General features: G+C 38.8%; 4 protein-coding genes across 8 annotated transcripts in view; 3 read left to right on the top strand and 1 right to left on the bottom strand.

Annotated features, from left to right (window-relative positions):
* The window catches only part of MECP2 (methyl-CpG binding protein 2), a 53,963-nt gene extending 37,955 nt beyond the window's left edge, over positions 1-16,008 (top strand). For both annotated transcript variants that reach the window (XM_072430935.1, XM_072430936.1), the window contains exon 3: positions 1-16,008. This exon is cut by the window's left edge and continues 1,474 nt beyond it. The gene's annotated coding sequence lies outside the window, so the exon portion shown is untranslated.
* A 24,487-nt stretch (positions 16,009-40,495) lies between these two features.
* IRAK1 (interleukin 1 receptor associated kinase 1) lies at positions 40,496-111,720 on the top strand. Its single transcript, XM_072431418.1, has 13 exons — positions 40,496-40,786; positions 80,547-80,723; positions 88,378-88,542; positions 93,000-93,127; positions 94,026-94,205; positions 94,954-95,018; positions 97,620-97,734; positions 98,662-98,982; positions 101,149-101,214; positions 102,382-102,606; positions 104,034-104,574; positions 108,750-108,875; positions 111,302-111,720. Exons 1-13 carry the CDS (start codon positions 40,684-40,686, stop codon positions 111,355-111,357), a joined length of 2,268 nt encoding a protein of 755 aa, XP_072287519.1. The 5' UTR covers positions 40,496-40,683; the 3' UTR covers positions 111,358-111,720.
* Positions 111,721-118,948: 7,228 nt separating this feature from the next.
* Positions 118,949-122,183, bottom strand: TMEM187 (transmembrane protein 187). The gene has a single exon (XM_072430760.1). The coding sequence runs from the start codon at positions 121,891-121,893 to the stop codon at positions 121,096-121,098; it is 798 nt and encodes a 265-aa protein (XP_072286861.1). The 5' UTR covers positions 121,894-122,183; the 3' UTR covers positions 118,949-121,095.
* A 12,731-nt stretch (positions 122,184-134,914) lies between these two features.
* The window catches only part of HCFC1 (host cell factor C1), a 26,391-nt gene continuing 17,126 nt past the window's right edge, over positions 134,915-144,179 (top strand). For 2 of the 4 annotated variants that reach the window (XM_072431303.1, XM_072431301.1), the window contains exons 1-4: positions 134,915-135,998; positions 143,534-143,682; positions 143,777-143,937; positions 144,042-144,179. The exon at positions 144,042-144,179 is cut by the window's right edge and continues 71 nt beyond it. In XM_072431303.1, coding sequence (XP_072287404.1) covers positions 135,812-135,998; positions 143,534-143,682; positions 143,777-143,937; positions 144,042-144,179 — 635 coding nt within the window. In that variant the 5' untranslated portion in view covers positions 134,915-135,811. The remainder of the gene's footprint in view (positions 135,999-143,533; positions 143,683-143,776; positions 143,938-144,041) is intronic. The other 2 variants (XM_072431304.1, XM_072431302.1) reach the window with 1 other exon arrangement.

Genomic DNA, 144,179 nt, shown 5'->3' with positions numbered 1-144,179 from the left:
AAAAAAAAGAAAGGGGTTTGATTTAGACCAGACCACAGTATTGCCAAATGATTGTGTCCCATGGACTGAGCCAGGGTATACAGAAGCCTTTTATCCTTTTTAAAAGGGTACCATATCTGCCATTTATACACTTAGATCTTTACCCAATGCTATCTTAATTCTCCTTTATAGTTTTCAGTGGCAGCTGGCATATATTTAAAGGCTATGTATATATTTTTGTTATTCTTGTGACTTCAGTACATGGTTAGTCATATAACTGAAGGGGGAATTTAAACTTGTAGTGTGAGTCCTTGAGTATTTCATTGAGTATATACTGTTTGAAAGACTATTTTTTATTAAATTACCCCAGCTCCTTAAAAAAATAAAAATGGTGATTTGGTCTATAAAATGGTGGCAGATTGGCAATAAGTTATTTTACTCAGAAACAAAGAAGTGAAAGTGGAAAGGGATTTTAGGAGACCAAGGATGTTTCTTGTAGTTAGTGATAATTTCAATTGTCATTTAGGATGACTTGTGTAAAGAACTGTCAGTAACATTTGTCATATGTGAGGATACTTGCAGAAACACTCAAAGAGTCACAGATTTCCTTGAGATTTAAAGAATATTTGTATGATTAGATTCCAAAAGTCCTGAGATGACCACCAATAATGACATTTAATTAATCATAAAAAAAAAGAAAAAAAATGCAATAAAATGTGAATTGCTAACACATTTACATGATTTTTCACCTCCTTCGTCTCCCTTTGGTGAGGATTGTAAAAATTTTCTGACATAAACAGGAACCCTACATACTTTTGTGCTGCATTATTGCACCAAAAAAATCCATTCACTATTTTGTGTAACAGCACAATAAATGAATTGTACTGTGCTTGCACGAACATCCTTTAGCAGAGTATTTAGAATTAATTGCACTGCGTCTCACTCAAGTTTCAATTGTGTCAGTGAGGCAATAGAGAACAATTAAATGTAAATGTGAAAAAATATGATTTCTCTGCACTAAACATTTTACCAATGAACTCACCCTAAACTGCTACATTGATAAAAATGACACGTGCAATTTATTCACGATAGCATGTGTGATCTGCATCACAATTTGTACAAAATACTTTTTTTTAAAAAATATAGTTGATTTTTTTTTTTATATGTAAAATAATTAATGTTCTCAGACTTTTGGCTTCTACTGCATACAGTTCTTTTAGAGAGTCATTGTTAAGAATTAAACCAACCTTGAGGACGCTGTAAATGAAGCTCATGGTGTGTGTACTAGTTCAGGAGTGGTAAAGCTGATACCTTGTCCTGTTACCTTAATATACAAACTGAAGCAAATGGCTCACATCAAAGCTGTTTTGTCTTTTTACCAAGTAAAATCAAGGAAGGCAATTGTATCTCAGGATTGGCAACATTTTACAACTATAAGGGAAATCGATACTAAATGCTCTTCCAGTTTATTGTAGTAAAAGTTGCTTTTCAGGAGTAATAATGTTGATTGCACTGCTTTTCTTTCCACCCCTGAAAATGAAGAGAAATAATTATTACCTGAAAGGCACAAATCTTGGCAAATAGATTCTTTTGTAATTTAAATCATTTTGTAGATCTATTTAGTTGGACACCTTTTTTTTTTCCTTTTAAGCAGACTGTCACATGACGCTGCGAAACTCTTACGTTTTTGCATCATTGTTCTTTTACTTGGCAGTTTTATAAGGACTTCCTGTTAGAAATTGACTGCCAAGGATATAATACAAAAATAACACCCCAAGCGACATCAGTAGTCATTTTAGGTTAGGTTTTTTTTTTTTTAAATTAGGCTTTGTTCATTTTAAACTAAGCACTTTGAGAATGTACAGAATCTTGCAATAGAAAGAGTATGTGATCTCTAATCAGTAGCCCCTTGAAATGGTCACATGACCCAATCAACGGCCATGTAAATTTCATTGGACTTCCTATTGCAGCCAGAAATAGGCTCACCTTACTAAGAATGTTAATTCCACGAAATGCATGATTGGAGTGGAACTCTAGCTATAAAAAATGTATAAATTATAAATTAAGATTATAAAGATTCTACTACCCACCTATTAGAGATATTCACATAGATAATCAGCACTTTACCTAGCTAATAGTGTTCACTTACTTACTGATCAGGTGCATAATGATGATAATGCACCCATGCTCAATTTTGTTATTAGAGAAACTTTGGGAATAATTCAGATGAATTCCCGCACAGTAGAAAAAAGTGAGGAAGAGCTATGGCATGGGAAGCTTGCCTTTGGCTGTTTTACTTTATTAATTACCATTGGTCAATGGCAATCATGGTAGTCCTTACCCAAGTAAAGCACCAAATACATTGTATAACGTATAAATCCTTTTATTTAAGTTGGGGGGGGGGGTGGAGGGAATAAAGATGCACTTTTTGTTGGTGGCAGAGTCAAGATGCAAGAGATACACTTTAAACTCGTGTGAAATGAAGATTTTGAATTATTTTTTTCTAGTGTGGGTTTCAATAAAAAACCCGGTTGGTTTATAAAGGTTTTTGCACTTCTATAAAAGTACCTTTGTTCAATGTAAGGTTCCACCGTCAGCAGAATCCCATCAGTATAGCAGTTTAAGCAATGCCTAGAGGCTTGTAGAAGCAGTTCTTTAGCAATAGATGTAAGAGTCTCATCTCCCTGTTAACTGAGTGAATGTTAGTTTTGTGGTATTATTATGATTATTTTTTGTTTTGTTTTCCTAAAATGTAACGTGAAGGCCTTTGTATCAGTTTTTATCCAATGTTTGTGAGGACGCTGTGGGTTTGCATGATTTTTATACTTCAAAGATGTGCAGAACTCCTAGTAGCTGTTGTATCGATTATATATACATATGATATTTATCAGCACATACCTTCTTGCTTTACAAAAATCTAAGGGCCATGTCACATGTTACATACATAGACAATGTTGACCATGTTTTCTTCATGTTCATTCCAAAGCATTTTTTACAGTACATTATAGAAGCAGAAAAAAAAGTCACAACGATATTGTATTTTAAACAACTGTTCAAAAAAATTATTTACGTATTTGTTCATGATTACAACATGGCCTACCCTGGAAGTCCTTATTAACCTGCACCTTATTCTTTTCTTTTCTTTTTTTTTTTTTTTGGAAAAGCAAAAAAAAAAAAAAAGGAAAATCTTTTGTTTACAGAGAACTCAGTTCTACAAATGTGTTTAATGGCAGTAAAATAATCTGTGTATTAGATACCTTAGATGGCACGAGGAGCACAAGGTGCTCAGCAGAAATGGGAATGATGTTACTAAAAGATGCAGAGCCCTTGTTAATCATGTCCACATCCTACAAGGAACTGTCAATTCTGTACAGCGGTTCAAATACCACCTACTGTTCTACTTTTTGGATTTAATTTTACATAGGATTATTTTATCATCACTTGAGATTTTTTTCTTTCAACATTGTCTTGTTTTTTTTCCGCAAGAAGTTCTGTTTTTGGCACGCAGAAATTCATGAACTAGATAAACTGCTTCAGTACCGTGCACTCAAGAATACAATTGACTGTTCAGAGCAGCAACCATAGACTTTCTGTAGAATTGGCCTGGTGGTGTTTTATTTTCATTTTCACTTCCATTTACTACTGGGCTGATATGACAGACAACTGCTCTGTAAATAGGATTTTCATACATTGTCACATTTTGTTTTTCTTTCATGATTTTCCTTTAGAGTTGTGCACTGTTTTTGTTTTCTGTTTTTTTAAATCAGGTGCCCTTCTCGAATGCCTTTTCATAGAGAGCACTTTAGTTATGTCCTGATTGTGTGATTATTATAAGTGAAAGTACCTGTGATATAGGAAAGACTTTGTATCCATACATAAGGAAATAACGTGTGTAAATGTCTGTATACTGAAATATACCAAACAAACTCTGCTTCTAGCATTCATTCAGTGTTTTGTCCTATTGATTATCTTTTCTTTTTTTTTAATTAGTAACTGATTTAAGCACAGACGGTACAGTTCAAATATGGACAAAATATGTCTCTGTAGAAGAACTCCCAGCGTGCCTAGCAGCCTGTGGTTGCCTATCTTTAATCTAACTAGTCTTTCCTGTAATTAAGTGTTAAGTGTGTGTAGCCATATCTATGTAGCCATAAATCTGTGCTTTCTGCATCAAACAGCTATTTTGACCTGTCTCAACAGACTTTTGTGTACATCAGAACTGCTCCTTCCCCTTCACATGTCAGTGGGAATGCAGAAGCAGTTTGATGCAACAGAAAGAGGTCACCTGCTGGTATAAGGCACCAGTCAACGTGTTTTACAAAAATCGTATAAGCATTTCAATATAGTGTGAATTACAAGTGGAATGCGCCTTGCACTTGTCCACAGGCTTTTAGTGTTCCCTTAGCATTTTCATATGATAGAAAAAGTAGCAGTGGTACTCTGTAGCTTGGTAAAGCGAATCTAAATGTACGTCCATTACTAAGCCCTAAATTTTTCATTTGAGGGGGCATCATTGATAGGGTTCAGAGTTACACATGCTGTATAAGGCAGCAAACTGCATATGTGTCCACCTTCTTTTCCAGGTAAAAAAGCGTTTTGATTTGGCTTTTTATGCCTTTGTATAGGTTTATGTGCTTTTTCATGCATGAACAACAGTTAGTTTAAATGCATTTGTATCAGATAACACTTGTTTGTTACATGAGTCTTACAAAATTGTACTTGCTTCCAGTTTTGCAACAGGTAATTTGGTGCATATACAAACATGATGTTAAAGCTGAAAACCAGGAAAGAAGATAAAGGCGTGCCTCTTGCCATGCACTTCGATTTTACTTATCCAGCTGCAATTGCTCTGTTGGTCAGTTATGACTGCTTACAGTAAGCAAATTGCTGCTAAATATCTAGCAATGGACAGAACTAGGCCAGTGGTGCATAAAGAAGGTTAATCCTTGTGTGGACCCCCTCAGTCTTTCCCTACTCATTAGGACTATCAATGCTATCCGACCAGCATTTTGCAGATTTGTGGCTGCCTGCAATCTTACATAAGTAAATGTGCTGATTTTTTTTTTTTTCATTAGGTATTTCCCCCTTTTTAAATATGGTCTTTTTACACAGAGGAAGAAACAAAAAAAATAAACATGGAAGTACAGCTTTAACCATGTAACTTCACCATTTCCTTATCATTGCACTTATGTAACTGTGCATATATGTTGCTCGTGTGGACGAGACTTAGGATTCCTTTCACACCCTACCTTTATATTGCCTGTTTGCAATGCTTCTCATTTTGTACTATTGCATTTAATTCTCTCCTCTCATACTTTTTTTTATAATGCTGCTAGAAGCAGATAGGAAATTTCTATTCCATATTCTTACCAAAACCAGAAGGTATACAGCTCACAGAGAGACTCCCTTAAAGTAAATAGTTTTCCTCGTGACAATTTACACCCTTAGACCCAGATAAGGCCTTGACATCACCAGTGACTGGCAACCACTGCTTTCTATTCTTTTAAGTTATTTGACCTGCATTTCTTTCTCTTAAAACAAATGGATACCAATTAGCTGTCATTGCTGACCTTCCTCTTTGGAAAAGAAAGTTGCCTTGCTGTCAGGTTGATTCAGTTACCTAAATGCACTAAGGCACTCGAAAGCCCAAAATATTTGCAAAATGACATCATCTTTTGCATTCTTGTTCTAGGTTAATGGTGCAATACTTCGACCAGAGACAGCCAAGCAACTTTAATTTGTATAACGGCGGTAATGTCAGCCTTCTTTTGCTGCAGGTTATTTTTAACAGTAACTAGAAATAATTTTTTCAGATGCATTGTACCTGAATCATTATCTCAAACCAGAGAGAAGAAAAAATAATTCAGCACAGCCCCAGAAATGTTTTGTAACTTTTTCATAAAAACACCTTTATAGTTTTTCATTATTCTAGGCAATGTGACATACAGATATTGCTGTGATAGAAGAACTTCAAGCCGAACAATGTGGATGTGGAAGGTAGATCTACAAATCCTTCATACCACTGTGCCCCTTTTTCCTTGTTGGATCTTAAGATGCTCTCTTGCTGAACACTTATATAACCTGTTGCTGAAGCATTCTGGCCAGTCCTAAATGATCATCAATAATCTTCTATGGGGAATTATTATGGCTTATTAACACAAACACTGACTTTGGAAATATCTGCTTCTTTGCTTTCAGCTAGGGACATCCAGAAAAAGTCTAAAAGCGAACATTTGTAAGCAAGATTTGCCTCCCAAGTACCCTTCATGCAATTCATAGCCAATGTACAAAATGTATTTTATGTAGAAAAGTTGCTCTTACAATATCCTGGTAAATTATTGCAAGGCTTAGTTATATATTCAAAGGTACAATTATTAGATTAGTTGATATTAACTGGTATGTATGTGCCTTTCTGCAGCTTTAATGCATCACCTTGATTTTAGTGTGATATTAACCAAAAGTTCTACATTATACATGCAGTTGAATGCTAACTTTGCATACAAATCTGTACCACTCTTCTTTGTGTAACAAATACTCGTATACCATTAGAGCAGCATTGTCATACCTAAATAGAAAACTGTAAACCAGTAGCATAAATGATTAGGTTTCACTGTGAGTCAGTCAAGAACCCTTAGCAATGCTGCATTCATAAAGCAAAGTGTGTTTTTAATCTACTTTGTCTAAATCTGAAAATGTATGGACTGCCCTTGATATAAACGAACACAATATATCCACCCAGATATCAAATGGCTACCGTAGAAAATGCTCTTTTATTAAATAACACTTGGTATTGTACACATGTATGAAGTTCTATCGCAAGTATGATTTCTAACACAAGTAAGCAGAGCCATGAGGAATTTTTCAACCTCTCCCTTGGCTCAAGTCTGAACAAATTACCATTTTAGGTTTTACTCTCAGCTTTGCAAATTGACTTCACTGGCCCACATAACTATGGGAATTGGTGGCACCTGGGAATACTTTGTTGCAGCAGTCGCCTGGTCCGGGGCTCTGGCCGGTGCGCACCCAACGGGGTCAGGAGAAGAACCCTGCTGAGGGGGAAGCATCGGCCAGAGCTGCAGTTCATGTCCCAGGTATGGACACAAACCGCCCACTCTCCCATCGCAGGCTCAGACCTGCAACGGGAGAGTGGTCCGGTTCTGCCATCATGGCATTACTATAGGGGAAGTTTCTTCCCCTTTGAGTGACACATGGCTCCCTGCACATGGGCAGCCCAGATACTGGGCATTTAGTGCTACGTAGTTCCAAAAAGGTTGGCGACCACTGCTTTAGGGTGTATTGCGTATGTTCATGAACACCCAAAAATGAATAGTAGATCATCTTAAATAGTAAGGCCATACCTAAATGCAATCTTTCCTCTTTAAGGTCACTTGGTGTTTACAGTTTAAATAAAAAAGTGAATTCTGTTGCCTCTTTAAACTTCCCAATATATAGAATTTTTAGTTTTCAGGACTTTATACCTGATCATGATGGTGACCAGTTCTTTATCTTCGAAAAGGGCAGCCCAGCCCATATATGTTTTTCAAACTCTAGTCTGAGCCAAGTGTAAGAAATCTTCCATAATAAATGAAGTCCAAATCCTGGATATGCAAGTCTCTGCTCCAAACACTAGAACTCTATTCAGCTGATTTCTATCAGGAGTTTCTTGGTTATTTATTGATTGCACTGTAGGGCACTAAAAATAAGGGACTGGGTGCAGGAATGGTCCTGTAAAGTGGAACTAAACACACCATACTCATCTGTCCCCATTCCATCACATGGAGTGGCCATCCATCTTCTTTCTTCCCTTTCTGGATATAATCTTGCATGGTCAGGCCAGGATGACGTATCTCCCGTGGAGGGGCGCAGAAGTTTATTTTTACATGGTATGTGCAGGGAAAGTCAGGATTGCTGGGTATCCTGACAGCCAAAACTGAGCTGTTCATTAGCAGCTCAGCTTTTTTTGACAGATACCCAGAGTGATCAGGCAGGTAGGAGGGATTATTGCAGAAGTTACATCACCTGCAAAAATTACCTGTCTGATGGTTAAAAATGGGACCACTTTAAGCTTTTGTCATCTTTTCCTCTAAATGTTGGGGTGGTCCAAGGTACATTTTGAGGTGTTTACCAGGTACGAGGAGAACCTTTTTTGCAGCTTAAATGATGGGGGGATGAAAGGAATTCTACTCTTAACAATGCAGACTTAAAAACATAATTGTAGAGTTTTTCTTTTGTATTGTGCTGCAAGACAGTAGTGTAAACTAACTCAATTGCAAATTATATTTCATCATCCTCTAATAATTGCATCTATTAATAGGCAGGAAACTCCAAAAGTGTAAATATGGTTTTGAGGTTTCTGAAAAGCAAGATTTCATAAGAGAGTCAATTGGTAAAAAGGGAGGTCTTTTTTATCAAATATTTAATAGGTTGTTTAAAAGTTCATAAATGAAACTTTTACATAGGGGGTTGCAATCGACTTTATTATAGGGGGTAATGTTGTGGTTTTTCGTAGGGCGAGTAGATCATTGTGAGAAGTCATTTGTTTTGAGAATGTTGCGAAGTAACAAAAGAAAATTTTGCATTTTGAAGACTTATGCGGCAATTAAATTAGTAATCTTAGGGTGGATTATGGCATTGTGCAATCTGGGAATCAATGCAATTGTGGTTAAATAAAAAGGAAGTATTTATGTATTTGACTAAACTGCTAGTAAGGTAACAGATATTCAGCTAGATGTTCCATCCTTATAGGTACATATTTTTTAGGGGTTATGGACAAGGGAATATATATTTACATTGTATATTTATTTATTGTCATATATAATTGTATGAAAAGACTGAAATTTATATTTCCAGATATCTAGTATTTTAATCTTGACCATCTACTTGGCTTCACCCAAATTATGCCCATCCATACCTATCACCCACTAGTCATTTTACACTGACAAGCACTGGCAGCAAAAGCAAATATTGGATTGTCTGTGACCAGATCCAAACCTAATTAACTTGACAGGTTTAGCTGCACATGTTTATGGGCATGTTTGGATGTTTCTGATCTTACTCAAAGTATCCAAATGTACCCTGTTAACTACAAAACTAAGATTTGACACAAGAGTAAATGTGAAAAACTCAGAAAGCTGGGTGGTTCACTTTGTCTGTTCAAGTGAAATTGATTTGGGTGACATCATCATTGAGATTAGTGTTTCTCAACCAGGGTTCTATGGACCCCTTGGGTTCCTTCAGAGGCTGCCAGGCATCGAGCAATATGAGCCTCTCAGGTCACTTTATCTTGACAACAATGATCTTTTTGGCTGTCTGTAGGGTTGACATTCTTCCCACTGGCCATCAAGAGGCATACATACCATTGACCTCCGTGCTAAAGGACAATGAACTGGGCATATTATAAATATTGGTAGGGGCTCCCTGATACCTGAAATTTTTTTTCAAGGATTCCCCATGTTAAAAAAGTTTGTGAAAGAACGATTTAGACACAATATATGACTAAAAATTAAAAATAAACTCAGCCTTGGATGGCTGTTTCTATTTTCCAAAAGCAGGTTTCGTTGGAAGATCATCAAGTCGTCAAAAACTACAACAAAGTTTGCAAGAAATGACATGCAAAGCAGTCAGTACTTCACAAATGATACTTTTTAAGGAAGTAGGAAGAAAAACACACAAGGCACAGCTTTCTAGACCAAGCAGAACAGAAATCCTTAGCATTCACAAATGTATTCCACCTTATAAAGTGAAAGTAAAGCCAAAACTTGCTTGTAGAGCAGGGAAGGGTTTTATCTAAAATCAGGTTATTATTCTTAATATTATTATTATTTTCTGCTGCAGGAAATTAGATTACATTTCTCCAAAGCGAATATCATTTTTAGAGTTGTGCTACAAAAAAGTGTCCCCTTTTAAAGATTCTCAATCTGGACCTTTTCTGATGACAATTCAATTTGTTTGGATTTCCCCTCTTTTTTTCCTAGTGGCAATTGTCTCTAGAGAAAGGCATGTAATTATATGCTAAATTAAACTGGAATTTACATTTCACTGCATTGTGGAAATCACAGATTTAAATTGGACAGATCTTAACTTCAACAAAAGTACAATATAAAAGACAGTCCTTGAGCTTTCTGTACAGCATCCTATAAAAACTGCTAGCCATCATTTTGTCAACTCCTTTTACCAAATACAGCAATAGGCTAATAGCCAGTTAGTGAGTTGTAAGTTACTTCATTTTCTGTTTGTAGATGTGTTTACATTTACTTTTTTCTCTATTTATGGTTACTTTAAGTAGCTTTATATACATGTATACTCATATATACGTATGTTCTGAAATGAGGAATCAAAATAATTTTCTCATATCTCTTACAGGTTTTGGTAGCAAACTGTCCCCACATTTGTTCACAGGTCTTCTGCTGCACCCCTCCCAAGGAGAGGGGGTCTCTCTCTCCTTGATGGGTTGTTAATGTATTTTATATTATCAAGAATGCAATATTGGTAGGGGACAAAGCTGGGAACCAGGAAAGGAAGATCTTAACGCTGGAGTACCCAGAGGACTTTGGCTACGTACAAACATCAGACGATTCTCATCCTATAATCGCCTTAGGGTTAGTATTGAACGAGAATCTAGTGTGTGTACAGTGCTTGTCTGACGTTCATGGATCTGTCCTGGCGGATCCATGATCATCAAGCTATTGTAATGCAAGTGAAGGAGAGGAAGCGCAGCAGGTGCTCTCCGTCGTTCTCCCCTCTCCATAGTGCAGAACGGCGTTCATTCAGGTAAAAGATTTTTTCCAACGACAATTATTAAATGTGTGTATGCAGCCTTTGTCTTACTTTTGGATTGGGTGCCTCTTAGGAATTACAAGGTGGTTATAATTGTTCTTATAACTTGCCTTGCTAGGCCTTTGTTGTTATTATTGCAATCTGTAGCTGCGCTTAATAATATTCTGCCTGTAACAGAAATTTACTATTTGGGATCCAAGGGCATACAGTTTTTGTTTTACCTTTCACGGTTTAATTATACAAAGAATCAGTAGTGTGTTCATAGGAATGTCACCCAGAAAAGATTAAGCTTTCTGTGTTTTTTTCCTTTTTTGTTTTGATCTGATGAATTCATAATGAATGTTGAATCTTAGCAGCGTACAAATTCCACTTAAGGATAATCTCAGAATGGACAGTCCATGTTGGCTCACACCATCCTATGCTTTTCTGTCCATAGAGTACATTGTACACATTTTTTTCCCTGGGAATGAATTGCACTGTATTTAATAAATAATTTAATACATTTGTATAAGACTATCAGATAAGAGGTGTAAAAGTCATGTAAGCATTAGAATATGATTACAAAATGGTTAAATGTACACCTCTGGATTAATATTAAACTTCAGCAACCTCCAGATGTCTTATGCTACAATGACTCCCAAATTGTACTGACTTCTTCAATGTATAGAAATGCATGAGAGGGCAGCACAGCGGCTTAGAGGTTAGCACTCTGCCTGTTGCAGTGCTAGGTACCTGGTTCGAATCTTGGCCAGGACATTATCTGCATGAAGTTTGCAGGTTCTCCCCATTTTGCATGGTTTCCTTCCGTTTCCTCCAACATTCCAAAAACATGCAGTTAGGTTAATTGGCTTCCCCCAAATTAACCATAGACTGTAATTAAAGACATATGACTACGGTAGAGACATTAAACTGTGAGCCCTTTGAGGGACAGCTAGTGACATGACTGTGGACTTTGTAAAGTGCTGCGTAATATGTCGTCGCTATATAAATACTAGATAATAATAATTATGACTCAATCCCACTAATTTACTAGTTTGATGTGCTTTACTTAGAATTTCTTGCCTGCTGCAATTTATGCATACTACCATACCTTGTGTTGTGTTGATCAAGTTAATGAGATTACTAACAATGCAAAGTGCATTACCAAGTTTTTGGTTGCTCTTCCAAATGGCATATATGATCAACGTGTTGGTATCCATTCTTCCACAAAGTAGATTGATCATCTGTACAGTTTGTTCTTCCAATTCCATTGCTGAGATGATTTACAGGTAGGCTGTTTGAAAGTATGATTTTAGTTTATCCTACTTTATTAAAAGTCCACCATGTGGTTACAAATATTTCCACATATTGATGAAGGCTCACAACAGAAGCCAAATAAAGGACAAAGTGTTTCAAACATACAATCATTTTCCTTTTCTGTCCCCTTTCCAAGGCAGCATACATATTGTATTAGGTCCGTGTTTATTAACTAGGGTATCTCCAGAGGTTGCCAAGGCTACGAACACACGTCAGATGATTCTCGTCCGTTAATCACCTCAGGGCTGATATCGGACGAGAATCTGGCGCTCATCCAATGTCATTTAGGGATCCGTCCTGGCGGATCCACAAACTATCGTAATACCAGTATTGGGGAGAGAGCACAGCATGGTGCAACTCCGTCATTCTCCCCTCTCCATAGAACAGAACAATGCTGTATGTACATTGCTCGTTCATCCATCTTTCAGTCTTTTGTCATTGGAAAGGATCGTAAAAGAACCTTTCCAATGACAAATATTGAATGTGTGTACCCAGCCTTAGGGTTTCTTGAGCTGTTGGGCAATTTGGAATTTTAGAATAACTGACACCAGTGATATTTTTGTCTGTCTGCAAGGGTGACATTTTTCCAAACGACCAGCATTGTCCGAGGCATTCTTCCTACTGACCATCATGTTGACATACTGTAATCTGTGTAAATTGCAATTGTATCGGGTTCACCAAGACCTGAAAATTCTTCCTCCATGGAATTGTGTTCCTCCATGGTGAAAAGGTTGAGGTTGTGCCCGTTGCCCAACGAACAAAACCAGTAATATCGAAATAAATATACATGTTCTTGTAAGCTCAAACTGAGGGTGGGTTGTATGCTGCCGTGGGTATGCACCAGGAAAGAAAATGTATGATAACCATGAAACAATTGTCTGTTATCCTGGTGTCTCAATGGTAACATACACATGGCAAATAAAGTGCTAAAATGAGAGGGATATATACAGCACAAAATGTACTGTCCATCAAAAGACGGGGAATATGGAAGATATGGTACGTTTTCCTTATTCTACTGAGGGTAGCACTACCAGATCCATAGATGTGATGTATCTAAGATTACCAGACCATGGTTTTTACCTATTATATGACATTTCCTTAGAGAATGTTCAAAGCTATATCTCAGACAGATCATTGTTGTACTGGAGTAAGTCTGTACTGTTGGGAGGTGGAGTTATGTTGGGTTATATTTCTTGACAAACACACCTCTACTAACAATTCCATATTTTTCTAGGGCAAGGCTCTCCAATCTGTAATCAATCATAAAATTACCTAGCCTGACATTAGATATTAGACTAGGAACGGTCAGGGATTACTGTTCTCTTGGGAAAGCTATTTTCCTGGATTTCAGGATGCATGATTAATGTCTTAATAACATATATATTTTCTAGTCCCAAATAACTAGGAATGTATTTGTAATACTGTGGTATTTGTAGAATTTGCATACATTTTGTCTTAGGACCGGACCCTAAGTGTCCTACGCTGAACCTCCACAGGTGTGTATTCTATAGGACCACAGGCCAGGCCATAAGTTTATTGTCCTCTTTGAATTTGAGGGCTGAATGCCTATTTCTTGTCTATAGTCGACATTATATTTTACAGGTCCCTAAGCAGAGAGATTGTGATCTATTGATAAAGCAGTTAACTTACTCAACTTTACCTTCACAGATCAGTCAATCCATTCGGAGGATTCCTGGATTGGATCCTGTGTCATCCCAGTATCCTCCTTCATCCCGGCACGGAGGACGTGCTGGGCACCACCATCTTCTTGGGCCTTCTTCATACTTCACCTGATCTCGCACTGTGCAGGTGCGAGATCTGGTGATGTAGATGGGGGAAAAAACAGTGTTTGTGAGATCGACATTTTTTTTCCACATTAAAGAAAAGGTCCCTTCTGTGCATGCCCAAGATCAGGCATATGCAGAAGCAGCAGCTTAGAGGCATCCCAGGATATGTGACGTATGTATCCCGGGGGGCTTTGCGCTCCCATTCAGTCTTGCTCTCCATGGTAATCAAGACAGGAAGGGGAGGGGCTTTAATCCCCTCCCCCCAAAAAAGAATTTTTATCTTATATAAAATACTTGTCTACCCCTTTATGTAAGGTAAAGCTTTTCGTTTAGGTCCGTTTTAACCAAGTGGACATTAAATATATCATTGCCCAGCTTCTTGACTTCTGTGTCCACTGACCACACCAAGGTGGTAGGAATGTAGAAAGGGCAGTAAAGTGGTTTAAAAGTGGATAGAATCCATGGACAGAATAGGATAAGTAGGGTAACGCTGGCTGGTTAAGTGTATCTCGAGAATAAAAAGTTGGGGATCTAAGGCACCGTAGGTAGGTGGATAGCAACTTGCCTCCCTGGGTCCTGAGCTTGGACACTCCATCTCCCAATGCTTGTGTGGGTTTCTTATGACACTCCTTTCCCTCCACACCTCCAAAAACTTCCAGTTAGGTTCTTCCTCCCAGAAACTGTCCTTGGTATGTGAAAAGTCTCAGCATAACAGAGTGTGATGGGATGGGATATGGTTGCACAAAGATAATACCAAAGAAGAAACGTATAAAATTAAACATTTCTTTTAAATTTGTGGTCTAAGAAAAAGTTTCTTTATACAAGTCACTGATGCTGTAGATTGGTTATTGTGCAGAGTATGTTACCATAAAGTCACCAGGACGGTGTTTTTGCCAATTTTGATTATGATTTGAAACCTATACACAGGGTAAAAGAAATTCAGTTTGTGTATAAACAGCATTGATCAACAATAAATTTAATACTACTACATCCACTCGTTTACCACATACAGACATCCTGATACTAAAACTCTTTAAAACTCTGGGAGGCTGATTTTACTAAAGGATTTGAAAATGTTCACATAATAAATAGTGTAAACATTAATGGTAATTATCCAATCATATGATGATGAAATACGGGAATGGATTTTCTTTTTACATGAGAAGGTAATTGAAGTGAATCCACACACAATTTATTGTGCAAACATTTTCTGATTTTTGTCATGGTTGTTATCTAAAATTTTAAATCTGTAAAATAATTTTTCTGATGCTTTTACCTTGTGAGCCTCCGCCATTATGGCTCTAAATTAACTGATTTTGTACCCCATGGCAACAAGTCGGATTCCTTTGTCATTATTGCAATGTGACTTAAAAATAGGAAGAGGTATTTGTATTGGTTGTGTTGAGCATCATATACTGTTAATTCCTTTAGATTTTTGGATAAATTAGATTGATATTAACAGTAAAGATGAGTTTTTAATGCCATACAACCTAGTCTTCAATAGGTTTTTGTATGTCTTCCCAACACACAAGGGTACACAACTGGCTCACACATATTTTCAGGTGAAACTGTTTTTCCTTTACTGGACAACTTTTTGAATATCTTCACATCTTTTCATAACAGTTTGCAGTCACACATTGTGCAATACAACACAAAACTTCAATGAAATATAGCTTTGTTCCTTTAGGTAGTTCCCACTGTTTTGACACAGGGACCGTTCTTCACCGCTTCCGTCAACAGCCGCACAAAAAAAACGGGCTTTGCTTCAAGAATTCGTAGTGAATATCATATGACCAAATATAAGAGGACTGTTATTTCAATGTTATGCTGAGTGCTTTCTCTGTACAGTTCTGCTCTGTCAACACGTGTATCAGACTAGTGCCTGTTTCTCCTTCTTTTCCTTGGCATAAAATCCCCTCCCACAAGGTTATTCTCTTTAAACAAGAAAACCATATTTTCCCAGTTTGTTTTCAGACATTGAATTATTTGCTAGTCCGTTAAAACTGTGGTGTTAAAAATTTTATATTTGTGTGTAGATTTTGATGGCTAAAAGACGTCGATAAATGTTTTATCTGAACATAGTATTGTTAAAAGAAAATGAAGTAAATGTTCCAAACACAACTGCTTTGTAACACATTAATAAATATGCTGAACGCTACTCTAGTCATGACCCATTGTTATCCCTTAATCTTACGCTTTTCTTGCATTACTGTTGTCTGACTTATTTCTACTATGTTCTAAAATATCTAATTGCGGTATAGATGTGGAATAACTACCTGTTTTAACAAAAGAGCTACTAAATCTAAAATCTGCACGTGTTTCATTGGAGAAAAAAATAGTTCACAAATATAAACTCATTATTTTCAAAAGTAGAAGATTCACATAGAGGCAATTGGAGTCCAATATGGCAGCCTAAAAAATTAAGTACTGTAATTGCATATATATTTTTCAGTTTTTTATTTGGATTGCAAATTCTTTTTTCCAAAATTATTCTGTTGACAAAAAAAAAATGTTTTTGAAACTGCAACTCTGTAAAAGAGAAGATGTTGATATTTACTGCTCTGACAGACAGAGGAAAAAAGTCTTGATTTCTCTCTGGTTCTCTGTGGTGACCAAAGTATCTGCATCATTTGACACTCTTCCGGATTTGCCAGATGCATGACTCCTCAATGTGGTTCCTTCTGTTGGCCTTCTGCTCACTGCAGAATACAGTTATGACGAATTAGCTGGTGGGAGGAACCACAACTTCTCAATTTTTGACCTAGTAATCTATGAATAAACCTTCAAGGTGGAGCCAATAAAAACTCAAGTTCTTATCCTTTCCCCACTCCAGTTTTGGCTGCAGCTTCGTTTTAAATGCATTTGTGTTTGTTGGTTTTTTTTTGTTTGTTTTTTCAGTGTGTGCATTTTAATAAATATTTTATGCATTCTCCACTAAATGAATTTCCTGCACAAGTAAGGCAGTTTGCAATATAGTTCACACCAAGTCATGCGTTGAGCTGGAAAAAAAGGAAAAAGGTCTTTTACATCAGTATCATAAAAAGATGGGCCACTACTTGCCTGCCTTGTTATGCATTTAAAAGGTTACGTTTTAGTCTAACAATTGCCTACTTGGTGTTATTACTACCGCATCCTGGACACTCAAAATCCTTAGAGAATACACATGTGGGATTTCAAGTGTACAGAATGCCAGTATGCAGCCCAAACGACATCCCCAAAGCTTGAAAGAAATTTTTAACATCTGTTAGTTAAAAACTTTTTCCAGGGGCCTGAAAATACAAAATGGATGGACTGTTTTAGTGTCACTTATCATTGACCATTGAGCAACACAAATCACACTATGAAACGTCTATCAACCCAAAGGACATGATGTGAAGCCAACCTTGGCGATTTACCCATACACGTTTGCAGTTCAGTAAGACCAGACCAACACAAATTTATCTAGCCCTAGCTGTAAAGCCTTTATAAATGAGAATGTTGGATACTTTAGTCTGGGTTATCACCTATTTTGCAGCTGCATTCATTAACCCCCCTAGCGTACTAATTCTGTCCATATTTTCATGCAAAAAGCATTACATTTATTTGCATGGAAGTTTACTTTACATTGTAGGCCTATAATTCTTAGGCTCACATAGAATATGTTTAATATTTTTTCAGTTTAATAATAAACTTTAAAAAATAAAAAAATACAGAAACCTGTAAAATAACTTTACAGTAGCATGCATAATGTATATATAATATATAAAGATTTCTTTGTATTGAATCGAATACAAAATTTTTTGAATTTCCCGCTGCTCCTCCTGCCCACACTGAAGCATGCACCTACGTCACCGGGAAACCCTGGAGAACGTCTCTGCATTGGCTAGCTGAAGATCAAAGAAATAAGATGTGTCCCGAAGACCTGCAGGGACTAGCAGTACTCCAACGGAACAAAGTAAGTGTTTTTTTTAAATGTTTTAGCGACCCTGAGTGGGACTCGGGATTACCGCTTTTAGCATGTAAAATCTACCCCAAGTCAACATTACCGCTAGGTGGGTTAAAGTTCAAAGGAATTGCATGCACAATGGGGGACATGCATTATTGAATCTAGAGGATGAAAACTGCACCAAAACTTGAAAAATTGAAAACATTTTTAAAAAGTGGGGAAAAAGACATTTAAAACGGGTAATCAGTTTTTCAAGTGCAATAATGCAAAACATTTGGTACTTTGTTGACTCTGGCTTGTTTGGAGGAATGAAACACAAGCACAAACTGATCTCGCTCTGACACAAAGGGGCATATAAAGCTGTGAATCTGACATGCATTGCAGGTAAATCCTTTCGCATGCGTTTTAAATGGCAGTGATTTGTATGAAAACCATTTAAATTTTTTATGATTATGCCTCCAACTAATCTCCAAAGTCTTTATAAATTAGCTCTTTAAAGTTCTCCAGTATATGTGACTCACAGAGATATAAATGGGTCGTAAAGGATATGTGCACTTTTATATACTTCAATATTCAACTAAAGCTATATTTCTCTTGTTTGATGGAATGCCATGAATAAAAAAAAGTTCTAAAATCACAATTTCTTCACATCACATGTCTTCGGCGAAGTACAGAAGATCAACTGTAGAAAGAAAATACCTGCAGAGACCAGTTGACCCCTGCTAGCCATTTTGGAGTCTTAGAATCTGGCACATACAATATGTGCCAGTATAACTGTGTATTTGGAACACTGTAATGTAAATTAAAGTCAATTTCAACTGGCTGGCTCTCGAAAAATTTTAAAGGTAGGAAAAGGAAAAAATATGGCATCTTTGAACTGTAGTTCTAAAGTGCAGATATACCAATAGTATTAGAGTGCTAGGAGAGTTTTGTGAACGGTTAGTACAATGAAGACATAATTGCTTTCTGGTTGCTCTGGGGCAGCCTTATGCTTTTAAGATAAATTGCCATGAAATGTAATGTATGTTTATACAAATTAAGCTTTTTAGAATTACAAAATTACTTAAAAAGCATTTATCATTTGAACAAAAGTTAGACCCCGTGGAGACTTTGAAAGAGAATAAAAGATGTCTACACCTTTATGATTGCAATTAAAAGCTACCTTGGAATCAATAATGAAATCATGTACAAGGTTTTTTGAAGAGAGTTCCTTTAAAAACGTGATTATGATTGACTCGCTGCTTTTTCTCATAACTCTTCGACTAGCGGGTCTAGCGATTTAGCATGCAAGATGGGACTGGAATCCATGCGTCAGTTTTAACAGAGCAACAGGTAAGAGTACAGGAAAGTATGCAGACACATGGTAATGTGTATAACAAACAACAAAATTGGAATTGCAACCAGCCAGTGTCTCAGGTTTCAGTCCTGTGCAATTTGTTAACACAATGTAAAACAGGCATAGTGAAATGCATTGATCCCCAACATAGCAACCTCTGCAGCAGTGCGTGGCCAATAACTTAGAATAGTACAACGCAGTGCACATTTGTTGTTATGCACCAGCAGCATATAGTTGTAGACAGTATAGGTGTGTTGTAGTCGATTCAAAATGCTAAAAGCGTACCTAAACTCAGAATTTTTCATTTACAAGAGGGGTAGACAACCCTTTTATTTCAAGTAAAAATGTTAGTGTTTTTTTTAAGTGCAGCACCCTTTAAAAAAAATATAGCGTGGCGTGGCACTGCCCTCTTAATTCTTGATCGCTTAGACAATCAAAATTGAATGGTGGAGCGCAGAGCCTCCCGGGATACCTACGGCACCCATCTGGGGAGGCTCTTGGCTGCTCCTTCTGCGCATGCCGGAGCATCTCAGACATGCACAAAAGGAGCCCTTTCATCAATAGGTAAAAAAATGTCTCTCGCATGATCTCATGCATGTGCAATGAGATTGGAAGGTTTTTTACCAATCTACATCACCCGATCTCACACCTGCATAGTTGCAGATCAGGTGAAGAAGAACTCAGAAGAAGAGAAGAGAGAAGATGTCGGCGCCTGGCGCTTCCTCTGTACCAGGCCAAAGCTGTATACCGTAATGACTCGCTACCAAATGGAAGAAACCTCCCAACATATAGACTGATCTGTGGGATTTTTTTTGTTTTGGGTTACTTTGGGTTTACTTCCGCCTTAATAATAATAATGGATGTTCATAAAGGTGTTGAAGAAGCCTTATGCTATGTAGATATATTGGAAAATTCTGGTCCAAGAGGAACAATAATTTTTATCTGGGGTGAAAATCTGACTTTCCCCAACATCATTAATTAATCCCCCAATGCAAATTATTGAACGACTGATCAGTAATGACTGTTGTAAACTTTTATCCCCTCTTCTTTAAACAGAATAGTGCTGTGTGTCCATTGCGCATTCCTTTATCTGTCACTGCAAACGATCATGAAAGAGTGAGTAACAGAAATATAAGCTGCCCTTTGTAATGACCACAAAGGATTCTCCAGTCAGTCCGATTTTTCTTTTGGAGACATGATTGACCTACAAGCTGTGCAGCCACATTCATTCATACTAACCATTGCAGAGATCAAACCTGCTCCATCTACTTTGTTAAACCCATTGTTTCCACAGATTTAGGTAAGAAGCAAATGCACAGCCGCCTGCTCCTTCTGCAACCAAGAACCTGCCTGCTTGCAGTTTTTTTAGTTTTATTGCTTTGTTACACTTTACGTTGCCATTAGGGCAGTGAAAAACATTTTGGCTTTAGGTTTCCTCCCTTATAAAAACATACGGGTAGGATTATTGGCTTCCCCCTTAGCCATGGACTAGGCCAAGAGACTATTGGATTGTATGTTCTTTTGAGATTCAGTTGGTGACATTGCTATGGACTCTGTAAAGTTGTTTAATATATTGACACTTCATAAACATTTGATGATAATATATATTAGTAATAATATTATTATGGAGGAGCAAAGAGAAGTTTTTTTATCAGGGCAGCATGATGGTAAATTGTTCTCTCAAGAATATCCTACATCCCTGGAGGTAGAGGATTCGCTGTTGTAGTTTTAATACCCAACTAAAGGCTGAGCATACTCCTATTGGTATTGTGTGTATGTATGTATATATATATATATATATATATATATATATATATATATATATATATATATATATATTATAATTAAATGTCTATATATATCTTTTTTTGTTCATGGGTGTTCAGTCAGGTCACTTAATACAACAGCTTTCTACCTCCTGTAGCAGTGGGCCAGGCCTGAATGCTAAGGAGGATGGTATCCAGTTGCTTAAAGTGCAGGACTGTTGAAGTGTTAAACTGTATGTGTAAGTAAAAGGGTATTTGTCTTTGTGTTTTATGATGTGGGCAGTATGTTTGAGCAGAGCAGCTAAACCTATTTGTGGCAGAGGTTTCCAGGAATCCTCTGGCGTTGCAAGCTGCGTTCATACTGCATGACTCAAGCTGTCTTGGATACAGAAAGCTCATTCGAAAACTCTCCATTAAAAAAAAACCTGATCAGTGAGCAATTAAGACCAAAGCTGTGACTTGATCTCTCACAGTCTTGCCACCTGGCGGACTTGTTGCCAGTAATATTACCAGGAAACAGATAATGCAGCTTTTTTTTTTCCTTCCCAGTAAATATGTCAGCCTTAAAGGAAAACAAAAAAAAATATATTACAGTTGACCAGATGTGATGACTGCCTTGTTTTTCTTTTTGTAGGCTAAAGCATTTTCAATACGGAAAAACATCTGTCCATTTTGCCAGAAATGTCCTTGTTGCTTCCTGTGAACATACCAAAAACATAAACGGCCTTTCTATAAACTACTAGTCAGCCCTAATGTAATGGTGATTAACAATTGTATACATGCTTGAAGGCAACCCTGCAGTGGAGGAATGAATGTAGCTATCCAGTGACAGAAGTGTGTTATTTGCAGGATATAAAGTAAAAAATAAAAGGATAATAGGACTATATTTAGATCTGTGGTTGACCAGTAAGTTCTACTACAAACTCAACCACTCTCCCAAGTAATTCAAATTCACTTGAAAAAGTGTACTTTGTACAATGCTGGTTGCAGTGAATTGTGTCTTCAGTTGCTGCATTCAGCATGTGACTTCTGTTTGCTCTCGAGTGGCCAGCCAGTTCAATTGACTTGAATGCAACTGTCTTCAACCGCTGCTCATAGCAGTTGGAAGACAATTGAAAATGCTCCTCAAGTACTGTGAAAGATCCATCAACTTCTGAAACCTGAACCATAGTAAATCGCAACGTCAACTGCTCTCAACCTCATGACACCGAGGTTGAATGTGATTGAGGTTGAACTGTGCTTGACACAACAACTAAAAGGTTAAAGTACACAGCATTGTACAGGGGCAGCTGGTAGCATATAACCAACAGCAAGTCTGAAAAGGGTCATAAAAAAAGAGAACAAATGCCTCCACCTCATCTGGATCTACCTCAGAACATCAGATGCAACCAATTTTCGTCTTTGGGTTTAAATATACCATCCTGCTCCTGCACAAAGCATTGCCCAGACCTCACCTGGAATATGCAGGCCAGTTTTGAGCACTAATTCACAAAAAGGACATTGTGGAATTGAAGAGAGTGCAGAGAAGGGCAACTAAACTAATAAAAGGAATGGAGAGGCTAAGCTAAGGAGAGATTAGAGTCTATTATCCCTTGGGAAGAGATGTTTAAAGCATACCTAAACTCAGAATTTTCACTTTACATAAACGGGTATATTTATGTAAAGAAAAAAATCTGTTTTTTTGTTTTGTTTTGTTTTTGTTTTTTTAGATACAACATCCTTTTTTTTTGGTACAAAAGATTTTTTTTGAAAATGTATATAAACAGATACAATCAACAAGGAGCACATCTTGAAAAGTGTACAAAAGAAAGAACATAAAATTCCTATCCCAAAAGACATAAAACAAATGTTAATAGGACATACAACTGTTACTGCACAGCAGTATTTACCCTCATACAGTCAATCTCAATACAAATGCTCCTACAGAACAAAGCAGAAAACATTAAAAAAAAGTCAGATCACACATGGTAAAATGTACTCACGCATGTTAATGGTAAAAAAAGAAGAGGGGAAAGGGAATTGGGAAACGAGGGAATAAAACAAAGAAAAAATGTCCTGTTACACCATGTGGTAAAATAAACGTTCAAATATGTAGAAGAGAAAGAGTCCTTGGAGATGGCAGGTAATGGTCTAACCAGGGCTGCCAAATAAGCAAGAATTTATCAAGGGAATCATTAATATTGGCTGTAATTTTTTCATTATTCATAGTGCCTTGTATTCGGTTTTTGATTTCCATAAAATTCAAAGCTGAGGTCTTCCACACATACGCAATAGTCTGCTTAGTTGCCATGAATATATGTGAAATAGGAATAGAAGATTTCTTCATAGGGCAAAGGTACATGGAACAATGCATGACAGGGATCTTTGGGTAAATTCATCCCCAGTATTGTATAAATGGTGATAAACTATGATCCATAATCGTGAAACTTTAGAGCAGAGCCACCATATATGACTCATAGTACCTTTTACATTACAGCCCATAAAACAGGTGATTTTGATGAGAAGGCATGTGCCAGGCTAGTGGGTGAGATACCATCTCATTAGCACTTTATAGGAGTTTTCTAAAGCAAGTCAATTTCTAGATGATTTGGGGATAGCTGATAGCTTACAATTGAAAATTCCTTTTCCCATGTGGAAATATATGTCAACGGGTACCCCAAGTGGTAATATTGGATGCATACAAAAAGGAGATAGCCCCCATTGTAACTTGTTTCTCCTTGCATATACGTTCAAAAACCGAAATTGTCCCGGGCGGCTGCAGGCTACCAAGCAGACTATTGAGAAATTGTCGAATTTGGAAAAAAAAAAAGAGCTCCCGGTTAGGGATATCGTACTTTTCTTTTAAATAATGAAAGGAATGTATCCCTGAACTGGACATCATTGATCCCACAGTGGTGATGTTTTGTTGTATCCACCAATTAAAACTAGACTTATCAGTGAAACCTGGTTAAAATATTGAGTTGTCAAATAAATCCATTAGGGACGATGACCACTGACAAATTTAACCTTATATTTGAGTCCCAAACCTTTAGCATGTGTGACAAAAAGGGATTAAAAAACTTAGGTCTAATCATCGGAGGGCCCCAAAATAAATTAGTAACAGAATTAGGGGAGATAAGAGTCGATTCAACTAAAGCCCACATTGGGCAATCCTTATTATGGATGGAGATAATAGGAGCTATTAGGGAGGCTTTGTAATAGGTATATAAATGAGGCACTCCAAGACCTCCAGGTAATTTGAAGAGAAAGTGTTTTTTGCCAATACGGGGGGGTCCAGTTTTCCAAATAAATCGCAGCACTTTTCGTTGTAGAATTTGACAATTTCCAAAGAGCAATGGTATAGGAAGAACTCTCATAAGATACATGATTTTAGCCAGAAACTTAATGGCATGTATGCGTCCAAACCAGGAAAAATGGGGTATATTGCAGGTTCTCAGTGGAGTACAAAGAGATCTGATTAAAGGTACATAATTAGCTTTATTCAACTCTCCATGATCGGCCACAATCTGGAAACATAAATAAGGCAATTCCTTTACCCAGATATACGGAAAATTAGCCCAAATAGTCACCAAATCTCAGATAAGGATACGTCAGATAAGGATAATTTCAACGTCATTGATTTTGTTGGATTGACTTTAAGCCCTGATACTTCTTCAAAACCAGCAACTATCTGTACTATCGAGGGTAACGTCACATGAGAAAAGGTTATATATAACAAAATATCATCTTCAAAAAGCGAAATTTTATGGGTGTATTGTGACATTTGGAATCCCCAAATTTCTGCACTCTAACATACGCTGCAAGGGGTTCTAAAGCCAATACAAAGAACAGCGGGGACAAGGGGCATCCCTGCATAGTACCTGGAGCTATTTTAAAAGGTTTAAACATGTAACCACTGTATTTCACCGAAGCTGTGGGATTAGAATATATAGTTATCCATAAAATAATTTCTGCCCCCACATTGCACTTATGCAAAACCGTTCTTAATAAACTGCCACGATATTGAGTCTAAAGCCTTGTTCATATCAAGAGACAGGAGCATAAACTTTTGACTAGACCTTCTAGACTAGGCCAGAAGACTCAAAATAATTACAAAGAGTAACGAAGTGTGGGGCAATATAGTCCGCCATCTTTTTATAAAAAAAAGTGCTGTGAATCCATCCGGGCCACTACTTTTAGCAACTTTAGAAGATTTAATTGCAGCCAAAACTTCCAAGTCAGTAATATCTGCACCAAACCAATCTGCTTGATCTGCATTTAATGTCGGAAGATGTATTTTAGACAAAAAGGTATAAGTCTCTTTACAAGAAGATGTTGCAGGAGCACTATATAATTTTCTAGATGACTAAATTCCTCTACAATATTAACAGGATTAGAAGTACAAACATGATTCCTGGTGCGTAGAGAAAACGCTGGTCTATGTTTAGGTATCTGTTGTAATTTATTAGCCAGCATGGTACCAATTTTATTACTATTTGCATAGAATTTTTGTTGTGTCCACCTAATATTATGTTCCGCAGCATCAGCTAAACACTAATTTAAATCTGTTTTAGCCTAAAGGTACAGCTTCCTATTATGTTCCGTGGGATGCCTCTTAAAACTATTGGAAAGCATTTCCAGTTCACATTTACATCTGGATTCATGTCGAATAGTAGCCCCGAGTATCACAGGTTTATAGGCATCCCAAGGAACCACAGGCGTAGAGACACTGCCAATATTTGTAATCTGTAGTCTGAGCTATTAAATCAGCTAAAATCTGTGAATAGGACAATAAGTCATTCAGATACCAAGTATTAGATGAAGAAACAGGTAGAAAGTATTAGATGAAGAAACAGGTAGAAATGAGATGCTCACTAAGAGAACGGGATCCTGGTCTGACCAGGCCACTGTCAAGATACGAGAATCAACAATTTGTGGTAATAAGATAGGGGATATAAATATATGGCCAATACGTGAGTGGGAGTTATGTGGATGTAAAAAAAAGGTACAATCTTTTGCCAATGGATGACATTCTCCCCAAATCTGTAACACCCAAATTAATAATTATCGAACTAAATGCAGATACCTCCTGCTTAGAGAAAGAACTATCAGACTTAGATCTGTCCGCTTTGGATTCAGAACCAGTTACCAGTTAAATATATATATAGACATCCTTAAAAATAACAATTGGATCTATCACAAATCCTATCAATTTGCTGAATTATTCACCATTTGTATAAAATGAGGGGTTATAGCTTATAATAATATTTGCAAAGGGGGGCTTGAGGGAAGGTGACCTAGAAAACCTTAGCCTTTAGTCTAAAACACAGAAGAAGGATAAACATCCTGGCACCAGGGCCCAAGCTTCAAACCCTGGTATAGATCTACATGCTGTTTTTAAGTGATCCTTAGGTTTGTGTGTGGGTTTCCTCCCACAACCCCAAATCAAGTTATTTTGGTATAGCCTGAGCTTCAACAAAACCTGTTTTTTCTTCATACAAATAATACTTTGTATTAATGAACTCTTGAACTGAAGCAAGTGATTTATTCAGAATTCCTCAACCACTTTGATGAAATGGTCTTAAGTGGAAATTCCTAACTGGATTAAAAAAAAATTACCTTTGAATGCAAATAGCACTAAACATTTGTTTTTGCATCTTTTTAAGCATCCCAAGCCTTAGACTATGTTCACACACTTGATTATCCTATTTAATGTACAGCACTGCATAATATGTTGGTGCCATATAAATCCTGTTTATTATCATTAATTACTATTTTTCACAATCGTTTCCAGTGACAAACAACTGAAAGATGAATGAACAAGTGCTGTACATACAGCGGCCTTCTGGGCTATAAAGAGGGCTGAAAGATTGGGTGAGCTGCACTCTCCTCCCTTCACTTCCAATGTGGTTGTTTAACTGCTGTACACGTAAAATTCTCATCTGAGACGGGCACGATAACTCGTGTCAGCCGAGAATCATCTGACGTGTGTACGTAGTCTTACTCCTTTGTTATTTCTTTGCTTGACGCACACTCTGTGGATGTCTTGTGTTTGCCCTGCCTTATATTCTTGACTTGCTTTTTGATTCCAATACTGATTGTTGCCTTTGATATACTAATGAGTTAACCAGACCTGTTCCTGTCTTCTGTTCTGTACTACCTTACTCACAAGGTATATCAGTCTTAATTTTCCACTACACAAGCCTTACATGAACTTTCCAACTTGGGGGAACCCTTGAAATAACTTTCAGGCCCTAGGGGACCCCTTCTATAACTACTAAATCTGCAGCTCACAATACATTAACTTGGTGGTCACTGGCCAAAAAGATCATTGGAGTCAGTTTAACCTGAGAGGTGCAACATATCTCTACCTGTTCCTCCTAAACATGACTGACTGCTTGCTGCTGACCCTGGCCACAAGAAAACAGCAGGTGATGGACAAGCACTTGACCAGTGAATTGCTTATGACTATAAATATTACTAACAAACTTAAATAATAAAGTGACAACATATTATTTTTTTTTTAGCTTACAGCAGTGAATTACTAGCAACCAACAAATAGGAGCGCTCCCTGCAACTATAATATCACAGCTCTGCCTGTTATTATAGTGAATCTTAGGGTGAACTCCTATTAGCTGTTGGTTGTAATGAGCAGTAACAATTCTGGGCATCCAACAAGATCACTTCCTGATATCTACTATAACAACAGGCAGAACTATGTACAGTCGCTATAGAAATAACACTGGGGAATGCATTTTTTGTTGAGTTAGACCTAACACCTATTTTCACCCCAGTTTTTTGCTATAACATCCAGTTTCTACGATACGGGGCACCCTCCAGGGTACCCTCAGGGTTTGTAAAAAAGCATACAAATTTTACATGCAATGAAATAATTAAATAACTTGAATGTACTGTTTATTTAAATTTCTTTTGTTCATACAAAGGATTTATTGTTACTCTATGACATTTTTTTACAGTAAAACATTTGAAAATTACACGGGTCAATGGTTATATTGACTATAGCTTTTTCCTGGAGTGTTCAGTGTTAAAGCTATATGGCTATAGCTTTTTCCTGGAGTGTTCAGTGTTAGGACAATCCCGCTGGATGCTCCAACAATAGTCAGCTATCATATGTACATCTCATCTACACTGATACTGTCCTTCCATGACCTTCAAATCTTGGTGGAATCGTTCACCTTGCTCATCACTGACTGCACCAAGGTTTTCTAGGAAGTTAGAAAGATGGCTATGCAAAAAATGCACCTTGATGCTCATATTGCTACCAAGCATTTTGTAGCTCTCCAAGAGTTTCTTGACAATTCCTGTGTAATTATTTGCTCGTGTGTTTCCAAGAAAGTCCTTGACAATGGTTTTGAATGATAACCAAGCATTGTTTTCGACTTCTGACATTGTCCTGATGAAATGTTCATCTTTGATGAGCTGCTGAGACTGTGGACCATCAAACACACAGACCTTTATTTTTTCAAATGACTAGGAATGGTTAGGAAATGCCAAAATTAGGTACTTGAAACAGTCACCTTCAGTTGGCAAAGCTTTAACAAACTGCTTCATCAGACCCAGTTTCATATGCAGAGGCGGGAATATAATATTGTTTCTATCAACAAGTGGCTCATGTAGAATGTTTGGATCACCTGGTTTTAGGGAAGATCTTGGAGGCCAATTCCTTTCCACACAATGCCTCTCACGAGCTCTGCTGTCCCACATGCACAGATAACAGGGATACTTGGTGTATCCGCATTGCTGACCAAGAAGGAAGCATACCATTTTAAGGTCAACACAGATGATCCCAACTGTGTTTGTGATATCGCAACAATTCAGTGACTCTCTTTATGTCTGCATATTCTTTACAAAGAGAAACCGAATGGCCAATTGATACTGACTCAAATATTTTGCTATTGTGAAGGAGGACACACTTTAAGCTCTTCTTTGAGCTATCAATGAATAGTCGCCATTCAGTTGAGGTATAGATTAAAATTCCCAATTCCTCCATTAAACCAGGTATGTTATGGCAATACACAAAGCCACTCACTGTCAGTTCTAAAGTACTGCAGAAATGCAATTTCTCTGGTTTGAAAGTACGATACCTTCATTCCGTTTTCATGTTTTTCTCATGCAGTCTTGATGCTAGGAGTTCTGAAGCCTTCTTCGATAGTCCTGTATCACGTGCCAAATCACTTGACTCATGCTGATCAAATCCCTTACAAACAGAGTCCTCCTTTAATTAATTTCAAAGTCTTCATTATTGTTGTCACCTAGTTCATCACCATAATCATGTTCTTCAAGAGAGGGTAGTGTAACGAAAACCGGCACTGGGATTTCATCTGAATGAACTGAGCGTATAGCCGATGGTAGACTAGGATACTCTATGTTACAATTGTTTTTCTTGTTATATCCTGAAGTTTTCACTATACAGAAGTAACAATCACTGAAATGTTACCAAATGGCATCTTATCACATGATCCTTTTGTACACATCCGTAAACCCTCGACACACTGTTTGCATGCATTAGGAGGGGCCAAGACTTATCTTGATCACCAAGTTTAACTTTGAAATATGCCAAATAGGCTTACTCTACAAATGTGCTGATGTTCGCCCCTTTACTGGAAATGGTGAAACTGCCATTGATATAACAAAATGAATCAGGGATGTTTAGACACTTACGACGAGAAACCGCAGAGCCAGACATTATTTGAAAGAAAGGAAATAAGTAGAAAAATAAATTTTGCTTATTCACTTCGTAGAGCAGCGCACAACCTCGGACCACACTGTCTTGTAAATTAAGAGCCTATACAAATCCACGCTACAGTAATTATTATAAGTGGTAGAGAAAAAAACTGACGTGATAGAAGAAAACTAACTGCACTTTCAGAATCAGGATACCTATTTTAGTGTAAATAGGCTTAAAAATTTAAGTCAACAAAAAATGTGTTCAAAATTGTTCCCCAGTGTAATCAATTAGATTCAGAAAATCTGAAGTGTATGTAGATGTCATGTACTTTGCATGACTTGAAATTGCAACAATTCAATTAGCTTAGTTTCAAGTCGGTGTGATTTGCATAAAACTTTTTGACTCTTTCTAGATGTTAACGATGGGAAGTGCTCCTATTGGCTGCTGGATGTTGGTAAACACTAAAAATGGCTGCGGATTTACAGTTAAACAAAAAAAGTAAAAGACAAAAAAAATATCTCCCATGGATTTTTGATCAGCTTTCTGCTGAAAGTTTATTTGATATCAAATGCTGCAAGGGCAGGAACATTTTAAACCTCAACAGTAAACAGCAATAATGAGGGTAAAGGACTGATAAAAGGAAGCTATTAATCGTTTTCCTGGGTGTTCAAAAATCAGCCACTGCATGAGCAGCTGAAGAATAGGAACATTTTTAACCAACGATATACTCAAAGTAAAAACAGACTCCACGTGAAGAAGTGAGCATTAGGCCTGGAACACAACAATGAAAATATGCTTTATACCAAGTGCTGATTTGTAGAGATAAGCAGGAAGTACTGATCAGTGAAGCAAAACGCAGCGCCCAAATTCAGAACATGAGCTGTGAATACATGATGGTTTAGTACTGTGTGAGAAACCTACACTTAGCTCTGGAATTTGTGTCCTTAGGTAATATGTTTGATCGGGCCTTCCCACGACCTGTCACCAAGAAAGCAGTTCATATGCGTGTCCCATATGTATGTGGAGGCTGGACAGCATTTCAGTACTTGCTTTATTTCCTCACATGCATCTGTACTGTATGTATATTATTATTATTATTATTATTATTAAACAGGATTTATATAGCGCCAACATATTACGCAGCGCTGTACATTAAATAGGGATTGCAAATGACAGACTAATACAGACAGTGATACAGGAGGAGAGGACCCTGCCCCGAAGAGCTTACAATCTAGTAGATATTGTCAATATACCCATGTGTATATTATAGCCACAAATAACACAGGTATATTTTTTGTGTGTTGAGGTTCAAAGAACAGAATGCTGTTATACAACAAGGTAAAATAACACAAAAATACAAAACAATATATAAAATACACCCTCATACCCTTGGAAAGTTGTCCATGGGTTTTTAATGTTTCATGCATGATTTGTATTTATATGTACAGCCATGTTTGCTGATTACACATCCAGTTCTTGATTTGCACAAAGATGCACAATGATTGGCTTTACTGCTCTAATTTAAATGACTTGCAAAAAAAATATATAAATATTTTCTGTATGACTAACATCTGAGGTCGATGGAAATTAAATCCTCAAACTCTGTATTCACTTTTTTTTTTTTTTTACTTTCCCTTTGAAGGTGTTATACATAAGCAGGTACAAGAGCAGTGCCTTGTGAGGAATGATTAAAGACACACAATTAAAGCTAAGTCTACATATAAAAGGCAATAATTATTGGAGTTTTGTGTATGCCAACAGTGTAAGTAGCTAAAAACCAGATATGATCCTTGTACTAAATGTAAAGTCTTTACATAGAAGTTCAACGAGTAAGAGAAAACAGCGGAACAAGAAGCTAATCTGGTGTGCTGCAATGCAAGAAGCTTTCCAAAAGAAGAAGAGAGCGAAGTGATATGGAGATAAGCTTATCACTATGCTGCTTCTTCTTCCACTGTCCAATCACAAGGTAGAGACCTGTCAGTGGAAGTGAATCTTCAGCAAGAAATGATCAGGTCCTTTTCCCTGCTGGATAAGGAAGATAGTCAAATCTGAAAGCCTATTTTTGACTTATCAGGAAAGGATGGAGATATAGATAATTCATCTGATGGTGTAACTACAATTATAGAAGCCAAGGCAAAAGCTGTATTGCTCAAGAGCAGCAAGGAGTCACATCCATGGCTCAGTGCATATGGAGCACTGACTACTTTTTTGTGCATAGATCCATGTGAATGAGCCGGGTTCTGGCATTTCTCTTCATTGATATACAAGGCTCTAGCTCAGCACAGTGTATGTTGAGTGTTACATTGCTGCCTGCGCTTACAAATTGATCCGGGAATGCTAGACTACTAGTGCTAAAGTATATATCAGACCAAAAAAGCTATATTCACATCTAAAAACTCTAACTACAGGAAAAAAGTGTGTGCAAGCGCATGCACCCTCCCATGTTCTTAGCACACCTACATGATACCCAATAGGACTCATCACAGGTGCTCTCACAGGCTCATGAATGGTGCACACATGTGTGATCTCCTAGAACAGGGGTGTCAAACTCAAATACACAGCGGGCCAAAATTAAAAACTTTGTGGCAAAGTCGCAGGCCAACCTTGAATTTTATTGAAAAAATTGAGGAAATTTTTCCTTCTCATTGGATATAAACCCTTTTCATATAGAAACAAAGAGGTTTTGCTTCACATTCAATCTGGAACAAGCTTATGAATAGAGAAATAGGCATAACATTTTTTTTTCATTTTATTTAAGAAGAAATCTTATGCCTTTATTTGTAGCCTTTTGAGTTAAATTTCAATGGTAACCTTTTTGCACAGGCTAACAATAATAATAACAATATTCTGTTATTATAAGCTAAATCTTATGAGTGGCCCGCCGCTGAAACTCCCTCTTCATTGAAATAGCGACGCTACTAAAATTCCCGGCATTATTTGTGTCCATAAAACAGTCCAATGCGGGGCCACGCATAGGCAGAGAGCCCACTGGTCTATAGACGCGAGTGATGCGGGGAATTGTAGCGGCGCTATTTCAATGCAGTGGTACGCCAGCTGCAGTTCATATTTAGGATTTCTTTGGGTGCTAAAAAAAAAGGATGTTGGGGGCCAGATTTGGCCCCTGGGCCGGAGTTTGGGACCCTTGTCCTAGAAGGACCCATTTAGCTCTAATCAGTAAATGTTCATAATCACCAAATAATGTATAATAGAAAAACTTGCAAAATAGTGTGTAATGGCCATAAGTGAATACAACAAATAGTTTAGTTGTATTTACAATTTAATTCATACACGATACACGGGTCATATGAATGAATTAGTGCAATGATTTAATGTAGATACAAGTTCCTTTTTATTTTTTAATACAATATATTGCTATTAACCTTCTGATTAACCAATGGTTAGCCCTGATCAGCCCCAATTACCTCCCTCTAATCCCCTAGAAATTGAGAGATCCTTGAAAGGTAAATGAGCTGAAGTAGTTAAACATTTTGTCCTATTAATGTATTTATTGTCTCTAACCATATTTATCTCGGTTGATTGCTAACCTAGTATTCCACACATTCAAAAACCTCCATAACAATTATCTCTTCCTCATTCAGAAATACAAATAGCATTTGCTTTTTAATTGTGTTTGTTCCCAGGGGAGAAATGTCCAGGTGATGGTACTGATTATCTTTGTATAAATGAAGGTGATGACCTGGGCCTGATTTTTTAAAGCTCTCCAAGCTTGGAGAGGATACACTTTCATCAGTGAAGCTGGGTGATCCAGCAAACCTGGAAAGGATTCAAAACATTTGCAAAGAATAAATTACTTGGATGAGGAAATCCATTCCATGCTTTCTGTATCACCCAGCTTCACTGATGAAAGTGCATCCTCTCAAGCCCTGAAGAGCTTTAATAAATCAGGGTCATTGTACATTGGTGTAGTTATAACACTGGCCACCGCTAAAATTACAGAATGACTAATATTGTCCTCTGGGGGAGCTGTATCATCACATATTACTGGACTCATTGCAAGGATAGTAGTCACAGTGCACACATTGTTCTTTCCCACTTCATTGGAGATTGATTCCGCAGATGTATTTAGCTTTAAATTGTGTATTTAGGAAATGGAAAACAAAACCAGTTGATAAGGATAGAGCAGCATTGGGCGGCCCAATTCGCGGCACTCCCCTTGCAGAGGTCCTTTAAATATCAACAGATTTCACAGAGTTTATGCTAGCTGCTACAGTATCTTCCTGCAATCCATCATTAACGGTTTGTAGTGCATGTCTACAGTAGTAGTGTTAAATAACGAGATCTGGGACATGTCAATAGCCCTAATGTCTTATTTTTATGTAACTGAGTAAAATATTCAGTACCTAAAAATTCCCATGTCAGCTTAGTCCACAATGGAAAGTATGTAAATGCCAGCCAAAAAGCTAAATATGTGGACCATACACAGATCAGCCAAAACTTTAAAACCGTAAGCCTAATACTGTGTATTTTTAATTTTTATAAAACTCTTGCAATCACAACTCTACATAAAAACATAATATATACAAACTTATATAAAACTTATACATATTGACAAAAACTCCAAGCTGTAAAAAAACTAAGCAATGCCAAGAAGAAAAAGACCCTTCACCGTATAAGTAGCCCTGTTCAGCTGGAAATCTAGGTTGTGTTTAAAGAACAGACTGAGAAAGCCACTGATCATGGGAAGTACATCAAAGGAAGAGCTCATGCGACCTGATTTATTAAAGCTCCCCAAGACTGGAGAAGATAGACTATCATGGGAGAACCTGGGTAATCCAGCAAACCTAGAATAAATCTGGTCAAGGATTGAAAACACTTGCCAACTAATAGCTAAGTAAAACTCATTCCAGGTTTGCTGGATCACCAAGGTTCTCCCATAATAGTCTATGTTCTCTAGTTTTTGAGAGCTTTAATAAATCAGACCCAAGGTTCCCCTCTACTCCCCCATCCGGGCCCCCTTTGACAACCTATACCTCTTTAAATCCTTACTCCCCATAATATACAGAATATCATTCACCTCCTCTTCCAAAGGAAAGTATTTTTTTCTTACAATGGGATAACTGACACTGTAATATCGCACCATTACACTAACTACAAAAAGTGTGTCAATATTGTAGTTGTAAAAGTCCACACTGTAGGACCAAAACAGTCCTGGCTCATCAAAACATGGACTTCACAAGACCTTCGAAGATGCCCTTTGGTATTTGGCTGCAGATCCTTTGCTGCCTTCTCCATTTTGTAATGCAACCTGCTGCCATCTCTTTCCAAGGTGAAGATGCACGTCCACTTTGTCATCCATTTGATCTACAAGCACAAATTATTCATCAGACCAGGACATTTCCTATGTTGCTCCATGGTCCAGATATGAAGCTCATGTGCCCCTTGTAGACACTTATGGTTATGGACATCCAATTCTTTACTAAGTTTCAATGCACCCAAAACATTCTCCACTGAATCCCACTGCATGATACTGCATTTTTCCACTTTTGCCAAGTTATTTGCACATACAGTTTACTTTTACATCAAATGAGCACACTGCTTCAATGACTTCCACTGAACCTACATGCACATGTCCAGTGATTGCTAAAGTATTGCACACAGCATGCTTTTCACTGACGGCTTCTGCATTATTGCGCTTCATTATATGCTCTCTTCCCCTGACCACTACAATACCAACACACATCATCTCTGAATACCACCAAAGTATTGGCACATTTTTTCACTGACCACTGTATATTTTGAGTTCACCACTATTGTAAAAGCAAACCATACACAAACTGCCAAACTATAAAAGCTGTACTATGTATTACATTCCCCTGACTGCTGAACTCTATATAATGCATTGTACATTCATACCACTGTAATTTTTTCAGGAATTTGACATTTAATCACATTTAATGAACAAGCACATTTTTTAATGAGATAATATTTACAGTTTGGCTACACATTGACTGTTGGTATGCCGCAGCCTTAAAGTTAGGTACACTTCTTGTTACAAATGATTTACATGTAGTAGTTGAAGGTAGAAAAAGATTTCAAACAATCTTTTCCACAGACGAAAGGTCTACCCAAGGTAAACCAGTCACAAATCTGGTAAAATGTAAAAGCAGTTCAGATTCAGTAAAAAAAAAAATAATGTAAAAACGATTACAGGATCTAGAGATAAGTCATACAAGATGAAGATAATCAGCAAGTTTTCTGTGCATATGTGGCAATTATAGTAAAAGCTCATGCATACCAACAAAAGTTTAGTTCCTCTTTCAGGGCAGGTTGCCACTATGGAACAACATGCAATAAAAGCAGTGGGCTTGTGTTCGTTGATGTGGTCTTTTTAGTATGTTGCATGAAAGGTCCATTTTTCAGGCAGCCCCCCGATATTTATCTTAGCAATCAAGTTTTTGTGCCCTTGTGTCGGTGACATCTCCCTCACCTTCCCAGGAATCAATCTTTATATTTTAAAAAGGCAAGGGGGGCTGAAATTATCTTAACCCCTACACTTGTATGGAAGAGCTGCTTTATTTTAAAGTGCTGCAGTACCCAAAGGACATTGGTAAATTTTCTCATTCTTGCATTGGGATTGTGTTCGGCACCACTTCCCAGTGCCGATCAGTATACTTGGTGTGAGGGGCCCATATTGGATTGATTGAGTTAGATTGTAAACTCTTTTGGGCAGGGACATTTCCTCCGGTGTTACTGTCTGTGTGTGTCTGACATTTGCAACCCCTATTTATTGTACGGCACTTCCTAATATGTTGGCACTATATAAATACTGTTTATTATTATTAATATTAATAATAACAACAACATTGGGAGGAGCAGCCCTCAGGAAAGCTCAGTAAGCAAGTAGTAGGAACTGGAAATAAATCTAACTTATCATGAAAAATGGAGTTATGATGCCCATGGGGTCAGATGCAGGGTGAATGCAGGTCGGTTACAGCTTTTACTTGTCTCAATCTTATTATTATTATTATAATTATTGAACAGGATTTATATAGTGTCAACATTTTACGCAGCGCTGTACAATAAATGCAAATGACAGACAGATACAGACAAGGACATAGGAGAAGGAGAGGACCCTGCCCCAAAGAGCTTACAATCTAGGAGGTAGCAGGAAAAATTTGTAGCTTGCCATTGTGACATAAAAATTGTAGTTACCTGGCTGTCCTGTCTCGGGTATCAGTATTTGATTTTATAAAGTCAGCATGAATTCAGAACCCCTTTTATATTCTTGTTTATAAATGGATGACTGTAGATCAGCCATAAAATTACAATTTTTGGGACAAGATAACAATGGCAGCCACCATATTTCCATAGCACAAGTTTCCCTAAATCAAATCTCCTGCTTTTGGACTAGGGAGTATCATCTGCAGTCTTCTATACAGTTAATATGAGACAGCATTTACACCCTGCCACGCTTCTTTAGAAGAATGTGTTTAGTCAGAGGTATGACTAGCAACACAAGTGGAATGTGTGTGTCATTGAGATTTTGATTCTGAAAATCAATTGTGAAATATTTATCTGCTAATGGCAATTGGCAAATGGCAAGAGATGCCAAACATGATAACACCCCTTTCAGGATATTTTGTAAAATTTTTAGCTCTGAAATACTGAAAAAAACTGTTACAGTTCATAATTATTACAAACAAAACTAAAATTATACAAACATTTTGGTTATTTATTGCTCAAGTAATAGACAATGGCCCCTTCTGCAATAAAACAAATTTACCTGCCTCTTTACAATCTTCTCTATAGATTACACTGAGCTACACATGTGCATCTCTGTACAATCCCAGCATAGCTGTCTGCCAGGAGTTAATAAACTCCTCTGCTCATATGTAGGAGGTATTCCAGTCTGGCCAATCAAAATGGACGATTATCCACAATTTGAAGATAATACCACTTGCAACAGAGCAAAGAGAGGTGAGTTTTTTAAAAAAAAAAATGCGATCAGGCAGATACATTTCTTTTATTGCACCAGGGACATCATCTTTCTCTTCTGCTGTAAATTTCATTTCTCTTTAATTTTAGAAAACACGAGAAGCAACCATACGTGTCCTATTGAAGCTTTCAAACTTCAGGGCTGTCATTTTTTCCTTATAGGTAATCTATCATAAGAGAATCCTGGAGGCTGTCATTGTTGATCACTCTTGATGGAAATGCTTAGTTGTCTGAAGTAGGGATGCCTATAACTTCTAATTTTACTTTGACTCAGGCTATATTTATACGTGATGTACATGAAAATGTGCAGTGTCACAAAGCTCTGATCATCTCAAACTAGTTTCTTCAACATGACAATGAGTTCCCAGGACCAGTTAACAGGTCTCAATCCAACAGAGCACCTTCGGGATGCGGTGGAATGGTAGACTTGCATTGTAGAAGTTCACCTGACAAATCTACACCAACTGCTTCATGCTATCATATCAATATGGACCAAACTCCCTGAGGAATGTTTCCAGTTTCTTGATGAAGAGTGGTATGGCACTTCTGAAAGCAAGGCGGGGTCCAATCTGGTACCAAGGTGTACCTAGTAAAGTTGCTAGTGTTTGTGTGTCTATACGATCTGCAATGTCCCTCAGACATGCTTTTAATACACTTTTTGTATTAACAATATTAGTATTTGTAACTTGTATTTAAGCATCCTTAAAGCATACCTAAACCCAGGCCAACTCACCTGACCATGTTCCAGCGAAGAATGCCACCATCTAGCTTTTCCTCTTCCTCTTACATACCATTTTCGTCCATCTTGATTGGCGAGCAGGGATTATGTAACTATTGGGCAGGCGTGCAGGAGTTCATTCTCCTGCACGCCTGCACGAAATATGTTTGGTTTACAATGGGTTCTTTATTTCTGTTTGTGATAGAGAAGTTCATGACTGCCAATAAAGCAGACATTCCATTTGCATTCCATAACTATTGTTTCTTTTTGTATATTGTTATATATGCTAGATGTGGATACCATTTCATGAGCAAATGGTTCACAAAAATGCGTTCACTGCATTACCATTTGTTTTGGTCCTTCAGGATTAAACAAACAATCAAACTGCCAATGCCATGCCTGCTATATGCTTGCAAAAAAAAAGCCTCTATATATATGTTTTAAATCAAATAAACCCCCTTTGTGTTTATTGATCATTTTTGAGCAGTAAACCTCTAGGTAAAAAATCAATCGCTTTCAACAAGGCTTTATGGCAGGTCTATCATTTTTATATAATGAATATAATATATAACATTGTATAAAAGAGTGGCACTTTTTTTGGGGAGGACCCATTTCTTGCTTACGGCTGCAACCGTAAGGGCTGAAGGGGAAATCCGCAGCATCCTAGGATGCATACATCACGTATCCCAGAAGGTTGATGGCTGCCCCTTCTGCGCATGCCTGAGATCAAGCATGCGTCATCAGTGGCTTTTTCTTGAATGTAAAAAAAGTGCTAGACTCATGCATGCACTCTTTTTTTTTTATTTTCTGACTGCCTGATTTTGTGCCTATGCCAAGATCAGGTGACGTGAGCTGAAGCCAGTAGAAGAATAAAGATGATCGCTGTCCAGTCCTGGCTGGAATGAAGGAAGTCAGGATAGTGCAGGACCTACTGGACTGGTTTGCAAAAGGAGTTGATGGCTTTACTCCTGTAAAGATATGGTTTTTTTTTTCCTGAAAGTTCCACTTTAAAGTAAAAAGATGGGCAGCTGGCAAGAAACTGCAAGCTACAGGCGCCATTTCAATGCCACTCAGGGTTCCCATATAAAAAAGCTGCCAAGAGAAACCTCCATTATCATCAAAAACAGGTAAGTCCTAGGCTACATACACATGTGCAATAATTATCGTTGGAAATGAAAGACTAACAAACAATTATCCGATAACCGTTAAAGTGAACAATGACAGGCCAGCGACGATGAACAAGAAATGTGGCTGGAAACGAACGACCGTCCCGGTGGATCTGATTGGGTGACGATCGTTCACTATCTATTGCAGGGGTGTCAAACTCAAATACACAGAGGGCTAAAATTAAAAACTTAGACAATGTAGCGGGCCAAACTTGAAGTTTATTAAAAAAATTGAGGAAATTTTTCCTTCTCATTAAATATAAACCCTTTTCATGTGGAAACAAAGAGGTTTTGCTTCACATTTAATCTGGAACAGGCCTATAATAGAGAAAGAGACATAAACATTTTTTTTTTTTTTGAATGTGGAGCTAAATCTTATGAGTGGCCTGCCGCTGAAACTCCCTCTTCATTAAAATAGCGCCGCTATTAAAATTTCCAGCAATATTTGCGTTTATAAAACAGTTCAATGCGGGGCCACGCATAGACAGAGAGGCCGCTGGTCTATAGACGCGAGTGATGCTGGGAATTGTAGTAGCGGCACTATTTCAATACAGCGGCGGGCTAGCTGCTGTTCATATTTAGGATTACTTTGGGGGCCAAAAAAAATGGATGTTGGGGGCCAGATTTGGCCCCCTGGCTGGAGTTTGACACACCTGATCTATTGTGTGTACGGTCGTTCAGAGTCATGTTTGTTCTGTGGTAACGTTCTCCTGTGCACATCACTTGCTGCATCGTTCAAACAATCGCATGTAGTGTGGTACATTATTGGTGGATTATAATTGTATTGTTACAGCATGTACAGAATCGTGCACTATACAATCGTTCAAAATAATCATTGATCGGTTGTTAATCATTCGTTTATTAATGATAATTATTGCAAGTGTGTACATAGCCTTAGTTTCATTTCCAACTCTGGTTGCCATGGGCAACAAATCAGTTGATGAAACACTTTTAATTTAGTAACCCTTTTGTTCCTTTTTTTCTAAATATAATACATCCTGTGAATCATTAAAAGTTTCTCCTGTGGAAAATCTTGTAGTCTGTTTCCATTAATTTGCAACAACTAACTGAAGAACTTCTCTTTTTTTCATTTCTATGAAATCTGTCAGGAGCTGCCACACACAAAATGGCCGCCGGGGGCGGATGCTTGCGCTCCCACACAGGCGTGATAGCAATGGCTCTTTCTAAAGGGAAGTGATTCAGGGGCTATGGAGTTATTCATTAGCTTGTCTCCAGTGGTTGTATGACAGGAGCCGGGGCTGAGCTCCTCTATACCCGTTCTGTGTGTGTTGCTTTCAACCCTGGTCACCATGTCCATAGAGGACGCGTTCCTGTACGAGGTCCCCGCCGCCGTCATGTGCAGCTTCTATGAGGTGATGGACTCCCTGGAAGACTCTGACTGGAAAAAGTTCGGTAAGTTGTCACAGCTGACAGGAAAATGTTCCGAGGGGCTGCTGTCTTATGGGCCAGGCATTATAATTATTAAGGCATTATTAATGATGGCTCCCTGGGGACTCTCCCCAGTCACTGCTGCCATATTTACTATTCCTATACACACATGATTTTATATTTTAGGGGATTTATAAAAATTTAGAGTCTATTTATTTTTTAGCTCCATCATGTCTTGTGTTTTTATGTAAGGATCTGTGTGGTCACCTACAGCTTGTTCTAGCACTTTCTGTGATGGTTTTTGGAAACGTGTAATGACAGGCGCTTGTCCAATCATTAAAAGGTCCTAAAAGTTTTATTCTCTTTCCATTGATCATGCAAGTTAAGTTATAGAAATTAGAAATAAAGGCAGCCAGCACAGGTTTATATTAAAGAAAAATAGACATGGTAAATAACTATTTGGCCAAATGTTTCTTGCTGCTATGTGAAATGTAACACACCTGGATGGCTAAGGTTAGGATGTGGGCGGGGTTGGGATAAGGTTAGGTATTAGGTATGAAGGGGTAAAGATGATGCACCAAGCAGGAGGTTTAAAGGGAGGTGTCTGGTAGAAAGGGGTGAAGGGTGACATATTGGGTAGGTGTGTTGGCGGTAAGGTGCAAGGCAGGAGGTTAGGTACCTGGTATTCAAGGTAGAGGTTAGGCATTAGGCAGGAGGTTAGGTGGCCGGTTGGAAGGGGTGAAGGTTAGGCATCAGGCAGGTGTGAGGATATTAGGCGCATGGTATTTAAGGGTGTAAGTAAGGCATTAAACAGGAGGTTAGGTGGTGGGTTGGAAGGGGTGAAGGTTAGGCATCAGGCAGGTGTGAGGAGGGTGCATGGTATTTAAGGGTAGGGATTAGGCAGGAGATTAGGTGGCGGGTTGGAAGGGGTGAAGGTTAGGCATCAGGCAGGTGTGAGGAGATTGGGTGCATGGTATTTAAGGGTAGAGGTTAGGCTTTAGGCAGGAGGTTAGGTTGTGGATTGGAAGGGGTGAAGATTAGGTAGCAGGTGGGTGTGTTGCGGTATGGTGCAAGGCAGGAGGTTAGGTGGCGGGTTGGAATTGGTGAACGTTAGGCATCTGCCGGGTGTGAAGAGATTAGGTGCATGGTATTTGAGGGTAGAGATTAGGCATGAGATTAGGTGGTAATTTGGAAGGGGTGAAGGTTAGGCATTAGGCAGGAGGTTAGGTGGCTGGTTGGAAGGGGTGAAGGTTAGGCATCAAGCGGGTGTGATGAAGTTGGGTGCATGGTATTTAGGTGTAAAGGTTAGGCATTAGGCAAGAGGTTAGGTGGCTGGTTGGAAGGGTTGAAGGTTAGGCATCTGGCGGGTGTGAGTAGGTTAGGTGCATGGTATTTAAGGATGTAAGTTAGTCATTAGGCAGGAGGTTAGATGGATTGTTGGAAGAGGTAATAGTTAGGTAGCAGGTGAGTGGGTTGCGGTAAGGTGCCAGGCAGGAAGTTAGATGCCTTGTAGGAAGGGGTGAAAGTTAGGTATCAGGTAAGGTGCTGGGCAGTATGTTAGGCGTTAAGTAGGAAAGGATGAAGGTTAGGATATCAGGTGAGTGTGTTGTGGTAAGGTGCAAGGCAGGATTTTAGGTGCGTGGTATTCAAGGGTAAAGATTAAGCAGGATAATGTGCCTGGTAAAAATGGGCGAAGATTATGCGTCAGGAGGGTGTGTCAGGGTAAGGTGAAAATCGGGAGGTGCCTGGCATTCAAGGGTGAAGGTTAGGCATTAGGCAGGAGGTTGGGTGCCTGGAAGGAAGGGGTGAAAAGAACCAGATTTGGGTGTAAAGGTAGGGTCCTGGGAAGGATGCGAAGGTTAGGCATCTGAGCAGTGTGTTAAGGATAAACACAAGGCAAGAGGGTTCAGGTTAGATGCCTAGTAGGGAGGGTTACAGTTAGGCACTAGGCAGAAAGGCAGCGGTGGTAGTTAAGACTAGGCAAGAGGGTTAGACACCTGTAAGAAGGGGTAAAGGTTAGACATCACAAAGCGTAGTTTAAGATTAGGCACCAGGTAGTGGGCAGGGGTGGTGGTTAAGTTTAGTTACAAAGCAGAAGGGTTGCATTTAGCTGCTTGTTTGGAAGAGGGGAATATTAAGTATCAAAAATGATGGGGTAGGCACCAGTTGGGGTAAAGATAGGTACTAGACAGGAGGGTTAAATTTAAGTGCTCAGTAAGAATAGGTAAATGTTAGGTGTCTGGTAGAAATTGGTGAAGGTTAGGCACAAAAGAGTGTTGGGGTTTAGGCAACAGAAAGAAATAGGTTAAGACAATTGTGTGGGATATCAGCACTAAAGACATCAAAATCTGGTGGAACACCTGAAAGGTATATGTTACAAAGTCTTCTTCTAGCAGGTGTATATAGAACAACCTTAAAACTCTCAGATGGCTAATCCTTTGCACAAATGTACACAATAAGTAAATATAATGTTTATATTTATATGTAATTATGGTACAAAAGAAACTACTGTCTATATATACTTCTACAATTCATAAAACTTCTTGTTTTCACTTTCTCCTGATTTCTGTTGTGTATTTGTGCCAATAGGAAGTGTGCCACATGGCTGGACACAGGCCCCTCCGCCCTTCTACTTTGCACAAGATTTTACGTATTTCCTATTATACCACTGCTGTAAGCTGAGTTTCCATTCATACATGGAAATTTGTACACACGTGAATGTGGTCATTTATTAATATGGAGGTTGCTGCCCAGCTAATAACATAGTTAGAAGATGGCCACAGATCAGTCTGGTATGGGGGTTGGGTACCTTGTGATGCCGTAGGGCTTGTCATTGTGCTGAGGCAGGTAGGAGAGCATTTTCTAGGCCAAATGGACATGGCAGTTTTTTTTTTTTTTGCCTAAAAATGAAAAACACAAAAATGGTTAAAAATATAAAACTGTTACAAAAAAAAGTTTTTGGAGTCTAGTGATATCTACTTCATAGCTGCAGTTATGCCCATGTTATATAGAATCTGTGTTGCCATTAGTAGATTAGGTGGTCCTCTGATGATGCACCTCTAGGTCGCAGTGTGCAGAACAAGACCTACCTGCTCGTTATAGTTGTCGTTGCAGGTGTAGGATTTCGGCATTTCAGTCCTGCAGCCTTCCGAGATGTCTGACGTGAAAACCAGCAGGCTGCAGGTACAAAAATGGCTACGTGACTATCACCTAGATCAAAAAAAAAATGGATGGGAAAATGGGGGGGCATTCCAAAAATAGGTATTTAGAAGGGGAAGAAACAAGAGATAACCTAAAAAGTTAGCCAAATTTCAGCTTTAAAATTTATGTCACGGCAGACCTTTTTGTTTTTGCACTGAAGAGCAAAGAAAAGGGTTAAAACTGTGTTTTTATTGGTGTCTGGCCCCCCACTTGAAGAGGTTTGTCGCTTTTTCTTGTGACCATTGTTCTAAAAATTTGAGTGAACCTTGCAGCAAAGGTTGTTCATATGTCGAGATGGCTTAATAATGTTTGAATCATGATGGAATATTAGATGTGTTTTTTTTGGAGACAAAGTTTGAGACACTAAAAGGCAGTCGTCATTCTCTCAGGGACCATTAAATTCATAACTTTAAACCCCGCGGACCATTATGAATTTTTAAAAAAAGATAAATACATTTAAAAAATTAATGATCTTCCTAATGGTGCCTGACGTGGACTGCAGAGGCTCTGTTTCATTGATCAACTCATGTTTAACTGTTACTATTATCATTAGTTGCATTATCTTTGGTATTACTAAAAAAATGCAAAAAACTTTTGTTTGCCTTTTCTCACTCATTATGGGTTTATTTCATTCCAATCTAAGACCAAACAAGAAATGGTAGTTATCAAAGTCAAACTATTTGATGCCATTAAATATAACAGTTAAAAAAATACACAGTTAAGGTCATACTTACCTAAAAGAGCATTTGAGAACTAAACAAATAAAATAAAACAATGGGATGAGAATCGGTATTGGTTGAGCGGGGTGACTGTTGTAATGGTGGAAACAATACTGAAGTGTATGGCTCAGCAACGGTCCCCTCCTTCAACTTAAGACTACACTGAAGTCACGCTGCACCTCTTTTGTTTTTCCGTCTCTAGTATGGTTCGTGAATTTAGTGCAATATAAAGGTAACAATAAATAATAAAAGAATTTATTAGAATTTTTTTTGTTTAATTAACAATAAAACTTGGCAAATAATCTCTATTGTATCTTCAGAAGAGGAAGCAAAAGGAGTCTCCAAAATGGAATACAGACATGATAAAATAATTTTAGGGGGATATGTCCACTGAATGTGTTACCATCTGACCACAGTCCCATTGGTAAATTAACGTGATTATGTGAAGATTAGGATATGGGAGTTACAATTTTTACCTTTAGGTAGCTGGATCATTTTTTAAGTTGCACCATATTTTGTTTTTACATGCACATCACATTTGATATTGCAAGTAATATTTTATTCGAGGATCTTATGACTATCCTCCCTGGCATTTCTGGTTGTATAAAAAAAAACCAAAAAGGCTTTATCCGCTGTAAGGTTTGCTGACGTGGTGTGTTGCAATCCATTCTATGCTATCAAAACTAATACGGTCACAGTAATAAAAAGGGTTAATGCACTCTAGGTTTGTTATCCTGATCTTGGCTTTTCTTGGTAGTTGCTGATCTGGACCAAATATACAGACTTCTCTGGCAACATAGTTGTTCCAGGTCAATGACTTGATAGGTAGTGTACCTGGCCCTAACTTAAATCAACAAATCAAGGATAGCAAGTTTCCTGCTAAGTTTGATGTAAGGTTGTACAGGGAATTCTGTGTTGGGAGAGGCTTTCAGTTCAGGGTTTGGTGAGCTCAAGTAAAAGTAAAAACATCTGGAAAATCTCAACATGGACGATCCAGTTATGTACACGTAAACTGCTGTGGTGCCATTGGGAAAGTTTTCTATTTTGTTATGCTCCATTACCCAATTTTTGCATCAAAGCATAACCACTTTAGGAGAGGTAAGAAGGCTAACATCTTGCTAGTTTTGTGGCCGCAGTGGTGATTGGCCATCGTTTTTTAATCATTCATTTGAAATATGTATGTAGATAAGATTTTTTTTTTTTTTTTTTGTAAACCCTGCATGACTGTTCCAGGTGCGTCACTTCAGCGTTCAAATTATAGGTTGAGATTTACACCTAGGTAACTTTTCTTTTCAGAAACAGGGCAATAATGGAGATCACAGATTTCGTATGGCAGTTGTGTGTTTGTTATATATATATATATATATATATATATATATATAACCATCATCATCTGGTGGAAAGTCCCAATCCCCCAGTCATATTTATAGATAACTATGAATATAACTAGATAAATAGCACAGTACAAAATTACACATCAGATTCTCATCTGATACATCCCTGAAGAGATGATCGAACGAGAATCATCTGCCGTGTGTATGTAGCCTAGGGATGCACTGGCTGTGTAAGTGGAGGTGGAATGAACGAAAAAAGTGTAATAGTTATTACTAAATGCTAATTATTTCCAGCCAGAACCTCACCCTTGTTTAATTCGGCACCAGTCCTTTTCTAAGCTAAATGATAGCCCAGTGATACCCAACCTTATCCTTTGAGCCTAAAAAGTCGAACATTTCTCATAATATCACATCTAATTCCGTGGAATCCAATCTGTAATCTGTAGGAAATAGCAATGTATCATGGCATCCTTTTCTGCAGTGTTTCAAAATTTGTACTCCTGGAGGACCCATTATATTACTGTGGCTCAGAGGTAGCACTCTTCCCTTTGCAGCGCTAGGTCCCAGGTTCAAATCTCAGCCAGGATACTATCTGCATGGAGTTTGCAGGTTCTCCTCGAGTGGGTTTCCTCCAGGTACTTCGGTTTCCTCCCACATTCCAAAACATGCAGTTAGGTTAATTGGCTTCCCCTCAAAAATGACCTTAGACTACATTAATGATATATGACTATGGCAGGGACATTAGATTGTGAGCTCCTTTGAGGGACAGTTAGTGACACGACTATGGACTTTGTACAGTGCTGCGTAATGTATAAATACTGTGTAATGCTGTAATAACAATAATGTGACTGGAGCAAAGATTGTAGGTGGCAGGTTATAGATAAGAGTACTAGAAAACCTTGATATTTAGGGTTTATTAGCAGATTTTTACTTTCCAATAAAAACAATCTTTTCCTCATAATCACATCCAATCCCATGGGACCAAGTGCCATTAAAGTCCAAAGGTTTTGCTTTGCACAAGTGCAGCTAGCATGGGAGCGTTGCAGGAATGATTCCACAAACAAACAGTGGCTCAGAGGTTAGCCCTCTGGCCTTTGTAGCGCTAGGTCCCAGGTTCAAATCTCGGCCAGGACACTATCTGCATGGAGTTTGCAGGTTCCGTGTCTGCGTGGGTTTCCTCCGGGTACTCTGGTCTCCTCCCACATCCCAAAAAAACATTCAGTTAGGTTAATTGGCTTCCCCCTAAAATTGGCATTAGGCTGTGGTAATGACATATGACTATGGTAGGGACATTAGATTGTGAGCTCCTTTGAGGGACAGCTAGTGACATGACTATGGACTTTGTACAGCGCTGCATAATACGATGGCGCTATATAAACACTATGTAATAATAATAATGGAGGACTGTGGTTTTAAAATAAGTTAACTGAGGCAAGGTTATTCATTTGCTTTACCTAGTGTTTTTAAATGTCGCATTGTTGTATATTTAATGTAAAACGCTGCATAATATGGTGGTGCTATATAAATCCTGTTTAATAATAATAATCATAGGATAAACTCCGTATAAAGAACAATATAATAACATTTGGTGTTGATTTGTTGTACACTTGAGAAATAATAGAGTTGGGTCTAATAAAAAGTTTGTTTTATAACCTGCCCTGTGCTCCTTTTACTTCTATTTTTCGAGTTGAATGAGGCAAAATATCTGGTACTTTCTGATGTGGGTGAATGTGACTCCCTTGTTCCTCCTAGGGTGCAGCTTCAGGCACCTAAGTAGTCATTTTCCAGGTTTGTTTGATGAATGCAACCATTCAGCATGTATACAGTGGTGCCCCAACATTGTTTAATAATTCACCACAATGAGTTAATGAACTACCGGTCTATAATGATCAGTGTACGTTCTTATTGAGGAATGCACAACAGAGTTCTGCTCACTAGTCCTTCCCTTTCCCTAGACCAGATTGATGGTGTGTGCACATCTCTCATTCAGTCATCCGCCACTGGAAATGATAACGAAAAAGGTAATTTCCAGCAACAGAAATCTGAGGTCCGTACAGGGCTTTAGGCTTTGACAAGGCAAAAATAAGTTTACTTTATTTGTTTTTTTTTATTTTTTTTATTGAGTACAGCTGGTGTGCAGGCTAAGCAACAGGGGTGGTAAGGGGTTTTAAGTAAACCTTTAATTTTGCTCTGATGAGCAAAGTAAAAATTCATCAGCTAATAAAACACATCCATCCCACATACAGTTAGGTCCATAAATATTTGGACAGACTCAACTTTTTTTCTAACTTTGGTTCTGTACATTACCACAATTCATTTAAAAAAAACACAACTCAGATGCCGTTCAACTGCAGACTTTCAGCTTTAATTCAGTGGGTTGAACAAAAAAATTGCATAAAAATGTGAGGAACTAAAGTCTTTTTTTTAACAATCATTTCATTTCAGGGGCTTAAAAGTAATTGGACAAATTAAAGTGTCTCCGTGCCACTGGCAGCCATGCACGCCCAAGCCATCACACTGCCTCCGCCATGTCTTACAGATGATGTGGTATGGTTTGGATCATGAGCTGTTCCATGCCTTCTCCATACTTTTTTTCCTGCCATCATTCTGGTAAAAGTTGATCTTGGTTTGAGTTGTTTAATTTAAAATTATTTGTAGTAATGTACAGAACTAAAATTAGGAAAAAAGTTTTCTCTGTCCAAATATTTAAGGACCTTACTGTACATTTATTTTCTCAAACCACAGAGATCACTTATCTTCATAAATCCCAGTATCCTCCAGGTCACAGTATTGGTCCGCATTCCTATAGAATGTTGTTTCATGGCTTCTTTCACAATATCCTTTGACATATGTAGCAGATGTTATACATTCCAGTCTCGGGCTGATACTGTTAACGCAATGGAACATTTAACTTTAGCTTTCCCAATTTGATTTGCCCAGCACAGGTTGGTTTCACAAGTTTTCGGTGCAGAGCTGCACGTTGTGTTTAAGCCCATGTGCTTTTGAGCAATTGCAATTGTTTAGACCTCCATGTGATTTTGATGTGTCATAGTGCTTCGAACATTCTAAAAAAACTGTATGAGCACATAAATCAACTCACTTCCGCAGCCGGGTTTTTTTTTTTTTTTTTATTTCGGGCTTTCAGGTTGAGGTTAAAAAATTTCTTAGTATAGCAAATATCTAAAGCGGAACTAAAGTTCCACTCCAAACAATTTGTGATCAAGCAGGACTTTGTTGAAGAAAAGCAGAGGTAATGTCTCTTCTGCAATAGACATTCTTACCTGCCTGATCGCTTCGTGGAAATGTCAAAATTGCTGAGCTGCGAATTCTGCTTTCCCTACGCTTGCCGGGACTGAATAAACTCCAGCTTGGGAGTTTCATCAGTCTGGCAGAGCCAATCAAGAAGATCGCATCCAGGAAGAGAAGAAGGTAGAAGATGGTGACGCCCTACCGTGTTCGGGAAACTTAACAAAACATAAAAATCCCAAACCTGGACAATTTTTCCTAATGGGTAGAATGCAGCAGGCCTCTCCCACTTATCCTCTCCTCCATTCTCCATAGAACAGAGCATTGCTGTCTGTATGGCATAACACTAGGAATGATCAGTAAAGATAATTTCATGTGGCAATTTTTTTCATGTCTGTACCAAGCCTATTCAGTTCAAATATTACTGTACTTACAGATGTCCTTCCAGCCTTATCCACATGCTTTCCAACTTCAACAAAACTATTTCTCCAGCTTCAGGATATAGAGTAGTATGGGATGCCCATCTTCCCCTAATGTTTAAACTGCTGAACCAGAACACTGTTTTGTACAGGAGATAATGACCTTATCAGTTCTGGTAAGCTCCAACGCTTGTGCTTGGTAAGCTTCAGGATGGTAGCGTGAGGGTATGGATGGGTAAGTCTGCATGGCTGGCTGGAGGTCTGTACAGTGACAACCTGCCCCCTACTTCCTGTCTGTGGGAAAGGAAGTTGGAATAAATCACCAATCTAACCCCAGATAGCTGTAAAAAAAAAAAACGGGTTCTAATGAATCCCATCTCTATCCAAAACTAAGAGGGGGGGGGGTGAAGACATTTTGGTTTAAAATGCCCTTTAATGCAACAAATTTCAGCTTCTGTGGTAGCAAAGGAAACCATACAGGTATTACTATTTATTATTATGTTACGGTATGTTGTGAAATAATGCAAAGCAACTTTTACAAAAGCTGTTCTTTGGAGAATTTTTTGCTGCCTGACACCCAAAGCTAGTCTCATACTGATTACCTTGCATTCAGATATTATCCACTGGTAAATCGCTTTGTCAATATGCTGATCTGTTAATAGGCAGCTGCAGAGTGGATATCTGGCACTCATCTCTGTGTACACGGTAAGGAAATATCTTGATTATTGAAAGTGTGTACATTGATTTAGCTAGCATAGTACTAGGCTTGACAACTGCATTTATTTCTGTGAGCTGTCTGTATCTAAGCTCTAGGAATACTGTAAAAACAAGTGCTTGTCTGAATTTAAATCTGCAGTGTAATTCATAGTGTGATTAAATCCAACCTATGGACATAATATTCACATATTCTTAACAAACTGCGCACGAGCTTCAAAACAATTCCCCCACTGATCTCATAAGCTGCAGATATTGGGGAACAATTCATATTCAAATACATATTTGTGTTGTGGTAAAATTTACTTTTATTACCTCATTCATGCACTTGGTTGATTCGTTCTGTTGCATTTACATTTTAAATGGTACTCCAAGACCCTATTACAATAGCTGCCAATACGCAGTCACCTCTTTGTATTAGAGCAATGTTTCTCAACCAGGCTTGCTTCAGAGATTTACTAGGGATTCTATGAGCAATTTAAGCCTCTTGGGTCAGTTTACTTAACATCAATCATCTTGTTGGCTGTGTGCTTTACATTGCTGAATATTGGGAAGAACATAAGCCTTACATTTATCCCACTGACTCCCACAATAATAACTGTGGATATAGTAACTATAGCATAAAAGTTATAGCATAAAAGTTAAAAAGGCCAAGGGAGGTTATAAGTGCTTCTGCTTTGAATGCCAATGCTTTAGACTTTTTATGTCATATGCTATTTCAGTTCAGTTTTTTACAATCTAGGATTTTACATTGGAATCTCATGTAGCCAAAATCTCCATACATCTAAATGGAGTTCAAAACTTCCCCTCATTGCAAAATGTATACTGTCCCCAAAATGGCATTACTGCATCCTATGCAAGATGCTGAAATCACGCCTTGTTAATCTATTTCTAAGAACAGCTTTCCTGGTCAAAGCTACTAAAGAAAACATATTTTATATATTAGACTATAGTTATATAATTCTGGAATGATGTGAAGTATTTTAGTTATTTAAAGGCTATAAGCTAAACATATCGTGGCTTTGTATTGTATAGCATGTTCTATTAAGGGGCATGTAAACTACAAGCGTGTCAAAAAGCATTTTCCTGTTAACTTCTTAGTAAATGAACACAACTGCATGAGCTTGAATGAACAAATCCAGCATTTTTAACTAGAAAGATTCTTGATTCGAACTAGGAGGTTCGGACCTGCTTGAGGATTGAGAGATCCTGCATGGATCCTAGCGCTCAGTCAATTGCATCGCAACATTGATTCTTAAGGAATCAGAGTCTGCATATTTGACAAGATATTTGCGGTATTTGTACTATTTACTGCTATCCCAATTTATTTCCTATGGGGCTGCCACATGGTGAAGGATAGCTTGTCCCCAAGGCAGCGGCTCGTTGGTAACTGCACCATAACCTCATGGCCAGTCTGGGTGGTCTTTGGGTGGTGACCTCCTGCAGTTAACTAGCATGGCCTGGTCCCCTCTCTGCCTCCAGCCTTGACCCACATGTGCCCTTCTGAAGCGTGTAAGATGTCAAATGGAAAATGAAGTGGAATCCCGAAGCAAAGGTTGCTCGATCCCCTCCAACATGATTGAACCTTAACAGTCTTGGCTCTCTGCACCTCTGAATGCAAAATTAGACCTTGCTGTCTTTAGTATAAAATTTTAGTGATGGCAATACATTTAAAGTTAAATATATCTATTTTTTAAATATAAACCCATCTCCCAAAAAATTTTTAAAAAGCCCTCCCCCCCGCATCCACATACACAAATACACATTTGTGATATGAGAACGACAATTGGTCCACGCACATTCAGTATTGCTATGCACTCTGGAGTAAGATCTAAATTCTAGGTCATCTTTCAGTTCTCAACTTTTAAATTAATAGCTATAAAGATTTTTCAGGCATTACCTATTCATAATTTAGGCTCCTATAATTTTTTTTTCTTCACAGGCCTGCAAATTTTAGGTGTATGTGTGTGTGTTTATATATATATATATATATATATATAGATATAGATATAGATATAGATATAGATATAGATATAGATATAGATATATAGATATAGATATAGATATAGATATATAGATATATATATGGGGTTTGATGAACCATATTGCGTTAAGAGTAAAAGAGATACTGACACTATTTCTTTCCATTGGATCTTTGCTTTAAGAGAATATAAATAACATTTTGGGCTTTTTTTTTATTTTATTTATTTTTTATTTATTTTTTATTAGCAACCAATAAAAACAGACAATTACAGAACTCAAACCAGTGTATACAGATGGCAAAAGCAAATAAAAGCGTGAAAAGGCATACAATTTTACAGAAATAGTCATATCTAGCAACTTGAGAGAACATATAGCATGCCAAAAGTGTTGAAACTGTATTGTCCTCCAGTTATCCAGACATGGAAGGGAGTGGTCTACTTGAAGCTGGTCCGTAGTGGACCAGCGGGAATGATGCAGGAAATGGAAAGCACGATAAATACCGTTCTCAATCCAGATCCTATATATCGGGTCTCTTCTGCTAGTTGAGAACTTGGGGTGTCCTAGGATGGGGGACATAGGGGAGGGGAACACAGTAATGCCTTCCGTGCGGAAATACCTCGCCACCACTCTGAGCGTCTCACCTATCGGGGTGTCGGCGTAAGGCAACCGTGTCCTCAGCTGGGGACATTTTGGGCTTTTAATGGTGTTTAATAATATAAAAAATAGGCATGTGTAATGCAAAAAAACAATTAAAAAAAAATTAAATAGGAAAAATTAAAATTTGCCCTTGCATCAAAAGGGTTAATATTTTTAGTTTCATTTCTATGTAAATTGGCTTTGCTTATGTTCCTTGTTTTCTTCCTCCTCTTTCTGCTTTCATAGAGGGCCAGTCCCCAGCTGTTCATAGTACAGATGTTTCCTTTCCCTACTCCCTGCCTACTACTGTGTTAGGGGAGTCCCTCATGGTTAGGGTATGGGAGCCGTGATGTCGTGCAGTATCATTCTCTCTTCCAGGAAAACCCCACTAGCGTTGTGTATTGCAAGTCCTATGATCCGTATATAGGTACAATGCTTATCAGTAGAAATGATGTTTGGTAAAGGTTTCCAACAACAGAAAGAACAAGCACAATATAGAAAGAGCTATGCTGTTCTATGGAGATAGAAGGTAAGGAGGGAATAGGCGGCACCCTATTGTGCCTTTTAAAATAAAATACAAATGTGGTCTTGGCTTGTACACTTTTAGTCATCTGGCATGGTGAATCCAGCTTCCACCTCAGATTTACTTTGATCTGGTAAGGTATCCAAAAAAAAATAAAACCGGTTACACATTCAGGTATTGCCCATTTATTGGTTTCATCTCTATTCCTTTTGGTGGACAAACAATTATTATATATCACAGAAGCCTAAAGTCTGAGATCTTTATCACAGTTCTCCCCAACTAATTTTAGCCGGGCGCACCACCCGGCATTTTTCATCAACCACCCGGCTGTTTTTACATAGGTTGAAAAAAGATAGCTTTATCAAGTTCAACCACTAGGCAAATAAACCTATCCCAGGTAAAAACCTTATGGACATAGTTGATCCAGAGGTAGGTTAAAAAAACTCTGGTACAATTTACTCCAACAGGAGAAAACAATTCTTTCCTTTTTGGGTGGTTATTGAAAAGTTTGCTCACAATTCAGAGGCCGCCTTCAGGGGAGAACACTATATATACCAGTGCTTGCTGCTGCCATCTATCTGTATACAGGTAGTCCCCGGGTTACATACGAGATAGGGACTGTAGGTTTGTTCTTAAGTTGAAATTGTATGTAAGTCGGAACAGGTACATTATTTTAATAAATGCAATTAGGACAGATGTTTGTTTTAACATATTATTAGGCAGCGTGTTGTCCAGTTACTGTATTAAATCCTCACTGTGAGGTAATTACAAAGCAAAAAAATCACCCACAACCTCAGCTGTGTTTAGCAAAAGATTTATTCTGCAAGTCATGCAAGCTGCCCTTCCCCCCCCTTCAAGCCTCCATTCTGCACATGAGAGTGAGCAGGGAAGCCCCATTCGTATGTAGAATACGTCGGATGTCATTATCCCGGGGACTACCTGTGTACCTATTGCAGCTTAAGTTCAAATAACATGGAAATGACAGATTGAGGCATAGAGATTTTTGAGGATCAGTTCACATCCATGTAATCTGATAGATGTGCGGTAAAGCAGCTGATTAATTTGGATGGGTATCCTATCACAGGGAACCACAAAAATGTAAAGGCATTGAATTTTGTATACCAATCCCACTGTGAGCCTGTCAGCCAGGTGTATTGAAGTACTATTCAGAATGAACAGCCTGCAGCACACATTTATGGCATACTACACAAATAAATACCTAGCTAAAGGAGCTGTATTATGTCTTCTAAGAGCCACACCTACCTCGTTTCAAATTTTAACCCGTAGCAGCATTTTATCCCAGAGAAAGAGACCAATAAACATCTTTAATATCATACGTAACTGTCTGTTACATTTGCTGTGAATTCTTTCAGCACCATGAGCAATTACCAAAACTCTTTTTTTTTTTTTGGTTGGTTTAGTCATTAAAGATGAAGACTTCTTACTGCAGTTTTCTAAAGTCCTTTTGCTTTCCGCTTACCAAGCTTTTGCTTGTTGTCTGTCTCCGATTGTGTTTTCTTCCCGCCTTTTTTTTTTTTTTTTTTTTTACCTAACTCTGTATTAGGGAGTCAAAGAGCCAAACCTGGTTCAACCATCAGTTACTCTTTGCAGGGTGCTCTGGTGAAGTCTTTAGGTCACTTAGGCTCACTGGCCTATTTTAGAGCTTCCAGCTCTATTAAGGAGATGCTGGTCTTGGTGGATGTGAACCCGCTTGTGACAACGAAAGATTCCGTGACAAAGTATAGCCTTTAGCGTTGGGAAAATAGCTAAAGCTTAATTTAGTTTAAGTCCATAGGGGTGACTTTACACTGGTGCGGTGAATTTTAGCTCATGTTAACCAAAATTACATTGCATATTACCATTTACTTTAAAGCTGACCATTCATTTTGGGTAAGATACCAATGCACCCCATTGCACTTGACAATTACGTCTGACCCTTTGTCGCAATTCTTCATACAGCACATTTGTGCATTGGGGTGTTCTGTAACACAAGTGACTTTAGTGATTTGGGATGCTGTTGAAAACAAATAGCACTGCCACACTCCAGTACTGTGCAGTAATACATGTGCTATTGTATTGTAGGGGGTAAAGTTGGCCTAAATCTAAATCATTTGAGGACCACAAAGTAAGGACATCTGCAGTAAAAATGTACTAATAAATCGAACAAAAATAAAGCTAAACAGTGCTTTGAGTGCAAAAGAATGCTGTACTAAATATACAAAATTGCCTGGTGTAATATCATAGATATAATCGCTGTGTTTTAACAGTACTTCAAATTAAAAAGGTGCTTAAATTGTGTAAAAGTCCCTTTAATGTCATTGGGAAGACTTTAACTAGCCATTCCAGTGCATAAAATGCATATGACTCCATTTTTCTTCTCCCAAAGTTCAGTTGTTCTTCCACCTTTAAGACTGCCCTTGTCAGGTAATTTTGCAGAGCCTCCCAGGCATTCCTCCCATTTTAAACATTTGTAGCCTAACGAAGACACAGCCGTTCAGGCAGCGGAATGACTGGCAAGTTGATGACTGCTTTGAGTCTGATCCAGTGTTGGTCTGTTGTTTGCAATTGTTTGGAATTAGTCTGCCCACTGCTATGCAATGCCCTGAACAGGGCAGGGCAGAAAAATGGGCAGAAATATTTGCAGCAGTAGAGTGTTGCAAAGTCTGATGACCTAAGTCCAGTATCTTGATTGGATAACCATTAAGTCCAACTTAAAATCACTTTTGTGTTATAATTTACCTTAATATGAAAAGGTGGTAGCTGACATCTCTTTAGCAATAAAATAAACTTACTCGCCCAATCAGAGTTTCTTTACTTGCACTCGTCTGTCCTCTCGCCATTGTGGGGGCTGCCATCTTCAACCAATCCTCTTCCAGGTTCCAAATACTTGGCAGTCAAGGAGTTCACTCATTCCCATACCTAGCATCACAGGCATGTGCAGCTCAGTGCACATTGATAGGAAAATATGAAGAGGCAGTTAAAGCAGAACTAAACTAAAATTTAAAAAATACACTTACCTTTAACCCCCAGATCCCTCAATGGCGCTTGTCTTTCCAACAATCCGGCGTCATCCCTAAATTGAGCTTCGTCTTGGCCCAGAGGAAGCGCCAGGCGCCTCCATTCTATATCTTCTCTTCGTTGTTTTCTTGCGATCAAGACTTATAAAACTTTAAGAAAAAGTTACTTTATTTAGAAAGGTTGATTACCCATCTGTGTAAAGTAAAAATTTGTCCTGGCCCGGAGAAAGCTCTGGGCGCCGCCATCTTCTGTCTTCTTCTTGCGACCAAGACTTATAGGACTTTCAAAAACAAAAAAATTACTTTATTTAGAAGAGCTGTCTACCCATCTGTGTAAGTAAAAATGTTGAGTTTAAGCTTTTAAGTTCACATTTTTCCCCTCATATAAGTTTGGTTACATTTTAGGTCTGATGGTAAAAATGGATCATACTTAAAATCAGTTATCGAACAAATAGATTAAATATTTTCTTTTTTTTTGCCTTTTGTTTCCTATCTTGCTCTCCCTTCCTCTCCAGTCCTTTTTGTCTCAAAGTTTTGTTTAATTCTCTTCACCTCCTACTGATTTTTCAGGACACATGTTGGTGTTTCCTAGATCCTGTGCATGCCTGAGTGCTTTAAAATAAAGCCTTGTCTACTCACCCATGCTGTGAATGCCTAATTTGCAGCCCTCCATTTCATGGCCTATCGTGCTTGCCATTGTTTTACCAGAATCCTGCCAAGTTCAATGTGGATATAATTGTGCCTCCTGTTGTGTTGATCTCTGACCATGGGGGTCACAGCAGAGATGAATTTGCTGCAAGACCGCAGCAAAGGTTTGCTTGTTTTTCTTATGTTCTGCATGATTTTTGGATATAAAACAAGATTTGTTTAATTCAGTCATTTTGTGGAGTACCGATCCCCCAAATCCCAAGAACCTTCTATACAAAACTATTTCTTTTTTGGGTATTTGTTGAAAAAGGAAAGTATAATACCTCCAAAATAGATTTTGGGGCCAATATTAGAATTACAAAAAATTTAAAGCCGAAGAATATTAGGTGTATTGCAAAGTCTCCCATCCTCCTCCAAATATTTCGGTGTTAGTAGAATAAATGAGACACGGGTCAATTTGGGATGTTTTATCAGTTCAACGTCCGTAATGATAGGGTTATGGTATACAAACTTTGAAAAGGATTGAAATGGAACAGTAGACAAAGGATTGAAGTATATCATCAGGACCTTTTTAATAAACCCTTTTTTTGTCTGGTTTTTCTGAATTACAGGGCACAGTTTAATAAGTTAACCATTTTTGATCTTAATTTGAATTAATCATTTGTAGATTATTTTAAATGATCAATAGAACAAACTGAAAAAGCGGAACAATGGGGCTGATTTATTATTGCTCTCCAAGGCTGGAGAGGATACACTTTTGTCAGTGAAGCTGAGTGATCCGGCAAACCTAAAATGGATCTCTTCAAAGTTATTTGTTATCAAATGTTTTGAATCCTAGACCAGATCCATTCCAGGTTTGCTGGATCACTAGCTTCACCTATGAAAATGAATCCTCTCCAGCATTAGAGAGCTTTATTAAATCAGGCCCAATGTGTAAGTTGCTTTTTCAACCTGAATGATGATAGGACTAAAATGTATACAAAACTATTTCTGTATTAAAAAGAGATTTTTCAGTCTTGCTTATTTCCTTATCAGTCAGGTGTAGCACGTATCCTTAAAAGGGGAGCACTGGGGCAAATTTATTTAGACAAAAATAAGATACATTTTTTTTGTAAAATCTGTGTATATGGAAAAGTGAAATATTTACCTAAGGAAACCAGAAAGCAAAAGTTTTGGCATACAGGAATACATTTCTGTTTACAAAAATATTACAACTATAATGATGAAAATCTTCTTATTGCACCAAGAGAAGGATACTGTATACACAAGGTAAAAATATAATAAGCAAACAATACAACAAATAGAAAAACACAATGAGGGTCAAAAACATGACCCAAGGGGAAAACATAGAGAAATACATGCACTGAGGTTGTAATGAACAACGTACATAACCAAAGATGGACTAAATGGTTACTCGGGGTTGGGAGTAAACTCATATTTTACAAAAAATATATCTAGGTGGTTTACGAGTCAGTAATAGCAAAGATGCAGACCAAGTGATGAAATATTTCATTAAAAAAATGAATGAAAGGAAGGACAATTAGAAGAAAGTGGGGGGAAAAAAGGATGCAGTTATGTTTGGCATTAACAGGTAAGTATGTCGTTTTTGGGTTGTTGTTAAGTTGAGGTCTAATTTTGGTTGGAGGAAAGAAAGCGTAGAGTTTAGGGGTTAGGCTATCATTTGCTGGTATGTTTTGGGTAAAATAATATAGACTGGCAATGGGGTTGTGATGCAGCTACCTGCTTCTCGAACCCCCTAGGTCAGGTGCTACACCTGCAACCTTTAGGAAATTAATCGTTTACATAGCAACGCAAATGTCAAACAGGGTTATATGGCAGTCATGTAAAAGTTGCTGCATGTTTAATTCTCATTTCACAAATGAAAAATCCCCATAGAGAAAGATAACGACAATAAAGATCATTCTTTCTGATGTCTGAGTATTGAATGGATAGTGTATACAGCACTGGACTCCTTGGTTCTTGTGGCAGGACTCCTTGCTGGTTTGCAATCTTTTCAAACCTGCTCTACCTTGAAGCTGTGTACTTTGGTTTAGATCTAACAAATTAGCCACAAACTACTGTGCTCTCCAAGTATAGAACTAGTTTGATGTTAGGCCTAATACTTGTGCAATGATGTTCACTTTCATTTGGATAAAACCAATCAGGGTTGAAATGACATTCGTTCAACATATGACTAATTGTGAACAACAAATTTCCTTAATTGTATGTGGGCAAGCAAAACTTGGGGTAAAAATGGATGGAAAGTACACAAGTCATGATGTGTAGGAATAGTTTAGGAAATCCAATAAAGAACTCCTTTCTCACCTATAGTTCACCCCTCCCAGTGAACAGTAAGGTAGAATATTGGACACGTATGCTATATTTTATGTCTTCAAACCAAAAAATGACCCGTGGAGTGCAAAATAGGCACCGGGTTTATTGTAGGGTAGAAGATCTAGATTTTTCACCTTGGATCTCTACCGGCCATTCCCAACCAAGGGTCCATGGAACCCTAAGGTTTCTACAATGGTATTGATAGTTCCTTGAGCTTTGCCCCCCCATCTGATGGTGACTTTATAGTTCCAGGTTCAATGCCATTTGGTAAGCCAGTTGGATGACACCGGTTTTCTGTCTAGAAGGAAATTTTGAAGAACATTTCTTTCCTGATTATCACCATAATGTGAACATTCTTTGACCCTCAATGAATCCTGAAATTATTCCCCCCCCTTGAGAAAGGCTGATCCAAACATTTACCCCCATGACATTTAGTGATCCTGTATATCTGTAGATGCATGTCTATACAGAGTGCACTCATTTTACGGTCACTGGAAAGTATCGCCAACAATGATTCTAAACCAGGGGTGTCAAACTCTGGCCCGCAACCTCCTTTTTTTTTTTTGCTCCCAAAGGAATCCTAATTATGAATTGCAGCTGGCCCGCCGCTGGATTTAAATAGTGCTGCATGCCCCACATTTTTAGAGGCATTGAATTGTAGTAGCGGTGCTATTTTCAGTTCCAGCCACTCATAACATTAGGCCCCCCATTGGACTGTTTTCTTGATGCAGAAAATTGTAGTAGGGTGCTATTTCAGTTTCAAGTTTGGCCCGTGACTTTGTCTAAGTTTTTAATTTTGTCCCACTGTGTATTTGAGTTTGACACCCCTGTTCTAAACAAATGTTACTGAGAGTCTGTATGAATTTTTAGTAGAGTTTCCTGCTGTTGCTGATATTCACATTGTCAGTAACCCACAGAGAGCGGAACATACTGCCTGTGTTCCTTTCTCTGGAATGAATGCAATTTGGTAACCAGGAAACCAGGAATCTAAGTGATTATTATCAGGACCAACCAGATAATGACATTTGAATTAAAACACCAGTTGTACTGACAAGACAATCCTCTCCAAGTTAATTATATTCATTATAAAGATTTTTTTTTTTCTTTCATACGCCTGAATATTGGGCAGGAAATGAGTGGTAATATCTCCAACAGGGATAGTAACTGTAGTAAAAACTTACCACCAACCTCCCTCTCCCACTCTGTTATGAAACTTTTTTAGATAGTTTAAGTGCAAAATATACAGTTTTGTGTAGAGAGGAGAATTATTAGATGTACTGTGAACCTGGCATAAATATCTGGACATGCTTGTTTCATTTACTATATTGTGTTGGTTACAAACCCCACACTTGGGGAAGAGCACAGAGAAAGCTCCCAGCTTATTATTAATTTTATTAATAATTTAATAAGCATTATTTACATGGTGCCAACATATTATGCAGCGCTGTACATTAAATAGGGGTTGCAAATGACGGACAAATACAGAGAGTGACACAGGAGGAGGGGAGCACCATGGCCTGAGAGCTTACAATCGAAGAAATATTAGCATGTGAAGGCTTGGTTAGAAACCACTCAATGATACACAGGAACAACCCAACAAAAATTTTTGTAGACATGTTGAGGAATTAAAAGCGCCTATTTCATTCCCCCTGACAACCTCCACAATGTGTTTGTTGGTATTTGCTGACCACCAGGCGCTGCAAGCACCTGTTTTCCTACAGGTCTCATCCAGGCCAACCTACAGCTGCTTACATGTATACAGACACTTTGCTATGAACATTATATTCATTATTCATCATTAGGGAGTGGAAAATGCAGCAGTTAGGCACTAGTAAACCTGTCAGTATGAACTAAAGCCTTTTAGATAGGTTGCATACATTTTTTTTTCTCTGCATGACTCCTCAAGCCAAAGGTTGCATAATCTCCGAGCATCACGTACTAGTGTCAGTGTTTGGTTTCAGGATGAATCACGCCTGTTTTGGTAGCACCCGGAAGGTCCAGCCCTCCTATCCAGAGTGTGGTAAAGCTTTGGAGACAAGTGAAAATACATATCAATCTTCTTTGTCATAAGAAATAGTTTTTGGGTGGAGTGCCTATCTGGGGAGTCTTTTCACAGGCTGCGTGTCATTACAATTATTAAATTTTACATATGAGCTGTGTTGTTTGTAACTCATTTATTGTGTAATTGAGATTCCTAACAGTGGCTTAGTAATAGGCTGCAATGTTTTCTTTTGCTAATTATAGTGTGCCACACATTGAAAATTAGTAGAAACTAATTTAGATTTATTTAATGCATATTTCTGAATCTCAGCTTGGCCTCTGCCAGGACTGCAAACGAGCCGTGTTCTTCAAACCACAGCATAGGAATGTTAATTGTGTAGACCATCGAAACCACTGAAGATGACTGTCTGGCAGGCCCTTCTATGACCATGGTTAAACTGAAGAATGGATATTGACTGGGGACTTACTGTTTTCGTTATATAATCAATTCTAGTTTCTTTATATATTCATAAGGTACTCTGCTCAGTTTTTTTTTTTTAAAGATTTGTATAAAGTAGAGAAAAGTTAGAACCTCTTTGTGTTTTATTACTTTGTGTGTTGCCCTTGGGAAGTATTCTCCTAGTTGTCCGTATGGAGGGGGGAGACGTGGCTGAAGGTCTTGAAGCCTCGTAAGTTTTTATCATGACGCAAGTTACATAATTTTCTGAAGACTTTTGCTTTCTTATATGCAATATGAAATATACGCAAATATTTTCCAGCTGCAGGTTTAGCAGTGTTTCCTTCTACCAAGCCTAACATTACTTGGTATTGAATTTATAATATGCCTCATATTCTGTCATGGTTGCTGTACAATACTTTGACTTCTGTATAGCATATGACCACCAAACCCTGGTTGAGAAACTGCAATACTTTCCTCCTCTCCAGCACCGTCTCTTGTCATTAGCTTTTTTCTGCTATAAGACGTCTTTAGTCTTTGTTTTTGGTCTGGGCATCCTTAGCACCATTCTGTGAGTTTAGGGAGCCACCACATTGTATTAAGGCAGACAGTGATTCATGTTGGTGCCATTCTGTCTGCAAATGATTCATTTTTTATGCCAGCTCTCTACACTTTTTTTTCTCCTGAGTAGAAAAGGATGTGTCCTGCCAGAATGCTGTAGAAAATCCTTGCTCCTGGTCTTGAAGCCAAACTTTCTTTTTCCTTGTCTGATGCACTCCATGCTAAGTGAACTTTTCACTAGTATGCTTGCATTGAACACAATCTTTCAGTAAAGTTAGTGTACTAAACCCTGCTAGCTACCCGTTTTAGGGTTACCCTGTCATTATAAGGCATAACTGAAAGAACTTTCTGTAAAAGAGGCTTTTTACTTGTCTGTGTGCTGAGATGTGGCTGTGATTCAGCCCTGGGGCTGCTGAATATATTTTACGCCGCCAATTTTGTTGAAAACTTTCTAGACTGCTATATGTCATACTGTCATTACTTTGGAAAAAACATAGCAGGACTGAATAACAGGAAAAAGGCACAGCTTATGGCAAGAGGATATTAAAATTAAAAAAAAAAAAAAAATAAAAAAAAAACACCTACCTTTTACTTACGCAGATCCCGCAATCCCTCTGGAGCTTTCCTGGTTTGGGTTCTGTGCTGCCCTGTAATCTGCTTTCATACGGGCACAGAGGAATCACCGGGTGCTGCTATCTTTTTTTTGTCCCTTTGCTTCTGCCTGCGATTACACACTATGCAGGTACGAAATCCGGTGATGTAGCTTGCTGTAAATGGGGGAAATGTTTTTTTTCCATTGAAGAAAAGGCTTCTTCTGTGCATGCCAGAGATTGGGCATGTGCAGAAAGCGCAGCCAGAAGAATCGGAGCACAGAGCCTCCAGGAATACACTGTGTTTCCATTCTGTCTATGGCTGTGATGATAAAGACAGAAGGGGAGGGCTTCATTTTTTTTTTTTAGGGTTTAGTAAAACCCCCCCCCCCCCCCAAACACCCCAAAAAAGGTTATTTTTACCTTACATAAAGAACCTTTTTTGTAAAGTCAAAATTCTGGTGATAGGCCAGCTTGCTTGAAGAATTGAGTTCTTGCAGTGGTAGACAACCAGTGTTGCAGCTTTGTTTTAACACACAGGCCGCTGGAATAGTAAGTCTAGTGCAGTGTTTCCAAAGAAGGTTCCATTGACTCCTAGGGTTCCTCCAGAGGTTGCTATAGATTCTGAATGATGAGCAATTTGTGCTGTTTTATGACAGTTTTTGTCTGTAATGATGGCATTCTTCCCAATGGTCATCAATGTAAGAGGCTCCACACTAATGTACTGTAAGCTGTGGTTATAGTTAATATAGAATGGAATCTCTGAAGATCTGAAAGTTTTTTCATGTTAAAAAGTTGAAAGAGGCCTCTTTTATAGCTAATCCTTTTTTCTTTTTTTTTTTTTTTTTTTTTAAACTGATATCTGCAGAGAAACGGGACTTTAACGGCATATATAAAACTCTTAAAACATTTTATTGGTACATCATATTAAAGTAAGAGACATTAATTTTTGCAGTGCCCCAGAATGGGAACCACTGTGTCCCTATATTACAATATACAGACATACATCCACTTCTTCATAAAATTATCAACATAAATACATAGTTGAAACATTATAGCAAGTCTAACTAAAAGAGCCAGTGTATCATCAACACATTTCATGGTGTAACAGCACTTCTTCAGGATGAAGCTTAATGAGACTGGGTTGCTTCTAACAGGGCAGAACCCACAGGACATCTTATGGAGGATTGTTTCATCTATCTCAGGCAGACTTGAACTCTTCTTGGCTTCTGGTCTTACCATTTGGTTGCTGCTTCCTGTTTGTTGGCACTGTGTGAACCTACTTTGGCGCTTGGAAAGTGATACTAGTATTTGAGTTTATGTTGTATCATATTTACTAGTCTCATCCATGAAAAGTGGTGTTACACCACGAAACGTGTCGATGATACACTGGCACGTCTTGTGAGACTTGCTATAATGTTTCAACTATGTATTTATATGGATACTTTTATGAAGTGGATGTATGTCTGTATGTTGTAATATAGGGACACAGTGGTTCCCATTCTGCGGCACTGCAAAAATTAATGTCTCTTTAATATGATGTACCAATAAAATGTTTTAAGAGTTTTATATATGGCGGTAAAGTCCCTTTTTCTCTGCACATATCAATTTAGTCTACGTTTTGGATGTGGCATGTGGGCATTTAATGAATGTTCGCCAACCAGTGAACCCTTTAATTATCAACATTGTAGAGATAATTTTCACTTTAAAGTGTCCTTATCACTTTGTGTTCACCTCCCCTTCCTGGAGTTGAAGTTTGTCTAAAAGCTTCAGCTAAGCTGTTTGAACATGGCTAAAAGCTTTGTAATTACTTTGCAAAATGTTGCTGTTCCAGGCCAAATGCACAACCAATGTGTAGCCTTAAAGGGAATATATAATGGGAAAGGTGACTCAGCTGAACTCCAGGCAAATGTCAGAACAAGTGGGGCTTCCTCTTGCTGAAAGAATTAAATGCTCCTTTTCAACTAGGGAACCTTAAAAAAAAAATATATATACTTTGTTCAGCAATCTGCACTTTTCTAATAAAATATATGCAGGCCCTTGGCATCTTTACTAATAATACAGCACTGCTGGACCTGCATTGTATGGAAGTTACACAGAAAAGAAGAGTTTGCCGAGCAAGAGCTAAGATCAGTAAAATAGCTTTTTACTGGTACCCCAGATGACAATATGTATCTGCCCTTCCAATGTGGGGAAAACCCAAAGTTCAAATTTACATCATAACAAATGCTAAACATGCATTAGTAATATATTTATATCAAGCTCATCTCCTGTTCCATATATATGTAAAATGAAATTGAATATTTTTTTTACCATGCTTTTTAAAATAGTTTATTAATTTACAAATCCTCAGTTTGAATCCCAGTGTTGCCTAACTTGTTTAGCAGCATTTATTTTTATGTGAGCTGGATTATTTCCAGAAAACAGGCACATAAAACTGCTTACCAGTCCAAATATTTTCTGGCAGATTTAATCCCTTGAGTGATATGTTGTGTAAGACCAGGAAGCCTTTGTAGAGTCACCCTAAACCTAATCTGTAGCTTTGTCATGGTCTGTAGAAGATCTTACTAAATGTTTTCCAATATCTGCTCCCTCTTCAACTTAATTCATAGCTAAGCTGCCTGTGGCTGGGTCCACGCCTTTCCCTGTGCATTTTATGTGCATTTTTTATGTGTTAGTGAGTTTTTATGTGTTCTGTCAGTCAAAGAAATTGGAGCTTGCTAGCAGAGGGACTTGTTACGATACACCAAAAAATGTTACCAGCATTTGTGTGCACTCCTTTACAGGGTTATCAATGTGTGCTACTGCAGTGGTCACCAACCTTTTCTGACCTACGACCCACTAAATGCACAAACTCCAGACTCACTTAAATGGGAAGAAATTTCTGCCAGAGTGATGTCATAATGCCAGAACCCACCCACCCTACCATTGCAGGTCTGAGCCAAAGACGCAACCCACCCACCACCCTACAATCCATACAGGAGACATGGTTCTCCGACTTGGGCTGGTGCGCCCCTCCTAGCGTGGTCTTTCTCCTGACCCAACTGAGGGGTGCACCGGCCAGACTCACAGACCACCGGTTGGCGACTGCTGTGTTACTGCACTAAAACACTTATGCTAATTTGGGCAATGCAGCACGCGTGGGCTAGCACCATGAAAAGCAATAGAAAAGCTGTGTAAATGGATTGACACCTGTTGGTAAATGTTTATTAAATTGCAAAGATGAAAAATGGAGCCTAAGTTTTTATGACCAAAGTCATCTAAAGTAGTTGGGGCTTGGAAGCATGTGTTCTCTATGAGATCCTTCAATTTTATCTGCTAAATTATTTATAAATTAGTGCATTCATTCATGTATTATTGATATACCTGCATTACTGCATAGGAGGTTTGACAACGCTTTCTAGTGCTAAAGCAGAAGTAAACGTCCAGTTGTCGTTCAGATATCTGCCCTTGTCCCGCCGCAGAGGAAGCACCAGATGTCGCCATTCTCTTTCTTGTATTCTCGCTTCGGCCTACATCACCCAATTTTGCACGGCGCGGGTGCGAGATCGACTTGTGTAGCCTGCTGTAAATGGGGGGGGGGGGAGTGCCTCACTGCCTCACTGCCCATGCGTGAGATCTGCATTTTGTTCCCCCAATTGAAGAAAAAGCTCCTTCTGTGCATGCCCAAGATTAGCATGCAAATGAAGAGCAACCAGGAGCCTCCTTGGGTGAATGATGCATGTATCCCAGGAGGCTCTGCGTTCCTATTCTGTCTTCATCGCCGCTGCAATAAAAACCATAAAAAATAAAAATATAGGTGGTTTACCCCCCCTCCACCACCAAAAAAAAAAAAAAATGAAGGTAATTTTTACCTTACGTGAAAGGGTTGTCTTCCCTTTTACTTGTGATAGGTCCGCTTTAAGACTTACTTACCGAAAGCCTAATGTAGGAATTTTCTTAGAGCACCAGTCTGATTCAGGCATTCCTTGGAAGTCTAAATCTAATACAAACCTTAACCTAGTCCCTACTTGCCTGTACCCATTCTGTTGTGGCTGCCACCATCTTCTCCATCTTTCCGAGCACGACGTCAGCACGACGTATACTGAATGTTATATTAGATCCTTTAAAGCAGAGCTAAACTCTTGATTACACTTGTATCCCTGATCATCTCCGAGCACCATCAACTTACTTCTTTTTTTGTTCCTAAAGATGGTCCTCGACCATCTTGATTGGTTGCATGCGGGAGTTCATTCATTGCCTGTCCCTTTCTGCAAAAAGGACATGTAGGCATGCCAGGTTTCAAAGTGGGGCTTTATTTCCGCCTGAAATTTGAAAAGCATGCAGGTAAGGCGGAAATTGCACAGACTTCAGAGATTACACTGGTTGGTTTTACTTATCCTAACTTATCCTAACAAAAATATACTGTTCAAAAGTGGCACTTCACAATCTTAAACCTTTGCAGCAAATGCAGACTCCTCAAAAGGGGGTTATGACATAAAGCAATTAAACATGTGGCATGGTGGTAGTCTCCTATTAGAAGGGAGAGGATAACTACATCAGCTGGAAGGTTGCAGTAGTTTAGGAACATCTAGTAGTAGTTGACCGGATTCCAACTGGACTTGTCCTTGTAATGTTGAAGAAGACGTTTCACAGCGTTCTAGGCTGTTTCTTCAGCATTACAATGGCAAGTCAAACATGGCTACTGCTATTAGATTTACAATGACCTGAATAAATGAGAACTCTCACAGACAGTAGTATAAGACGGCCAACCTTTCGGACCTCATGGACCCCTAAATTTATCATTTTAAATCCCACAGACTATTAATAATGAATTTTTTTTAAAAAAGATAAATACATTTGTACAATAAGGTGTTTCCTAATGGTGCCTGACAAGGACAGTGGAGGGTCTGATTCATTGATCAGCTCATGGTTAAGTGAGGTATTACTATTATTACTAATATCATTATGATTGTTATTATTTGGTATTACTAAAGAAATATAAAACATTTGTTTTGATTTTTCTCACTCATTAAGGGTTTATTTCATTGGAATCTAAGATCAAACAAGAATTGATAGTTATCAAAGTCAAATTTTTGTTGTCATTAAATATAACAGTTAAAGAATATACACAGTTAAGATCATACTTATCTAAAAAAGCAAATAAGAGCAATAAACAAATAAAATAAAACAATCGGATGAGAATCGTTATTTGCAGGACGGGGTGACTGTTGTAATGGTGGAAACAATACTGAAGCGTACAGCTCGGTAACGGTTGCCTCATACAACATAAGATTACACTGATGTCACACTGCGCACCCCTTGTTTTTCCCTCTCTAGTACAGTTTGTGAATTTAGTGCAATATAAAGGTGAAAATTGCCATTCAGAGTATAGGAAATTTTTGGAATATTATTTGTTAATAATAAAACATAACAATTGCAAATAATGTCCAGATTTTTCTGTGGACCACCAACATTTTCTCGTGGACCACTGGTTGGCAACTGCTGGTTTGGGAAATACTGAGATTTTATGTGAGGGGGCTTTGGAACAAGGATTTAATTGGTTTGGCTGCAGCCATCTGAATAGTAGAGGTAAATGAAATAGTTTGTGATATTTTTTTTTTTTTTTACATTTATAGGCCATTTATAAGGCCACCTATTTGAAGAATGGTACCAAACTTTCACAGTCTTAATGCCACCCTGTTGGTGCTGGAACCTGGTGTTTTTGTTCTATATATTTGGCAGATATGGGTGTGTGTGTTTTTGTTTAATATGTTTGCTTTGTATTATGGAATGCAGAATTTGAAGCCTCTTTAAACATTCTCAAATATACTCATCTTGGTAGTGCAGCATAATAATTGTGCATCATTCATCCACTTGTGCCAGGGGACGTCTATGAAAATATCTCTGAAAGTTGATTGAATGTTGTTGCAGAAATCAATGAACTACCCTTAAATTTTTCTATGAATTTTACCACAACAGCCGAAAATAAATGCCAATTTCTAATGAAGAATATCTAAGTTACCTTCTTTGCTTTGCTTTATTATTATTAAAACGGTTTACTAGGATTCATTTTTGCTTTTTGCCTTTTTATCTTCACTGCCGGTCTAGCAGACACAACAAGAAGTGAAGCAGAAACTGTCCAAATGTGCAAATGACAACTAAAAAGGCGCATTCATTTTAAGTGCCCCCATTGGAAAACAACCCCCATGTGCAGTCTTTGGTATCAATTGAAAAATTTGTAATTCTTTACACAGACAACAGTAAAACCTTTAGGCGGGTTCCTATTTACTACCAACATATCTTTTTTATTTTTTTAAACATTTCTTTATTTGCAGAATATTAAACCAAAATACATACAATACCGAGTACACTGTACAAATACAATAAAAATCTCATAAAAAGGTGAAATCAAGGTGGTGTCTGGTAGTACAGGTAAGTAAAGAAAAACACTTCAATATAAATGCGTCAGTGATGCAACAAAAATAATATCTGCCACTCCTTCATTTTCCATTTTCTAAAGGGTGAAAATAAACCAATAAACTATACCCGTATAACAAACAAAAGGGTATAACACAAAGAGATGGATAACATTACCGATCATAGCATGTTCTTATAAAGAACCAGATGTAGCACTACAATTTTAAATTTGCAAAAATAAGGAAAGAACATGTACAGTGATGACAGTCATGTTAAGCCCGAGTATGTTACAGATTGTGAGCCCTAATGATTGAGTGACCTAGGAGGCACCCAAAGTTCTGCGGTCATATCACGTCGTATGATGAAAAACTTCAATTATTTCATATATTTAGCTAGATGACAATGTATATTCTAAATAAAGCCTCCATGTATCAAAGAACTTTTATGTGTGGGTATCAGGATGTTTGGTAGCCCCTGCTTTATCAATAACCATCAGAGATAGGAGATATTGCAACAATTGAGAGATGCTAGGAGGATGGGGTTCAAGCCACATTTTAAGTATAATTTTTTTGGCTGCCAAAAAGCAGAGATGTTCAAATTTTCTGACTAATGCTTGTGTTGTCAAAGTGATAGACAATGGAAATATAGAAGTACTATGAAAAAGTGCCAAATGCGGCAAAAATGGTCTGCATGTCCTGTGACTGACTGTTTAAAGTCAAAGACTTTTTTCCAAAAACAGGAGATCTTAGGGCAGTTCCACAATGCTCCAAAGGAGCCTTATCTAAAGTGCATTTAGGGCATGCGGTTAGCCTTGTGGAAATCACACTTGGTCTGAGAGGTATATCAAAAGCATAATATGCCCTGTGCAATTATTTTAAAGTGAACCTCGCACCAATGCTCACTAATTATCATCATCATCATCATCACACAAGCCTACCTAGATTCAAAAGTTCTAATGTATTTGGATGGGGAAGGTCTAAAAAAGTGTCCATTTGCGTACAAAAGATAGTACACCAGAGGTATTAATAGTGCACTATAGCAGGTGATAAAACAATATCACAGGGAAGGTTAGTTGTACCAAAAAAAAAGACTTCACCTGCAAGTAAAAGAGGAAATGGTGAGATGGTAAAGAATATTAAGTCCTCACAATTTCCACACAACTTTATCTAACCATTGACCCAGACTTCTCAAACCTCTACGATCCCATAGTTCATCAGCCTTATAGACCATTCCCTGGAGAAAACAGGGAGTTGAGCTTGGGGGGGGGTCAGCTATAGTCGTTTCTACCCGGCATCTATATATTTTTTGACCTCCCTCCAAGGTAACAAAGTGTCTTGCAGTAGAAAGTTGTCTCTCAACTCACGTGGAATATTTGGATACGGGGTATTCAAAAGACCCATTAGAGACCACAGTTGCACCAAAAGGGACTCTAATTGTGTCACTGTGTAGTGATGGGTGCCGTGCCACCAGTTCTTGACATGTCTAAAAAGACAGGCCAAATTATATTTTCTTAGGTCAGGAAAACTAACTCCTAGATTCTGTTTAGGTAGCGAAAACTTTACTCTGGATGTACGCAGGGGCTTACGCTGCCATATAAAGGCACTAAAAGCTGAGTGGAGTTTCTGGACATCAACGTGGCAGAATCGGTAGTGTCTGCATGGGATATAACAGTCTAGCAAAGCCTGTCATTTTGATAAAGTGGCAACGGCCAATCAATGATAGGGGCAAATTCTTCCAGCGCTACTTAAGTTTGTACATGTCAGGGACTGTACAAGAAATACTCCTAGGTAAGTTAAATAGGATTTAGTTAATTTAATTCCTAATCTATCAACACAGGTTAACAGTTCTAGAAATGGAGTGGGGCAGAGACTGAGCATTTCGCTCAAAGTATAATTTATTTTGAATCCTAAAAAGGCTCCAAAATTTTGGATATGATGAAATGATTTTAGATAGATCCTTAATAGGGTTCTTGATAAATAACATTATGTCATCAGCAAGCATAGCTAAACTAATATGCTTGCCCTGAACCTCTATTCATAAAATGACCCGGCTAAAGGCTCAATACCCAAATTAAAAAGGAGTAGGAATAGGGGGCAACCCTGTCTAGTGCCTCTGCCTAACTGAAATGATGGGGTAGAAATACCTGCCACCTGAACTTAAGCCATTGGGTTGGAGTACATAGAATTAAATCAATTGGCAATATTGCCTCAAATCAAATTTTGCAATTACTAAGTGCAACCAGGACCATTCAATGCTGAATTCAGCTAACATTGCTTATGATACAGAAGACGACCCAGATAACCTAGCCTGTTCCAGAACCAGAAGCCCCTTTCTGATATTATATGTGGTAGATTTTTATCAAAATAAAACTCGCCTGTGCAGTACTAACTAGGCGAGGAAGAAAACGAACCAATCGGTCTGCTAAAATTTTAGAAAAGAATTTTACATCCTTTTTCAGTAGAGAAATAGGGCGGTAGGAACTAGAGTCTAGCAGGTCCTTTTGTTTTTTTAAGGAGCACCTTAATGAATGCCATTTGGCCTTAATCTAGATAGGTGAGGCGTGACCTTGGCATCTAGGATTTTACAAAATTCAGAGGGCAAGCCATCTGGACCTGGTGCCTTAGAATTAGCCGAGCTCTTAATAGCTCAAGAAACTTCCTCTTCATTTATAGGAGTATTCAGACATTTCAATTCTGAAGAGTTAGTTGGTCCATCAATACCTTACCTTGGGTAACATCGCTAGTTTGGGAAGTATACAGTACTTCATAATAGTTTGCAAAGGTAGATGCTATTTCTTTAGGTAATTTGTGTATAACATGCTGCTTGTCTCTAAAAGCCATGACGTGGAGGAACTCTAAATCCTTTTGCTAGATTGGCCAACAACTTAACTGATTTGTTCCTATACCTGAAAAATTCCACCACATGGTAGGAATGGATAGCGGTGTTGTACACAAGCCCTCAAAGAGATGACTTAAAAATTGTGTAGGCTTGTTTAGCCAAAGAGCAAGCCTCACGGTACTTTCGTAATGTATTCTTTTTGGTGAAGGTGACATATGCAATGATATTCCCCTGTATAACTGCCTTAGTTGCTTCCCAGTATAATTGAGGGTTATTCTTGTTTATGGCATTGTGAAAATCATAATCTTGCCACCAATGCTGCAAATTTTGTTGGAAAGACTCATCTTTTGCAATGAGGGGAACCGCCAGACATAATCTGTCTTGTGTAGATAGCCATCGGTTAAAGTGATAGTGACTGGGGCGTGATCTTAAAGCACTAGGGGGTGGATATCTGACATATCTAATTTAAACAATAAATCATCTGAGATCAAAAAAGTGTCCAATCTGGACATTGTTGAGTGGACCGGTGAAATGCATATAGTCCCTCTCCAATGGGTGAAGGTGTCTCCAGGCATCTGTCAGACCTGTTGTTGAAATAAATGAGGCCAAAGCTGTATCATTAGTGGCAGTAGTTCTATGTTTAGGGGGTGGCGGAGGTCTATCCTCAATCGTGTTCTAACAACAAATTTTATATTCTACAACTAAAAATAAAAAACACAGGCACTTTTATTTGTGTTGGGGGTTTTATTAGATAATAAAGGTTTTTTGTAATTGAGTTTAAAGAGGTTAAAGGGGGGTCAAAGGACACAACAAAGGCAATTTTGTTTTTGAAGGCCATTGGGCTGACAACGTACTGCGCTGATTCCTGGATGAACATTCAGAGGTAAAGGCCAGGCTTTGTTTACCTTCAGTATTCTGACCTTAATCTCCGTTCCCTGTTTAAAGTAGACCTGTCACCTCCAGTTAAGCCTCCACGTTTCAGCGTTATACAACGAACTGTCATGCCCAGTATTTATACCAGATATTTCTTCTGTTTTCTTTTTTAGTTACTTTTTATATATATTCAGTGCACCCTTTTTTTTCATTATTTTTTTAATGTATTAAGTTTTTAATATAGGAAAAGTACTACATTTCCAACAATGCTTTTCTCTCCCGAGCATTTTCTGATCTTTCACTTGAATGCCCAAGCTTCTGAAAGATGGCATCATTGAATGACATCTCATCCGCTATATTATGCATGCCATACTGAACAAAAGATTCACTTGGGGAAACTTAAGGTCTGTTAGCTGCAGCTTAATGTGAATGCAAGCCTTTGAGAGTTCTTTTTTTTTATTGAAAAATTCTTTGAGTTGCTAAAAAGTCCTGTGATATTTAATATATAGAGTCTTTAAAAAAAGGCCTATCTGTGTAAAAGAAGTTGTTAAAATCTAGATTTGTGTATGCCTTCTTTTTTATCTTTGAAGCTAGGAATCTTGGTAATTTGCGGATTAAGGTTGCGTACACCCGTTCAATAATTGTCATCGGAAAAGATTGTGAAAGACTGAATGATGCATGAACGAATGCTGTACATACAGCGCCTTTCTGCTCTATAGAGAGAACGACAGGACGGCACCCCGCTGCTCTTTCTCCCTTTTATTTGGATTAGGATCGTTCGTGGATCCGCCAGGTCCATGAACGATGATCCCTGTACACACTCCAGATATCTGCCCTGAGGCTAATATAGAAAAGAATATAGATTAGAATTCTCGTGTGTGTGTATATAGCCCTAGACACCATTACAGGTTTAATGTCTTTGCTGCCATAACAATGAGCCAAGGTAATCAACAACAGAAACCAGAGTATTTCAGGGTTTTGTGAAATTTGACATCACCAGTATCCCTGTTGCAAATACCAGCAACCCCTTCTATTACATCAGGATATGGTCCATTTACTGATTCTTCCTATACAGTCAAAGCTTCGATGGAGGCAACTGTGGATATTGACACATTCACTACATGCAAAGTATTCTCCCATCTCCAAGAAACCCTCAGAGATGGAAAAAGCGTGTTGGGCATAATATCTCTGCAGGTTATCCCTTCTATAAAAGAAGGAAGTGAAGTCTGATATTCTATGTGTTTATGGATTAGGCAAAGAGTATTTTGTTATATTCTTACCTCAGTTTCAGGTATTCTGCAGAATAGCAGTACTCCAATCAGTAAAACAAAACAAAAAAAAAAACCTACGTTTGTCCGAGCACTTACCCTGAAAAGCTATCAAATATTTCTTTGCCATTATATCATTCGCCCTATGCAACCACCGATGAACAATGGGAGGTGAAGTCTGCTTTCACCAAGATGAAATGCACGCTTTAGCAGCATTAAGCAAGTGATGTAATAAGGAATGTTTATAGGGTTTTCTGCAGATCATAAAAAAACATGCAGGAGAAGAAGTTCTGATTTATCATGGATCGAGATATCCATACGTTTAAATGTTACTTCTGCCACCTTCTCCCAAAATAATGATCGAGCCAGTCGCCTCCAAAATGTATGCAACGATTGTGCATACATTCTTGTTAACAATACAGGAGTTCTGTACCAAGTAAGAGGTTTATAATGTATCTCTTGGTATTAATTGGTGATAGAAACTTTTATGACTAAAAAACAGTATATATTTATTTAGGGAAAACCTGTTTTTAAAGTTACATGTTCTCCCCAGCTCCTTTTAACTGGCTGCACAACCCAGCATTTTTTAGCAACTACCCGGCTGTTTTTGGGTGCTTACTGAAGAGTTGGGTCACAATACAGGGGTTGCCGCCCGCCTACTATTTTTCTCACCTGACCAAAATTTCTGAGTTGAACACTTGAACTTGGTTTTGATCCCATTTAGTAACAAGAAAAGGTTTTGAAGGCCTCTTTACATTAATTTGAATGGATTACCAATGCACCAGATACATTAAAAATGCATAGTGTGAAGCCAGGCCAAAACCTATTCATTTATCTGCAATGTTATTTATGTGTTTTAACCTTCCTGGATCTTGACCACTTGATTTTTACAGTGCGCCAATATACACAGAAAAAATGTGCATGCAAGCAGGTATAAAAAAATTAGTATTATGCTGAATGTAGGTGTTATATTTGTACATCTGTTTAGTATAAAAAAAAATAAACTTGGTGCATGCTAATAAAAAACAAAAAAACAACTAATTTCGTATCTGTAAACCATAATAAAGGAGTTTCTGAAATCTGAACACTGAGCAACAATTCTTTTTTGGCTCTGGGAATGTTGATAATGCTAACTGTTGGATTTCCCCTAACTTTCCAACAATAGATACCAAGATAAATAAATTATTATTATTATTACTACACAATATTTATATTGCGCCAACATTTTATGCAGCGCTGTACAAAGTGCATAGTCATGTCACTAACTGTCCCTCAAAAGGGCTCACAATCTAATGTCCCTACCATAGTCATATGTCTTTAATACAGTCTAAAGTAAATTTGGGAGGGAAGCCAGCTAACCTCACTGCATGTTTTGGAATGTGGGAGGAAACCCACACAAACACAGGGAGAACCTGCAGACTACATGAAGATAGTGTCCTGGCCCAGATTCGAACCTGAGACCCAGTGCTGCAAAGGCCAGATATATAGATTAACCCCCCCAGCCTGGACACAGACAGGAATGTTAAAAAAACAACTTGACAGACTCAAACTGTTCCCTACTTTATCCAGAACAATATGCCTTTTGCTTTTTCTTTAGCATCTGGCAGCGTGAGTCAGTTTATTTAGTGGAAGGGTAAATTTAATGCAATTATTCTAACTGTTTAGAGTAGAGGTGGAATAGAATGTCTGCTGGTAAGTACTACTATATATATTTTTTTTTTTTGGCAAAAAAGAGGAGAGAATAATTTGGCAGTCTCATATTATATGAATTCTAATGCCCTAAGTTTTAGGAGAACATTTGAAATGTAGCTGTATACAGCCTGCCCTGTCTGCAAGGGGTACATGACACAGGATAAGCATTACATATAAATTGCCATACCTTATTAGTTATAGAAAGAAAATCTGCTTGTCACAGATCTCCAAAGCCCCTTTCACACTTACAGTTGCAAACTACAATTGCAGATTCTTCAGTTACATTCAGGTGAGTTTGTAATCCCATAGACATGAATTTAAAAACCTAAATACAAATAGATTTTAAAAGCACACATCTTGGGTTCTTTTAAAGAAAAAAAAGAACACTAGACTTTTTAGAATGAAATGTACACAGAGTAGAGGAAGTGCTGATATAACCCCTGAAATGTAACAGTTTTCATGTTTTGATAGTGACGCATTATGGGAGCAATAATAAGCGTTATGTAGAGACAGACTCCATAACCTAGTGCAAGTAAACATAGTTTTGTGCAGTGGTTTTTTTTCTTTCGGTTTTTTTACCCAGTGGTACCAGTTTACAAAAGCACATTGCCTGCATTATTTTCATTGCATTGCTTTTGGTGCTAATTTTTCCCTGGTAAATTTTATTTCTGGTTCTCAGATGTGTGTGTGTGTGTGTGTGTGTGTGTGTGTATGTGTATATATATGTGTGTGAATATATTTATATATATATATATATATCTCTCATGAAAAAAATCCTATTGTTTTGGCATATTATACATTGATGGGCTGTATAAAATAATTTAAACATGCCTAAAACTAAAATACATAAATACAAAAGCAATTAGATGAAAAAAAAAAAATTTACCCTCACTTTACAGTGCTGAGAAGAGTGGAGTGCCTACTAGGATGGTGCTGAGAAGGGAGGAGGAGGAGATGTTATGTAATTCACAGAGAGTTATAGCGCGGGTTGTTCACTGAATGGTAGCAACTGGTGTACTGAGACTCATGGGCAGTCGTGGCTTTGTCTCGAGAGAGGTAAATAAGGGTATCGCACGGTGTTTTGACTCATTTTGACCCATACAAGTTCTAGCACAAAGGTTGTATACCAAGAAAATTTTTTTGTGAAGAAATAATTTTTATATATATTTTTTAATAAACTGTAATGGAAGATACAGACTATTGGGAAATAAAGGCTGCTTTTAAGGAAAGTTTCCAAGAAGCGGAATAAAAGAACAAAATATTGGAAAAGGACAACATATAAGATATGCTTGTAGAAAACAATAAGTAAAACAAAATTACAGATTCATAAAACTAAAAACAAATAGGGAAAACATAACCGGTAAAAAGAGAACTAACTGCACCTGTACCAACAAAACGCAGATAGTCGGCAGGAGCAGACTCGCTACTCAAAAACTAAAACAAAAGTTACGTCGGTTTTAAGTAATGTTTATAATTGGATGAGTATAAGAACTTTTGCCAAGCATACGAAGACTAAATTTGGGTATGATTACCTTCTAATAGCAGAAGTGAGCAGAAGTATGATCTCGTTTGGTGCAACCACAGCAGCTTAGGAGTGGAATTTGTATCTTCCAGAAAAGGGACATATAGGATCTAGCTGCCATAACAAGATGTCTAAGAATAGTTTGTGTTCTTCAGCTGGCTCGCTGTAGTTCAACTTTGTTGGGCTTTGCACCAGAAATCAGTGTAGATCCACACTTTGCATCTAACTGGTATCTGTCCATAATCTTGGAGGACACCTAATCTTTTACAACATTTCGGAACTTAAAAAGTCATTGGAAGTGCAACGAAACAAGGATCTTCAAGTTTTTCCAAGAGGCAAAAAAAGTCAATTGATATGTGATATTTTCCTACCTCTGAAGAAGCAGGTTTCATCTTGCGAAATGCGTCAGTTTAGGTAAATATTTGACCTCAAACCGTGGTTCATATATCTAGGTCTATTTATGGACTACTAAGACGATGTTATTGTACCTATGTACTTCTACCATGTTTCCCCAAAAATAAGACACTGTCTTATATTTTTTTGGGCTTCCAAAAACACACTAGGTCTTATTTTCAGGGTAGGTCTTATATACTTTTTTTAATGAAAAAAAACACTTACCATATTCATGTATGAATATGGCCATAAAAAAAGGCACATTTTGCTAGGTCTTATTTTCGGGGTAGGTCTTATTTTCGGGGAAACACGGTATTATCCAGTTTGTGTAAAACTATTGTGTATGTGTAAAAAAACTTCTCTTACGAATTTTCTATTAATAAAGTATGTTTAATGGTTTTATTTATGACTGGTACCACTGAAGCTCCCTACTTTTTTCAACCCCATTACTTGGGTGTTTAAATGTTTTTTTTTTATTGTACTTTTTTGATTGGCTTTAGTATCTTGTGTGGGGACATATTCTTTATAAACTATTTATAATAATAATATTAATTTTAGGAAACCTTAAATAGAAAAAGCTTTAATGTGCTTCCCATCTGTTCAAAAGATGACTTCTTGCTTTCTTTTTGGCTCACCTCACCACAACCTTGCATGATTATATTTTTATACTTTCTCTGAAAAGGCGAATTGCATGGCTGTCTACTGATCTAGTGGTTTCAGTGCTTTAGATCTAAAATCTGAAGTTATGATCTGTATATTTGTTTTGGGTTAGTGACTTAGAAGTAAAGGTCATAGGATTATAACTGGACAAATAACCTTTTCAAATAGAAAGGTCGGCAATGACAGATGACATATAATATTTTTCATTATTGGTTTCTTTCAAAGGATAGCTATTGCTTGTGTGCAAAGTATAGGCCTATCAACCCCTCTCTCCTCATCTATATCAACACAAAGTTCCTAACACAGACATTAGATTAGATCAATGGAAAGCCATCTAGCAAAGACTACAGTGTGCACCTGTGTGATCCATCACTTCTATCAACTGCAATATCTATATAATAAAATAACTAAATAACATGTAACCTCAAGCAAGCTCTTGAGTGTAATGCATATAATCTCTATAAAGGGAATTTAGGGTTTATTGAACAACATGGTATGAAGAGAGGAAATGTGCTGCAACATAAGTCAGCTGATGACACCAGAAGAATATTGATCCTTTTTGGAACATAACTTTTGGCTTATCTGGGATTGGTTGCCAAAGGTTAGTGATGACCGTTTTAGGTTCTTATGAAGGTATAGAAAGAAGACCAGGGGTTTTGAGTGGCTTTTTCATAAAAAGTTTATTTAGGTGACATGAGATTTTCAAAAGGTAATACAATTGTAAGGTCATGGTTGCCCGCTCCCATTCAACATCATGGAGTTGGGGATAGTCATACTAGACAGAAAAGATAATTCATTGTAGAATACTGGAGGTTTGATCACATCAATACATTAACATCTGGTAGCCCAACCTGTTTCGCCTACTGGCTTCTTCAGGGGTATAGACGTATATGATCTAGGAGCATGCGCACACAGAAAGGGCACTCTGATCCTCGCTCATTCTAGGTGGGATCACACTCTCTGCTCAGCCTCTGGCTGTCATCCAAAGCTAAAAAATGGCTTGTTAGCTGACTTTTACCCAAGCAGACATTTACCCCCAAAAGAAAAAAGTATTCCACTTCCAAAAGAAACAATCCCTTTATTCTAATAACTCTACATCTCAGGAATCAACTCTTACTACTTATCTTGGAGAAAATAAATATGTGTATCCTTACCTGGCAGGAGCGTTGGGACAAACCCAATATATCCACACAATTATAGGGACTCCCTTAACTTACCTCTGAGGAACTAATTCCAGGCTAGCTAAATTTTATCATCTATTCCTACCCATAGTGCGTCATCCTTGAACATCAATAACCAATTGCTATACGTCTATACCCCCTGAAGAAGCCTGTAGGTGAAACGCGTAGGGCTACCAGAAGGTAATTTATTGATGTGTTTTCTACAATAAATTAGTATCTTTTTTGTCTAGCATTACCACCCCAACTCCATGATGTTGAATGGAATCTGGCAACCATGACCTTTAAAATTGTATTACCTTGTGCAAATCTCTTGTTGCAATACTTAAATACAATTATGTTAAAAAAAACCCTCTCAAAACCCCTGGTCTTCTTTCTGTAACTAGAGAGGGTGGCTTAAAACAAAGCTTATACTACGAGAGTAGACTAACCATACTCAATAATTTGTTTTAGGTTCTTACATGACCCCTGTACTTTACCTTGTTTTGTGTATTGGTTTAAACCAATTGTGCTAGTAGTACCTGGGAATATGAATGAATGATTTTAATGCATGGCTTTCAAGATCCTAATGTTTATAATAAAATTATTCTGTTTTTCAGCTTCCTTAATCATATTTGACCAGACGGCTCTTCGCCTCCTGGAACAGCAGGGACGTCAGCACAACCGCACAGAAAAGGTCATGTGGCACTGGATGCACAGAAACGGCAGAGTGGGACAGCTGCTGTCTATTCTGCAGAAACTCAGTTTATTGCGGGCGCTCAGCATCTTTGAACTGTGTAAGTGGTTAGTTCTTGTTTACAGACATTATCATGAAATCAAATGTACACTCCCTGAAGAAATAGGGAGGTGAGTAACATTTAATTGTAGTCCATGAAGATACAGACGCACTCCTTCTTTTCAACAGTCCTACTAGTAAAAATGGAATAACTACGTGCCGCCTTGCTGATGGCTGGCCTAAGTTCCTCTAAGCCTGTGCTTTGATTGTAAGTACTCCCAATTCTGTCACCAATTTTTTCCTTTTATGGCTGTTAGACACAATGCCTGATTTTAGCCAGATCTTATTATGTGTGGAATTTTTTTAACAAGGTGGAAGTATTTGTGGGACACTACATACAGCAATTAGGAGTGCTTGGCTGCCCCAACCACTTCTATAGCTTTGAAACTGCATTTTACAGCTTTTATAATCAGTTTTAAGTGTTTGGAAACATTTTCCACATTTCCAAAAACATGCAGCTAGGTTAATTGGTTTCCACCCAAAAAACTGAACTTAGACTGTGATAATGACATGCGACTATGGTAGAGACATTAGATTGTGAGCCCCTTTGAGGGACAGGTAGTGATATAAATATGACATTTGTAAAGTGCTGCATAATATGTTGGCACTATATAAATACTGTGTAGTAATAATAATACATTTGTAAGTGATTTTGGCCATTCTGGTGCACAGTAAATAGGGAAACAAAAAAAAAATGTAAACTACTTTTATAAACCGCCTAAAAATGCTAACAATAGTGGTGGAAAAGGATTTTATTTTAGGTCAATGAAGGAAAAAAAAGTTAAAAGAGAACATTTAAAAAGCCAAGTGGTTTCTGCTTCCCTGCACCTCAGTTGTGAGTAGGTGTACATGGGTGGTAAGGTCGGTTCGTCTCCACATACCTGAAAAGTGAAGTGGATTGTATGTCCCTAAATATAACTGCACTTAAGATGAGTGAAAAGCCGTAGTGTGTAATATCGACTGGGGCAAAAGTTTAAACTGGTGATTGGGAGGGGGGGCCAAACCATTCAAATGTGAACTCTGAAATACTCCAATAAAAGTATATTCCTCAATAACCACAAAGGATATAAATAAACACACATGCTAAAATTAATCTTTCCAGTTGCACTGTACATTTTTACCTTGCAAAGTAGCAGTGACACCATCACTGTGCTGCACAAAATTTGTACTCTGAGCAGAGCAGGGAACCGGCAGACCAACTACAGGCTGCCTACGTGTAACAACAGGGGATGAATATATTCACTCTTTACAAGGAATGAGAGAATCCGTGACCAGCTTTTACTTTTAGAAAATATAAAAACTACACAATGCACTGAAGGTTATTTCATTCTGGATTTGTGGAAGAAATACACAAAGCACACCAAGATTTGAATCAGAATACAAATGGCCATTGTATTTAGACAATATTTGCTTTTTCTGAAAAAGGATTTTCATTATATATTATGTGAAGTGGAAATCTGCAGAATGGAGTTACCCGTGTGACACAGGTACAGACCAATTGTCCGCTGAATTACTGGCAAATGCATGGACTATTCAGGGCTATCTTGTCTAATTAATATAAGAATAGACTTTTTTTTCTTGTGGTGTGGATAATACATTTTGGCAGAGATGGATGTATTAAATTTATGTGGGTTTTCTTTAATCTTACAGATGATCCAGTAGAGTGCCTAATGACCGGACTATGCTAATCCAGTCATACATATGTATAGTCAAATCCAAACTAATTATAACTTATTAGGCAGTCTAAAATTGCATTAGTCATAGCCATGACACAGACACTGAGATCTTGTTGTGTTGGCTAAAGCTGGCTAGACTCCAAAAGCAACATCCGTTGAGTGCTGGATATTAAGTGAAGATATTTTAGAAAAGCAGTTAAGGCTGGGTCTACATGGACAGTTTGAAAAACGCATATAAACGTTCGTACCACGTTTATATGCATTTTTTTGCACTTTTACAAGCATTTTAAAGCTTCACTTTAAAATGCAAAAAAACTTTTATAAACACCTATGACACGTTTTACAGCGATTTGCTGCGATTTTAAATAAGCGTTTATAAAAGGTTTACTTTTAACTCTTTGAGGGATTGAGTACAGGGGTACATAAATTCCCTTACTTATTCCCTGAAAGGATTAAAATATGTATAAAAAAATTGGACGAGGCTTTAATGTTAAATCATTTTATTAAATGTATGTGTGATTGTGTAACTGAAACTTTTTTTTATACAGATTATCACACAATGTCAGGATTATTCCCACGGCTGCTTCATTCATAACATGAGCACAGCTGTGGGAATCCTCCTGACAATTAGGGATCCCCGGACACTAGGGTTTAAATAAGGACAAAGCTCCCCATTCACCTCTAGTGCTTTGTGATTGGCTGAGAAATAGGTTCAATAGCTCAAGTGTCATCAGGATTTCCCTTTCCTCAGCCAATCAGGGAGCAACTCTGCTCCCCTGATTGCTCCCGCAGCCCCCAGAGGAGCTGTGACGTGTTCTGTATCTGTAACATACTACAGCTCCTCTGGGGCTTTTGAGACTTGGGCCTCCAGGGATCTTGTTGGCACCTGAGTGATGTGAAACCAATTTTTGCACTATGGGAGTTGGGAAAAGGCAAGTATAACATCTGACTTCCCAGAGGTACTTTAATACAGTGTTTAGGTAAAGAGGGTGGGGGCCACATTGAAGACCATGCCTAAGTTGGAAGTTCTGCTTTTAACTATGTTCAGACTGGAGGATGTGGTACAATTACTGCTTCCTAGAGAAGACACTGTAGTGTCTACTCTAATGCAGCAGTTCAGTAGCTTGAGGAAGCAGTTATTGTACCACATCCTTATAGCCAGTCTGAACATGCAAAAAGCAGAACTTTCACCTTAGGCGTGGTCTTAATATTCATTGTACATGTAGTGTCAGTGTACATAACATTGTCCATATAGTGTCTACCCAGGGCAGCCCAATAGAGAATGAACGGACAAGAACCAGCGCTGCTGTGTAGGCGGCCAGGTGGCTGTCGAATTGCCAGCTGCTGGTCTGCCTGGCAAAGATGTGAACAGGAGGATTCGGCTTCATCTGCTGATTGGAAAAAAATTGAGTTTTAAGAATGCTGTTGTGATCCTTGAAGATTTTTCTCTATATGCCCTCTCTGTATACTTGTTTTTCTACTGTTGGATTCAGAACCTTTTAAATATTTTCTTTTTGTAGTCTGGGCACTAGCTTACTTTAAAGCTGTGTACACGCTTTTTCTTTAACAATCCTTTCCAATGACAAAAGACTGAAAAATGTATGAACGAGCGCTGTACAAACAGCTCTGTCCTGCTCCATGGAAAGGGGGGAAAGACTGAGTGGCACCCCGCTGCACTCTCTCCCCTTCACTTTCATAACGGTAGTTCATGGATCTACCAGGACAGATCCATGAACAACAAGCGCTGTACACACACCAGATATCATCCGATATCTGCCCCGAGGCGATTACCGGACGAGTCAACTGACGTGTATACAGTTAGGTCCATAAATATTTGGACAGAGACAACATTTTTCTAATTTCGGTTCAGTACATTACCACAATTAATTTTAAATGAAACAACTCAGATGGCAGTTGAACTGCAAACTTTCAGCTTTAATTTAGTTGGTTGAACAAAAAGATTGCATAAAAATGTGAAGAACTAAAAAATGTGACTTGAGCAGACAGTATGTCTCTGAACACCTTAGAATTCATTCGACTGCTTCTGTCCTGTGTCACATCATCGATAAACACTAGTGTCCCAGTGCCATGGCAGCCATGCACGCCAAAGCTGTCACACTGCCTCCGCCATGTTTCAAGATGATGTGGTATGCTTTGGATCATGGGCTGTTCCACGCTTTCTCAATACTTTTTTCTTGCCATCATTCTGGTAAAGGTTGATCTTGGTTTCATCTGTCCAAAGAATGTTTTTCCAGAACTGTGCTGGCTTTCTTAGATGTTTTTGAGCAAAGTCCAATCTAGCCTTTCTGTTCTTGAGGCTTATGAGTGGCTTGCACCTTGCAGTTCACCCTCTGTATTTACTTTCATGCAGTCTTCTCTTTATGGTAGACTTGGATATCGATACGTCTACTTCCTGGAGAGTGTTGTTCACTTGGTTGGCCGTTGTGAAGGGGTTTCTCTTCACCATAGAAAAGATTCTGCCATTATCCACCACTGTTGTCTCCCGTGGACGTCCAGGTCTTTTAGAGTTGCCGAGTTCACCAGTGCTTTGTTTCTTTCTCATGATGTACCAAACTGTAGATTTTACCATTCCTAATATTGTCGCAATTTCTCCAATGGGTTTTTTCTCTGTTTTTGCAGTTTAAGGATGGCTTGTTTCACCTGCATGGAGAGCTCCTTTGTCCGCATGTTGTCTGGAGACCTGCCACATACAAGCACCCCCCCCAATCAACTCCAGGCCTTTTATCTGCTTAATTGATAATGACATAATGAATGAATTGCCCACCCCAGCCCATGAAATAGCCTTTGAGTCAATTGTCCAATTACTTTTGAGCCCCTGAAATGAAGTGGCTCAGTGATGTCTGCTCTAAAACATTTAAACACTGATGCTTTAGTATCACCTAGCTTAATGTGAATGGCTGAACAATCATTTTGTTCAACCCACTGAATTAAAGCAGAAAGTCTGCATTTCAACTGCATCTGAGTTGTTTCATTTAAAATTATTTGTGGTAATGTACAGAACCAAAATTAGAAAAAAAAAGTTGTCTCTGTCCAAATATTTATGGACCTAACTGCACGTGGCCTTCAGGATGATGGCTCTAGAAGCTTGCATGCTCAAAACTGTTTGCCAGTGATGAAAGTTTATTTTGTATTTTGTTTTTTTTTTACTGTTAATCTCCTAAATAATCCTTATTATGTCATCAATGATATTTCAAGAAATAAAGCCTTAATAGTCCATAATCCCAGCACAGTAATCAAATCCCTAGAAGCCATTTATGATTTACAGAAGAGATTAAAACTTTACTACATACTTACATGTTTCGACCAAGCTAGACCTTAATCATAGTTTATACTAAATAGCCTTTAGCCAACCAAACAATGTAAACTGAAGAAATATTATACTAGCTTAAACTGCTTGAGGTTTGGAAACAAAATCTTTAAAACCAACAGAAAATTCTGCCTGGATAATCCCTAAACTAAATGTTTTAATCAGCTTCAGGTGGCTAGCAAACTCTGCGGGAAATAAATAAAACAATAAAAAATTTACAGCTTTAGGACAACTTCAGACAAGAGATGGGAACACAATTCCCAAGAGGCTCTGGCGGTTGGCACCTCGCCAGCCATTCACATTAGGCTAGTGATACTAAAGTATCTTGGTTTTAATGTTTTAGAGCAGACGTCACTGAGCCACTCACTATTAACGCCATTTATTACATATGAGCATTTGGGAATGAGATCCTACTCACATGTGGGTGGTTCAAGGGTCTGAGGAAGAGATAACTGCACTGCAATACCACCTGGCCTGTGTGTTAAAAAGCACAAAATTGCACTATTCATTGCTCACTGTAGCAATGATTTCCAATTGTTAATATGAGATAAGAGGCTGTCCATTCAAAACTGGTGTACAATTGGTTGGTGCATACTGAGTGCTAAGGAGAACAGCGCCTCAGTGGTATTCTTCTGGACAACTTTATAACATTTTCCAGTGGATACATCCTGGGCTTTCAGAAAGTGAATTGAATAACGCCAGGAAAACTGGGAAGGTGACCAGCAACATTGGCCAGAGCTATGGGAAAATGGGGAGCGGAGTTGAGTAGCTGCAGCTCCAAAGAAAGAGGGAGATAAAGGAAGAAAAGACCTGAGACAATACACTTAATATAGTCAAAGGCTCCAAAACACAAAACTTGTTGGTCACTGGTCACTAAGATGATTGCAAAAGCATAAGTATGTGTGAAACTGCATAGCTGTAAACTCCTGGGTACGCAGCAAACTGCAGCTGCGTTCCCGGGAGCAGCAAACCACACCTCGGGTATACAGATTTACACACAGTGGTGGTGCAAATCTTAAGAAAACAACTGTGCAGCCAAAATCGCATGCCAAAAATTGTTCCAAACCTTTCCTAATATCATGAACAGGGAAGTTGGTATTTCAGTTGACACCATGACTGGTACTGCAGGTTTCAAATTGCCTTTTTTCAGTTTTTGTAAATTGGCACAGATGTGTAGCATCTACAATATTTACTCTTTCAGTGACAATTTAAATCTCTGCAGATGTCATTGTATTAACTGTTCTCACACTTCTGTGCTATACTTCTTCCTGCCCTGCTTTCCTTGTAACTGCTGCACTTGCAGTGTTCAGGTCAGTGTCCTGTAAAAATTGAGTCCTGAGTTTGGAAATCATTACCTTTTGTGGATTCTATAGTATTTGGAAAAATTCTTACTTCAAAAAAATAAAATGTAACACTTCAATGCACTTTTGTGCCTCTGTAAACATCGGAGATGACATTGAAATTGTAAAATTGTGGCAACATCCAGTATATAGCAGGAGCATAGAACGTAAACCCATATATATCAATTTTATATTTTACCAGGCAGACTTTATATATTTAAATTAACTTTTGAAACACTGAATGAAGCTTGGTTGGCCAAGCGACTGTACACAGATTTGTTCAGCATTATTAGACTTGGAAGAAGACCAACAATGCTGGTGTATTATCCATTGGTGGGGTTTGGCCTCTTCTAAAATTTTCTTTCATCTCTCTCTAAAATTATTTTTCAAACTTACCCCCTTCTTGGCTAGGTCTTAAATATTTTTCCCTCCATCTGGCACTTGGTCCTCCCCTCTTCCTTGTTAAATATTTGTTTCATGATTCTTTTAGGCATATTACTTTTCTACCACAGACCCCAGACAACTAATGTACCGCCATTTTGTGCCTAACATTGTTTTGTCTCTTTATTATTCCATCTAGCTCATGGTTAAAGGTAGCTCTCCAGATTTTTCCCTTTTATACTGGTCCAGCAGTTTTACGTATCTATCAAATATTCGGAGCGCTTGCCCATGAGCTTTTGGTAAAGTCCATACATCAGTGTTGTATATTGCTTTGTTTAAAAAAAGCCCCAGTTTCCTGGTGGAACAACATTTTGACCTTTTTGACTCCCAATACATTAATGGACATGGAAGCCTCATTCATGAGTAAACAGCGACACAAGAGGACTTTGGCTCCATCATGGGATAAGACAGTGGTTGCCTTAGTTGTAAGCCCCCACATGTGATCCAGTTGATATATTTTTTAAACACCGCCACTATAACATCCTATCTACCAGAACTCTACCTTTTGGGCGCAGGGCTTTAAAAGGTATTATTTCTCTCATTTTTTTTTCTTGTTTGTCCTCTCCGATTTAGCTGTCCTATAAAGTGACAGAGTAAACATGAAGATATGTTAACTTGGTATCACTATTTTTAAGAATCATCCAGAACAACACCAGCTGTTAGTTATGTGTTGTTTTGGCCTTTGCATTTTAAAACATTGCAATAGCTTGTATTTATCAAAAGGTAAGAGAAGCCAGAAGCTGGTGAGTAATATATCATTGTCATTTGTGTTTGTTATAATTTGTTGGCACTAAAGGTCACAAAATAGTTAAACACAACATTTGGGAATCTTGTATGCTACAATCTTACCAATGTAATATCTCTCACCAGGGAGGTCAGATTACCTACCCCGTTTACCACCTCCTCAGAAGACCCGTCCAGTCAGAACACCTTCTCCTCCACCTCCCTACAACTTGCCCTGTACAGAGGAGAATAAACTGCAGAAGAGGGAGCCATCTCCGAGCCCTTCACACACAGGAACTGTGCACTCTTCTGGTACTTATTCTTTTTTATTTGTGTATTTACCAAGTGTTAAAATTGAAGCACCATTGTGTTTGTAAGGATACAAGCTGTTGGAAAAAGTTTGGAGATTTTTACATCAATTGCTTTAGATTGTGATCTGTTCTATGCCTGAGTTATATTAAAATAGGAACTAATATTTTAGAAAAACGCTCGTAACATTTTACAGTTCCCTATTAATTCAAAGCAAACTGATTAAACCATCAAATTAATTAATGGTACAAGTAGATTAGAGGTAATGTTATTAAAAGTGGGGAAGTTGGAAATGGGTTTGTAAAGCTAATAAAATGTGGATTTTTCCTGTCTTATTTCAAAGCCAACTAATGACACAGAACTAGATCTCTAATTGGACATGAGACAAGCCAATTTTTTTTTCGTGTTCTCCTAAAGTAGTTGTTTAGGGAATCCGGGTATGACTGCCTTGCTCTACAGGCACCCCAGTGCTCTCAATCAGCACTCAGGAACAGAACTGGTCTGATGCACCCCATTACCTTCCATGTGACACAATTTTGTGTGAGGATGTTGGTGATAAGGAGTGTGGCACTTCCCAGCTGTCCTTCTAGTGGCCGGAGAAGCTATCCTTCTTAGGTCATTTTTTGGCCAGTGAGGTCAAAAATGTTACAATTCAGCATGGAATGTACACAGAAAAAAAACTTTGAATGTTGACACCCAGTCCAACTGTTGACAGAACTATTCGGTGGCAAAAAAATTAGGTTGTCTGTGATTCTTTAAATTCAAAATAAGTTAAAATACAGTAGAAAATTCAGATAACTGGCACCCGACGGCTCAGCTTCCTTGATTGCTCCTGCAGCCCTAACGGAGCTGTGACATGTATTCTGCATCCAAGATTACATAGCACAGCTCCGCTAAGGCTGCAGGAGCAATCAGGAGAATGGAGCTGTCGGGAGCAGAGCAGAGCTCTGCGGATTGCTCGGCTCCGTGATTGGCTGAGAAAAGGAAAAACCCGATGACGGCTAAAGCATCATAAGGGTTTCGCTTTTCTCAGCCATTCAGCAATGGAAGTGAATATGGATAAGTCTCCCCATTCGAATCTAGTGCTGAATGGCTGAGAAACCTTCGTTAACCGGAAACTACACTATTCGGCTATTGCCCGTGGGTGCTGGATAAACGAGGTTCTCTTGTGTATGAACCACAAAAATTAAATACAAACCTAATTTCCCAAAAAAGTTTGTGACACTTTTTCTAACAATGCAATAAAACTAGAACCTGTCATTTATTGTCAGTGTTTTCTCCGAAAAAAAGTAACTCTACTTACAAATGAAAAAAACTAATGCCTGCAGCTCCCTCTAAAAATGTTGGGTTAACTTTACCATTGGGTTACATGCTCTTTTCTAATAATTACACTTTCTTACGCACCTAATCGCTCTCCTTATCTGTCATATTCGCTGATCTGCGCATGCACAGCTTGGTGTTTGGTGCCAGGATACCCAGCACATCCCCGCTTTCCCTGCAGTTGCAAAGAATGAATGAACTGTTTGCCTGCGTGTGAGTAATGTCATCCCCACCCGGCCAGTCAAGATATCCGAAGCGCCAAACAAGGAAGACGAAAGAAGAATATGGTAGTGCCTGAGACAGAATTGGGACAGGCCAGAATAAATAGGGTTAAACACTGATTTAGGCATTTGGGACCTAATGCAACTAATGGTTTCAATTTTTCAAGCAGAATTTCTGTATAAGCAAGCATGTTAAGGACTTTATTTCCAAAAAAAAAGAAGTCTTTTCTTTGTCATTTTGCCTGTTAAATAAAAGTTTGAATAGATTACCAAACTGCAGATTTTAGTTTTCATTGCATTTTTAGAAAGTGTCTCAATTTTTTGGATATGTGGTTTGTAGAAAGAGTAGTAGCTATATTCTAAAAAGGCCAATAAAGGCCTGACTTCATGCCCCTTGAAATGATGTAGCACAATCTGAAGCAGGTTGTTTAGGTGAGATATCCAAGATATACTTGAACTAAAATCACTTTTTGTGTAGAAATGGGCCAGATATCCCTTAATCAATGAACAGATCTGATCAGAAGCTACAAAATACTTTGGCTAAGTTTACTGCCCAAAAAGTATATTCTTTTAGCTACTAAATAAAATGGTTCACATCATTAATTTTGGGCAGGGTCCTCTCCTCCTCCTGTGTCACTGTCTGTCATCTGCAACCCTTATTTATTGTACAGCGCTGCATAAAATGTTGGTTCTATTTAAATACTGTTTAAAATTAATAATAGTTACATTTATTTGATCTGTAAAGATAAATGCAGTTTGCCATTCATCCGAATATCGGGAACACACCTAGCATTTAGTGATACACAGGCCACTCAGTCACTTTAAACTTCTGTTTAACACCTATCCCAAATTTCATGGCCCAGTGGGGATTATAAGATTATGGTAATAGAATAGGGTTGTGTTACCAAATTCTTTACACACATCATTTTCTTGTGCAATCAATATGTATCTTGATATGACATCATAGTGATTGAATTAGAATGACTTACCTATAACAATGGGGAACCCATTTTTTGTTGAGTTAGATCTCACACTTGTTTTTTTTACCAATTTTGGATAGTAAATCCAGTTTTTTGCTATCGCATCCAGTTTTTCTGATACAGGGTACCCTCCATTTTTGTCAAAAAAACATACACATTTTACATAAGATGAAAAAAATAATGAAATAATAACTTGAATGTACTGTTTATTTAAATTTCTTTTGTTCATACAAAGGATTTTTTGTTGCCTTGAGATTTTTTTTACAGTAAAACATTGGAAGATTAATCGGGTAAGCGGTTAAAGTAAAAAATTATGCCTATAGCTTTTCCTGGATCACCGGTTTGTAGGGCAGATCTTGGAGGCCAATTCCTTTCCACCCAATGCCTCTCACGAGCCCTGCTGTCCCACATGCACAGATAATAGGGATACTTGGTGTATCTGTGTTGCTGACCAAGAAGAAAGCAAACCATTTTAAGGTCAACACAGATGACCCAATTGTGTTGGTGATTTTGCAACAACTCAATGTCTCTCTTTATGTCAGCATATTCTTCACAAAGAGAAACTGAATGGCCAATTAGGACTGACCCAAATATATTGCCATTGTGAAGGAGGACAAACTTTAAGCTCCACTTTGAGCTATTGATGAATAGTCGCCAGTTTTAGATGAGTTATAGATTGGAATTCCCAACTCCTCCATTAAACCAGGTATGTTATGGCAATACACAAAGCAACTGACAGTTCTAAAGTACTGCAAAAATGCAATTTCTTTGGTTCAAAAGTACAATACCTTTGTTCCTTTTTCAAGTAAGTTTTTCTCACGCAATCTTGATGCTAGAAGTTCTAAAGCCTTCTTTGATAGTTCCAAATCATGTGCCAAATCACTCGACTCATGCTGATCAAATCCCTTACGAACAGAGTCCCCTTCAATTTCAAACTCTTCATTATTGTTGTCACCTAGTTCATCACCATAATCATATTCTTCAGGAGAGGGTAGTGTGACGAAAACTGGCACTGGGATTTCATCTGAATGAACTGGGCGTATAGCCGATGGTAGACTAGGATACTCTGTTACATTTATTTTTCTTGTTATATCCTGAAGTTATCACTATACAAAAGTAACAGTCACTGAAATGATCTCCAGGCTCTCGCCAAACCATAGGTATACCAAATGGCATCTTATCCCGTGTTCTCTTTGTCCAAATCCGTAAACCCTCAACACACTGTTTGCACAATTTATGAGGGGCCCAAGACTTATCTTGATCACCAAGTTTAACTTTGAAATACGCCAAATAGGCTTACTCTACAAATGTGCTAATGTTCGCCCTGGCTGGGAATGATGAAACTGCCACAGATATAAAAAAATAAATCAGGGTTGTTTAGGCATTTACGACGAGAAACAGCAGAGCCAAACCTGATCTGAAAGAAAGGAAATACGTGTGTAAGTAGAAAAATAAATTTTGTTTGTTCACGATCTAGAGCAGCGCATGACCTCTGACCACACTGTCTCGTAAATGAATAGCCGATACAAATCCACGCTACAGTAATCGCAATAATGTAAATGGTAGAGAAAAAAAACTTGACATGATAGAAGAAAACTACCTGCACTTTCAGAATCTACATATCTAAAATGTGTTCAAAATTGTTCCCCAGTGTAACCGTCATTAGTTGATGAATTACGCGGCTGCTCTTTGCAAGAAACAAAACATGAGGGGTGTAAATTTATGGGAGGATATATATATATATATATTAATATATAATAATGAATATATATATATATAATCTTCTTGCAATAGATTTTTGATTTCTGCAATTAAGCTTTATCCCTCATTATGTGGTTTATGTCTGATTCCCCCCCCCCCCCCCCCCACAAAAAAAAAAAAAAAAAAAAAAAGAATGTATATAAAGGTTTAATAAAAATTGTGTGTGCTTTATTTGTAGGACTCCCTCTACCTTTTCCTGGACCCCCACCACCACATCTGATAGACAGCAGTGTGTTCCCATCTCAGGTATCAAGTTCAGACAGCAAAATCAGCAGCACTAGCAGTAATATCCATTCCTCTGTACAGGTAAGTCCGCACCACTTTATGGCATATTAGGGTTTTGTGCAGTTACATAGTATGTCAGGTTGAAAAAAGACAAGTTCATCAAGTTCAACCACTAGGGAAATAAACATATCCCAGATATAAAACCATATGAATGTAGTTGATCCAGAGAAATGCCAAAAAATCCTGGTACAATTTCCATACTAATTCCCTGAGGCAATCAGATGTTCTCTGGATCAACGGTCTGTTATGTTTACTTTAAAGCCTTAATACCCAGTTATATTCTGTTCTTCTAGAAAAGCATTTTTCTTGAAGAATCGAATGGAACCTGCTAAAACTACTTCCTGAGGGAGCCGAATCCACATTTTCACAGACCTTACAGTGAAGAATCCCTTCCTTATCCGAAGCTTAAACTTCTTTACTTCCAGATGCAAGGAGTGCCCCCTTGTGCTTTGTAATGATCTTACAGTGAATATCACTGGAGAAGAGAGTTCTCTATATGGACCATAACTATATTTATATTTTTTTTTTTTTTCAACATATTCCCCTTAACGTCTCTTAAGGGAGAATAGATTCAGTTCAGCTAATCTCTCCTCATAGCTGAGCTCTGCCATTCCTTTTATTAGTTTAGTTGCCGTTCTCTGCACTCTCTCCAATTCCAAAATGTCCTTTTTGTGAACTGGTACCCAAAACTGGACTCCATATTCCAGATGTGGTCTGACCAATGCTTTGTACAGGAGCAGGATTAGGTCTCCATCTCTGCAGTCTGTTCCTCTTTTATTACAAGAAAGTACTTTGCTAGCTCACAGTAATAAGTACATGTTGTTTTGCTTTTTTACTGTGAAATTCTAGCCAAAAAAGACATTTTTCCAATATTTTTAGTACATAAATATATATATTTGTCATTTTGTCTCTTCTCCAGGAATCTTTTCTCTCCAATAACCTAGTAGAACCATCTCGAAATTTAAAGTGGAATTTTCAGGAGGTGCTGAATGGTACAAAGAACTTCTGCCAGTCTTTGCTGCTCGGAGAGGGAGGCTTTGGCTGCGTGTATAAGGCAACCATCTGGAACACAGAATATGCAGTCAAGCGTCTGAAGAAGGTATGCTGGACCTTTAGTTATACAATGGCTAGTTTGTATGTGGGTTTTTACCCTCTCCATTTTTTTTCCTAATGCCTTTGAAATTGAAGTTGGCTTGTTTTAGCTTTAATTGTTTTAACTCTTTATGAAAAGTTTCCATTGTTTGACAACCCCCACATTTTTTTTTAATCCAGCAAGGTCCTGATTGGAAGCATCACACTTTTTTGATCATCGGAGGCCTTAATAAGCACCACATGGTGATGGCTTCAATACTTCCCCACTCCTATCTAAAAAATTAAAAAAAAAAAAACTGTTTTGATCTTAGATATATTTTAATGTGTGGACAGCTGTCATGAAAGTGGTTATTGCTTTCCCTATTTTTTAATGGTGATTGGATTACTCACATGCAATGGTTCTCATCTGATAATCGGCTTAAGGCTGATATCAGATGAGAATCGTGCCTGTGTGTTCGTTGTTTATCATCTGATCGTCCATCAACCATGCTGGTGGATCCACGGATGATGGACGACGAACGTTCGTAATGCAGGTGAAGGGGAGGGAGCGCAACGGGTTGTCGCTCCGTTGTTCTCGCTCTACCCTCTCTATAGAACAGAATGGCGCTGTATGTACAGCACTCATGGCACTGTATCTACACACTTTCAGATCCTTTCCAATTATTGAACGTGTGTACTTGGCCTTTGACGTGTCCCATTGTTATCTGTATTTGTTTATAAGAAAAGCACTGATTGATTGTCTTATCTACCTGTAGGATTCTGAATTGGAATGGAGCACAGTGAAGAAGAGTTTTCGAACAGAGATAGAGAAACTGACATGGTAAAATCATGTAAAATAAAGCCATATGATCTATTTTTTTTAATTTGCACAAAAGGCATATACAGAATGTATTGAGCAGACACTATATGAGACACTGTAGTAGAGTAGTGAAACCAGCTTTAGTTGTTCCCACGGAGGCTAACCCAAGTGTATGGACTTACAATGCCAGTCCTGGGCGAAAGGGTAGGCAGAAAAGGCAGCCACCTTCAGCACATCAGATGGGGATGGGTGCAAAAAGTGCAAAAAAGCATGAGATTTTGCAACCTTTGCTGCTGAAATAGTTTGCAGATTGTAAGGGGACATTTTTGCCATAAATGACTGGCCCAACACTGTACAAAGCCATCAATATTTGAACTTTAGAAGAAATATATGAGTGTGTTTTTTTTAGTTATTTCAATACATTGTTAACTTTTAGGAGCCAATCTTGATAAGTTGGCAGGGTGTCGGTATCCCAGAACTGAACTCGGCTTACATGCAGTACAGAAGTAGCAGGTGTTTGGCTTCCATCCACTGCCAAGAAAGCCAAGCATCCTAAAATACATTCTGGTAGATCTAAAAAGTTTACAGTCTGCAACACCCTTAACCTTTAAATAACAGTAGCGTTTAGGGACAGTTGATGAATATATTTTTAATTATTTTTTAATAAGGTCAACTGTTGAAATTGCCATACAAAAAAGCTTATCTGCCAAAAAAAAACATACTTGGATGTACATGAAAATATAATATAAAGTATACAAACAATAAAAGTCATACAAGTCATTTACAAAATCATGATTAACAGGGTTGCATGAGTCATTTATGAGTCAAAGGGTGAGTTATAATAACAAAAGTAAACATTAGACTCTATTAGAGGCCTATGTCACATTAGTGAAAAGAAAATGACTCATGACTCGATGGGAGTCCAATGAAGTCCTCAAAACTTAATCCTTGGGGTGTTTCAGTCATAATAGTGAAATAGGTTCGCCTTCCATGATTCTGCATAGATACCAAAAGGTATGGTGCAAACAGTTGTATTAATTAGTTTTTGTGAGATGGTTAAGGGTGTTAATAATGCTTTCCTAAGTTTCAAAACCTGTCTGAACCATTCCCGACCACGATTAAAAAATGTTTGTAAAAACCACTGGTGTAAGCTTTGTCTATACCACAATCTTTTCTTTCAATCAGTTTTATTAGTTTTTGAACATCACAAACACATACAAAACAATGCATACATAGTAAACAAAAAAAAGACCAGTATAAAAGAAGACCTTTTGCAGAAATACAATATAACACAATTGTCTTTTTTCGTATATAAACCATCGTCTGTAGGGAGGGGGGGTATTTATAGGGGAATCTAGGGAAAGTAAAGGGGAAATAAAGGGAAGGGGGAAACAAAGATTTAAGCTAAGCTTTAAAACCAAGGTGTATATATCGTAAATATTTAGGGTTGAGAATAACAAACCAACCAACATTTGTCACATAGAAAATCACAAGAATAAACACAATTAAACCATGAAAATTTTGTTGTTATTCTTTCTATCCATTCCAGGTAACCCTGGGTATACCACAAGGGCCCCCGTGTAAACAACCTTTAAATAGGAGGGATATCCTTGGGGTAGAAAAAAATATAGGTTTAAGGGATATGGAGATACCTGACTGGCCCAGTAGTTGCTCGTTCACCAAACTGTAAAGGAGTACATTAAATTCGATCCCATTTGCACCCCAGTCCTCTGAAGGCTTATGGCCACAGAGATTTAAATTGGGGCGATTCTTTGAACCAGTCCCAAACGGACCACGTCAACTTGTATTGCTCCATCTTATTCTCATCTTCCGCAACCAATAATTCCATACGCTGTATCCGTTCCAATTCTGCTAGCCATTCCCTCATAGATGGCGCTGTGGATTGTTTCCATTTTCTAGGGATAATCGTCCTAGCCGCAGTTAGGAAATGCCTAAGTACATCTCGCTTACTAGCTTTTATAGAACCAGGGAGAATAGACAATAAAGACATTTTAGGTGACATTATTATATCCGAATCAGTTACTTTGTTATATAAATCGGTGATCTGGTCCCAGAGTCCACGAACCTCTGAGCATTATACCACAATCTTTTAAGACCCCTCTTGTTTAGTTTTGTTACATAGTTTGTGTACAGATTGCATAAAAATGTAAAATATTTGCAAGACAATATCACTAAAATAAATCCTTGTTTTCCCTAAAAAAAAATTCTATTACTTTTTATGTAAAGACAAAGTTGTTGCTGGGGGATGAAAAAAAATGGCCCAGTAGCAGAAATATAAAAAGTGTGGGTGTGGTTGCTTACTTTTCTCAAACCTTGCTCATAAAAAAAGAAAAAAATACATTTTTTGGGACACAATGTTTTGTGTGACTCGAATATTGGTGATTGTCAAAGAGAAGTGCGACTTGATGTGTCTACATTTGTGCAGTTCTCTTTTAAAGTTAAATCTGGATACAGCTGTACAGTTTGGCGGTTTCCAGGAACACATGTTTCCGATGATTCAGTTAATGTTTTCTGCCACTGATCCTTATTTATCCCAATCTGTCCGTGCTGATGTGAAGATGAATCGATCAGCTTACATTAATTTCTGTGACTTTTCTGCAGCCTTCGCCACCCAAATATTATTGACCTGGCCGGCTATTGCATGCAGGGAGAGGAGTACTGCCTTATTTATCTATTTCTACCAAATGGTTCTTTGGAAGATCGACTACACGACCAGGTATGACCAGAATGGTGGGGCTGTGTGCGATCTGAAAAGCTTTAATACATCCACCAAAACTTTTAGCTTTTGCTGTCAGGGGTTCTAAACCTTCCTCTGCAATGTTTTTACAAGGGATATACTAAAGAGATTACCCATCACTTTCTCTAACAATGAGAACAGTTGAAATTGGCAGGAACCTGTTAAAAGAAATAAATAGACTGACATCTTGCCATGTACCCATGTTTTTGTCTCCCTACATCGTACAGGGCTAATCAAAGCATAGCACTGACTGTGCAGAGTTGGTCTTATAAGCATTATTTTTTGCACAGGCAACAGCAAGGCAAAGCCAGTCTCATATCCTTACTGTCCCTGGCCCACCTATTAGTACTGTGAATCACAGAGGGTCACCTTTTAATGCTGGCAAAATTGCCACCCCTACAGACTGTGCCAGTGTTAAATACACAACTGAAGCACCACTCCATATGCAGACTCCAGAAAGGCTTTGTGTAGTTTTGACACTAAAAGTCATTTGGGTTTTAGTAAAGAATTCTCCTATGTAGGGCTATATGGAAAAAGGTCGAAAACCAGAAGAAAATATTTTGGACCATGCTGAATTTGCATAACGCATAGCTTGGTTGAAATACTTTCCATCTGTGTGTCATAGGAGAATATTTCCCTCTCTTCCTATCCCATTGACCCAAAAATGACTCTAATTTTCCAAAGTTAGAGAAATTCTCAACTCTTACTGGAACTGGTATCCCTGTTGAGAGACTTTCACATTTTCTTCCACTTTTAGGTAACACTTATAAAATGTTTTTTTTTCCCCTGAGCTTTTTAAGGTAATAAAAGTAATAGTAATAAAATGTTTTGATATGCTATATTTTACATTCAGCACACCTTCATTTTCATTGTCTTTGTTCCTGTTTTACTATGCGTCTTTCGCAGGGCAGTTTTCCAACCCTCTCGTGGAAGCAACGCCTGAGTATCGCACAGGGTGCAGCTTGTGGGATCCAGTTTATGCACATGTACCAACCTAGCATCATCCATGGAGACATCAAGAGTTCCAACATCCTCCTGGATGAGGCCTTAATACCCAAAATAGGAGACTTTGGTCTTTCTCGATTTAGTCGGTACACGTGTGATGCAGGCAAAAGTCGCACTTTAGCACGAACCAGCACTGTGAGGGGTACGCTGGCGTACCTACCTGATGAGTATGTGAAAATGGGGAAGCTTACTTTTGAATTAGACACCTACAGCTTTGGAGTGGTGAGTAAAAGCCTTTCCTCACATAACAAAAGCAGGTGTGTTTGTATGACCTTGCTATTAATCATTCTCAGGGCCCATGCATAACTTTCTTTTAGTACACAGGGTGACTGCTTCATGTGATGTAGGGGATAAATCTGTTTTTAAATAAAATGCACAATCAAATTTATAGAGCATGAAAGGGTTAAAAGGGGTTTTAGAAGTTCTAATGGGCTTTTCAGCTATTGGGTTCTTTCAGCACCCAAAAGAGAAATCTGCAGCAGTAACCTCAGCACAAGGGGGGCTTTTGTTCCTCAGCCAGTGTGGGCACATTTTCATCTATGGAGTAGCATCTAGAAGCCGTGCTGTTAAACACCTGGATGCCAGATATAGATGAATATATTTTGCTATACATAAATTATTTAAAGGATTTAAATCAAAATCTGTATGACTATATTAGATAAGGAAGAAGAGAAACAGGAGGAGAGATGACTTAAATATTCAAGAATGTCTCTTGTTTCCACAATAATAATGAGCAAATATTGGGAATTGGCATGCTGACTGCTGAGTGAGTGCTTCATTTAGGGACCAGAACAAGGATCTTGTGTATGCTGCAAAATGAAATTGATATGTATGTGTGTGTGTGTGCGTATATGTATGAGATATATATATATATATTACAATCTATCTATCTTAATTGCATCTGTTGTAATGCTTTTTCTAACTAAAAGGCCTCACTTTGCAAGAGGCAATATTAATTGGCAAAATGATACATTTTCCAAACCTCCTAGTCATGGGGTTTTAGATTACCTTTTAAAGATCTTATAAATGTGTAAATTATTAGGAAGGTCAGCTTGTATTTTGTAGCACTTCCGCATTCTGTTCTGCATTTTTGCTTTTTCTGAGTGTTTATGTTGATGTTGACCAGGGGTGTAAAACTCTGGCCCCCAACGTCCTTTTTTATTGGAATCCTAAATATGAGCTGCAGCTGGCCCACCACTGCATTGAAATAGCGCCGCTACTACAATTCCCGGCATCACTGACGTCTATACACCAGCGGGCTCTTTGCCTATGTGTGGCCCCGCATCGGACTGTTTTATAGACGCAAGTAATGCAGGGAATTTTTGTAGCGGCACTATTTAAATGAAGAGGGAGTTTCAGTGGTGGGCCACTCATAAGATTTAGCTCCACATTGGCCGCGTCTGGCATTTCCAGCACTCCCCCTCAGCTGTACTTTTCCTTGCTACTCAAAGGCATGGACTGGAATGGTTGGAGCTTCATAGAAAAATATTGTTGTGTTTATTGTTAGCCTGTGCAAAAAAAGTTACCATTGAAATTTGGCTACCATTGAAGGCTACAAATAGAGAAAGAGGCATAGGATTTTTTCTTAAATAAAATTGAAAAAAATATTATGCCTCTTTCTCTAATATAAGCTTGTTCCAGATTGAATGTGAAGCAAAACCTCTTTGTTTCCATATGAAAAGGGTTTATATCTAATGAGAAGGAAAAATTTCCTCAATTTTTTCAATAAATTTCCTCAATTTTTTCAATAAATTTCAAGGTTGGCTTGGGACTTTGTTTCTAAGTTTTTAATTTTGGCCCTCTGTGTATTTGAGTTTGACACCTCTGGTGTAGATTATTGAATGTCAGGGAGCTCCTACTCCCCCTAGTGGTAAAAAAAATCCTTTTTTATTTTTATCTAACTTTGCTTTTGACTGACAAACTTGAAATCCTTTCTGTGATTGGAACGGAGGACAATCTAAAAGGAAGTATAGCCAACTATAAAAACTTTTTCCTAAACAAAATCACGAGGGCTAATCGCAGAACAACCATAGAACAGTATAATTACCTCTTCACAAGCACATTGTATCACTGCGCCTTCCAAACAGATTGTATTTTGTTCTAATGTTTGTCATGCAGTAGGTTGAATAGTCAACTGCATGTAGCTCCTCAGAACCTGAAATCTTTCACGGTTTGAAACCACTTATCATTGAAATTCTTTAATTGGTTTCAGTGGTAATTGCCATGGACTGGTCATAAATTAGCAGCTGGCAGGCAGTGCAGCTGCTGGGTAACTGCTGCGAAAGCATTGATGTAATCCAGCTCCAAGTCATATTTGCTGAATTTCATGTTAAGATTGTGCATATTTTTTTTCCCTGCACATTTTACCTGTCTCATTATTTGTTTTAGGTCTTATTGGAAATACTGACGGGACAAAGAGCTGTAGATGAAAGCAGTTCTCACACTATATATCTGGTAAGATTTTGACTGTTTTGAAAAAAAATTATTGGTAAAATGGCTAATTTAGTTTGTAAAGATGCTTCCAGGTTAAACTGCTTCTTCCCTGCATTAAGGAATCCAATACCTCTGCATTCCTGGGACCACCATCCTTGTTTTTCTATGTAATGGTAATCCCAGGACCCACCCTCTTCTTTTATGTCGTGGGGATTCTGGGACCATCCACCCGCTTCTTTTATGTAGTGGGGATTCTGGGACCACCCACCCGCTTCTTTTATGTAGTGGAGATCTTAGGACCATCCACCCGCTTCTTTTATGTAGTGGGGATCTTAGGACCATCCACCTGCTTCTTTTATGTAGTGGGGATCTTAGGACCATCCACCTGCTTCTTTTATGTAGTGAGGATTCTGGGACCACCTACCTGCTTCTTTTATGTGCTTCTTTTATGTAGTGAGGATTCTGGGACCACCTACCTGCTTCTTTTATGTAGTGGGGATCTTAGGACCATCCACCTGCTTCTTTTATGTAGTGGGGATTCTGGGACCACCCACCTGCTTCTCCCGAGTAATAGGTATCCTAACATCTTTGTATTTCTGGGATCACCCTCCTTCACCTTTAATGTAACGGGGATCCCAGAACCACCCATTGCCCCTTCCATTTATTGGGGATCCTGAAACCACCCACCTACCCCTTCGATCGCATAGTGATCCTATATATATATATATATATATATATATATATATATATATATATCCAATCCAATAGTAGACCTTTCAAGCACCCAAGACACATTGGCTGCAACTAATTGTGACTTTAACAACTAGTCTGGTGCTTCATCACCATTTGTCTACATGCGACATACACCCTGCTGCTTTTGTAACTCATTGGAGCTGCTTGAAATTGGTTCTCAAGTAACCAAGCCAGAGTTATCAAATACAGCAGCCAAGTTCCTTCCACCTCCTCTGGTTCTGTCAGGTTGCAGAGTTTGCAACTTGGAAATCTCAGCGTTGTAATCAGAAATGTAACAGCTTTTGACATTTTTAAGGATTCCTTGTAATGTCCTGCTGCAGGCAATGCATGGAATTTGCTTCCAGTTTTGTGTGCAAAATCACATTTTATTTTAAGCAAGAACTGTAAAAGCATGATTTCCAGTATAGTATATACATGATCGTTGTGTGTTTGCAGAAGGATTTAGTCAATGAAGAGGAAAGTGACAAGGAAGTGGAATCTAGTTTGGTAAAAGGAGTCAGCAAAGTGTCAGAAAACAAGCAGACCCGGGCAGCTTCTCGTATCTGCCACCAGCATCTGGACCTGAGGGCTGGAATCTGTCCTTTAGAGGTTGCCCAAGACCTTTCTCTGCTTGCTTGTCGGTGTTTGGGTCGTCAGAAGAAACGTCCGAGTATGGTGGAGGTAACCGTTTACTTATAAATGCATATTCATTCCTTTCCCTCACTATTCTTTAGGAAACAGGAAGTGGGTATATATTTTCTAAAGAACACTAATAGCCATTACACTACTTTTAAAATATGTCATAGGTAATATTGCTGTTGATGTCTCCATTTTAAAGATCTCCTATTTCCTGTCCAGATGATTGAGAATACATTTCCTAATTAGTGACAGAGAAGTAGAAATAAAATATGGGGCTCCAGGTTCTGTCTAACTGCGGTTACTTAGCCCCTACACTACAAAATAAAATAGCTAAGGTTAGCTTTAACACCTTGCACACATGCATCAGGATTGGACTGACCTATGGGGCAGAAACTGAGAAAAGTGCACACTTTCTCGTAACTTATCGACCTGGTCATTAGGCAAGGAGCATAGGAAAGTCCTGTCTGCAAAGCTGCGAGCATGCAGCGCCTGACAGTGACAAGTTCACTGTTAGTCTGCAGACCAGGAATGCTGAGGGGGAAGATGGAGCCGGAAGAGGAAACATCACATGGATGTACATGGTACAGTTTTGTACAGTGTACTTGTTGGAGGAGCCAGTTGTAAGTAAAGGCAGTCTGTAAACAGGTATGTCGCTAAATGAGGAATATCTGTATCATGTTACATCATGCAGTTAGGTTAAATGGCTTCCCCCAAAAATTGACCTTGTATTAATGATATTTGACTATGGTAGGGACATTAGATTGTGAGCTCTTTTGGAGGACCGCTAGTGACATTACTATGGGCTTTGTACAGTGCTGCATAATATGTTGGCTCCATATAAATACAGTGTAATATTATATAATTATTTGATATAGGGAGCTGCAGTACCAAATGTCACCACTAGATGTTAATCAGCATTAACTTTCTGACACAGATATGACTTTATATTTGTGTGCACTGTGCTGATTTTATTGTAGGATAACACAATTTAGGAATCCAGAGAGATGAGTCATCCATCTTCTGCAGCTTTCAATATTGGGGTGGGGTTGAGTAAGGGTGAACGACAGTCTCAACACTGTGAAGCACTGTGCAAATCATACAGAACCCCAAAATAATATTTATATTAGATGACTCTATATGTATTACCATTAATACCTGACAATGACTTCTCAGTAAAAACCACTTCATAAGAACGTATTACTTTATACTAGAACTCCAGGCAAATGGCTATGTGTACAGCTAAAATAAACTTCACTTGCTGCTAGGCGTCTGCCATATCAAAAGGAGGGCAGCTTGGCGTCACTTGTATCTCTCCTATGTCAGGTTTCCTGTGAATTGGCATACATATACCAGCCTTTTGCAGAATGAATGTTAGATAAATGATGTGTGTTATATAAAGGATGGAATGTTCTAAAATCTTCCTTTTTAAAGGGACCTGAATAAAATCTGTTAATGCTCCTTGTTTGCAGGTGTTTCATGAAATTAAAAGGCTGCAGGAGCTTTTGACTTCAGTGGAGATGGGACATGATGGCAGTGACCCCTGTGCTGCTGCTTATGCAGGGTCAAGCTCCTTTCCTCCAGTTTCAGGCCTCCTTTCCAGTCTGCAAGATTCAATCCTTAGCCCGCAGGAAAACACAGACAAATTTACCCCTTGTGCCCTATATGTGAATAACCCAGCAAAAGGCAGTGTGCGGCCCTATAACTATTCCAAAAGCGAGGAGGACAAGCCCAGCAGTCTCTGTAGTTTGCCTTCTTGTGAAAGTCACGGGACCTTTCAGAGGACTCGGAATCAACCAGTAGAGAGTGACGAGAGTATTCCTGAGTTTTATCCTTCCGAGGGTAAACTGAACAAGCCGCAGTGTAATCCATTACAAAGAGGCGCCTTACAATGCCGGAGTACACCACGCCTAGCACCGAACCGAACACAAAGCCTTGAACCTGTTCTTGGACAATCCTTTGGCTCTGCGCAAGGGGGAAGCAGCTTGTCATCATCTGGCTCATCATCAGAGGGTAGGTTTACTGTGCAGACTGAGATATGGTAAAGTTTGGTGACTCTACAAACATATATGAAAATGTACAAACACCCCTAAAGTCATCTATTTGTTTTTCAGGCAAGCAAAGTAACAAGTTCACGCCTTATAAATTTTTCCTTTTGCTCAATTTCTTTACCATTCGGTTTTGCTATGAGGAGAGTTTTCTAAGTCAGCAGGGTATTGGGTAAAAGTACCAGGATTGTGTCTCTTTTCTTACTAAAATAGAAAGTAAAGGACGAGTGCTTGCCATCCATTGTCCAAATGACCGCCCTGGCAGATCAATGGACGAGGAGCGCTCGTAATGAAAGTGAAGGGAAGAGAGCACAGCGGGGAGCTGCACTGCCACACCCCCCCCCCCCCCCTCCATAGAGCAAAATGGTGCTGTATGTACAACACTCGTTCTTGCATTGTGCAGTCGTTTGGAAAGGATCTTTACTGATTGCACGTGTGTACTTAACCTAACGATAAGTTAGGCCTAATGTACACAGGCAGATTTTATCTTCTGTTTTGTTCCCCAGTCTGATAAAGTTATTGGATCTGAAGTGAACTCAACAGCTGACTGATCATGAATGCTTTTTGAGAAGCATTTTGAGAATATTGATCAGGCATGAAGAGATTGAGCATGTGGTGAAATATTGATTGGGAAGTTTGTCCTGTAATTCACTCCAGCTCCACTTTATGTTCAGAAATGCAGAATAATGTGCAGGTTATGTTTTTGGCCTGCTGATCAATTTATTGCTAATTATAAAAATGATTCAGTTGGCCAATTTTTAAAGTTGACCATGCCAGCTCAGTTGGCTCAGTGGCTAGCACTTTTTTTCTTCTGAGCTCCATTCCAGGTCCAAATCTGGGCCAGGACACTACTTGAACATACTTTTCACATTCTCTGCACATTTACGAGGGTTTCTTCAAAGCCTTTTCCCCCCACGCCTCAAAAAACAGGTTAATTGGCTCCCCCATAAACTGATTGTGTTGCCAATTTTCACCAATACCAGGGGGAAAGTGCAGAGCGAGCTGTAGGCTCGTAGTTCCATTGGATTAAAAATAAGACTGTAATATAAAAAATGTACCGTATTTTTCGCCGTATAAGACGCTCCGGAATATAAGACGCACCCAATTTTAAAGGAGGAAAATCTAGAAAAAAAAGATTCTGAAAGATTATTCCCCTTCTGATCACTCATGTGCCATTCATACCGGTATTCCCCTTCTGATCACTCATGTGCCATTCAAATTCCCTTTCTGATCACTCTGTGCCTTTCAAATTCCCTTTCTGATCACTCTGTGTCATTCAAATTCCCCTTCTGATCACTCTGTGCTTTTTTTCCACTGTACGGCAGTTAGGACAGGGAACAGCAGGTGGCGCTGTGCTTGCTTCTTTCGCTCTGCTTTACAGACAGGAGAAGACACGTGCTGCTGCCAGAGAGAAGAGGAGACAGACGCTGCTACAGCCAGAGGCACACGCAGGATCGGGGATCGGGTGAGTATATTATTTTAATTATTTTATCACACCTTTGTCATATAGGACGCACTAACTTTTCCCCCCCAGTTTTGGGGAAGAAAAGGTGCGTCTTATACGGCAAAAAATACGGTATATTCAAACCTCAGAAGAAAATTGGCAATAGTTGATTAGTGGTCAAGTCAGGGTTCTGACCTCAGTCCCACAGAGATCCTGTTTAAAAAAAAAAAAAAAATGTTCTGCATACAGCAGTTGTCCTTAATACCCCGTCACAATGGTTGGTCTCATCAGCAGCTACAGAAACATTTGAGGTTATTGATCATTTTTCAATCCTTATATGCACAAAGCACATTTGGGTGAGATCAATTGTTTAACTTCAGTTTTGAGATTGTTTTCTCATTTCTTGGCTTCATAAGTTAAAATGTCAAATGATTGAGCAATGATTGTTTATTTTGGGACCCATATGGTTTACTTTTTTTTGTATTGCCTTTTTGGCTTTTTGTGCAAGATGTGCTGTTTTAAGTTTCACCACCACTTCTCCTGATAATCAGACACTTGTTAAAATTGTTCTAATTTATTGCAATGTACATCAGGTGAGAAGGTTTGTATCTGAAAAATCTTTTCTGAAATGAGATGGAAGGGGTAACATGAATGTTAAAGTTATTTCTAGGTTTGTTTTTTTTATAATTCTTAACTTTTTTTTGAGGCTGTATTTTGAATATTCACCTCCACTTCCTACAAGGGGCCTGATATATTTAAACTCCCCAAGGCCGGAGAGAATACACTTTCCTCAGTGATGCTGGGTGATACAGCAAACCTTAAATGGAAGTCATTTGCTAGCAAATGTTTTGAATCTCGGACCATTTCAGGTTTGGTGGATCACCCACTTTCACTGATGAAAGTTTATCCTCTCCAGGGCTTTAATAAATCAAGAGATTAATTAAACAGAAAAATCTGCAACATGGACAGACAAAAAAGCCAGCAAGGGGTCCTACCCCTTACCCCATCAAAACTCTTTGAATAGTTTACCAGACCAAATGGGAGCAAATTGGAGACGTTTGAGTTTGCATCGCCCTTTAGGTGTCTCACTGAACATGGCTTTGCTATCTAGTGACTTATTGGAACAAACAAATATCCAGTGGAGTCTAAAACCCGTGAACTGTACTGCAAACTAGTTCAAAGTCATTAACTCCATAGTGGAGCCAGGATTATGGCAGCCCACAGCTTGCACCTTTAACAAAAAATAGGCATTGACACCTCTAACATAAATCAGGCTGATACTCCTTGGCCTTTTAATTCTGCAGTACATTTTTTCCAATGAATTTTAAAACCATCCCTTAAATAGCCGTTTTACACCCTTGTGTCAGAAATTCATGCACATAATGCGCTGTGTTAAAAACGTGACAAAAGATGTGTTTTGTGCTCATTTTACATGTAGTTTCTCCCTGGAGGTTAATAGGACCCCTATCTTTTTTTACAACAAGGTACCACATCCCCAATAGCTATAGAAGAAGAAGAGTACAAACACAGGAATTTCCAAAAACAAACTTTCTGTGTCAGTACAGAAGTTAATTAAAATGTATAGGTCAAACACTGCATACCGTTCATAAGGAGTCCATCCAATCCACCATTTAGTGATTCCACAATAACAAGGACACATATAGGACTAGTTTACATTAGCAAAAAAAAATGTGGCTTTTACTGCCCCTGAGCACCTGCCTTAGGTGTGACCACTGCTAGGCATTCTTTCAAGTATTTCTGCCAACCAGCACAGCGGTGCCTTTTTTACCTAAACAGATTAAAAAAAGCTTGCAAACACTTAGATGTTTACATAAACAAGGACAAGTAGTTTCAATTCTATAAAGGAAGTAACTGCCTCAAAAAGCAAAAATGTGTGTCAATGCTGCCACCCCCAACTGCCTAAAAAGTGAAAAAAAAGAAGGGGGGGAACTTTTTCTAATTTTACCTTTTTATGGAAGAAGTTTTAAGCTGTTAAACTGCTTCTAGAAACCACTAATGTGAACTAGCCCATAGAAAGAAATATAGAAATACATGTATACAGGTAGTCCCCGGGTTACATACCAGATAGGAACTGGAACTGTAGGTTTGTTCTTAAGTTGAATTTGTATGTAAGTTAAAACAGGTACATTATTAAATGCAATTAAGACAGATGTTTGTCTGAACATATTATTAGGGAGCGTGGTGTCAGTTACTGTATAAAATCCTCACTGTGAGCTAATCACAAACAAAGGGGAAAAAAACTTTATGGAGCCTAGACATTCAATAACTTCCAGAGCAAGCTGTGCTATTTAATAAGCAAAAATAAATAAGTGCAGAGTTTGTCTTGGTCATTAAAGAGTTACAAGAGGCTGCAGAATCAGCTCACCCTCCTAAGATCACCCACAACCTCAGCTGTGTTTAGCAGAAGATTTCTTTTGCAAGTCATGCAAACTGTCCTCCCATCCAGCCTGTTCGTGTCTACGGGGCGTCCATAGGTCTTATGTCCTTAACTCGAGGACTACCTGTATAATTTTTGTTTTGTTACATGTGACTGTGTTACTGTGTGACAATAAGGATTCTCACAGTCACGCAGCTCAGGACAGTCAGGAAAGTAATGTATTTGAAAGCGATGCATTTTTATCATCTAGTAGAATATTTGTTCTCTACTACTGTAAATGTCATCATTCTCTTTCCAGCCATTTCCATGCCACATCACCAGATCGTCATGAATCCAGCCAAACAGAGATTTGTGGAGCAGTTGGCTCTCTATGACCAGGGGAAAATAAACAGCCTAGAACTGTTGTACTCTGGAAACAGTCCAGGTAAGCAGCTCTGCCGAGGTCTTTTGGCTCTCATACTCTACTCAAAGGTTACTCTGATCACATTTTTACTGATGCACACTTCTAACATTGACATACCATTCCCTATATAGGTATATAATGATAAATTACATTTATAAGTGCCGAAACAGAAGATAGCAAATTCCCCTACCTATAAGTCTTACATACTATGCCACATCCCTATGTTATCATTGAATAGACCAAAATAAAAGGTGAGAATGCAAAACCCCTTCCTCGGGACTTTTCAGGCATCTCAAATAATTTACAATGATCACAGTTTTTTATAAAAAAACATAAAATACTAATTTACTCAAGATATAATTAAAAAATACATATTATCCACTGTATAACGTTTTGGATCTCTAATATATCGATGTTAGATATACATTCTACGCGTTTTGTGGTGCATTGTTCACTTCATCAGGAACATAGACATCGATACAGTAAACCCCAAAGACTACACCCGAGATAGAAGTCAGTTCTTTCATAGAATGGTAAATAGGGTAGATCCGGAACACAGCAGAAGAACCAAATAATACTTTGCTTCAAATTTAATATATCACTGATTACGGTACCAACATGATCAGATGCTACCTCATACCCGTCACTTGGATTCAGAAAGCAGCTCAATGCAGTTCTTATAGACTTAGCCAATCAATCTAAAATTTAGCTTGTAGGAAAAAAATGCAGCAAACATGTTTGTATATAAAAAAAAAGCTTTTGGGGAGATGTTTGCATATTGTACATTTCATTTTGTATTTTTGTGCTGCTCCTTGTTACTTTGATTAAATTTAGGCTTAAGGATGGCCAGGTTATCCAGAGACAAGGTGGTCAGCGTTGGGAAGGAGGTGCCTTTAGATAAGCTCACAATGGCTGCTGGTTGTTGGTGAAAGTCTACACTGGCCTTTCCTAACCTGGATTCCCTGGGACTCCAGGGTTCTTCCTGCACTTGCTAGGGGTTCCTTGACCTATGGCTGATTTACCCTTGGTATGATGATGCCTGCAAAGTTCTGGAGTCTTTGTCACTTCCATAACCCAGTGGCATGACACCAATGATCTTGGAGCGGTTTGTAAGGGGTAATTGTTACCCCTAACCACAATGTAAGGTTTAATATTCTCATAAACCCCCAATTAACTGCTTGAGATTCCCCAATATCTCCAGATTCTTTCTAGGGTTCCTTGAAACTAAAAAGATTGAGAAATGGTGGTCTAAACCATTAGCCTGTTGGGGGGGGGGGGTGTAGGGCTAAATGATTAAGCATTTCAGAAAAATTTTTGATATAAATATAATAAAGTGTTCAACCTCAATTTGTTTTTTAAGCTGGGTGTGAGGAAAAAGCTGCAGGGGGGTGGCAGCCCTTGTATTGGGACCCAACTTATCAGTAACACCCATAAACAGCCGGGTGGTGCACCCGGCTAAAAAGGGCTGGGGAAAACAATGAAATATCACAGATTAATTGGGGATATGCTAGCTTTTATTGGGGGACAATTTCTAGCAATTGTGAAGGTAAATAACACACCACACCCCCATTTTTATGAATTTTTTTTTCCTAAAAAACTGGAGTGTTTTAGTGGATAAGTGAAGATTTAGAAAAAAAAATTAATTATATAATAATTATAGAGGTTAGTATATCCAACCAAAAAAAATGTGAGGAGTACGGAGGGGAAGACCCTTTAAACAGGGACAGTTGTCAGGTATGGCATTGAAAAGAACAAAGACCTTGTGATATCTACAGAAAAAACCCTTGCCTTAAATTATATATAATAATTAAAAATGTCATTGGTGTGTTGATTCGAGGGTTGAAGGATTCGGGGACATTAGAAGGCAAAATTGTGCTTCAAGGGGACTATGCATTCATGCAGACTATAACATGGGGAAACATTGAAATAACTTTCAGGTCTTCAGGGAACTCCTATATCCACAGATCATAGTATATTAGTGTGGTGGTCAGTGGAAAGAATTCCACTTACATTGCTGGCCAGTGGGAAGAATGTCTCTTTTTACAGATACCCAAGTAGATCATTGGTGTCAGATATAACAAATATGAGTCACAAACGGCCTATTGCTTAAGGAATACCTAGCAATTTCTGGAGGAACCCTAACCCTGCTTTAAAGTGGGTGTCAAATATAATAATACTAATAAAAATAAACAGATCTTGAGTTTGCCCACACTTTAAATGCACAGATCTCCCAACGAGAATGTTGAAGTTAAGTTTTGGTATAAAACTTAGCTTGACAGCAAACTTCAAAAACTGAAATATTGGGTTTTGGTCAGTTTAATTTTTGTCCAGTTTTTCTCAATCTGCAAATCTTTGTCTGCATTGTACTGTTCACCAACATGCACACAAGCAGGCTCATGTTAGGAGGCAGTATTCTATTATTAATCCAACTCTCTGTCTTTCTCTAGATAACCGCTTAGAGCCCCGAGGGTATCCAGAAGAAAGTGATGACTTTCCCAGTTAGCTTCTTGGCAAGCCCGCCATAGGGGAAAGATATACTACTTGGCACAAAGTTCTCGTTCTCCATGCAGAACCTATCTACAGGAAACTAAAATGAACATACATGATCAAATGAGAAAGGATGAGGTTTTGCTCATCGGTGGAAATGTTAGGATTGAACCTGGAAATCAGTATTCTGTGCCCAGTCGGAGCAGGAAGGGCTCACTCTGTTTGTGTTCTGTAAAGCTTTGTTGTCAATTACATTTCCTCTACACAAGACAGGGTGAGCTTACCGCTACGTACTGACGGCTTGTCTGTTTATTATAGTAAAACATTTGTTGGTATTTATTTTTCCTTTTTTTCATTAAATAGATTTTTGTGCTTTAAATTTTGTGTGCTTTTTGGTTATTTTTTAATGGTCAGAAACTTTTTTATTGCTTGACAATTGTACCTTTGGTGCAAGTTGTCCTTTAGAACACCTGAATATGGCCCAATTGGAAAAATAACTTCCTTCACTGCCCCAGTGATCTTTATTGTGCGGCCCTGTCATAGTCACAGCCTGAAAGCATCCTTTCCAAGTCTTCCTACGTCCTGCACATTGCACCTCAGCCCTTTTAATTCCTTTGGGGATGCTGTACTTACTCTGCCCTTATGTTACAGTTTAAAGAAAAACTATCTGAAAATGCTGGCTCTGTGATGCTTATCGGAAGCCTTCAAAAATTGCTGGCTACTGTGGACTTCTGAATTCTGACATCTACGTACTTGTTCTGGATCAGCAAGGTATTGAAGCCACTAAGTCAGCATAACAACCAGTCACTGGTAATTTTTTGAGATTTTTGCCATTAAACAAGACCTGCAAATGTATGTTCATTATTCTGATCTACGTGCTGCATCAAGTAGATATGGTTTCGTTTGGAATTAATAGGCGTTCATTACAGACTTTCTATTCCTTATCGTTCACCAAGCCTATTATTTATTGGGTATTGAAGACAGAGAAATGTATTCTTGCATGCTGGTTGTGCCAGTGTTTTATAAATAGGAATGCCTATTTATAGTCATTCTGAGGCTAGTGCAGTTCCAAATCTGGCCACAAGAGGGTGGAGATCAACTTAAGCTCTTAAAGCAGAGCTTAAGTTAAAAAAAAAAATGAAAAAAAGTTCTGATTAGGCAAGTTGTTAATAAACATATCTGCCTGTTCGCAGTCTTTTCTTCAATGATCACTGAGCTCAGTGTCTGATGCCAGGTGTGCCCTAGCATGCCTACCCTACTTTGCCACCGGGAATAAATGCATATGCCAATAAAGATGGCTGAGGATCCAGAACCCAGAAAAGGACCTGGTAAACATGGCAGCTTCTGCGATGGAGTGAGGACACAGTGAGTGCAATTTGTTGGAATTGTAACAGACAGGTAAGTTTTTATATACATATATATATCGCAGAAGGGATTTCACCTGCCTATGATCTGCCTGGCCACAGTTTTTTTAAAGTTAGGTTTAGGTCAACTTTAAAGTCAACCTATACCTTGGTGCTTCGCCATCAATACTCTGTCATCAATATCACTGACTAAGAATGAGTCATTTACAGCGTGCAACTAAAGCCAAAGGATTGACTTCTTTTAATTAATTCAATGAATGCAATGGCAGTTTAGCCTCAGTATAGGCCCACTTTACCTTTAAAGCCAAATAAAACTTTCATTACAATGAAAAACAAATGAAGTCCAGGCCCGTTTCCTGCCAGCATATTGTAACATAGGCTTTGTCTCTTTATGTGGAATCTCTTTGCAAAGGTCAGAACTCCCTCTGCTGAGCCTGCTTCTATAATTCAGATTCAGCACTTAGCGGGCTGACTGATGTTACACTTCACTGGTATAGTCTCCTCACATCTACTGGGAAGGAAAGTGAAAGAGCAGCAGCAGATTGAGAAGGTTCTTATTGTACTCACAATGTTCCTTTCAGCATGCTTGCACTCTGCACACCTGGCTGGCTCTCAGTTCTGTTGTACAGAGGATTAAAAGAGGCTGATATTCAGGTAAATACAAGTGCTGGGTTTGCATAAAAAAAACAAGGCAAAAACTACAAACGGTACTGTATGAACGAATATAGAGTTTACAATAAAGCAGAAATACAGAACCTCCCAAAAGTGATCAAAAGGAGGATGGTAAATTGGCAGCAGTCTCACCGGTGCCCATGGCTTATTCATCACATTTGTATTTGAAAATTTGTTTTTTAGGTTTGTATTGGGAGGGCTGGCTAGTTTTCCTGGTTTATCACTACAGTAGAACTACAGAGGCATAAATTGCTAAAAACACATAATTCCAGCAATGAAAGAAAGGTGATGGAACGCAAAGTACAAAGTACACACATCGGTTGTGTAACTGAATGCTCATGCTGACCCCTGTTTTCCACTGAAAGTACTTAAAATGAGCATGAGAGTCAAAATGGACCCATGCATCAATAAAATTAAAAAAGGTGAAAGGACAAATGTGTTGTTTAGCTGGAAAAGAGTTATTTATATATATATATGTATGTATGTATGTGTGTGTGTACTACCAGGGCTGTAGTGATACATAAAGGAAGCTGTGGGCACACATGGTGAAGATGTCACGTTATAAAAACAACACCCATAGGACTACATCCCCCAGCAACCAATTCTACAGCACCTGTTGTGGGTATTTACAAAGTAGTAATAAGATCTATTTTCCATGCTATTGGGTTGCACCATTGGCAGGCCTAATGTACTGTATCCAAATACTGCTCCAAAGTACCATAGGCTATGCAGACAAAAGGTAGAAATGTCCTACTGACTAAAGGTCCCCTGTTCGTTCCACATGGAGATGTACAAAAGATCGGTCCATACACCATATGCTATTTCTGGTTTATTGATCCTTTAATGTTATGTTTTTTACATTTGAATTAAGTTTTTTAGCAAATGCAAATTGTCATCTAATAAGACCTAATAGTTAATTTGGAAGGAACTTACAAAAAAAAAAACTTTTGCTTTGCTTGTTTAGCATTAGTCTGCTAAGTTTTAAATCTGTGACTTCTGTGTTATTCTGTACTGGGCAAGGGTTGTGAGCACAGAATAATGGCATCATTGGTTCTCTTCCACCAATCTCACACACTTTGCAGGACTTGCAACCCTTTCAGCTTGTCCTACTGAGAAAGGTTGGTGACCTCGGCAAATCTAACACCAATATGTGAAACAATAAAGGCTCATACAGTACTCACTATACATCCACAAAAGGGCTCAGGGACCTTGAGGATGGACAGGTATGTTGAAAATCAAAGGAACAGAGAAAGCAGAAATACCTTTGCTAATTAAAGCTGAACTCCAGGAAATGAAAACTTTCACATGTAAATAAGTGAATCCCTAATTAGCCACAAACAATACAAACCCACTTTGTGTACACTGAAAGCCTTCCCAAAGCAAGATATTGTTATGCAAATGTAGCAAAGATATCATTAGCACATGGCTGTGGGAGAGGAGGATCTCACCCAGGTTGCCTGCAGAAATATACAGAAGGGGCGGATACAAGACCAGTCACCCTGCACAAGGAGAAAGCGCAGCAATGACTGGTTCTGATTACAGGAAGCTCCTGCCTATGGGAAAATCCTGAATTACTGACCAGTCCTGGAAATAAATACACAAATCACTCCAAAAAAAAATAAAAACACACAAATCTTTTGTATTTCGGTCAATATTTGCTTACCCAAAATTCATCTTTCTGTTTTACATAATGATATTTTCATATTTTTGTGTTTATGTACCCTGCAATGATAACGATTAAGCTATCTTTGTTGGTCATCACATTAATAAAAGGGATTTTGTATTGTTTAATGTTCAGTTCTGAATTGCCGACTGATTTTGGGGTGTTTATTTGTTGTGCAATGGTAGTGTAATACAGAAGTAATGAAGCTGTGCCAGGCATGACGGGAGTCAATCTCAGTCATATGAAGAATGCAGAACTGGTATGGACCCCTGTACAAAGCATTGGTCAGACCACATCTGGAATATGCAGTCCAGTTTTGGGCACCAGTTTACAAAAAGGACATTATGGAGCTGGAGAGAGTGCAGAGAAGGGTAACTAAACTAATAAAATGAATGGAGGAGCTCAGCTATGAGGAGAGATTAGCTGAACTGAATCTATTCCCCCTTGAGAAGAGACGTATAAGGGGGGATATGATCACCCTGTATTAAGGTCTGTGAAAATGTGGAATCGGCTCCCTCAGGAAGTAGTTTCAGCAACTACTATAGATTGCTTTAAGAAAAAGCTGGATGGTTTCTAGAAGCACAGAATATAACTGGGGATTAAAGCTTTAAAGTAAATATAATAGGCACCATTGATCCAGGGAACATCCGATTGCCTCATAGAATCAGGAAATATTTTTTTCCCGTTAGAGCAAATTGTACCAGGGTTTCTTTTCCTTCCTCTGGACCAATTATGTGTATAGAGTTTTTTTTTATCTGGGATAATGTTTATTTCCCTAGGGGTTGAACTTGATGGACTTATGTCTTCTTTCAACCTGACCTACTATGTAATTATGACTTCTCTTCACTACTGTGACAAACGTCCATTGAAAGATGAAATTGTAGTAAACGCTGCGTGTGCTGTTTTCTGGAGTAGGAGTTTGAAAGTTCTACAATACATCCAGAAATAATATTACCCACAAGTAATGTATGCATACAACCTATTCACCATTATACTACTACCAGTTAATCCTAGGAAGGATAGGAGAATAAACCATTAACGCCACATCTCAGGTAACAAATATCTGACAAAAATGAAAAACAGACTTTTAAGGCATATTATTTCCATCCAACAGTTTAAGATAAAATAATAATTTCATTATGCAAAATAAACTCAATTGATCCAGTAGTGGTGTCCAGACTATAATAATTCTTAGTAAGTGTTTGCCAACCCTAAATAAAGTCATAAATATAGAAATAGAGCAAAACAGAGTGTTTTTTTGGCATAAAGTTTTGTATTATTGATAACATTCTCAAAACACAATACAGAACATAAACAATAAATCTTATAGCATAACGGTAATAGGTATATATAGCCATAAAAATGAAGCCAGACAGTATACAGCTAAACCATAAGTCTGTGAGCCAAGGAAGTCCCAGCAGTCCAGTATCAACCAGGTAAGTATAAAGTTTGCATACGTATATCGTTGTACCCGACGCGTTTCACCCGTTATAGGCTTTCTTAGGGGTGACTGTACGTTTGCAAACATGTATGATTTGATACCCCATGTGTAAATGAATTCTTAAAAGGACTGATGGGCCCCGCCATATCTATGGTGATGGTTTTTTTTCTTAGGTAATAATAGTAACCTGGTTCATAGCTGTTATGTAGAGTTGAAGTAGAAGAGGACTGCAGCCTCTCCAGTAGCATCTAATGGAAATCCATCTATTATCTGCTGTGTTTTGGGAATTTTATCAATAATACAATACTTTTTGCCAAATAAACCCTTGTTTTTCTCTATCTCTATATTTAAATCAATATATATTTATATCACAATACAATAATTTACATATAGGTAAAAATAATAAAACCATGACAAATATTTCCATGAAAAAGTCTCAATTATTTTTTGACGCGTTTCATAGACACAGTCCACTTCATCAGGAACATAATTGAGATCTCCAAAATTACATATACTACACATACTTCAAAAAAAAATCCATAGACCAATATATATATATATATATATATATATATATATATATATATATATATATATATATATATATATATATATATAAAAAAGTATGTTATATGATTTATAATTCTTAAATTTGTTTTACCTATATGTAAATTATTGTTTTATCTTAAACTGTTGGATTATTATGTCCTAAAATTTTTGGCTTAAAAGTCCTGTTCCGTTTTTCTTTTTTGTCAGATAGATATTTACTATTATGTCAGGCTGGCTTTGAGCAGTTCCTTGGCTGCAACTCTGTTCCATCCCACTTAGATTTTGTAATGACATTATTAATTTCCAAATGGTAAATTGAATTTGCAGTGATGCCAGTATTTTTTATTTTATTAATACAGCAGGCCTGAAAGTTGATACCTAAACCATGTTATGATGTTTTAAAGTCTTAGGCTACGTACACATGTGCAATGGTCCGATAGTCAGCTCAGGGCTGATATCAGACGAGAATCTTGCGTGTGTGCAGTGCTGGTCATTCGTCGTCCGAACTACCGTCCTGGCAGGTCCGTGGAGGACGAATTATTGTAACGGAGGTAAAGGGGAGAGAGTTCAGCGGGGTGTCGCTCCGTCATTCTCGCCCTCTCCATAGAGCAGAATGGCGCTGTATATACAGAGCTCCTTCATGCGTCGTGCAGTCATTTGTCATTGTCCTTTCCAATGACAAATATTGCAGGTGTGTACTTAGCCTTACCCGTTGACCATATGAGCTTGATCTGCACGGGATCTGAGGTTCTGATCAAGAAATGCCAAAATAAGTACTTTGGCATATTTGGGGAGACTTAAAGCAATGATCCCTGAGTAACATTTAGATTTATACATGGGAAATTCTCCATGTTTAAAGCATCATATAGACTTCTCTGAACTAGAAAACCCACCCATGAAATCATAATTTTTGAAACCACATCACTAGCCCAAAGTAATTTGTATGGCCAGCATTGTGTATGCTGACCCCCTGGGTTACAGATTACAGTTTCCAACCACGCACAGCAGGACAGAGCGGCAGCCAACACTCCTCCCCCTTCACTTAGTTTTGGAAAGCAGTGTATGGGTTTCTCTGTATCCCACAGGATTGTCCTGTACCAGCTTCTGAATGGCTGCCAGCCTGGACTAGAAACAAGATGTACAGAGCATTGAAGGCTGGAGCTGGAAAGATTAAGAGTTGTCTGCTGCATCAGAACCCGCTGTGCATGCTGGTCAGATCCTAGGACGGAAGAAGTAGACCGGGCCATCATTTTTTTATTTCAGCAATAATTGGGGGAGAGTAAAGGCGTGCCATACTGGGGAATGCTGGCAACCCCCATCAGGAGATACATCTATATATTTGTGTCTTCCTGATACAGTTACTGTACTTTTCTTACTAATCTGACCATCATTTGCTTTTGACAAAGGGGTCTTGCATTCACGTTTTGGAAATTCTTGTGGGAATATCTGTCACATTTGCATGCAAGTTCTGAAAAAGCATTAGCAGTTCACTGAATGGTGTTGCTTATTGCCTGGAGCGGTTTTCAAATTAAGAGTGGAGATAAGAGATAGCGGTGTCATTCTAAGGCTGGGTACACACATGCAATCTTTCACAATCGTTTCCAACGACAAAAGACTACATGATTCATGAAGGAGCGTTCTGTTCCATGGGGAGAGGGGGGAACCGCACTCCGCTCTCTCCCCTTCACTTTCATTATGATGGTTCGTCGTTTGTGGATCCGCCAGGACAGTTGTCAGAACAAGCGCTGTACACACACCAGAATCTCTTCTGATATCAGCCCTGAGTCGATTATCGAACAAGAATCATATGATGTGTGTACATAGCCTAAATAAAGCACATGGATTACATCTTGAGAAACAGACCTGCAAATGGTGTACTTATTATGATATCCCAATGGTATAGATGAATGGAGAATATGATGTCATACTCCATACAGCATTTTTATAATACAGCAATTTATTTCCATGTATAAAGAAATTAGAATACAAAATATCAATTACAGTACTTTTGTAAGACAATTGCAAACTAAACAATCAAGGGATTGAGAGTCGACCTTCCATTAAAGTTGACCAAAGAGATTGTCACCAACAACCAGGAGTAAACAGTAATTTCTATGAGAAAAAAACATGTCGGCAGTTTATAAAAAAAAATGCTTTATCATAGTAAATGCCCACTAGTTAACATTTACATCTACATTGAAATGAAGGGAAACCATTACTGAACAATGCCTGAAAAACATGGATACAAAAACGATCAACTTTTTTATACTATAAAACAGGTAATGTTTGTGGAGCCCCTCTGCCCTTTAGAATATTTTTGTGGAATCTAGAACAGAGCTTAATTGCTCTTTACAGTTTCCTTGCTTTAAAATTGATTGAGTCGAATTAAAAAACTTCAACAACATTTGTGCCTGCATTCTTCATGGCTAAAAGGCTGATAGTAAAATCCATGCCAATTCGGGAAACTTATCTCCAGGAAACTCGTATATTTGTTGTTTGAGGCCGTGTGGTCTATCATATGCCACAGAATTTGAAGGTTGACCATAGATAATGATTATTTTGAGAACGTTCATTGTGGTCTAGGAAGTGTTGACTGGCTGCCAGGAGACTCTGGAATCCCAGAATGTAGAATAAAACCTATTTCATGTGTGTTTGTGCTTTGGAAAATATCTCTGCTGCATATTGCTAGGAAAGGTCCCATCCACAGCGCTTGAAGATAGCTGCTGTGCTGTTTGTTTTGAGAACTTGATGGGTCTGATTTATTAAAGCTCTCCAAAGCTGGAGTGGATAAACTTTCATCATTGAAGCTGGGTTTTCTAGCAAACCTGGAATGTAATTCCCAATAGTCATTTGCTATTTGTTAGCAAATGTTTTCAATCCTCGACCAGATCTATTCCAGGTTTGCTGGATCACCCAGCTTCACTGATGAAAGTGTATTCTCTCCAGCCCTGGAGAGCTTTAATAAATCAGGCCCAATGACTTGGTTGACTAGAGAGGACAACCTGCTCGGTTTTTGGTGATCTGGACAGATGGCTTCTTGCTGCAGAAAAATTGGTCCATGAACTAAAGATGGTTTAGTCCCCAGGATCTATAAACCTTTCCTGGGTATGCTCGATTTTACATCAGACATGATTGGATCAAAGAAAAGATATTCTGGTTTAAGTAAACCAGCGGAAAGCAGACTAATTTTAGATTTGCTTGGATTTTTGACATTTTGGGCTTTAAATTTGCCATCCAAAACGCTATTTTAATTACCATAATCACCATAAATAAACATTTCTATTGAATTCAACAACCATGGTTCTTCCCCAATTCTTCTTGATGGTTTTTCACCCTGGTTATCCCCAAGTGTCCTCACTTTACATTTCCCTCATTTTGCACTGTTTTTTCTTACCTCTAAATTCCTGCTTGAACTATAGTACAAGGTAATTTTTCCAACGAGACATAGACATCAAAAAAATCAAGACGGGTTAACTATTTGCTACTTTATCCAAGTTCTCACGCTAGATATACTTTTCAATAAAAGACAAGGTCGGCTTACAGTGTCTGATAACCCCCTAACCCCCTTCCTAAATCACTTTCTTTTTGTAGGTCTATAATGTACCTGTGAAAAAAAAGTTAGAATCCTCCCAAGTGAGGATGCCATTCTGGAATCTTAGGAAATACAGGGCAGCTGAGTTCTCATAAGAAGACACAATGGTTTCTTGCAAAATTTCACCTGCTCTGCGTTCCCCGAGAATCCTCCCAGGACCGTGATGAAGAAACCAGGTGATTACAGGTAAGTATTAGTTTTCAACTTATTTTATAACTATACATTTTAAAGGGACCTAGGCAAGGTCTACTGCATGGTCTGCTTTAACTTTAGTTGATCTGTAATGTCTTTTGGGGCCTTTTCAAAATTCCAAAAGCACCAAAATAATCCTTATTTCCCATTGGTCAGAGTAAGCTCTGCATTCTAATTGGATTGTAGGCATTACAGACAGTGTGCCATTTAATATCACCTTAGATCAGAGTAGCTAGTTGCAGTCCTAAAGTCCACATCCTTTAAAACTTTTTTGGAATCTTCTATCCTTTTATCTTGAAGGATCGATGATGGTCTAAATGTAGAAGGAAGCAAAATGCATAATGGAACTGTAGGATGTCACAGATTTTGGACCAAAAATGGCCAGTTAGACTCTGGAACAAGACATATTGGGCTAACCAATGGTCAAGAAGTTTTAATCCAACGAAGCCGAGGCAGGAGATTACAGCAAAGATCAAGAACTTCTTTGAGGAAGAGTCCCCGTACCTATTCTGCAATTTGACTCCTGAAACCACTGCCCCCAAGATATGTACAGCCAGGGCTAATTCAAACCCTTGTGGGTAAAATCTACTAAGAAAATAACTGCTCAACGAGAGGCATTCTATTAACAAGAACTGCTGCTTGTTCCAGTTTCTCAGTATGGAGTTGCACCAGATGATTGCCCATGCAAAAATTGGCAAAGTAAACCATTGATCAAGAACTGCAGACCGGTGTGTCTGAGTAGATATCCGCACCCACTGGACTGGGCCGTAGGCTAGAGCCATCCAGGAAAAGACGTTCTTCAGATAGCTACCAGTCTGCGGTTTTATTCCAGTAGTTTTCTCATCTTGAACGAGCCAGTATATGCCCAAAAATATGTATCCAATATTGACGAGGGAGTTGAAAGGCATAGAAAGGAAAACAGGAAGTGCAGGACTTGGTTTTTCAGCATAATGGTTATGTCCTAGTTCTGTAGTGACAGTATCCAAGACACCTGTGCCCATAATCACCAAACACAATGTAAAACCACCTGCCACATGCCAGAAGGAGCTGTCTTGCCCTAGAATATGTGCTACTTTCATGTCTCGAAATGATATACTCTTGTTTCACAGTAACTGTGAACTGCTGAACAATGCAGGACCTGCTCACAAGCCACAAGTAGGCAGGGAAAGGCGTCTTTAACGTATTAACCTCCACCCCCATTGAGATTTCAAATGCTAAAGCTCTTTCCTGAATGTGGCTTTGCAGAGAGGCGTCCCAGAGCTGCAGATATCAGGATTGGCCACTGCTTCTTTCACGCATTCCTTTGCACTTTGCACCGTTTTCAGATAAATAGGCTGTGAATTTAACCCAGAGCCAGCAAACTGCAGAAGGTTTTCTTCTTCAGGTTGCATGTTGTTTGAGCTGTATATATGGCATTGAATGGCAAAAGCCAATATTAATATATTAAAAAGTCCATGTTATAAAAGATGAAGGGAGAGACTGTATACAAAAGGTGACCATTCTTTATAAAACTGCCTTAGTCCAAACTTTTAATATATTTAAAATAATATGAATTCCATTTTTTTTATAGTACCAAATTCAAAATTATTTAAAAACTACCATAACTATTATTATTATTATTATTATTATTATTAATAATAATAATAATACTAAAAAACAGGATTTATATAGCGCCAACATATTACGCAGCGCTGTACAATGAATAGGGGTTGCAAATGAAAAAGATATACAGACGGTGACAAAGGAAGAGGAAAGGACCCTGACCCGAAGAGCTTACAATCTAAGAAGTGGGGGAAGTAACAAACAATAAGAGGGGAGATATGTAGTGGTGGGAAGTAGTGGGGGTTTCAAAAGACGGAAGATGAGTAGGCAAGTATGAAAAAATGGGTTTTGAGGGCTCTTTTAAATGACCAGAAAGTAGGAGCAAGCCAAATAGAATGAGGAAGACCATTCCAGAGAGTCGGGGCAGCTCCAGAAAAGTCTTGGACCCGTACATGTGATATGGTTATGAGTGAGGAAGCCATTAGTAGGTCATTGGAGGGAGACAGCGGCAGGGGGAGTATTTTTTTATCAGGTCAGAAAGGTAAGTGGGACAAGAACTGTGGAGGGATTTGAAGACAAAGCACAGGAGCTTGAATTTGATTCTAAGGTGAAATGGAAGCCAATGAAGAGAACTACAAAGAGATGCAGCAGAAGAGGAGCAATGGAAGGATGGGTTAGTCTGGCTGCAGCATTCATATTAGATTGTAGAGGTGTTGTGTGATATGATGACGAAGTACTGCCAATGTTATAGGTCACATCTTAGAATATCACTGAAAATGAAACAAAATATTTTCACAAACTTCACTAACTTTCAGCCATATGCAAAATGAGCAGCTCTTGGATAATACCGTTAGACTGAGCTTGGTCAGAATAAAAACAAGGTTTGCTATACCTTGAATATCCTTTACTTTCAAAAAAAATGTTTATATTGTGTTTTCCATCTCGTCTCTGCATACAGTTTTCTCCAGAGCTATGTATGCCATTTGTTGACAAGTCATACATTATAAGAGTGGCTTCAGAACTTTGGCCCTGGTCTTTCTTCATCATAGGAGAACACCAACTCATTGTTACAAAGCAATACTTTTCTGATGCACTCACTGTGTAAACAGTAGCACCAAATCATGTGAGAGAGCTAGCAGATGTAGTAAGTAATCCAGTGTTAGTCATGGAGAAGTTCCAAAATCAATTTGTCAGTTTCAAAGAATTGCTATAAATATTATTTGCAGCATTTGTACCTTGCCTGGGGACACTTCAGTGCCTCTTTAAAAGTCTACAATCTTTAGTAGTGTTTCTCAACCAGGATTTCATGGAAGCTTACTGTACCTTCAGAGCTTCCTTGAGCAATTTGCATCTCTCAGGTCAGTTTAACTGACTGCAATGATCTTTTAGGCTTGGACGAGAAGACATGGCTCCTAGTAGGGTTGAGCTTAGGGATTTAAATAACTCCACAGTTCCTGTCCCACTTTCCTTTTTGACCTGATAGAAAAATACTCCCCTAGCCACTCTCTCCGCTTCTCCAATGACCTACTAATTTTATTATTGTTAATATTAATAATAATATTAATAATACTATTATTAATAATAATAAACAGGATTTATATAGCACCAACATATTACGCAGCGCTGTACTTAAATGGGGATAATTACTTCCTCACTCATAACCTCATCACATGCACGTCTCCAAGACTTTTCTAGAGTTGTCCCGACTCTCTGGAATGGTCTTCCTTGTCATATTCACCTTGCTCCTACTTTCTGCTCATTTAAAAGAGCACCTAAAGCCCATATTTTCAAACTCGCCTACCCGTCTTCTTCTGTCTCCCTAACCCTCACTACTTACCCACCATTCCATACCTCCCTCTTATTATGTGATACTTCCCCCACCTCCTAGATTGTAAGCTCTATATCTGTCTGTCATTTGCAGCCCCTATTTAATGTGCAGCACTGCATAATATGTTGGTGTTATATAAATCCTGTTTATTAATAATAATATTTATGTGGTCAGAGTTATTGTAGTATAGCAGACAGCAACTGGAGCAGTATTCCTCAACCAGGGTTCCTTCAGAGGTTACTGGGGGTTCCTTGTGCTATGAGCAAAGTATGTCACTCAGGCCATTTTAAGTGACACCTTTTTGGAATTCCCTCTACTGACCACCATGTTAATGTACTATGAGCTGTGGATAAAGTAGTTATAGAAGGGGTGCCCTGAAAGTTATTTCAAGGGTTCCCCGTGTTAAAAAGTTTGAGAAAGGCTGATCTACAGCAACTTTTGATAACACCAGATATCATCTAACTGATATGTTGTCAGGCCGTGTCATATCACATTTAGTTCTTTAGTTGTATAACATTACCTTACATTAAAGATATTAAGTTAAAGAGAAGATATAGAAATCAGAGCCTAGAGAGATTTACTGTTTGTCTTGAAATTTTCCTCAAACCTGGTAATGTTTGATGCCTAAACATTCCTATAAAGTTGAAGTCCTCATAGCTGTATATTTGGGGTGTGAGATCATCTAAGGCACTGTGCCTCATGATTTGCAGATTATTGTTCTGTATGCTGAAGAAGAAGCTGTACCTGAGAAACTGCAGTGCAAGAATCCCCTTTTTTCTCCTTTATTCATTCGGTGGATTTGAGTTTCCTCTGCTATTACTGCTCCTTGAACGTTCTCACCAATCATAAGCACATGAAGAAACAAAGCCTTCCCCTCTACCAAGATGGCTGCCTCCACAGAAACAAACTATGGAACAAACAAGGAAAAGATCAGCTGCAAGGAGTCCATAGAGATCATCATCTGTTTGACCTAACACAATTATTTTCCTCTGGAGTTAGATGTGATTCTGTTTTTTCTTTTCTACCATATTGCCTTAATTTTTCCTTTTTGCTACATTGTTACTTGACTCTCCTTCTTTCTTCTAAGTTTTCACTTTTCCATTACTATACATCTGTTTTTCATTTTGCCCTGTTTCTCTAAAGGCGACTTCCACTTTTGGCTACAGAGTGAAAACCTCCTCCACCAGTTTATTTACTGAGGATCATCCTCCAGGGACCCCTAACTGAAAGTTACTCAGGACTCTGGGGGTCACTCAGCACTGGTTAACTTCCTGTGGCTCAGGGGAAAGCCAAAGTACAGAATCTGAAATAAAATACTGCAGAGAGTATACTGCATAGTGTAAATATCTGTATTACCCCATCTGGAATATGCAGTACAGGCACCGGTTCACATAAAGATGCTGGAGAGAGTGCAGAGAAGGGCATCTAAACTAATAATATGAACATAGGAGCTCAGCTATGAGGAGAGATTAGCCTAAATGAATTAATTCTGTTTAAGGGCAGTGGGCATGATCGCCCTGTATATATAATCCAGATACAGATAGTAACACAGGAGGAGGAGAGGACCCTGCCCAGAAAAGCTTACAATCTAAGAGGTAAGGGAATAGGAGGGGGATATGGAATGGTTGGTGAGAAGTGAAGGTTTAGGAGACAGAAGAAGACGGGTGGGTGAGGTTGAAGCGTTGGATTTTGAGCGTTCTTATAAATGAGCAGAAAGTAGGAGCAAGCCGAATAGGAAGAGGAAGACCATTCCGGAGAGTCGGGGCAGCTCTAGAAAAGTCTTGGAGCTGTGCGTGTGATGAAGTTATGAGTGAGGAAGTCATTAGTAGGTCATTGGAGGAATGAAGAGAGTGGCTAGGGGAGTGTTTTTCTATCAGGTCAGAAAGGTAAGTGGGACAAGAACTGTGGGGGGCTTTGAGGGCAATTCAATGTAATGTTGGGGTGATGGATCCTATTGAAAACAATGGATCTCATATTGGACCTGCAATGATAGACTTAGCCCAATGCACACGGTGTGAATGTGCCCTGAATGAAATTGGCCAAACTATTTAAATATCAGCAGTCTAGTAAGTATTTTTTTTCCCTGGAGTTTGGGCATTGCTGGTACACAGAGATATGGTGCAGTAATTGTAGCAGTGTGTATACTTTAGTATTGAGTGGCAGCTCTCATATAGTGGGAAAGCTCTCTCTGACCTCTGCACTTTCAAAGGTCTTGGCTGAGAGCGGGAAGGCGTCACTGCATGAAAACATCCCATACTGTTCCAGGTCACTTGCTTGTCAGGTCTGTGTAGTCTCCACAGGCAGAAAAATTGCTGACGTCTGGCTGCTGGGAATTTTGCACAATCAGTATGAAAGGGAAGTATGCTCCAATATACGGTCCATTTTGGAGAAATGTCTGAAAAAAGAAAGTGTCCAAGAGAGACTGGAAGAGATCTGCGTCAGTACAATGCAAAATAAATAAATAATTTTTACATGAAAAGAAACAGCAGTTGTTGATGACACACAGGGCTTAACCTGTTATACTCACCTGTGGGCACTGCCATATTCTTCCTTCTTCTGTTCCTCTTCCGCCATCTTGATTGGCCAGGCTGGAATGGTGTAACACACCGACGCATGAAAGTTTATTCAGTTTACAAGTTTCAGTTTATTCAGTTCACAAAGTTTGCAGGGGGACCCGGGGATGTCGGTGAACCTGACTCTTACCTGTGCAAAGCTCTTTATCTCTACCTTGTCCTGTGAACAAACATGTAAAATACAGAGACCTCTCCATGACTGAAAATTTTCTTATTGCTCTTTCAATAGCTGCTAAAAAATTGCTACTGTGACATGGGCCTAATGCACTTGAGCAGATCCGCTGCCAAATGTGTGCTTGACCAACCGGTCAAATCAAATTTTTATATCTATAATCAAGTGGTTGGAAGTCCCAGAACAACACAAACAGCATTCTACCCTTCCAATCGGTTTTCTCAGCTAGAAAATGTTTTGAATTCATAGTGAAGACTTGTGTAATTTCAGCATGTGCAATGGCTCCACGTCTGATTAAAGACCCCAAAATCTGCTGCTTCTATCAGTTGTTGAATATTTCGAGGTACATCACCAACATCAAGAATATGGGTACAAGTTGACAACAATGTTTTCTGTGACAACATGTGACATGGAGGTGTAGTTGTCTTAGTTCATGGGAAACTCTTAACCTGTTCAATATGAGAGCAGCAGGTGTGGTTCACGTGTCATATAGGATGTTAGCGGGATTGCCAGGTTTCTCTGGTAACCAATGCTAAGCTGCGTATGCTGGGCTGCAATAGCAGAAGGGACATAATTTATGCGCAGACGCGAGTGATTTCGTACATTCCTGGCACATGCAAGAGAAACAGGATTGCTGGGATTTCCTTGCAACCAATGCTAAACTGCGCATGCTGGGCGGTGATTATTATTATTATTATTATTATTATTATTATTAATAAACAGGATATATATAGCGCCAACATATTACGCAGCGCTGTACATTAAATAGGGATTGCAAATGACAGACTAATACAGATAGTGATACAGGAGGAGAGGACCCTGCCCCGAAGAGCTTACAATCTAGTAGGTGATCAGGGCTGCACATGCTGGGCTGCAATTGTAGAGAGACATAACTCCTGCGCAGTTGGGCATGCAACTCAACAGATGTGCATTGCACTGCCCTCACTGTGCATGAGGTAAAAAAAAATAGTTGCCCGAGGCAGTCAGTGGAAATTGCATGCATTTGTCCAGGGCATAAAGAAAGCGTACCTAAACTCAACATTTTCACCTTACATAAATAGGTAGACGACCCTAATTTGTAAAGAAAAAAAATGTATTTATTTTTCTATTTTTTTTTAAGTGCAACACCTTACCAACGCAGCGGCGACCAAGACTGAATGGGAGCACAGAGCCTCTCAAGATACCTACGTCACACATCCCCAGAGGCTCTGGCTGGTCATTCTGAGCATGCCCTTATCTCAGACATGCGCAGAAGGGGCATTTTTTCCACTAAGAGGAAAGAGATGCCGCTCTCATGCATGCACAGTGAGATCGACTTTTTTTTTCCCCTTTACATCGGCTACGTCACCCAATTTGCACCTGCGCAGTGCAAGATCGGGTGACGTAGCAAGAATATGATGAAAGAGAAGACAGAAGATGGCAGCGCCTGGCATTCCTTAGCTCCAGGATTAACAGAAATTCAAGGACGACGCGGAACCGGATCAAAAGAAAGGTCCAGCACCATCGAGGGATCTGTGGGATTAAAGGTAAGTGTCATTTTTTTATTTTCAGTTTAGTTCCGCTTTAATGCTGTTTAAAGCCGGTCAAATAGAAATAAATTGCCCTAAAAAATTACATTATTTCATTACGTGCAATCAAAACCCAATTCCCTATCATCCATACAGTTAGGTTAATTGGCTTCCCCCAAAATTGACCTTAGACTGTGGTAATGACATATGACTAAGGTAGCCCATTAGATTGTTCCTTTGAGGGACAGTTAGAGACATGACTATAGACTTTGTACAGTGCTGCCTAATTTGTCAGCGCTATATAAATACTGGCTAATATTATATATATCCTACCCACCTCTGCCCCAAGGTAACATGAACACGCTCCTACCTATTTCACAGTACAGTAGTGATAGGAGCAGCCATATTGTATGATGAGCTCATATTCAAGAGCTGCACATCTCAGCATTAAAGTATTTTAATTTTTGCTGTCATGTTATCTATCAGCAGCAATCTTTCTGATTGTTTACAGATCAATTAGAAGCTTATCTTGTCCCTTTCCATACATCAACAAAACATTCCCCTCAGGCTCAGAGTCTTTAAAAAGGGAAACTTGTCTGTTTAACCCCTTAAGGTTCTTATTTTTAGAAAAGGTTTTGTTCCCAGAAGTGATATTGATGCCAATCAATCAGGTAAATCTTTAGGAAGGGATGGGACAGTTTGATTAGATTTGCCTGTAGTCTATCCTACTGAAGTATTTTAAAAGCTTTTCATTATTGTTGGCTATGCTTTTTCTTGTAAATTGCTGCATGTTGTGATGCAAAAAAAGCTATTCCCTTTGTGTCAGTAGGTGATATAACCACCAGCCTAGTCTGCTGTTGCATGGTCTAAACTATTCTGCAAGGTGCAATAACCAGCAGATTCACATTCATGTCAACTGGGTGAATGTCAAAACTTCAAAGGAAAAACCATCCCAGCTCCTAGATTGTGAGCTCAAGGCAGGATGTTATCCTTCTCCTGTGTCAGTATCAGTCTGTCATTTACAACCTCTATTTAATGTACAGCGCTGTGTAATATGTTGGTGCTATATAAATCCTGTTTATTAAAATTAGGAAAAAACATGGCCATATCTGCATTGTTGCGTGGGTTTTATTTGCATTTGCAATAAACGAGTTCTTATAGCAATTTTTTTTATTTTGGGCAAGGCACACACTATGCTGCTATGGAATAAAACTTTTGTACCTGCCTGGTTGCAGTCACTGAGCAATTGCAAACTCAGATATTACCTTGTAAAAGTAGCAGTGACATATTCACTGTGCGGTACATAGCCTGTGCAGAGATAGGAGATGGGGGAAGAATAGCCCAGAGTACACTTTTCGGTGTACCCGGAAGAATGAACTTCTGGACCCGTTCATCTTAGCCCAGCCAATCAGCCAAAGCTAAAGGTCCTAAACCTGGAGAGAAAATGGTGAGCAGAGATGAGTATAGTTCTGCTTGAAAGGGTAGCTGAACCCTTATAGTAAATGTACCTTCAATTACCCCCTGAGCTACACTATAGCTAACCTTATACCCCACCACCCCCTCTACAACTGCCTACTTGCCTCCAACACTGCAGCCTTCTCTGTTGATTACACCCCGTCAAGCAGAATTCGATTTAGCATTGGCTGTGGATGCCCACCATGAATAGGACGATGTACATGACTTGCTATATGGAGGTAAATGAGCAGCTCCTAGAAAACTAGAAAGAAAATGGTTAAGGTGTATATAGAAAATATCTAATAAAGAATACATCTGTCACCTAAACATGCTATATAGCACACAGGTTACAACCTGACAATTTAAGGCCCTATTTATATGCAATCCCTATTTAATGTACAGCGCTGCGTAATATGTTGGCGCTATATAAATCCTGTTTAATAATAATAATAATAATAATATGCACTTATTTTTTTTTTAAATCTGAAGTGTCTAATAAAGGAGTACCTGTTGATCCCGCCATGTGGGGGGCCTTATTCTGGCACTTCCTGTTATGGGGTGACAACATTTTGCTCATGTCTCCCAAATGTTCTTATGTGTTGTCACCTAATTAACACTTCCTGTCCCTGTATAGTGAAAACTCACACTTCGACTGTTCCTAGGGTGAAAGCCATGGTGAGATTCAGCCTGTCTGCCTAAAAGTACAGAAAGGGGTGGAGACAAGACCATTCACCCTGCAGAAGGAGAGAGAGCAGCAGTGACAGGTCTTTCTCACAGGAAGCTCCTGCACAGATACAGCATTTCCTGCTGGATAGCTGTTCAGTTCTGAATAAATACACAAAGAGCATGTGTGCCGTCCTTCTAAATCACTTTCCTGGTGTCTGCAATAGGTTTTAGTACACACAAAACCTGTTGATCTTTTCAGAAACGTACACATGTCCAACAAGTCTCACCTGATAATCGGCTCAGGGCGGATATCGGGAGAGAATCTGGTGTGTGTACAGCGCCCATCGTCCGAACAGCCGTCCTGGGGGATCCACAAATGATGGACAACGAACGATCCTAATGCAAGGGAAGTGGGGGAGCGCACAGCGGGGTGCCACTTTTTCGTTCTTCCCCTCCCCCCTGCATAGAGCAGAACGGTGCTGTACATGGTCCTTTCCAACGACAAATATTGCATGTATGTTTGCGGCTTTAGGCTTACAGCTGAACTCTGAGATAAGTAAATATTTCAGTACAAAAGACTTCTAATTTGAATCTCTGCACTCTTCTTGTCTTTCTCCAGATTTGGGTAGTGACAAGCATGAAACTGGCTCTGTGCAGGAGCTTCCTGTGATAAAGACCGGTCACTGCTGCTCTTTGTCTTTCTGCATGTGCAGGATTTCATACAGTCCTTGCACATGCAGGGGAAACGGGATTGCCATGTTTCTGGCAACCAATGTTAGGCTGCGCATGCTGGGCAGCGATCAAGGCTCGGCTCCAATAGCGGAAGAGACATAACTCCTGCGCAGGTGTGCAGGAGTTCATACAGTCCTGGCACATGCAAGGGAAGCGGGATTGCCAGGTTTCCCTGAAAACCAATGCTAAATTGCACATGCTGGGCAGCAATCTGGGCTGTGCATGCTGGCTTGCAATAAATAGCAAGAGAGACATAACTCCTGAGTTCATAAATTCTTGACACATGCAACAGAAGCGGAATTGCCGGGTTTACTTGGAAACCAACACTAAGCTTCGCATGCTGGGTGGCAATCAGGACTGCACATGCTAGGCTGCAATAGCAGAAGAGACATAACTTCTGCGCAGGCGTGAGGGAGTTCATACATACCCAGAACATGCAACAGAAGCGTGATTGCCCGGTTTTTCTGGCAACCAACACTAAATTGGGCATACTGGGTGGCAATCGGGGCTGCGCATGCAATATCAGAAGGACATAACATTCATACATTCCTGGCACATGCAAGGGAAGCGGGATTGCCAGGTTTCCCTAGCAAGCAATGGTAAGCTGCCCACGCTGGGCTGCAATAGCAGAAGGGATATAACTCCTGCGCTGGTGTGAGGGAGTTCATACATTCCTGGCACATGCAAGGGAAGCGGGATTTCTGGGTTTCCCTGGCAACCAACGCTTACTCAGACTTTCATTCTTCTTTTTGTGTGTGTGTGCATGTTATGGCGCCAAATACTCTGGCTGGACACGCAACTTTTTTTTTATCCCAACACAGGGCCCCAAAATGCACATGCGCTGAGCCGCATTACCTTATATCATTGGGGCTCTGAATGGCCCCCAACACTTTATGGTAATGCATGAGTATTGCGCTACTGAGGTAAAAAATTATAGTTGCTTGGCCTGTTTTCTATTTTTTTGCATTCTGATATGTCACCCTGCGTTGCTTTATTGCAAAGCACATTACCATATTACATAATGTGAAAAATCTCTCTCAAAACTAAATCCGGGTACATTTTGGGCTGTTCAGTTCTAAAAATCAAGAACAGTGTTAAAATCACCTAGGAAAGTCATGGATATGTTTAAAATGTCCAAACAATAAACTTTTCCCTCAAAGATGTCGGCGTTATACAATGCAGCTGTCTGGAAGCCTCAGCTTCCCTCATGACACATCTCCCCCTCGTTACGTATTTATGTAAATGAGCCGCCATGTTTCCCGCCTCGCGCGCAAGAAACTGGGGGAGGGGGTAGAGACGCCAAAATGGCGGCATCCTTTACCTCGTGCCTGCAGCCCTAGCAACTGTTGCTAGGAACTGGATGTAAAATGGCGGCCGCTCCTACTGAGAAGGCGCCATGACAGTTACTGGGAGAAAGGCGTCGCGCCACCAAAATGAAGCCGAAGCGGCTACGTCATGACTATTTCAGGCTATTTATTGCGACGAAAGTGTAAGCTAATGGTTTTATACGCGGAAATATCAAAAATCGAACTTGGTTTTGGTCAGGCTTAGCGACTCTGCTTTTGTAGTCCAATCAACATCCGGGCACGCAGGAAGAAGCCGCCGCCATTATTGTGTCTTCCTCCTGTGAGAAAGGAGTGGTCAACAAGATGGTGGCTGACAGCCGTTATCATAACATGGTGTCTGACTAAAAAAAAGCGCATAAAAACAACTTTTGTTGTTGTACACTATTCTAAAAGCTGCAGAATTGACAAAGTCGTACGAGGCAACTATAGTGCCAGGCGGCCATTTTATTGGTTTATAGGCGGCTGTGGAGTCCCCCTCCCACATCTTGTTTGTGTTCCAGACGTGGAGGGTGCGGCTGCGTTCCAACATGGCGGCTTCCACACGGCCATGAAAGCTTCTTCGGCGTCTCCCTGCCAACGTCCCATCATGAAACAGCCAATCAGAGAGCGCTATTGGCGGTGAGGTTTTGAGAGCCAATGAGCGTGCAGACTGATGTGGGCGGGATAATGCCCCTAACACCACATTGAGCACAATGCACTTCAGAATTCTATGCGATCATTGTATATTAAATACAGCAATGGAGAGCTATAAAGATCTGTTATATAATCATTTTATAGGAAATATTCCACTACATAACACTATATATCTGTTTATTAAACATATATATAAACATATATAACGATATTGATCTGTGATCTGATTAGTGTAGAGAAATTACAGCAAAAAGTAATAAAGTTTAAAACATTCCAAAAATCATCACCTTTCTCTTTGCATTTTCACTATTTTTTTTATATCCCAGTACTGATCTCCTTTGGCCATTTTGTGCTACTTCTCATTTTCATCCTTGTGATGTGGTGACAACACACAAGCAGAATTTGGAAATGGTTGTCACCACGTAACAGGAAGTGCCTTAAAAAGGACCCTTATGGCAGAATTTCCAAGGAGCCAACATGGGGATGCTGAAGTGTTGGTGATTCCGTCACTTTTGAAACATGTATTTATGCGTACAGGCAGATTGTGGCGCAACCCAGGCATGTTCTAACTGTGCGTTGGGTCCCCATTCAAAGTGATTGGTGCCATAACACACCAACTGCCCTATGGTAACCAATGAAGTTCTCCTAGATTGTAAGCTCTTCTGGGCAGGGTCCTCTCCTGCGTCACTGTCTGTTGTTTGCAACCCCTATATAATGTACAGTGCTGCGTAATATGTAGGCGCTATATAAATTCTTAATAATAAAAAGTACCACAAGTGAACCGTTATTGTTCGAGCTGACCCCACACACAAACTATTGAAGATTTTTCAGTCAGGGCAATGACAGGATTTGAAGTTTCCTGAGATCAAATACGTGGTACGTCAATGGATACCATGGCGTGTGTTGTGTCACTGCCCTGACAGAAAAAACATGGCGGCAGGGGTGCATTCGCACCACAACCAGCGCTATAGTATTCAATTAAATACCACAAATAAACCGTTCTTGATCTCATACATTTTTTTGCTAACCCTACAAACTTTTACGATTTTAATCCCAGAAACAATGGAATGGATGGAAGCGCCATTACCCTACCGCCAATCCTGTCAATGGCCTGACAGAAAAAACATGGCGGCGGGGATGTATTCCCCCATCGCGGTGGTTATACAATCAAACTGCACAGTATGTGACCGGTTTTAGATAAAATATCTTTGGACATTGTTTAGATTTAAGCTCTTCGGGGCACGGTCCTCTTCTCCTCCACCTTTGTCATTTGCAAACCCTATTTAGTGTACAGCCCTGTGTAATATGTTGGCGCTATAGCTACTGTTTATTATTAATAATTTATGACTGAATTTAGGAGAATTTTAGTTATTAGCAACTTTATTAGACACTTTTCTGTCAGGTTTGTTGCACAGTACTTTATTATGGTTTCTATGTTGTTATCGGTTTATTTTGTCTCCTTTATTCATATTTTGTGTTTGTTTTAATGGATTATCGGGTTTTTATAAACAATTCCTGTCACAGCTCTTCTAGCCAAGGTGATTTTTGCACACAGGCCTCAGTGAGGCGCTGCCCCCTCCTCCTCCTCCCCCCCACCGCGCTGCGCAGTCCCCGCCTCCATCTTATTGTCTCCGGAGGAGGAGGAAGACGGGAGGCGGTCGCTGACAAGATGGCGGCTCCCAGGGAGGCGTGAAAAGAGGCTCCGGTGCTTTATCCCGTGTTCGCTCACTTATTCCCTTGACAGCCGACGTTTTTTGAATTGCTTTCGCACGGGTTGTTTTGGGGTCCGGCCTGTTTGGCTCTTTTTCCGCTCACATCCGCACAGTTAGGGGAGATAAGCGGTGGCGGCGGGGGTGGAGCCTTCACTTTCCTCCTCCATCTCCGGCGGACTGCCGCTTCCTCGGTGCCGGCGCTTCCCCCTCCTCCACCATAACCAACATCACCACCCCCCTTCCTCTCTATCACCCTCACCCGGTCCCCTGACGCCGTCGTTTGCCCCCTCTGCATTTGGGCAGAGGAGGAGGTTTTAGTCGGTGTGTTGTCGCCCCGCTCGCCGCCATCTTTGGTTCTCCTCAGCAGCTTCTCTTTATTGGTTTGTTTGGACGGCACAAGATGGCGGCTCCCATGGACTCCCTCAGCTTCGCCTCTCCCGGACGACTTTAAAGGAAAGAGCGACGCGGGGGGAAGAAAAAAGCCGACTGAACGCGTAGGGACATCGGGCTGCTTTCTGTTCTTCACAGCCAAATCGAGGGCGGGAGCAAGGGGCGCCAGAAGCGGGTTGTTTTCTCTCCGGCCGCCGTCATAAAATGGCGGCTCCCATGGACTCCTCAGCACCTCAGTGAGAGCCGGCTAGGCCCGAGCCCGCTCATTCTCCTTTTAACCCCCTGATATATTTTTTTTTTAACCAGAGCGGCCCCATCGCCCTTTGGGCACTTATTATTTATCTCCCAGGACAATTTATTTTATTTTTACAGTTTTCTGAAAAAAGGGCCAAAAGAAGTGACAGGCTCTGCCCACCCTTCTGCGTTCTCATACCGCCAGCATGGCTTCCTCACCGGCAGTGACCGGCTCAGGAGCTTTGCAACCCCGTTGGAAACGAGTGGTCGGCTGGTCGGGCCCAGTGCCTAGGCCCCGGCATGGACACCGGGCAGTGGCTATTAAGGAACTGATCGTGGTGTTTGGTGGAGGAAACGAAGGGATCGTGGATGAACTTCATGTCTATAACACCGGTAAGTAGCTGTCATTGCTCTGGTGAACTACAGATCCCGGCATGCTTTGCGGCCTTGCTACAGGTTGCATGAAAACTCATAGCATTTAGGCATTCATAGTCCTGCGCTAGATGTTGCAATCAGTAGTTTGTAATGCATAAAAAGCTGCATCCCAATGTGGGACTACAATACCCAGCATGCCTTGCTAACCTTAAACTTGGCTGATTGAAATCAGCTTTGTCAGGTGGAGCCAAGGGGGGGGTGGATTCTTGATGATAGGGAAGAATGCATCTGTATTGGATTTTATTGCTGGCTGCTTGTGTTTATTTCTGATGGTTTTATATGTAACAGCTGTGTGTATGGGACAATCCGGGTGATGGATACATAGAGGGGACACTGGCAGGGAAGATCCAGCAGCCCCCCTCTCTTCTTTCCTTTCCCTGTCTTCTCTGTGCCGCCCCCGCCAGCAAAAAAAGCTTCTCTGCGCTTTTTTAAAATCCACAAAGAAAAATGGCGGGTTTACCCAGCAGCAGAATCTGACAGACAGGAGGAGGGCGGGGTCAGGAGGAAGAGATGGGCGGGGCTTAAATGAGGCGGTACCCTCCCTCTGACCGCCTAGTGGCACACTCACCATTTCCCATTCACTGCTCTGGGCTGCGGTGTGATCCCAGGCAGATGGCATGGGCACCCCGGATCTGTGCCTTTCACTCTTAGGAGATTTTAGCCATGAAAAGCTTTTAACAAACGCATAGCCAATTTATGATCTTCCTTGGCATACAAGGAAGAATGTTTTATATTTGAATGTAATACTATTGGACGATCAGACTTTCAGCAGAGGTAGAGAGCCAATGATGATCTTCCTTGGCATAAATTTACAATATCTAGGATTAAATGTAATACTATTGGACGAGCAGAAGTAGTGAGCCAATCAGCAGGCAGTAAATGTATTCCAGGGTCCATGGGCATTACAAGGCGATTGGCCTGTCTTTTTCATATATAAATGTATCAGCAGGGTCCCCTCTTCCTCTTGTGTCACTGTCTGTATCTGTCTGGTTTTTGCAACCCTATTTAATGTACAGAGCTGTGTAATATGTTGGCGCTATCGGGGGCCTTTTACTCAGGTGGCACTTTAGCCTTTGATGCAGATGAGAATCGCAGATTCCATCCCAGTTATTTCCAGCATCTTTAGCGCACTGTGATCAGGAAATTCCAATATATCCTTTTTTTATTTTTAATATTGATAATGTTGGAGTGAATATTATTTTTAATTCTGATTGTCCAAATTTGTAAAATTATCTAAGTTACAATGTACATGGAATCTTCATGATTTCTAACTTTCAGTATTTGCATCTTGTCCATCAGACTTTTGTTTGCTACATTGTTGCAAGTTGAAGTTTTCTTTCCTGTTCTGCTATGCAATGTATCAAAGTGGGACTGGACAAGTTTAGTTGCTTTTGTCTCCCTTTGGTGCTGATCTTCAACTTGCAACAATGTAGCAAACAAAAGTCTGATGGGCAACAATGCAAAATCTGGAAGTTAGAAATCATAAAAATGTGTATCTTTTTAGTAATGATAGAATATAGATGAGCTCTGATTTGGATAGAATAGATTGTAGTGTGCGCGGTCTTCTGATTGCTGCTGTCATGTATTTCTCTCCTCTGGTGTGGAATTTGCATGCGTTCCCCTCCCTGAGGCGTACAGCTCAGTGTAACGAGTCCTCATACAACCAATCAGATGCGAGCTGCTGCTTTCCTAGCCACAGCCAGCTTGTTATCCAGGAGCCAGTTTGTTTCAACACAAAAAAGCGCAGTAGTTGTTTGTTCGTTTTTCTCTTTGCTCGCCTTATGGAACTCTTTATGTTTGAAAAATATCTGCAAAGGTTTTATAGAATCTTTTGATCTGAGTAGCAAATCCAGCAAATTATAACTAAAGATTGGGCTACACGCAGCATTACCCAGCAGAAAATGTTATAATCCACCAGGTACATTTTACAAAAATATTCAAAAATCAATCGCATTGAGCTTCTTTTAGGTCTCAGTATCTGGTTCTGGGCACATGCACATGATGTATTATTATTATATTTTTTTTTTTTTTAGATTTGGATAGTGCTGGAGTTTTAATGCTTTGTGGTCCCAGTACAGAGATTGCTTTTTTTTTTTTTTTTTTTTTTTTTTTTTTTATTTACTTTTATTCTGATCACTGGAGTAGTCGGCAAAAAAAGTGTGGGTGAATAATTTAGGTGACCCCAGTAAAATAATACTAATTATTGTAATATATTATTAATATAATAATTATCATATAAGATAATTAAAATACAGTATTTATATAGTGCCAACATAATACGTAGCACTGTACAAAGTCCATAGTCATGTCACTAGCTCTCCCTCAGAGGAGCTCACAATCTAATGTGCCTACCATATAAATGACAGTCATATGTCATTACCACAGTCTTAGGTTTATTGGCTTCCCCTAAAAATTCACCTTAACTGCATGTTTTTGAAAAGTGGGGGGGAAACCAGATTACCCAGAGGAAATCCCTGCAGACATGGGGAGAACTTCCAACTCCATGCAGATAGTGACTTACCCGGGAATCGAACCTAGGACCTAGTGCTGCAAAGGCCAGAGTGCTAACCACTGAGCCACCGGGCTGCCTAAAGAATAAAGGGAGATGTTCCAGTGCGAGCAACACTGACACCCTTCATATTTTTGAGATGCAGAATCACGCGGTAGCATAATGTATCACAGCTATAAACCAAACTGAAGAGGGAATTTCCCCATTTTGCAGTTTTCTTACTTCAGTTGAGCCTTAAGCTCCGGGTACAAGGAGTGTCTGCACGGCCACCATGTTACAGGTTGGCAAAGCAGGGGTACAATAGAGAGATGGGTGTCTGAACTAGGACCATTTTATTTACCATTTCTATCTAGAAACTTGAAATTAGGAGAACAAGATACAAGTCATAATTTACTCAGAGACTCAGTTCTATTAACTCTTCATTGAGACGGCTACAGCTTCCGAATTAATGTTTAATAAAAACTTTGATAAAGATGTTTTTTTGGCATATTTATTAATAAATATTTCTTTCCCAGCAACTTGAATCATCTGTTGCATTAGTTCCTATTTCCAAAAAAAGCCCTGATCCCTACCAGTCATGCAGGAACACCTACAGAAAGGGTTAACTTTACCAGCATGTTTCCCATTTGGAGGTGGGGGAGAACAAACTCCATGCATTCAGTGACCCTGGTGTGAATTTTACCCAGAGGCTAATCATTTACTGCAAAAAACGCAATGTGCTAAAGACAATTTCCCATTTTGTGTCTTTAAAAAAAGTTTGCTAAACTGTATATAAGAATGCAAATCAGCCATTTGTGAACAGGATTGTATATTTATAGCTTCAGGGGGTCCATCAAAGCTCCGATTTCTGGCATGTTCTTATATAAGTAGTGCCGAACACTTCCAGCTACTTGCTCAAGCTGACCCGGTCTCCTCATTTTATGATTAAGACCGGCATCTCATAAAAAGTCAATTCCTTGCCTGCATATTTTACCTTGGGGACACAGCCTCGGCCGGCTCTGAGAGGAATCTTAGGTTGTCACCTCCTATCCACTTTGTCTCTAACTTATTTTTTTAATTTCCTACCATATGTGGCTCTCACCATAATAAAGTAAATATTAGCAAAACACATCAATAAAAAAAAAAAAACTTTATGCACCTATACACGCAACCAGGACCTCCCATTCCTCTATGATGATTGGTCACCTATTTCCTGTAACTACAAATCCTGCACTTTCTTATGTAGACATATGTTTTCCACTGGATTGCTTTGAAATGTATTCCTGGTTTGCATGTCCATGGTGTATCGGACCCCCTCACTGGCCAAGTCTAAAGATGAGCAGAAATGGCTGTAATGCAACATACAAACACATTCAGACAATGAAATAGATAAAACATCTCGAGTTGCTTTTATTGTAAAGTTGTTTGTCCTCTCCTCCTCCTGTATCACTGTCTGTATCAGTCTGTCATTTGCAACCCCTTTTAAAATGTACAGCGCTGCGTAATATGTTGGCGCTATATAAATCCTGTTTAATAATAATATTCGGATATCAAAGACATTGTCAGAGGAGACGTATAAGGGGGATATGATCACTCTGTATAAATATATAAATGGTCCATACAGAGAACTCTCTTCCCCGTTATTCACGTTATCACAAAGGACAAGAGGGCTCTCCTTGCGTTTAGAGGAAAAGAAGTTTAAGCTCCGGATAAGGAAGGGATTCTTCACTGTAAGATCTGAAAACGTGGAATCGGCTCGCTCGGGAAATAGTTTCAGCAACCACTATAGATTGCTTTAAGAAAAAGCTGGATGTTTTCTAGAAGCACGGAATATAACTGGGAATTAAAGCTTTAAAGTAAAGATCAGAGACTGTTGATCCAGGGAACATCCGATTGCCTCATGGAATCAGGAAGGAGTTTTTTCCCCTGTTGAAGCAAATTGTACCAGGAGTTTTTTTTCCACTTCCTGTGGATCAACTATGTCCATAGGGTTTTTCTCTGGGATGATTTTTTCCCTAGTGGTTGAACTTGATGGACTTATGTTTTTTTTTTTTTTCAACCTGACTCTGTAACAACAAAGAATTGTGTGGGGTTGAATCTCTTAGTTTGTTAGCTGGTGACAAGATCTTTTCACCAGAAACAAAACTAAGAATTCAGTAACTGTTGTAAACTTTGCACAACTTAACTTTGGTCCTAAAATGAACCCATGCCTAGATCATGCACACCTAGAATACCTTCATATTCCAGACATCCAGTAAAAAGGCTTTTAAATAAGATTTAATTCATCTCTGTCTCTTTGTAATTGTAATTTCAAAGAATAACTCCAGCTTTAACTACGTGATGTAGCTCACAGCAGCAAGCTGGATTTTGTCACTTTTCAGGCATTATTTAATACCCTAACGTGCTTTTCTGCAATTATAACCCAACAAATCTGAAACTATTTCCTATTTTTTGTTTATCTGTATCTCCCCAGTCTTGTTTAAACTCAGAAGTAGATGAGACCTTGGTCGGTCTCCCACACCTCTTAGGGAGAGGTTCTCATCACTTAGTTGTTGTTATAAATTGTTCCTTGAAGGCTTGTTTAAATGAACGTTATAGATAACCATGTACTTTCTAACACCTATGGGTATAGGGTTTTAACAATGCATGCAAATTGCATGTGTTGGTACAAGGTCTTTAAGGGCCAATAAATCCAAACCAAATGCCAGCATGTAATAACGGTATTAACAAATCAATGTTGAGGGAGAGAGATACTTCACTGGCTCAGATTTATGGCAAGTAATCCTGTTTAATTACTTCTGTTTAGGTTTATAGTGTAGATGGTTACTCTGGTGTGCAAAATCCTGCAAGGTGAAATATCTCCGCATGAGACCGTTTGGTGTCGCATGTAATAAAGCTCCGCGGTAGCATTATTTCACAAGCAGTTAGCCGAATTTACTCCATGTGTTATCAGATGATTGTGGTGTATGCTACCACTTGTTTGCATGTGATAAGACTTAGAATGCTGCACAGTGAAGAATATGGAGGCTGTTGTGGGTTAAGTAGGAGACAACATGGAGGAGGGATAACAGTATAACCATTCTGGGTGCTTGCGATGATATTTAACTATTTGTCAGCTGCTTGACGTGCCTTCTGGATTCCACATCATTGCACAGGACTTTCTTCTAGCCCTGGATATATATTGAGGGAGCAATTGAGGGCTTCATTTCCATGGTGGTCACATTTTGTAGTGTCTTCCATGAAATAGATGCTTCTCTAAATCGGAGTTGTCAGAGTAATGAGCACCTTCCCTTAGGCTACGTACACATGTCAGATGATTCTTGTCCCATAATGCTTCAGGGCCACAATCTGGCGTGCGTACAGGGCCGGTCTGACGTCGTTCCATAATCCGTCCCGGCGGATCTATGAACAAGGAACGAATGAGAGTGCGCAGCAGGTTCCGCTCCGTTGTTCTCCCCTTTCCATAGAGCAGAACAGCATTGTATGTACAGAACTCATTCAGTGTTTCAGATCCTTTCCAACGACAATTATTGAACATGTGTACCCGTATTTAGTTTTTTTATAGTAATAGCTTGGTACTAGTTGTAACAAAACACAGGCACAAAATATTTTTCCAACAGCTCCAAACCTCACATACAGGTCATGAATTTTATATTAAGTCATGCTCTGAGGTAACAAACTTTAGTAAGAAGTGGTTTTTGAACTACTAAATTGTGTGTGTGTGGATCCAGATATTTGGGGACTGGAGTTGGATACTATATATATATATATATATATATATATATATATATATATATATATTATAAAGTAGTTTATTCTTTCGAGCATTGTTTGCTAGAGGTTCCTTGAGCAATGAACAAATTGCACCTCTCAGGTCAGTTTAGGTGACACCAATGATCATTTTTGCTATCTGTAAGGGTGACATTCTTCCCACTGGCCAGCAATGTAAGAGGAATTCTGACCACCAAACTAATATACTTGCTGTGGATGTAGTAATTATAGCCGGGGTTCCCTGAAGGCCTGAACGTTATTTTCTCATAGGTTTGCTTTAAGCATAAAGCGAAATTCACGCATGAACAGCACAAGTGTCATGGGATTTATATTTCAGTTTAATCATTTGGAAGACACAAATTTTAGATTTTGATGACTTTAGCACTTTTTTTTTTGTAATAAATTATAAAAACAAGAGTTTATCTCATTGAGCCTTTAGACGGAAGCTTGTGGTCAGTACATACTTGTGGTTATGTCTGTATCATCCAGTGCCTCACATGACGCATCCAGTCATATCTGACAAGTTGACGTGCAAACGGACAATCTTTAAAGAGATTCTCTGAAACAAACATGAATAATACAGAGGCTGCCCATGTTGATAGCCACTAAAAATGCTTGTTTCCTGGCTGCAATATGCTTAGTAGTTGACCTGAAATAAAATTGCAGATCAAAGTAAGATCCTAAGCAAATGTCCAGGGAAAATCAAAATACACCTGTGCAATACGTTGCTGCAGTACATTCACATTTCACTGCGTGTTACCCCTTCTGAAGACTCTACAAGTGCAGACAGATGGGAGTAAATTATCTGAAAAACTCTGTTCCTCAAGGAATTCAACTGCACTAACCATAATGTGCGCAAATGATTTGCCCACATTTTAACCTATTGATGACTTCTCAAGTCCCACAAGGTACTGAAGCCAGTGAATCAGCGTGACAACATTGAAGGTATCTGCCATATTTACCTAGCTTGGGTCACCTCAATATGCTAATCCAATGTTTCAAGACATAAGACAGATGGGAACTCAGTGTGTTATTTATTAATCTTTATTTGTAAAGCACTAACATATTACACAGCTCTGTACATTAAACACGGGTTGCAAATGCCAAACTTGCATAATAGACAACTACAACAACAATGTTAAATGCAACTGATGTAAAATGTGCCAATTGTTGTGGTAGAATAAAGTTTTCGCCCTGTGTATTGTAATTATATTGTGTACTTTTTCCTTTCCAGCTACAAACCAGTGGTTCATTCCAGCAGTCAGAGGAGACATCCCGCCAGGATGTGCCGCCTATGGGTTTGTGTGCGATGGGACAAGGCTACTTGTCTTTGGAGGAATGGTAGAATATGGCAAATACAGCAATGACCTCTATGAGCTACAGGTAGGATGTTCTAACTCTACATTTCTTGTTTTTCTTGACATAGTTTGTGTTGAGGAGTTTGCAACATTAAAACCACCAATGTATTTTCATTTAGGCTAGCAGATGGGAATGGAAGAGATTGAAAGCCAAAGCACCAAAAAATGGTCCACCTCCATGTCCCCGACTGGGACATAGCTTTTCATTGGTTGGAAGCAAATGCTACCTGTTTGGCGGGTTGGCTAATGACAGCGAGGACCCAAAGAACAATATTCCCAGGTAAACTGCTGCATTTATTCTGCAAGAGCCTATTGTCTGTTTTCAGTTCACATCAATATAATAAATAAACCTTTTTTCTTTTTTTTTCTTTTTTATAAATAAAGATACCTTAATGATCTTTACATCTTGGAGTTGCGTCCTGGTTCTGGAGTCCTAGCCTGGGACATACCCATAACTTATGGTATATTGCCTCCACCCCGAGAGTCCCACACCGCAGTGGTCTACACAGATAAAGAAGCCAA

The sequence above is a fragment of the Pyxicephalus adspersus genome, chromosome Z (genome assembly GCF_032062135.1).
Source record: "Pyxicephalus adspersus chromosome Z, UCB_Pads_2.0, whole genome shotgun sequence".
In the NCBI taxonomy this organism is placed as follows: Eukaryota; Metazoa; Chordata; class Amphibia; order Anura; family Pyxicephalidae; genus Pyxicephalus; species Pyxicephalus adspersus.
The sequence above is the reverse complement of the archived record's forward strand: the minus strand, read 5'-3'. Positions and strand labels throughout refer to the sequence as shown.

Bases quoted from the DNA above. Each gene is read 5' to 3' on its own strand.
- TMEM187 (XM_072430760.1), bottom strand. From the start codon at position 121,893: ATGAAAGTAGCACATATTCTAGGGCAAGACAGCTCCTTCTGGCATGTG.
- IRAK1 (XM_072431418.1), top strand. From the start codon at position 40,684: ATGTCCATAGAGGACGCGTTCCTGTACGAGGTCCCCGCCGCCGTCATG. The intron at 104,575-108,749 runs GTAGGTTTACTG...TTCTCTTTCCAG, and splicing joins ATCTGGCTCATCATCAGAGG to CCATTTCCATGCCACATCAC. The intron at 108,876-111,301 runs GTAAGCAGCTCT...GTCTTTCTCTAG, and splicing joins GTACTCTGGAAACAGTCCAG to ATAACCGCTTAGAGCCCCGA.